General features: G+C 41.9%; 5 protein-coding genes across 6 annotated transcripts; 3 read left to right on the plus strand and 2 right to left on the minus strand.

Moving 5' to 3' along the window:
- Positions 1-397: 397 nt before the first annotated feature.
- ythdc2 (YTH domain containing 2) lies at positions 398-47,340 on the minus strand. Its single transcript, XM_080476975.1, has 31 exons — positions 47,156-47,340; positions 44,530-44,689; positions 42,853-42,943; positions 39,125-39,318; positions 38,241-38,443; positions 36,998-37,164; positions 34,956-35,058; positions 34,234-34,390; positions 33,874-33,981; positions 33,657-33,790; positions 30,120-30,255; positions 29,008-29,134; positions 28,700-28,765; positions 27,475-27,638; positions 26,055-26,151; positions 24,993-25,080; positions 24,230-24,310; positions 23,988-24,070; positions 20,845-20,950; positions 18,632-18,751; positions 18,284-18,556; positions 16,743-16,869; positions 15,091-15,296; positions 14,040-14,226; positions 11,577-11,668; positions 11,376-11,495; positions 11,151-11,299; positions 10,384-10,498; positions 8,907-9,113; positions 4,605-4,787; positions 398-1,026 (listed from the first exon to the last, which is right to left on the minus strand). The coding sequence occupies exons 2-31, from the start codon at positions 44,681-44,683 to the stop codon at positions 955-957; spliced, it is 4,110 nt and encodes a 1,369-aa protein (XP_080333101.1). The 5' UTR covers positions 44,684-44,689; positions 47,156-47,340; the 3' UTR covers positions 398-954.
- Positions 47,341-50,173: 2,833 nt separating this feature from the next.
- Positions 50,174-57,223, plus strand: LOC308118367 (histone H3-like centromeric protein A). 2 transcript variants are annotated; one of them, XR_013935882.1, is made up of 6 exons: positions 50,174-50,245; positions 52,617-52,833; positions 53,602-53,723; positions 53,838-53,912; positions 54,367-54,589; positions 55,331-55,704. XR_013935882.1 is itself a non-coding variant. In XM_080477755.1 (5 exons), the coding sequence occupies exons 2-5, from the start codon at positions 52,659-52,661 to the stop codon at positions 55,457-55,459; spliced, it is 501 nt and encodes a 166-aa protein (XP_080333881.1). In that variant the 5' UTR covers positions 50,174-50,245; positions 52,617-52,658; the 3' UTR covers positions 55,460-57,223. The 2 variants fall into 2 exon arrangements, 1 of the variants encoding a protein (XP_080333881.1); XM_080477755.1 differs by lacking the exon at positions 54,367-54,589 and having other exon boundaries at positions 55,331-57,223.
- A 2,234-nt stretch (positions 57,224-59,457) lies between these two features.
- Positions 59,458-76,658, plus strand: dcp2 (decapping mRNA 2). The gene is made up of 11 exons (XM_080476238.1): positions 59,458-59,726; positions 61,390-61,541; positions 61,737-61,864; positions 68,287-68,385; positions 71,043-71,195; positions 71,278-71,390; positions 72,316-72,420; positions 73,242-73,344; positions 74,172-74,276; positions 74,361-74,412; positions 75,295-76,658. The coding sequence occupies exons 1-11, from the start codon at positions 59,659-59,661 to the stop codon at positions 75,423-75,425; spliced, it is 1,209 nt and encodes a 402-aa protein (XP_080332364.1). The 5' UTR covers positions 59,458-59,658; the 3' UTR covers positions 75,426-76,658.
- Positions 76,659-81,637: 4,979 nt separating this feature from the next.
- psmb10 (proteasome 20S subunit beta 10) lies at positions 81,638-89,693 on the minus strand. Its single transcript, XM_080477578.1, has 8 exons — positions 89,303-89,693; positions 89,056-89,149; positions 88,657-88,754; positions 86,939-87,079; positions 86,688-86,803; positions 86,459-86,517; positions 84,133-84,284; positions 81,638-81,934 (listed from the first exon to the last, which is right to left on the minus strand). The coding sequence occupies exons 1-8, from the start codon at positions 89,365-89,367 to the stop codon at positions 81,823-81,825; spliced, it is 837 nt and encodes a 278-aa protein (XP_080333704.1). The 5' UTR covers positions 89,368-89,693; the 3' UTR covers positions 81,638-81,822.
- Positions 89,694-93,384: 3,691 nt separating this feature from the next.
- Positions 93,385-117,305, plus strand: il6st (interleukin 6 cytokine family signal transduce). Its single transcript, XM_080476976.1, has 16 exons — positions 93,385-93,537; positions 96,088-96,159; positions 99,713-100,012; positions 100,505-100,649; positions 102,308-102,462; positions 102,568-102,722; positions 103,650-103,812; positions 104,337-104,416; positions 105,052-105,304; positions 106,752-106,922; positions 107,793-107,894; positions 110,886-111,032; positions 111,136-111,276; positions 112,554-112,650; positions 114,361-114,442; positions 114,543-117,305. The coding sequence occupies exons 2-16, from the start codon at positions 96,096-96,098 to the stop codon at positions 115,152-115,154; spliced, it is 2,667 nt and encodes an 888-aa protein (XP_080333102.1). The 5' UTR covers positions 93,385-93,537; positions 96,088-96,095; the 3' UTR covers positions 115,155-117,305.
- The last annotated feature ends 1,820 nt before the right edge of the window (positions 117,306-119,125 follow it).

Raw genomic sequence — 119,125 nt, forward strand, 5'->3', positions numbered from 1 at the left:
CAGCTGTTTTGTTTTGAGTTACTTAGGTATTTTGTTTGTTTCCTTTTAGCCGCCCGTGTTTAGTAAATTTGTGTGAGTTGAAACTTTAGTTTACGGCCTTCTAGTGAAGAAGCTGCCGGTAAAATACAACATTGTACAGTTGGTATTTGTCTTTACCTGTTTGGCCCTCCTTTGTTTTATCCTTTGTCGGATCGTTATTGTGTCTTGGGTTTCTGATTGATTATTGTAAACCTGAGAACTACTAATAAAACCCCTCACTTCACCCAAACTCACCCGGTGCTTGTTACTTCCTACGTCCTTCTTTAGCAGAGCTGGGCCATAAGAGCCCCTGATCTGTTTCCACTGGAAAAGCTTGATTCAAGTTATTGCTGCAGAAAGATGATAACACCACACAGTCAACAGTTTTCAACTAAAATTTATTTTAACACAGTCACACTGAGGTCAGCCTCAAACAGGTGCAAAAATGAACTCTTCATGTTCTCAAATATTTAAACATTGAACCCAAATCAGTCCCATTACCAGAGTGAGATGGTGCCCTGTAGTGTCTGAGGCACTTTGTATGTGGGCAGATTTAATGGAGGAGGAGCACATCGTCTTTGGAGATTTAATGTAGAGATGCTCCTATTAATGACTTTCAGCCTGTCAGGACTTTAAACACAGAAACTAAACAACCAGAAAGAACTTTCACAAACTGCAATCCATAAATTCTGAGAAGAGACGAGTGTGTGACCAGAACTTTGTGTGGAACGTTGATCCAGGCCATATGCTTACTCAGGACAAACTACAAAAGTAAACTTTTCTTCTTTGAACAAATGTCAAGCCACTTCTCCCAGCTGATGGTGGAGAGCACGGTCGAAGTCCAACTTGGAGGTCAAGCCTAGGCTCAACTGATACACACATAAATGTGTCTCTGTGTGGATGCAGCCTGTACAGAGTTACAGCAGAGAGTTTCTCCTACTGAGTAAGAGCTCCAGAGATCCCCTCCCACATCAGCAGCAGCTGGCTTCCCGCCTGTGGCTCCAACTCCTGCAAAAAAACAAACGATTCAGCCAAAAAAACATTTCAAACTATGTCACACACTTGTGTTTCTGGCTAGGAGATGCATGCACACCCACTTCAGAATGTTTTTGGTTTGTGTGTTTAAACTGGCAGAGCACAGGAGGAACATGTAAACTGTACACAATGGATATTCTCACTGTGATTAGGAGGTCAAAGAACAAACCACCAGAGGCCTGAACTACGAATCGTGATCAACATATCCAGGATCTCTCTCTGTTTCCTGGTTGACTGATCCAGACATACGCAATCCTGATCACCGTTACTACGAAGCAGGTTATCGACTCGCTGGTTCAACCCAGAACTACGTGTGCACGTTCACATGAAAGGGGCGGAGCTTGTAGCGTCTGACCTATCACACACACGGAGAAACTCTGCAGAGCAGTTTACATATTTACTGAAGGATCAGATATTCTCAGAGAAAATTAAGAATTAAAACACATCCAGCAGCTCAAAGCAACACTGCTGCTGCAGCCAAAGCCAGAACATTCCTGACTCGTTAATGCTGACTTAGTGAGATTATAGCAGATTAATTCATGAGACAATATAAACGGACGTCACTGTGATCACTGTGATTATTCCTGCAGAAAGGTTCCAGGCAGAGCTTCCTCACTGCTCTTCTTTTAGTTTACATTTTACATCCAGTTGTTTAGAGGCTGAGTTTCTCTAGTATTGGAATATTAATTCATCACCGTGACAACAGGAGTAGTTCTGGTTCCATAAATTCATGTTTCTGCAGTTCTGTCAGTTGTGATCATTAACCTAACAGACTTGGAACAAGTCAAGAACAAAAACATCCTTCAAAGCCTCAGAGACCAGGATTTATTTTATTATGTCAAAAAGATTACTCTAAATTACTTTCCCATCTCCTCTCCGCTGCAGCTCAGCGCTGAACCTGCTCACCAACCATCATCATTTAAGAATGAGCGGGGCATTTTCCTAGAGATCTGATTGGTCAGGAGGCGGAGCTCTGACTTCTTATCGAGAACATGTCCTGCTCCGGAGCAGGTTCGACATTCAGCGTCAGTTACCATGGTGATTTATCCTGGTGAGAAGTGAGCGAATGTCGTAGTACAGAAAACCAGAGTTAATCCTTGAAGTTATCTGGATAAGAGAAAATCCAGCTTCGTAGTACAGGACTCTGGTCTTGCTACCATGGAGACAGCAAAGAGACTATAATTTGTCTCCTCTAATGCAGTAATCTCAATTAAATTGTTTCATAAAAGAGACAATTAATTCTGCTAATCACTGTGTGATTACTGGTGATGGTGTTGATCACTGTGTGATTACTGGTGATGGTGTTGATCACTGTGTGATTACTGGTGTTGATCACTGTGTGATTACTGGTGTTGATCACTGTGTGATTACTGGTGTTGATCACTGTGTGATTACTGGTGATGGTGTTGATCACTGTGTGATTACTGGTATTGATCACTGTGTGATTACTGGTGTTGATCACTGTGTGATTACTGGTGATGGTGTTGATCACTGTGTGATTACTGGTGTTGATCACTGTGTGATTACTGGTGATGGTGTTGATCACTGTGTGGGCTCTGAGCAGGCCGGTCAGGTTCTTCTAATGAGACACAGTCATGATAAAATACTGTATTTGTCAGGAGAAAACTATGATGGCTCATTGTTAGCTTAAAGCTGAGGAACAAATTCACAAAAAGTTCTGCTCGTCCACCTCGGACTATGACAGGAGTGATTGGTTACATTTCTTTTAACAGGTACACTCAGATCATGTGTTACTTTAGAGAATCAGAGTCTGTGTGTTCCTTTTGTACAATAATGAGACAAAGTTTGTTAAAGCGACTACCTGACATGCTGGCCTCCATAGTTGAAAAGCTGAGCATTTGAAACTACTTATATAATCCTCAGTATGCTGTGGTACATCATACAAAAATATAAACGCAACACCTTCATTTTAGCTCCCATTGTTTTACAAGCTGAACTCAAAGATCCAAGACTTTTTCTATGAATACAAAAAGGTCAATTTCTTTCAAATATTGTTCACAAGTTTGTCTAAATCTGTGTTCGTGAGCTCTTCTCATTTGGCGAGATAATCCCTCCACCTCACAGGTGTGTCAAAACAAGATGCTGATTATACAACAGTATTGTTGCACAGGCGTGTCTTCGGCTGGCCACAATAAAAGGAAGGACACTCTGAAAAATGCAGCTTTACTATATTGTGGGGATCAGAAAGCCAGTCAGTATGTGGTCTGGCCACCAGTTGTGTCATGAACATTTCTCTCACAGAGTTGATAAGGTTATTGACTGTGGCCTGTGGAATGATGGTCCACTGCTCATTAATGGATGTGTGAACATGTTGTCGTATACGCCGATCCAGGTAAAACAAAAGTGTTGCATTTATATTTTTGTTCAGAGTAGAAGAAGAAGGCAAACTGGTCCTCTTATTGCTCCGTAATAAAGTGAATTTAACTGTAAGTTCACAAAGTTATATTGTCTCTATTTATGTGTCCTTGTCTTGTACCGTCTCGTGTCGGAATCTAACAAGAGCCTTTCTTTACACCCCTATCCGAACCGAAACCATGGAACTACTCAGCTGGTCTCTCATTGCAATCGACCACATTTTTTGGGCAAGAGACAGCCCACATGCCCTGATGGAACGTCTGCTGCAGGATGCAGGCTGGACTCCTGAGACAGCTGGAGGATCTCTACATAATTGGATTCATGATAACAGGAATGCTGCTGAGTGGAGCTGGCGGCTTTCTGACCTATCGCAAAGTGGAGAAGACGCTGGCAGCTGCATTGGGAAGGCTGCCAATCGTCACTGGGGGACTGCAGGGCTTTGAACGCTCAGACTCGTGCGATAAATGAACTCAAGAGTAAGGAAGACGCAACTTTTGAATGTTTACGCGGAATGGAAACCAACTTGGAGAATTACAGAGCTCTGCTGGGACGCTTAACAAATGGCCACCGATTTGGAGCAGCAAGAAGACCAGAGACCGAGAAGGACGAGAGAAAGCTGAAGACGTCCTGACTGAAAACAAATCTTATCTACATTCTGATTCCCTCAGACGTCCAGACAGGCTGGATTGTTTTTCTATTTCTCCTGGTTGTGGATGTTGTAACGGAGGCTCTGTCCTTCCCTGATGTCCCCTCACACCCGCCCCACTGGGAACTTGTCTCTGACCAGAACTATCAAGGCCGTCTCACGACACCAGACGCCGGACTGACACTGTAGAGAGAAGCAAACGGTACTGCTTTACCGCCTCCGTTTGCCCCCCCCCCCCCCCCCCAGAGGCAGCTGGAGAAGGTGAGCTGCGCTCCTACGAGAGGCTGTATGCTCCCACCCCCCTTCCCCCAGCTGCTGGCTGCAAATAGAGCACAGTTTGGAATCTGCTTTTTTACTCCTCTCCTCGCCTCTCGTCGTCTATTTTCCCCAAGCTTGAAAGAAATTCTGTTGGTCTTGTTGCAATGACAATAAAATTGATTGATGGATTTAATGTACACAAGAAAGCAAGTTGTACACCGTGAAAGTGATTGAGGTCTGTAAAGATGTAGACGACACTGTGATGAAGCACCTGTCCGTCCCTGCTGATCTGCACACTCTTGTTCTCGTTCCACGGGTTGAGGATGTGCTGGGTGGAGTGGAAGGGGAGCTTATCCTTGTGGATCCACTTCACGGTGAAAACCCCTCCGAGTCCGCCCAGGCCCCAGTCCTGGAATCCTTCCTGACTGATCTCTGACGTCATGTGAGCGAAGCCCTGAGGACAACACAGAGCACACAAAGGACGGAGAGTCAGACAATCCCTACCGGCCGTGAAAAAAGATCCAAGAACAAGCTACCTCTCACAAACAACCCGTATCGACTTACAAGTGGCTGAGAGATTAATATCTTAAGAGGTTCAACGTACCTTTATCAGGTACGGTTATGAAAAGCTTCCTGCACACACAGAATAAACCACAAGACATTACTGCTGGTCTACAAATGTCTGGATGGTTTAGATCAGTGAAACGTTTCACACTGTCCCAGCTGAGATAATAATGGGCTCGCCACCATTATGTCTGACCTGAACATACAGCAGTGGAGGCATAACCTATTAGCTATGGACCTATTACTTATATACTCATTTTAAATATGAATGTCATGTTTTCATTCAAGTTTTGTATTATTTTGCTAAGCTTATATATTTTTAAATACATTTATTTAAAAAAAAAAATACATATGAATTGCCCCAATGTAGCACAAGGCTCACATACCGCTGGCAGTTCATGTACGACATTTTGGGAATCACGAGTTTAATATCATAGAATAAAATCCATCTGAATTCTTCTGTGATGTTCTGATCCATCCACATCTTTCAGGCCATCTTCAATCAAACCTGCTTGCTGCTCCAGAGTCAGAGAAACCGATTTAAGTTTTCATGTACCAAATATTTATATATTTATTACATTCAAAAAATTGTTTGCATGTCGGTCCTGTCCTAATTTCATTCATTAGAGTCTACCTTTAAAGCTCCCACTCTTCTAATATTGAATTGATGTTATTAGATTTGAGCATTTCCCCCCCAATTTATTTTAAAGTGTAAAAATGTATAAACAATTTATCTAAATAAAGTTATGATCATAATTATTAAAACCAGACTGAAGGCCTTCTGTTGCTGCTGCCTTCCAGTAAAGACAAGATCTGTTTTATGTTGCCTTTTATCTTTAACACATGCTTTTTAACTTTTATTCTTAGTTTTTCAAATCTATTTCAATGTAAGACACTTCAATTGCATTATCTCTGAAGTGTCCTATACCTGGGGTGGCCAACCAGTCAGAGACCAAGAGCCATAAAAATGACCGTGGTGCTACAATATGCTCAGCACATTTCTCTAACCTCATTTCAAATAGTAAGAAAAAAATCCTAAAATTCAGTTTGACACTGTTGAACATCTTGTGGCCCCTTCAACACCTCAAGTGCCTGTGTCCTTCAGTCCTGTCAGCCGAGAGGATGCCAGGATTTTAGTGGACAAGATGAATCCCTCATCAAGCCCTGCTGACATTGTACCACATCTCTGTTCATAAATGTTTTCGATGTGGTCGGTCCTTGGGTTATAAAACTGATGAACCTTTCACTTGAGTCTGGCTCGGTCCCCGGCTCCTTTAAGCATGCTGTGGTGAACCCTGTTCTCAAAAAACTAAACCTTGATCCTATTGAGCCAAAAAACTACAGGCCAATATCAAAACTTGCGTTTTTTCTTGGAAAAAGTAGTGTGAACCCAGTTAACCTCATATTAGGAGCAGCATGATTCCTATGACAAATTTCAATCATGTTTTGGTAAAATGCACTCCACTGAAACCGCTCTATTAAAAGTCTCAAATGACGTGATGATGGCTGCAGACTCTGGTCACTTCACTGTCCTGGTCTTGCTGGACTTAACATCTGCTTTTGATACGGTGGACCACAATATATTGATCAACAGACTGAAATCAGAGCTGGGTTTTTCTGGGTCTGTCCTTCAGTGGTTCTCCTCATACATAGAAGGAAGAACTTTCAATGTTACCAGAAACAACAAACTGTCTGACGTGTCCAGCCTGTCCTGTGGAGTTGCTCAGGGCTCTGTCCTGGGGCCTGTTTTGTTTCTTTTGTACCTATTGCCTCTTGGTCGTCTCATTGGTGGTTTTAAAAAATGTGTCCTACCACTTATACGCTGATGACATCCAGTTGTATTGCTCCTTCAATGACTCAGAGTTTCATGTCTTGTCTATGTTTTTGGAGTGTGTGGCCTGTATTAAAAACTGGTTTTCTTCAAATTACCTCCAGATAAATGCTGACAAAACAGAAACCCTGATCATTGCCCCTGATAAAAAGATTCCCCTTATCAAAAACCATCTTGGTGCCCTGGGCTCGACTGTTAGAACCAGCCTCAGGAACCTCGGGGTTAGGTTTTATCAGGCCATGTCTTTGGAGGGTTTCTCTTGACAGCTGACCAAAAACTGCTTTTACCACCTGAGAAATATCTCTAAAGTAGGAGGATGCTGTCAAAACCAGACCTTGAAATGATTATTCACTGTTATTCACTTGCTTCATTAAGACCGTCCTCAGCAGACTTCAGGTCATACAAAACTCAGCTGCAAGACTTTGTCCAGGTTCACCCAGAACAGCCCACATCACCCCCATTTCATCAATTCTTCATTGGCTCCCAGTCAAATTTAGAATTAACTTAATTCTCACGTTCCGGGCACTGCTTGGTCAGGCCCCTCAGTACATTGTGGACTTGCTGTGCCCCTACACCTCAGGGTCAACCTCCGATCCTCAGACCAGAGTCTCCTGAAGGTCCCAAAGACCCTTTAAAACCCGGGGGGACCGGTCCTTTCAGGCTGTCGCCCCCAGGCTATGGAACGACTTATCCTTGTCCCTCCACACGCTCGATTCCACGAGTTCTTTTTAAATGCACTTGAAAACATTTTTATTTAGGAAAGCTTTTAGCTAAATCTTTCTTTCACTTTTACTGTATTTTATGAAATTTGTTTTATTGCACCCATTTTTATGTACGGCGCTTTGTGATTTTTTATCTGTGAAAAGCACATTATAAATAAACCTTACTTACTTACTTACAAAGAGCCCTATCATACGAATTGGGCTGACAAATAAACTCTCTCACACAGACACGAAATGACATAAAGAGAAAATGCACACATAATGAATGATACATCTCCATATGTAATTACTAAAGTTAGACAACAGTCGGCTAGGTATGGATTTAAAAGGAATAATTCTATCCGTTCAGCCCACACAACTGTGCAGGGCCGTCCGCAAATTGCAAAATTGCTACAACAGCAAAGACGGCTACTACAATCCACTTATCACTATCAAACCAAGGCCCCGTTTACACCACAACGAATTAGAGTGTATCCGCAAAACTTTCTTCACTTTTGGGGGGTCCGTTTACACGACACCAGTGTTCTGATGCACTGTATCTGCAAAGTTTTCAATCCGCCTCCCAAGGTGGAAAGATTCTTTCACGGCGCAAAGAATCATGGCGTGCTGTCCGCTGAGGGTACTGTCCGTGGACGAGTTGTCTGGGGTTGCAGTTTTGTGGACGAGTTGTCCTAGAATCCACACAGACACAGGGTCTGCATGCTAATCTTTGCTTTACTAACTTGTAAACAATCCCTACATATATCACATCAAAGACAACATCACACATGTAACTGAACACCATGTGACGACTCCAGACGTTTTACAAAGCAAATCGCATTCACATGAACTCATTCTACAAATGGACCTTTAACAGACACCACAGGGATCAGACACTAAAGACTAGCTTCCATCTTCTATTGTTCTCCCAACACATGGTGGAGACCCAGGACAACCTTCCTGCTCTTTGATAACCTCCATTTGAAAAGTAATCTATTATGAGCCGCCATTTTCTTTGTAGTTCCATCCCACGTCTCACACACACTTCCTCACCCCCGCCTCACTACACATGAACACACACACACAAACCTACACACATCAAGCAGTACATAGGTGCAAAGTATAAGAGTGCTGTTTTCGTCTCCAACAGCAAGGATTAAAGTCAATGGTGGTCTTTCAAACAGAATTACATTACAATGAGGGTGCAGGCAAGGTTACCCGCTAAGCCCTTTACTTTTTAACTTCTTTATTGAGCCACTTGCCCAGGCTATTAGGGAGGACAATTACCTGACAGGTATAACAATTAGTATTGTTGAAAATCAAATTAGCTTATATGCAGATGACGTTCTGATATTCATTGAAAATCCGATGAATGCCTATTTATAATTATATATGTTCATTTCTATACTGTATGTGCCTGAAGCTGTAAATTGTGACTCTTGTGTTCAATGAGGAGTTTCTGATTGGTCAGTGTTACCTGGAAATGTCCTGAACCCTGTACAGAGAAGATGAGGAAGACCAGGTGGTTGTCATGGAAGGCCTTGGTCAGTTTGACCTCATTGCTGGGTGAAGTGGACCAGATCCCCCTCTGCTGAGACTTCTCTATGTTTCCGGTGCAGTTGCTCTTCATGATGAAGTATCTGACCGAAGGCAAGCCCTGCTGAGGGTACCCAGCCTGGAACGCCTGCAGGAACCACAGGAGGAACACTAAAGCAGTTGAAAACTGACAAAATCACATTGAATTTCACTCCATCTTTTTCTGCTCACATGGTGACGAAAAGCACACTAAAGGGAGGCAGGTGATGCCCTGTAACCACCAAAAACATATAAATTTTGGAAATTCTGAATGTAATTAAGGCAATATTGTAATAAAATTGCAAAACCTTTTTTTAAAACCAGAACTAAGAGTGCTCCATAGTTTGTATCCTCAATGAATGAATATGGTTATCCCATCCACTACACCCATTTTTTATTTTCAATAAGCAAACTGCACAAGACCTACAAAAAAGGCTTTTATTTCCAAGAAATACAGTCCTATTTCTTTGAGGGCGGTGATTTCTTCACTCATCTCCGTTTTAATGTCCTATTTAAAGGTTTGAAGTTTGTTTTGAAATTCCTGTTCGGGGTGTTTTATATCCCTGCCGATGCTGGCAATAGCCTTCATGGTTTCAGTGTGTTCCATTTGACCAGGTGTACTCTTGTTGCCTTCACTGTGTATCTCCTCCTCTGTTGACTGCGCCTCCGTTTTTTTCCAAAGTTCTTTGTGGTTCTTCGACATTCCCACTTATGTTTTCAAGTTATTCTGTTCCAGTGAGCTTGTTTTTACACGGACAGGCTGAAGATTAGGTGACCCAAATCGTCCACCATCTTGGAGGAAGTCTCCCAGAACAAGTGGGATTTAATAACATTGATGACTTTCTGATGTGCATACCACTCACAGATGTTTTTTGTAGGCACAGTCCATTTTTTATTTGTAAAACAGAAAATAACCTTTTCTATATACTGATGATAAATGAGGCCAAGTACTTTTAACGGCTATGCACCAATGGAGCTGCTTTTGACAGTATTTTAGATTTCAGCATAATATAAATGGATTTGTGAACTAATAGTTGAGATGAAATAATGACTCGGGTTGTCCAGATCTGAATTTTAGGCTCACATTTTCTGGATCAGGGTACCAAGTTTGTGGTTTGTTTGAAGGAAAATTCACATCAATACTGGAGTATTCTTGAATCAAATCTTGAACAATAAACAAATGATGGAAAATTATAGAGTTTAAAAACATAAAACGCCTTTTGCCGCTATGAAAAACTTTACTGTGTTACTTTCACTTGTCACTTCTATACTGTGCTGTCTTGGCTGAGTTTCCCCATGCTGAAAAATATATGTACTAACATCAGGATTTGTAGGGACAAATATGAAAAATGTGCCTGTGTGAAAACAGCCGTGAGTACCTTCACAGATGTGGGGGACCAAGAACTCTCACGGAGCTGGCTGGTGGAGGGTGGTGCTTCATCTCTGCTGCGGACACTGACCTGAGACATGTCTGACCCTGGTGTCTGGCATTGCCTGAGCAGAGCAATAAAACACTTTACACGATCAGACACATTTACCCAATCACAAACATACACACCGACTATTACAACTGCCTTGCAAGATTCAACTGTCAACCATTAGATTAGATCATAGACCTTACCAACAGAGCGGCTGAAAAGAGCAATGAAAAGCAAAGACGGTGGTCCTAAGCACTACTATTCTATTCTAATTGTTTAATTTTTCCATGAGTTTTTATTTGCTTTGCTTTTCTATTGCTGTAAAAACTCTAAAAAACAAACAAACAAATATTAAAACAGAAAGTCGGTAAGAGGTGAATGGTTGGTGTCCTGATCCGACCTCAGAACAGTGAGTTGAAGTTTTTATCAGCAACATGGAGCCAATGTAACAAGCAAGCACTGTTAAGAGACTATGACTGCTGCACGTTGTAACAAAGCTCCATGAAGGCCTCACACACGTCATTGTTACATTACCGTTGGTGTGGGATCATCCAATGATGTTGTTAATATTGTTAAAGAGCACACAATCCCTCCAGTTTGTCGACACACTTTGTGTAGCAGATGGAAGATTATTATTAGAAATTACCAGGGTGATTTATCCAGTTAAGTGAACCAGCGTTGCAGTAAGGAATACCTCGGCTAAACCCTGAAGTGACGTGATTAAATACCTGTGATTGTTGAGGTCGGTGGGTAGTTTGGGTCTGCTCCAGGAGTTCTTCACAGAGCTCCTCAATCCCTCCTCTATCATGGGCCTTGGAACCTGACCGATCCCGGCAGGCTGCAGCAGACCTGCTGCCTTCTCCTGTGCACCGAGAACCTAGAGGAGTGCAGTGCTTTACGTCTGGTTATGAAGCAAAGCTGGCGCACGTGTGAGCAGAAAGAATAACACCTACAGAAACCAGCGCCTGAACAATGGCCTTGTCCTGCTCAGACCAGGGCTTTGTGGGATAGCGGATCCTCCGGGTGAACAGATTGAACCACTTCTGCCTCAGCTTGGACACCAGAGCCGCAGCCTGAAAAACAGCACCGGGAATGATCAAGCCAGAAAGCTGAGGAAACACAACGTCCGTGGGTTTGAGCCGTGTTTTTATTACCTCTTTGTCCAGCTGGAAGACGAGCCATTCGTCTATAGTGATTCCTGCTTGGTCCTCCGTTTCACTGTCACTGATGTCTTCCTGTGAACCGTCTGAACACACGACATGGAGATTATGGACTGAAACTTTAATGAGACATAAGGTAAATACTTCACAAGATTAAATCTTGTCAGAAGGTCGAAGAAATATCAGCACAACAAACTGATGGGCAAAGCCAAATGCTTCACTCATTTTACGGTACAGGAGTATCTGAACAAATATGGTATATTGGCTTAAGATGAACTTATTAAAGCTTGATATGAAGGCTGCTGCAGAGAGGATTCATTGTGTGCTTACACATGTTATGTTCGGTCAGGTTAAAGAAAACCCTGGTATGACGGCCACGTGACATTAAAGACACGGTAACTACTGGGCATTCACATGAGGTGATGAGCTAAACATGATGCTATACATGGGCGATGGTGGCTCGGCGGTAGAGTTGGCGGTTCGAATCCCACTCTATCAAACAGTCATTGTCGTTGTGTCCAAGGCACTTTACCAACATTGCCTCGTATGAATGGGTATGAATGGTGCATGAATGTTGGTGGTGGTCGGAGGGGCAAAATGGCAGCCACGCCTCTGTCAGCATGCCCTGTGATTACCATCACTGGTGGGACTGGTGTGAATGAATAATGGTCTCTGTATGCACTCTGAGTCAGTGCGAAAAAAAGCGCTATATAAATCCAAGCCATTATTATTATTATTACACAAAACTGTTTCACTTCTATGAAGATTTGTTAATTCTATTACTTGTGATTGACTTCTGATGATTGAATTTCCGGGGGTGGAGGGAAAAGGAGGCTTGTCGTTCACGTTTGTATCCATCAATCTGCTTTGCTGCAGCAGCACCCATGGAACGACAGCTTATCTGCTGCGTAAGCAGTCTTTTTCAGTAATTGTAGTAGGGTGCACTGAATCTGCAAGGCAAATTTATGACATATCTACTGCAGCAGTAGTGATTTAATTTGGAGATGTGTTTCTTTTCTACACTTTGAACTGTATTCATGCAAATTAAAATAAAAAAAATTACGGAAACTCTTTGCATTCTGTTTACATACCGTATTTTCACGACTATAAGGCGCACATAAAAGTCTTAGATTTTCTTCAAAATGTGCGGCGCGCCCTATGGTGCAGTGCGCCCTATGTGTGTGTTGTTGTTGTAAAGCGGACGTAGTAGTGAACACCATGAGAACGTTAAAGGGGGAAGTGTGGGCGTGGATTGTATATAAATGAACGGGTATGTGCGTTATGCAGAACATTGTTGTTTTGACAACCCTGAAAATGGCGAAGAGACACGCTTATGAAGCACAGTTTAAACTGAAGGCCATCAGCTACGCGGAGGAACATGGAAATCGAGCAGCCGCGAGAGAATTTAAGATTAATGAATCGATGGTTCGCAAGTGGAGGAAGCTGGAAAACGAGCTCCGACAGGTGAAGAAGACGCAGTTGAGTTTCCGCGGACATAAGGCGAGGTGGCCCGAGTTGGAGGAAAGACTCGAGCAGTGGATCATTGCACAAAGAACGAGTGGGAGAAGCGTTTCGACGGTCACCATTCGACTAAAAGCAGTAACGCTAGCAGAAGAAATGAAAATTGAACATTTCCGCTGGACATCGGTGTGAACCGGCCGTTCAAAGTAAGGCTGCGAGCGGCGTGGGAGCGATGGATGACCGATGGAGACCACAGTTTCACTAAGAGTGGAAGGCAGCGCCGGGCGAGTTACGCCACAATTTGCAAATGGATTGTAGATGCTTGGGCTAGCGTGTCTGCTGGCACTGTTGTTCGAGCTTTCGCAAAAGCCGGCATCATTTCCAAGGAGCCGCACGGCACGGAAAGTGACTGACAGTGAAGAAAATGAACCTGGTATGTTTGATGGAGATTTAGCGCAGCTGTTCAATTCAGAAACAGAGGACGAGGAGTTCGATGGGTTTGATTGATGACGATTACAGGTAAAAAAAAATGTTAGTACTTTGTAATCAATACTTAAATAAAGCACAACCAAACTCAGTTTTGCTCCCGCTCTATTTTTAAATACGCACACTTGTATGCTTGTGAGCGTGTGTTGTTGTAATGCGGACACCATGAGAACGTTAAAGGGGGAAGTGTGGGCATGGAACCCGCGCCCTATGAGCAGGTGCGCCTTATGTGTGTGTTAAATGCAGTAATGGCACACATAACTGAGACTGCGCCTTTTAGTATGGTGCGCCTTTTGGTCGTGAAAATACGGTACATTGAATCAGGGGATGTCGAGTTTTGCTTTCTAAAATAACTACCACAAATATTCAGCAGTACTTTTTTTTTTAACAATAATCTTCTGAGAATCACTTTTCTACACGTACTACAAAACCCTGACTGTGTTGGCTCAAATTAAAATGAAGCACACATTAGTAAACACAAAGTACAGTTTAGTTTGTGCATGTTTTCACCTGTTGCTTTCTCTGCTCCTTCATGGATGGAGTAGCCCTGCACTTTGGGATCGCCTCCAAATATAGCAACAGTGATGGAGGTGATCATGGAACAGCAGCGGACACTGGCCATCCTGTGGCCCCGCCTCATCTCGTCATAAATCAGCCAGTCTGTAGGGAGAGCCTGGCTAGATTTCGCAGCGCCCGGCTAAACAACAGAAAAACACACACAATCACATATCTTGAACGTCTGTAACCCTCATTCCTGGTCAAAATCCAGATTTGGTATTTCTCATATTGTGGAAAAATTATTAAAAGTGATGTAGGTGTAACTAATAATAAGGACTGAAAGCTTAATAGAAATTGAGAAAATGTAGAGATGCAGAAGTAGCATCTCTTTTCTCAGGCTTGATAATTCAGCTAAATGAGGAAAAACAAGAACAAATTAAGTGGCTGGCGTGTTGTTCTAAAAGGTTAAAAAAGAAACAATTGTTGAAATTGTTACTGGGGCAGCATATTGGTGTATAGGGTAGCACTCTTGCCCCACAGAGAGAATATCTCCAGTTAGAATCGTGACTCTGGGGCCTTCCAGTGTCAAGTTAACCTGTTCTTTCCACGCCTGAATAGATTTTCTTCCAAGTGCTCTGGCTTCTTCTCACAATCTCACAACTTGCTTCATAAATTAATGTTTGATTCTGAGATCTGTTTAATAGATGACTTACCGAGTGTACGAATGTGTGTGATAGCCTGCCCCTGTTATTGCCATATGATGGATCTGTACAGGGTGAACCTCACTTTCACACTGAGTGAAAGTCCCCCTGCGAGACTCTCCCAAATAAAAGACGGATAGATTTATGGATAGAACCGGTTCCAACTCAACCTTTTATATTGACAATCTTGGACACTTGGAACTTTGGCTTGGCTTTTATTGTATTATACTGTGATGGCTATTATTCTGTCTATTCACTTTTGCCAGGGTCTGATTGCTTTGGGCACTGTTCATTTGGTTGAAGCAAATTAAAGAAAATACACCCTGTCATCTGTGAAGCACTTCATTACTTGTTTTTCCTACCTCTTTAAACTGAGCCTGGCTCAGGACGGACGTGGGGTGGAAAAGGACCTTCTTCTCACGACTGCTGGAGAGCACGGAAATCTCACGGTTGACGTGGACCAGGTTTGGATACATGCCGGCCACCAGGGCTGCTTTCACCACGGACCAGTTCTCAGAGTTCTGGTTCACGTCACGAATGCTACTGCCTCCACGGGCCCGCACAAAACCTGCAGCACAACAACAGGATCAGATCTGAATGCTCCATTTCAATGATTTCACCTGCTGGATCACATTACCATTTAAATGCAACTTCCGTCAGACTCCAGTGTGATCACTCTATTTTTTATGTTGATTTTCGGATCATTACAGAAACGATGTGGAGTGACACCTCGTCGAGCCAGAGAGCTGCACACTCCGAATATAGACGTTAATCAGTACAGACCTCAGTGACGGGTGTAAAATGCTTAGCATCAGTTACGGTACAATGGATTAGTACCACCTTTATTCTTCAGCTCATTAAATTCCATTTTTGGCCTATTGTCATGTGGTTTGCTAAAAACAGGAGACATGCAGCTGTGGTCCAGGATGCTTTTGTACATTACAATGTCGCAGTTGTATTAAAATACCTGCTGGCAACAGGATGGTAGCTGTTCTGGTTATTATAGCTGTTTTAGCTGTTCAACAGCCTTAGCAATTTTAATCATTGATGCCAGTTTAGTTACTTAAGCTGATTTAATTATTTTAGTCATTTTTAGTAAAACCAACTGCTTTTGGCATTGTTATCTAGCTTTAGGAGGTCCTTTCAAAATTGCTTTTTTTGTTTTTGTTAGCGTCACATTAGACATGTTAAGACACATTGTAGTGAAATCACATGGATCCACGATCAATAAAACTATTTATCTCTTTTCTTCATTTGGATTCATTCAATAGGTGCAATTGCAAACTCATCATTTACCAGCTGCAGTGATAGGAAGCAGTAAAAGTGAGATCTGATATATTCTATGTCATTTAAGTGTCTTTGTCAATTCAAACTGCAGAATGAGTTCATTTTAAAACTTGTCTATGCCACTAAATTAAAAAGAGAACTTTCATGTGATTTTGTGAAAGCTGCAGGGAGCTCACGGACAGAGGAGTTCACGATGTGGCTGCAGACGTCTGGCCTCGCCTTCACTTTCAACACACATCAGTGAAAAACGGGCTCATATCGCTTTGTTTGGATGTTTGTTGTTGTACCGTCCCTTTGACAGGTATAAAACTCTTCATACAGGCGACCTCCCATAAGATGTGCTGCGATGCTCTGAGGTTGTTTTCAGCACACAGCAACGTCCTGATATGGCTGTCAGAGCTGGGATTTGACAAGACAGGTACTCATTCCAGGTGTCACTGTTGTAATTGCCTAATTTTTGTCAATATGTATTGTGAGGGAGTACGATGGAGCAAAAGGCCTCGGTGAAGCGGCAATACTAAACAGTAGATGATGTTAAAGTTGTTTTCATGAGATAAGGCATGCGTAACCCAACGGAAACAATTCAGATATTCCAGCTGAGAAGCTGATGATTTTCAGATAGTAATGCTCAGAAATGTCATGTGGAGCTACTTTATTTGCTTGAAGTGCATTTAAATAAACCTTTTCCAGGGAGGTTATATCAAAAAGTAAAAAGTGCGGTACTGACCGATAGCCCGGAGCTGTCCCATCAGCTGTGTCCTCATGCCCAGTATCATGTCCATGGTTGCCTGGGACACGAAGTTCTTGTCACAGAAGGACTTCTCCCTACCTTCACTGCTGGCCTTCTGCCATGCCTGAAGTCACAGAGGAGAAAACTGTCGGCAAAACTCCTACAGCAGCCGGTACGAGGCTTATACAGCCGCAGAATGAATTATGTATGTGTGTGTGTGTGTGTGTGTGTGTGTGTGTGTGTGTGTGTGTGTGTGTGTGTGTGGAGAGATGTGTATTTTGCTTTTTGGATGCAAATGTAGATGTGTAAATTGAATACGTAGGTTGGACCCATTAAAACATAGAATTGATTTTACAGCCTTGAGGTGTATCTCATTTGTTCCATCTTCTTGATTCTAAGATCTGATCCATCCACACACTGAACGTGTGGGTTCTCATCTGAGTGGTGTTAAACTAACGTTAGACTTCAAGCAGAGGAAAACCATCCAAGATTCACATTCAGTTCAGGAAGAAAAATAGGGTTTCTAAAACAGTGCACATTTTACTCATTTGAATATGTTAAAAAAAACTGACAAAAAGTATCTCCATACCATTCAGTCTGTGTTTGACAATAATTTCAAACCTTTTAAAGTTGCTCAACTCAACTCTTTAAAACCTACAGCTGAAACAAAGTGCAGAAATACTCATTAAAAAACAATAAGTGGTAATAAATCTATTAAAAGCAAAGTAGAGTCCACTACTGGATTAAAATCTAAAGATTTGTAGTGTGCAAATGTGAGTCAAGATGGCCAAAATGAGCAGTTAAAAGATGAGCAGCCACGCTTTGACCCACACAGACATGTTCAAAAAAAAGATGAAAATGCAGCTGAAGACAAGTTTATCCAGGGAGGCTTTTGATTAACTTAGTATTTTATATTGTATTGTGTCTTTGTAAAGCACTTTTTGATTATCTGTGAAAAGTCCTATATAAATACAATGTACTTACTTACTGACTCCAACATAAAGTGTATTACAGTAATTCAGGACGTTTCCTGGCTCTGCTATCTTTAACTGATTGGTTTTCCATATTTTTCACATTCCAGGCTGTGTTGTTGCGATTTACACTCGGTGACACTTTATTAGGAACCCTGTTTAACGACGTGAATGGCTCATTAGCCAATCACGTGGAAGCAAATCAGACATGGTGAAAGATGAGCAACTGAAGGTCAAACTGGGGACAAGAATGAGATGATCTACTGGGTCTATAAAACACAACCATCTCTACAGTTTACAGAGAATTATCAAAAGGAGAATCTATCCAGTAAACATGTACTGGCGAGGCTTACCTAACAAAGTGGCTGGGGAATGTGAAGTTTCAGTTTTTTCTTTACTTAACGTTATAAATGATTTCACTTTGGTACTTTGTAACTGTGCTACGTAAAGTTTGTATTTTCACAGGAGCTGTCAATGATTTTATGACTCCCACAGTGCATTGTTATGAAACCCTTGAAAGCTCACGCTCACCCTAAAACACACACACCTCCTGCAGGTGGCACCCACCTGGAAAGCTCTCAGCAGAGCCATGTGGTCACTGAAGGTGTTTAAGGTGAAGTGCCTGCGGCTCTGCAGAGCAGCTTGCTTCTGAGAGCTCTGGGTGGGCAGGATGAAGGGATCACGATAGGCCAGGGTGCAGGCAATGGTGAGAATAGGGTCCAGGCACTTGAGTACCACAGCACACAGCACCATCTTCCCCAGGTGAGGCTCCACAGGCAGATCGGCCAGGTGGTAACCCAGGTCGGTCAGGTTCTCGTACTGGTCCATGGCGTCGATATTCTGAGGAGGAGAGTGAAACACAGATTTACAAGTGAAACACTGAGAGAAGAGGCAGCACACAGGAGGTTTCCTCACCTTCAGCATCTGCACTGCATTCTGGACCAAGTGTACAGGAGGAGGCTGAGGAGCTCTGGACAGGAACTCAGCTATTGGACACCAGGAGGGGGCCAACATTTTGGTCTGCAGACACAGCTCCTAACATGCACACACACAGACACAATTTGTCCTGTTATTTTCACGTGAAGTAGAAGTACTTATTGAACTTCGGTAAAAAAGAACCAAAAAAAAGTACCACTTTTGTATGCAGATAAAAAGTCACACATTTTTTTTATTAACGTTTGTAATAAAAGGTGTCTCTTTTGAGGCATTCTGAGTGCAGTTCAGTCAAAATTCTTACCAAATAAATCACTCATGACAGTGACTTTAGGCGTCAAGCTGATATTTTAAAGATCTCCTATTATACAGCTTTTCAACAATTTCACATGGGTCTCATTGGTCCAAAAATATTGTATTCAAAGTTCACTGGCCCAAATGTAATTAGGGCGAAGGGCCTGGCCCCCACGGGGTATTTCAGACGCAACTGAGAAGAAAAACCGAGCCTCCTCAGGCCAGGACCCTATAGTTGGTGCCCCGGCCCGACAGGCCAGAATAGGTCACAGAAACAAGTAGTAAAATAAATAGGCTCAATGCTTCCTTGATAACCTCCTTTAGCCGAGGAAACACTGATGCATCCTTTACCAAAGGAGACCAGATCATGCTGCCCCACAATTCCTTGCAGCAACAACATTTAAAGGGACATGCTCATCGGAGCGTTCAGAGAAACTCCAAATGACTCAACGCAGATCATGTTAAGTTACCAAAGCAATAATCTGCCTTGAACCACTTTAAATAATCTAAAACCCAAATCCCAACTATGAATGTTATGCGGATGTTGTGAAACGAACACAGCAAAGTAAAGTTTTTGTTCAGCCTATTCTCAGTTTACATTGGTTCTTTATTCACCTGGCAGCCTCGTTTCCTTCGATTTCAATTCAAACCTTGTGATATTTGAGATTATATCAGCGGTCAGAGGCACAGGGGAAAGTGTTAGAAATGCACTTTTTGTAGTCCATTTTTGGACAATTGTAGTTTTTTCACCACGACGGACGTCACTCACCTGCGCTGCCGGCAGATTATTATTGTGTCACAACCTCGTGATCGCCTCCTTTATGAAGTCTCCTAATACCTTTCCTTAACCCCTTGATGCCAGGTGTGCAGGACGTGGAGGGCAATCAGTTACCAGACTGTGCCAGGGAGACAGGTCAGGGTGAGTGGCAGTCCGACCAAACGTTTTTTTTGATTAATGTTGGAATTACAGAATTATAAGGAACTCAGTAGTGGGCTGAGTAAATGATGACAGGCATCAACTGTTGGACTGTGGATGTCAATAAACGCATTATCATATCCACAGACAAGTGACGCGTTGGACCATGATCATTGTTGCCCTTGAACGCGTCGAAACCATTTACCCGTCGTCACCATAGCGACACTTTAAATAGGTTAAGGTGCCGCAACACTCCCGGACAGAACTTTGATTTCCTATTTGCTCTTTTGTATCTTACCATCTTTCCTGATATGGTCACAGTTGATGTGTTTGAATTTATTCTATTTTGTTTATTTTGTAAAAGAAAAAAATAAATAAATAAAATAAATCAATTGTGAGCGGCATGTATGTATGTACAATATGTTGTCTGAAAGTCAGCACTGCATTGTATTATAACGCTCCCACAAAATAAAAAATGACAAAAAAAATTTATTTCATGCTATTAGTTTGTTTTTAGACTTTTCTAACAATGGTGTAAATAAGTTTTAACTGAAACTATAAAAATGTTTTAAAACCTGTTAATTATTTCCATAGGCGGAGAGGAGTGGTAACATTTTTGTATTTTAACATTAAATGTAAAGTTCTGAACAGGATATTCAGAGGCAATCTGTGACAGTTTTGATAAGTATGCTGGAAAAAAAAGTTCTCACTTTGAGACTGAAAGTTTCTGCACACCTATTACATTTATTAATGTTTTGTATTACATCATTACTTAAATCTTTATCAAAATATTCAGTTCAGAATCTTCGTATTTAAGTAAAATAAGATAGAAAAATCTTTACATTTCTTAAAGGCATGAATCACATTCATTCGAATGGAGGAACACATTCTACAGAATTACTTATTTTCATGGGGTGCGAACCTGCTAAATTCATGTTTAAGAAGTGCGGTAAGGGTAGATGTATGGTTGTGTGGTTGCATGTACCTGCAGGGGCATGCGCAACAGCTGGGGGACCTGGTACTCCAGCATGTTACTGAACCTGAGTCGACTGAAGAGGCGGAAACAAATCCCCGGTCTGCAGCGGCCCGCTCTGTGGACACATTGCACACATTACCACACACAGCAGGAAGTGTGTTCACACGTTTTTACTATACAACAAAAATAATCAAATGAAATGCATATTAAAAAAAAAAAGCTGCAAGCATTGAACGGGTTCTCGCACACCCAAGCACGTTGGAATGTGGTCCATGCCGAGGTTTTGTGCATGTCAGAGTGTGATGGATATGTGGGCAAACAATATGAGATGAAAGTGCCAAAAATTTCTGATATGCAGTTGATTCCCCCAGTTTTTCCTCCACATTCATTTCATAGAGGTGAGCTGCCATTCTGAAATCGTCGCCGCCGCTCCTTTAAATTTCTTTTCTTTTTTCTTCTTTAATGGACGCAAATACACCACCGCCGCAAGTCTCACAGCAGACTCTTGCACTCACTGGGTTGGGTACTCACGAGCATGTCCTCTGATAAGGGGGCGGGGACGCGCAGGCAGTATTTGTAGCGACAGGTCCATTTCAGTGCAGTTTTAGGCAGCGAGCCGCCCAGCCGTCATTTGGACGGGCAATTTTAAACAAAGATGCACGGAAAAAAAACCTGCACAGCTTGCTCAAAGCCGTCTAAAATATGTGTACAGTATAACCTTGGACTTGCAAAATTCTAGACATTAAATTTAGATTTAAAGGTTATTAGAGCAATATTGTACCAGTCCAGCCCACTCACGAATTACTCACAGCCGTCAGCTGCTGGAGTTCCTAACCCCGGAAAGCAGCACAAGACGAGGTCACGAAGAGCAGAAATATCACTTTTAGGGCAACTTTTGAAGAAGCAGAGAAGCTCAAAACAACGTGTATTTAAATGCGGAAGTAGAATATGGCAGCATGAAGCAGTTAACCCGTAAAAATCCATATATTAGCCACGTCATTGTTGCAAGCTGCAGGGTTCAAATCTTGTGAAAAAAGTTGCGGCAAAGCCCCGTTTCCACCGCACAAAAAGTGCAGGGCCGGAGCGGAGTGGTACGGAGCAGTATGGTAAAGTGTAACCAGAGCCAAATCTGGTGCGCGTTTCCTCCGCAGGAAGTTCGGTTAAAGAGTTCCGCAGATATGTGAAGTTGCAGCAGTAGTCTCAGCCGGGGCGGCAGATCTGGACCTTATGAATCCTCAGTTGTTGTTGTTTACATCCTCTGCTTTGCACTAGTTGTTTTGTTAACTGACTTTTTTTTGCAGCCACAGAGCTGCAGCGGCAACTTCCGTGTTGGTTCCGAGAGAGCGAACGCCAGCCGGCCCCGGTGACGTCGCTGCTGGACGTGACAGCCGTAAATTCCACGTTGCAGCAAAGATCGCGGATGCGATGTGAGGACAGACACCGAGGCTCGGACCAGCTCTGGTGTCCCGGCGTACCCTGTGTGGCCGCGGTCTGAGTCCGATCGTCGCGTTGCATCATGGCAGGTTCTGGAACTCCAGCGTCAGGCGACCGGAGCTCCAGAGCTGGCCAGTGTGTGCGGACTCGTGGTGATGGCAATGCGACGCGACGAGCGGACTTGATAGTGCATCGGCCGTAGTGCCTGCTCTCGAGTCCCTGTCTCTGTCCCTGCCTTGCGTCTGCTCTTTTAGGACCAACATGAAAGTTAAGCAGCAAAACCAAAAAAACCCAATCTGAATATGTCAACAACGGAGGATTCATACAGCCGACATATTAAAATATTGAGGGCGTGTAGTAAATCTTTGAGCAATCAGCAGACGGCTCCTCAAAATCAGACCAGTTCTGTTGTCCTGAGTTCCCCAATGGAAGCGTGACGGAAAAGCGTCAACCTTTGGAGCGGTTATTTCCGGAAAATCCCAAATTCTTGCGGTGGAAACCCGAACCGGACCGGACCGGACCGTACCGTTCCATCCCTGCACTTTTGGTGTGGTGGAAACAGGGATTTATAGTCCGGAAAATATAGTATGCTCATCTGTCATACTTTCATCTTCAAATGATGTAGAGCAGTGGATAGCACTGATTATCAATTTTGACAATGTGTGAAACAATCAGTCTAATTTCTGAGTAAGCATATGAATAGCGGGGTGACAGTGCCATGTGCTCGCCGCGCAGTGGTGAGGGGGACAGACAACCGCCTCGTCACCCACCACCTCCAACTTAAGAGTGACTGAGGACACAACAAAGTCCACTGAGACTTTTCAGAAGTCCCCGTTGACATATTTAATTTATACATTTAATAAACAGATAAAACTGGAGGTTATCGGTCTCGTCTTCACTGTGGTCTCAGATCTGTGTCTCCTTCCCTCTCCGACACTGCCCAACACACTGGCCCTCGCAATGATCGGGGCTATTCTGTTGTTTAGCGGTGTGGACTCCGGGGTTCCCTGGCCCCCATGACGGCGCCATGTCACTCTTCTCTGACCTCCACCCTCAGATCAGACTCTTCTTCTCCACCTCTGCAGTCACAGATCTCCCTGTGACTCTCACACCATTTACAGAAGTGACATCATGCTGCTGATCACTTGTTTTTTCTTTTATTAGTGACACCACTACTGTGCTCACCAAATAACATCATTCTCCTGACCTCCACCTCCCTCATGACTATTTCTCTCTGTAAAATTCCTTTTCCTCGTCTTTTCTGCCAATCTATAAAGGGAAAGTGAGTGTAGATGTGTATGCAGTTTTACCAATCCAAATATTTTTGGGGCGCACGCCATTTTCAGCTTTTGGGCACACATACATTTTTAGTGGGAATCCTACGCAAGGTTTTATAGATGAGGCCCCAGAGCTGCCCACCCAATGGTGGGAGGGTCAAAGGGAGGGCCTACCTTGATTGGGATTTGCTAAACCCTCGATGACACTGTATAGGGTTTGATTTGTGAGTCACTTGTTGGAGCAACACTTTATAAAAAGAAATTTAATAGGTCAAGGAGAGAGATGACAGACTTTCTTCACTTCTGGGACATCATTCCCAAGTATAGGGAAGCATTTAGAAAGAGAATTTTGCATAATGTGACCGGTTTAAATGGTGAAGTTCACAAATGTAAAATATCCCGAGATGGAGGATTGGACATTTACAGTGAGAGTCCCGTTACCTTCCTTTCCTCTGCAGAGCACTGGCTTTGGAGACCCACACCGTCTTTAACATGGACACATGACTCAGCGCATCGAAAGACTTCTATAGGGGAAAAACAGCAGGTCTCAGTTCACCTCCTCCTGCCTGTGTGGAATGCCATTAGTGAAACGTCTGTGTGTGTGTGTGTGTGTGTGTGTGTGTGTGTGTGTGTGTGTGTGTGTGTGTGTGAGTGATTCTGATACGCTCCAACAGGGACTGTACCTCTTTAACTTTTCCTGAATCGATTACAAAGACCACATCGTTGATTGTGATGCTCGTCTCTGCAATGTTGGTGGAAAGAATCTGAAAATAAAAAAGGTTCAGCTTGAGTGAATTTCTAAACAAAGCCTTGCGTGAGCTTTACATAGGCAGCTATTCAATTAATATGGCACAAAAAACGAGAAAAATATGTGTTTGGTAGATTTTATCTTTGTGCAACAAAGCTTTCGGGATATAAATGAGAAAATTAACTATATTTGTCGGGAGCATGTATCTTTGGGATGAGCAGAAGATTTGAGTATGTGGACTGTGCATACGAAAAAAGACATTTCTTGTGTTAAACGGTTATAATCTAATCCGGCTGATGCGGAAAGGCCATTCAAAGGCCCCGTCCAGCTCCTGTTGCTCTTCTCCAAGAATATCCTCCATGCTCTTGAGTCCGTCCTAATAGACACAGTAAACTTTCTAGCAATAACATATGTGCCATATAATAGGTACGTTAATATGGGTCACCTGTGTAACCTCTGAACAGTCCAAATACTGCACCTCGCTACCAGTAGTGACACTGACGCCAGCAAAATGCAAAGCAAGTGTCAAATCAGTCAGGAAAAAGGGGAAAACCACAGAAATTGGGATATTAAGGACAGAATATGCAGCGGTGTGTGGCCGGTATGTTCCATTGAGAGTGTTTTAAAGCTTGTGTTTTTGCAGTTTAAGGCAGGATAATGTTGGAAAGAGGTCAGTGGCCAGGACGCCTGTGACTCACAATCTTCCTGATACCAGGAGGCGACGTCTTCATGGCCTTTCTCTGATCCTGGGTTTGCATGTCAGAGTGCAGCATGAACACTTTGTACCTGAGGGACAATACAACTGTCAGACAGACAACACCACATGCTGCGTAATACTACATAATTCAGGACAACTTATTCACAGGATGGCACAAAGTAGACAAAGCACAAGTTTAACAACCAAAAAAGACGGTCTGTTTTTGATTATTTCTATGATGTAACAATGCTTCTTGAAAGGTTTTCTGATTTCCCTATTAAATAGCTCACAACTGTAAAACACATCCATTTGTGGGATGAGCAGCAGAGCTATGTATGTCATCTTGCTGGTAATTAAATCTTTCAGATCTTCCATATTATTATGGAGACTTGAGAGTGCACTCGGTGGCAATTTCTATGTACTAAAGTAGATAAAATGATTACAGTATCAATGTCATAAATGACTCCTCGAGTAGTACGAGTAGCTGAAGATACTATGATTTACAGGGAAATGCAAAGTTGTAATTATTCTTCCTGCAGGAGTAATGTCAGATTCTAATGCTGAAACAGGCCTGATGGTGATGATCTGTGTGCAGTCTGTCTCTCGACCGACTTCAGCATGATATCGCCTTGTGTAAGACATACTTTTGCTTTTCACCTTGTTCTGGGTAAAGAGGACCCCCCCCCCCCGAGTCAGAGGATCTGGCTGAAGATTATCATGAGAAATAAATCATGGACAGACTCACACATGTAATAAAATGATAAAACATCAAGTCTACAAATACAATCATAAAGACAAAGTAATTCTACTGACACCATGTTCTTTGCATATTTAGTTAAAATGAGAAAACTCAGAAGAGAAAGTGATGAATGTTTTTTTTTTTTTTTTTTTTTTATATTAACCGATACTGGGTTTTCTGACTTTTTTTTTTATATTTAAATTTTTTTTTTAAATGACACTGGTTTATGTTGTTGCAGTTTTCCTCAAGTTGCAAACAAACGGGATTCCCAATCCTGATGCAATATGACGCCTTCCTCTCCTCTGCGGTGCAGGAAATATTCACCTCTCAGAATGAGTAGTGAACCTCTTATCTTCATACAGGATGCGGTCCCGCAGCGTCACTATGTCATCGTACCCAGGAAGGAAGATCAGGACGGCACCTAAAACACAGACATAAACATCTGGGATTTTATGCGGGAATGTTTTTGTTTTAACGTGCACCTGCTGCGACTCTTCATAATGCACCTTCTGCAGTGCACCATCCCGAAAACATTGTTTTCCACATTGAGCGCCCCTATATATGCAAGTACTGAATCCTTTTCACAAAAGAAAACTAGTGTGACCTAAAAACTCAAGGTCAGCTTGATTAAAAAGTTTTACTGGGAGTTCGTAAGAAACCAGAAAGAAACTGAAGAAATACACATGGGAGTAATTGGGAGAAATTCAGTTATATGGGTAAACTACAAAGAAAATACAACTATAAACAAAAACTGGATCACGGACACTGAAAAACAAGACCTGTGGCAGATGAAGGCAACGCTTTGTACTTGAAGTTGAAACTGCGTGATTATTGTTTTCTTGCCCATTTCTTTATTTTTTATCAGTAAATGAAAAGAAATAAAAGAAAAACTTTTCCATGCAGACGTCACTCAAGCAAACAGGAAAATGGGACAAAAGTGACACTCCTGTAAACTAAATAGGAATATGAGACGGCCCCACTTTTAGTTAAGTATTTCCAGGAGAAAAAAACCCGTCTTACAAATTAGGTGCTTCCAAAGACCATGTCACATCTTCTTCTGCATTTGCAGGTTAAAGCAGTGTGTTCACGCTGAGTCTGATGGTGTTCGGATTTCAGTTAGAATGCCAACAAGAGCTGAAAAAACAATCTCCTCATTAAGCTCCTCCTCTTTTGGCTTACATTAAGCCGAGATGAGAGGTGGACAAAATGGCATCACATGAAATAGTGTTAAATAGGTATTAGTAGGACATACAAATGAAATCAAAATATTTCAAGGTTCACAACCATGTTTCAATAAAAAATACTGTCATCAGTATTATAACTTATAGTTAGTGTTTCAGATGTATTGGCTCCCTTTAACAAACACCTTTCAAAAAATTGTACTGATTGCCTTTGTGAGCAACTTCTGCTTTATTTGATCACAAAAATGCAGGAAATACTGTAATTACTACCCAAGAGTTGAAGCAGCTGCAGCACGAGTTTGACTGAACTGACTTTAATCACACGTGTTGGACTGTAATTGAGTGTGAAGTGACAGTTCTGAAATGAATAACAGAACATGGAGACATCAAGAGGAAATTCTTCAACACAACATTTTTTTCCACTGTAAAAATATAGATACAAGCTTAAAATAAATAAAGCTTCAATGTTCACGTTCACAAGGCCATTCAGTTACAATAAGGCCCACGATGTGTTACACAGTAGTTGAGGCGTGTGTGTGTGTGTGTGTGTAGCTGAGTCGAACCGTCACTGCTGCTGGAGCAGATGTTGTGCAGCAGATCCATGATGAGGTCCACGTCTATCCACTGATCGTCGAAGCTGCTGTGGTACAGCTTGAGCAGCTCCTGGTCTTCAGAGTTTGCACACTCCAGAGGAAACTTCTCCATGCTGCTGCCTGGCTCCAGAGGACTGCACAGGGGCAGAGAGGACCGCCGGGAAAACACACATATATGAACTGCAGGGACAAGGTATTAGAAAGTTCCTTGAAGGTCTTACTTAACAACGTAGATGTTAGCAGCAGATCTTTTAGGTCCTCTATGTGACAGACACCACACCAAACCTTCAGAGGTCAAGTGGACCTGGGGCTGTTTTAGCAATATTAGACAGGTGGACATAATGCGACACTGACCGGTGTATTAAAGCACTTGAACTCCGAACACACACTCATGGTCTACAGAGTCACTTGTACAGTTTTAACTGAGCAACATGTCAAGACCTTAGATGTCATGTCTTTTTAAGCTCAACCATACACTAGAACTGTTTGGCAACAGTCCAAAACAATTCCATAAAGCTCATGTGAGCTCGTGTATTTCTGCTTATCCAAGTCCACTTTTGCTATTTTAATAGCTTTAAAATTGGAGCAGGGCAGCTTTGGCTTCATCCTTTATCAAGCAAATGGTCATATTGGTAACTTTTATTTCTCCCATGTTTTTTTGAACTTGTAATTGAACATTCATATAAGACATTATGAAATTAATGGGCTTAATTATGAGATAGAAGCTGCTACTTATTTTGCTCTTATTCCTACTTCATCTCACTGAAGCATTTAGCAAAGCATTACACGTGCAAAGCTAAAGTGTACTGTATATTGGAGTATATTCAAACATATGCTTTCTGCTTTCAGTCAGTCATGTTTAAGATCCAAATAATACAAAATGCATTAGGACTGTGGTAGTCAATAGCAATTAGCTAATCATTTTCAGGGATTTACTGAAAAACATATACAATTTAGAAACTTTTTATGAAAGAAATGGTGAAACGTGTGTTTTTTGGAAATGCTTTTGAATCTATTTTATCATAAAAGCCACAAAGTGTATTTTACACTGACTTGTTGGGCCTGTGAGGTGCAATGGTTCACGTTGGTCAGCAGTAAAAGTTTCATTATTGAAAGCAGTTTGCGGCCAATGAGCATGTGCAGAATGTGTATGAACCTCTGAAACATGTTTTACCGAGGTGAACACCGCACTCACATTGCAGACTTGAGTAAATCCACAGCATCCGTTTGCTGGAAGTGCTCAGCAAAGTCTAAAGCCGACCTGAAACGGGAAGAAACACAGCTGAGCCACAGTCAGAAAATGAACTTCGTTTTAACCAGCATTCTAATTGTCCTTATTTTTTTACTAAATAAAGAGTTTGCATTTTCACCTTTTTCAGTATCTGTGTTTCTAGTAAAGAGATGCGAGTACTTTAACAAACTTTCTTGACCTCTATGGATATATACAAAAGGAAAGTGGTTGTAACCTCAGTTTATACACCTTGTTTATGTGCAGCGTCCTACCATCCATTGGGGGCCTTTACGGTGACGTCGGCTCCCATGTTAATCAGCTGCTCCATCTGTGGGAGGAAACCTCGACCTGCGGCTGCCATCAGAGGTGTGGTGCCCGTCTCACTGTGAGCATAGTCCACTAAAAAAAATTTAAAAAGATGCACCAGCAAAGAGCTCAATTCCAGTCAGAGCAAATGAAAAGCCCAGTAAATTTCATGGGGACATTAAATAATTAAACAAACCTTCTTCTTTCCCTTCTATTAATCATTATCTTTGGGTGCGATCATGAGTAAAAACAAACCTGAACACACAAAGTGGGAACTTTCCACTGGGTGGTGTTTCTGTGACATCACTCAGAAGAACAATGTGAATGAGAATGGAAAAACTTTTTTGTAATAGTCAAGTATACAGGTGACAAGCTCATTTTGATGGATACAGCCCAATATGATCTTCAGTAAAACAATAAGAGCACATTAACTTCCTCAAAATATTTTCCTTTGTTTTAATGCCAATGATTATTATGAAAATATTGACATTTGATTAAATATCGTTCCACAAACCTTAATAAGTTGAAGGAAAATTAAAACATGCTGCTGTTTCTACTCATGCTCCTCTGCAATAAATACAACACATTGTCCAAAAAACACAAAAACAACTTGACTTTGTACTTAATTTGGAAAATCTAGTGAAAGATGTGATTTTTGATGCTTTTACTGTCGCACCACTGATGCTTTTGCTCTTCACGCTGTGCTACATCAACCACTAAATTAGAATCAACAGTTAATCATATTAAAATATGAAGTTAAGCAGTATTTTTAGTACTTTCAGCCATCCTGGAGGGTGGACTGGCCTCTCTGGTTGGCTGTATGTTTTACACCCCTGCTCTAATCTGCAACAGGTTTTATCACTTTTAAAGAGATAATAGCCAGAAATAATTAGCCTGACCTTGGTAGGTAGGATACGTGATATTGGTCATACATTCAACTGCTGTTTGTTTGGTGCAGTACTTTCATTTTGTATATTATTTTCTGTATTTTTCCCCCCACAAAGTTTTATATTTATCTATCAGCACAGACAGAATGACAGCAGAAAGGTGAACAAAGCTCGGCATTGTGGAGTCATACCACTCAAATGCTCGTTGAGGATCAGATTGAAGAGCTGAATGAACCCATCCTGGTCTTCACTGAGGAAAATGAGGGAGATGCAGGAGTCCATCTCTTTCTGAAGCCACGGATTCAGTTGCTCTGTGCTGCTCTCACTCTGAAACACAAAAACCACTCAACATCTCACCGGAGAAAGTAGTTCTGCTTCTTTAACCTACTGAACAAACATTTTTTTAGTTTTACACAAAAGTAACCGGAAACAACGGTCATCGTACACGGTGGAGGACGAAAGTGAGACAGCATTCCCAATGAATTTGAATTATGTTTACAATACAGATGAAGATAAGTGAAAGAAACTATTAAGTGTGTAATGGAAAAGTGTAGAAACTACAATCAAATAAGTGGGTCTGACTTTTAAAAAATCCTGAGCAGACCAACCGTTAAAAAACTCAAAAGGTTTTAAATGTGCAGCACATGAACTCTAGAGAATTGTGTGAGAAGGGCTGGCAGAGCTTGCCTGAACTCTGGTTCAGATAATCAGAACAGGACAGGAAGGACATGAGGACCGAGTCCTCGTCTCAGGGAGGAGAAATGTATCAGATGAAGGTTGAAAACACGACTTTTGTGTCTTTTTAAAGTGTGACTGGACACTAAGTGAAATAAAGGTATCAGGAGCGGCTCAACCCTGTTCGTTCTAATCTGAAGACATCGAGTCGTGATGTGGATAAGAAATGACACTCTGTAAAACAACCGTTTGAAATGCATCTAATCCATCCCGTCTGCAGGGTGCTGGAGCAGATCCCGGCTAACAACGAAGGCAGGTTACACCACAGACAGGCCCGCTGAAGGAATATTGGTGTTACCAGTTGACCTCGCATGCTCGTACACAAACAGAAGGTGCATGCATAACATGCAAACGTCCGACAGGAGGGTCAGGTCTTGAACCACCTTCTCATTATGAAGGGAGAACGCTGACCGCTGTTCCACTGTACAGCTGCTGTGAGTGAAGTACAGCTTATTCGGCCACATTTTTCAACACATCTTGTCACTTCCACTGTGGTGTCGATTCAAAATCTTGTAGAATTTACTGAAAATGCCTCAATTATCTTAAGTTTATATAAAAACAATTTTTTTAGGAAACTAATCACATAAGTGATTAGTGCAGTCAGGGCACTATCTGCCTTTTTTATGAACACCGTGTCATTGCCTCCTTCAAACGTTGAAAAGTACCATGCTTTGTCTAAAACAAAATGAACCAGTTCCTTTTATCAAGTAGAGAATAAAGTTCTTCTCCATTTGGTCGTTAGGTAGCAGTGTGGTGATTCAAACAAGTCAATGAGACACCTCATCAAGTAACAAAAATCAGTCTGAAAATAAATCCAAGCAGTGTGAAACTGTGGAAAATGGGAATCAAACCAGAATAATCAAACTCAGTATTGTGATTTTCAAATGTACTGATGTTTTCCTACACTTGCATGCCTTAGAAGTGTGTGGTAATACTCTGACACACAGGATGTACAGTCCCCTTCAAACGTTTGTTTTAATTGTTCACTGAAGACATTCCGGTTAGAGATCAAAAGATGAATACCAGACAAGAGTGTCAGCTTTTACCTCCTGGTATTCGCATCTAGATTCCTTAAACAACTTAGGTCTTATCACTTTTTGTATCAGATGAAAACATTTTTAGGTGAGCAAAAGCAAAGAGTAAAGAACATTTAATATTTCGTGGCAGAACCCTTGGTTGCAATAACTGCCTCAAGTTTGCGACCCGGCCACATCGCCAGCATGCTTTTTTGAGTGAATTCCATCATTCCTGAAGAGTGGGGATCGATCCCAAACTAGATTAAAGTTCTCAATAAAAACCATGTTCAAAGCTCTACATGCGGACTGTAGCCAGGTGTGCAGGGAGAGGACACGACTCAAATGCGCTGATCCTCCTGATACCGGACCAGAGACAAAAAATTATTTTCCGCACTCTTTCAGGGCATCGAAAAGGAGGTTAAAATGACTTTTGGTGCGCTCGGATTCACGACTAGTGTTGTTAACTCCAACATGGACCACAATTCTCTCAATGGAAGCTGGCAGAGTGGGCAGGAAGAGGAGGAGTTCATCCAGTTGTGGATTTAAGCATCCCTGATGTGAATATCCTGTTCCTCAATCTCTCAAAAGAGTGAGATGTGCAACTAGAGAGGTCACTGGAGTCCAAAGAACTCATGGTCATGTTCTCGGAACCAGTTTAGATGGTTTCTAGAACCTTGTGAGCTGCTGTGTCATTATGCTGGAAGTCTCCATCAGAAGATGGCCCAATGTGGTCGTACAGGGAGGGACGTGGTCAGCAACAATCCTCAGGTAGACTGGACTTTAAACCTGTTCAGTTAGTATTTAGTTAGCTGTGGTACACACAGTGTATTGGGTGACACAAGGTAATTGGCAGGTCGACTATATAAGGGGGAGCGTTTCTTTGTTGATCAGGTGTTTCACCTGGAAGGAGAAACCATTTTTGATTTTAATTGTAGAGGCCAAGCCACTGAGATGCTCCACCAGGATGTTGGCGAGTCGTGTAAATGTAAAGACCAAGTCCTAATTAAACACCTTGCTCTTTTATTAAAATCCACAACAAACAGTGTCTAGTACACACAAACTCATCTTTCCTAATCCACACATGTACCCGCTTCAGTGGTAAAAAAAAAAAACAGGTTTCTCTATATATAGTCCACCTGCCAATTTTGTTGTGAACCTAAATACACTGTGTACCACAGAAAAATAAATGTGCATTCTGTTTCTATACTAAGAAAATCTCCTTCGCCCCATTACAGCAGCAGCTGAACCGTTGATACCAGGCAGGATGGAGCCAAGCTTTTATGGTATTTCCAACAAATTCTGAATGTGGCAGCAGAAATGGGAGAATCCTCAGACCTTCTCTGGTCCAGTTCTGGCGGTCCTGTGTGAACTGGACCCCGTTTCATATTGTCAGGTGACAGAAGGGACACCCGGTGTGGTCTTCAACAGCTTCAAGCTTCACCTTGTTGGAAAAGCTCACAGACACGCTTCTGCACACTGCTGGTTGGAACCAGAGGTTCTTTGACTTCTTGTTGTCTTTCTGTCATCTCCAACTCGTCTGTCCATTCTTAAAGGTCAGAACCTGTGGCATCAACAAGACACTTTGTCCCAGAGAGCTGCTGCTCACTTGATATGTTCTCGGTTTCTCACCATTCTCTGGTGACTATAGAGATGGTTGTATGTAAAACTCCCCGCAAATCAACAGTTTGTCAAACACCAACAGATATGAAGGTTAGAAGTCACTTAAATCACCTTTCAACATCATCCTCATGCTCAGTATGACCTTCAGCAGGTCGTCTAAATCATGTCCACATGCAGAAACACACTGGGCGGCTGACATGAGACTGGTTGGTCAGATATTTGTGTTAGCAGATGTACCTTGTGCATGAGTGTCAAGGTGGTAGAAAGAGTACAGTGTATAGAGTACTTCACATACCAACTGGCAGCTATAGGAAAGTGTATGCGTTAGTAAAAGCGTGGGATGTGTGCGCTGTTTACCAGGTTGCTTCCATGCATACAGCTGCTGTCCTGCGGGAAGCCTGCAGCTACCGTGTTTGTACTGTGAATCTCTGCCACCGAACATCTGTCCACCGCCTCACACCACTCAGTCAAACACTTCTGCTGATGTTCCTCTGAGAAGAGGGAGGGAGAGACACAGACGAGATGAGACAAGGCCCGACTGAAGGCTGCAGGTGAATAGAGAAAAACGTCCTACTTCTCTGTGATTCCTCCTTGTATTTGCTGTTGTCCTTCATGTTGAAGCCCGTTATCCTCAGAATATCCTCCAAGAAGAATTCCTTCACCTCAAACTGCTGTCCTTTGACTGCCGAGAAACCATCACATGAAAAACAGAGTGACTCGGCCTGGAAATATCCCATCGTCCAATAATACTTTTATAAGCTTATCTCATGCACCTTGAATTCATGTCATCTGTCCACACTTTATAAACCCCTGAAAAACCACTGAAACCCAGCTGCACAGATCGAGATGTACAAATGAGGAAACACCTGCCACAGCCTACAAGCAACACTATAGAGAGCCGGTCGTAACGACCACTGAGGGTTGTGGGACTTACGGTAGATTATAGGGCAGGAGCTGAAGTACTGCGTGAACAGGTTTACATCCAGAGCTGCACTGGAGAGGATCAGTTTTAGTGCAGGGATCTTTGGAAGAACATCTCGCATCTTTGTGAGCAGGAAGTCAGTCAGGCCGTCACGCTCGTGCACCTCGTCCTGCAGAGAGAGTCACTTTAACACAATGCTCCACAACCGGAGTTTGAAGTGGGAGCTGGAAATCCAGTTACTTTCAGTGGCTTTACTCTGCAGTCCTGCAGCTGAAATGATCAGAGGATCACTGGCCTGTTAAGTTATTGTTTGAAAGAATAATTCAGGTTAAATTTAAAGCCTTGTACTCAAATGATGTTGGAGAGTTTGAGAATAAATTAGCTTTACACCAGAGAAAGAAAGGATAATATTGAGCTTTTCAGCAGAGTCACGGTTTGACTGAGCTTCCTGAAAATGAAATGACTCACGACCTCTATAATCTACTAGTTTAGGCCAGATTTATCCATGTAAACCATGCAGGGGTTTTCAAAGTGTGGGAGGACTCCCACCCCCCCCAAACATTTCTTCCCCCTCCCCAAGCAAGTCATGGGCTTTAGACAAGAGACATTTGATTTCTCCTTAAATCTCAGTGATGAGTGGGAGAGTGCAACAATGACACAACCCCCTTCAGTCTCATTCATGTTGAATTGACCACGATTTAATAGTCTAGAATTTTTAAGAGATCGGGACTCACCACAATAACATGAGTGACAGACGTCAGAGTGTCATCTCCAGCCATCAGAGTTCTGAGAAACACTCCACTGGTACAAAAGGTCAAAAGAGTCTTTGGAGAGACCCTGAAAAAGTACAAAACTAGAAAATGTGAGTTGATTTCCAAATAGCACACAGAAGCTGAAACTATAAGTGGTATCATATTATACTGTGTTCGGGTTTCCAGTCATTCATTCATTCACATTAGGGTTGATTGATATTATATAAACGTGATGTTAAGTATTGTGATAATGATATCAATTTCCTTGTGTGGTGACATGTGTTCTCACAAATAACAGTGCTCTTTCTCTTTCTCCTAGTTTAAATCCATTGTGGCTGGACCCTATTTTATGTTGTTGTTTTTTCTATCTGCAGTTTCCACCAGTAGTGATTCAGAAACAGAGCAACTCTGTAGTTATTGCTCAGTTTTCCTCCATTTTTCTTTGTTTTGCTTTGGTGCTTCTGACTTCTGTTAAGTGGCCAGTATGTATTAAATAATGTTGTGGGAATGACGCAAAATAATATCAGTTTTCACAACCATGTGGCAACGTCCTGTCTATATGAGATCTCATCTGTGCGGACTGACATAGCTTCAGTGAATATGAGCTGGATCGTCTGTGAAACCGAACACTGAGATACTCCAGGTGGAAACTCATGAAGAAATATGTCATACATTAAATTTGTGCCTGTCTGTATTGTGCCTCTGAGTTAGCACAAGATAGCGCAGGGGTCCTTAACCTTTTTGAAACTTACTGAGGGATATGAAGGGATACTTTATTACTGGAATGACCACAAAATCCTGTGAGGTTCAAAATCCTTAAATCTGAAACTGTCAAATTCAAGTATAGCTTTCTTCCCACCGCCATCCCCCTTTTTAACAGATGACTGTAAATACTTTTTTATTCTTCTGTTTTAACTTATTCCACTTATTTATTCTGGCACTGCATTTGAGGCACCTTATTTTATGTCAGGGATTTTTAAGTTATTTTATCTCCGGTACTTTTATGTGTTTTATCATTGACCCTGCATCGAAATTTCATCCTGCAGTGCATCTCTGATGTAATTGTCAGAATGACAATAAAGTTTATCCATCTATCTATCTATCCATCTATCCACCTATCATCTATCTATCAATCATCTTAAGGTGCTGAGGCAAACCTTTTCCCAGATCATCATCACCTGTCTTTCTTCTCTAGAGCAGGAGGCTGCATCCGATTGGCTAAATATGCTGACATGCCGAGGATGAATGCAGAGTGTGTGAAAACAATTACATTTAATTTACCAGACTATTGAATGCACCTGAATATAAGCGGCACCAGCAAAACTTAAAAAGAAAAGAAAAAAGTACATATATAGGCCGCACTTGACTATAAGCCGCAGGTGTCCATGTTGTAACAGGACAGGAATTTCACTGCGGGAATACGGGGGATTGCTCACACTTTCATCAATTCTCGTAAATCTGTCTTTCATAGCGCTGGAAATTCCTGCACACAGAGCTGTGTGTCTGTGCGTGTCGTCTGCCTGCTGCGGAGAAGCCCGCAGAAAGACAGACAGAGAGAGAGAAATACACTATTTTATCTCTGTTGGTAAAGTATTTTATCGGTTATTTGCAAATTGTGATTCTGAGGAAGATTTCTCAGCCACGGGCTCCAGCAGGGCGGCTTTACGTGGTGCACCTGAACGCATCACTCAGAGCCGTCAGCTGCTGGAGTCCTGGACCACGGAAAGCAGCGCAAGATGAGGTCACGAAGAGCAGAAATATCACTTTTAGGGCAAATTTTGAAGAAGCAGAGACGCTCAAAACACGTATTTACATGCGGAAGTAGAATCTGGCAGCATGAAGCCCGTTAACCCGTACAAACCCATAAATCAACCGCGTCATTGTATAAGCTGCAGGGTTTAAAGCGTGTGAAAAAAAGTAGCGGCTTATAGTCTGGAAATTACGGTAGTCAATTGCAATATGTATATTGTGTACACTGATAAATGATGATGCTGACACAGTTGGTGCAAAGCGGGTTCAGTCACCTGCTCTCCAGTCTGATGTGATAAGCGACGGTCTGGCCCAGACTCTCCCCCCTCTCAGCTGCCACCCGCTCAGCCACAGCAATGGCAGCTAGACGTCTGGGCTGAGTGCAGAAGATCCTACAGGGCTCTCCTCTTCTACTGCAGTCATCTAACAGGAACTGTGGGATCTGAACACCACGCACAGACAGAGAGGAGACGTGACATACTCAGACACTCTGGCTGTGGCTCCGCTGGTAGAGTGGTCGTCCTTCAATCGGAAGGTTTGTAGGTTAGATCAATCGTCTCGGTCCAAAAACACTGAAGCTCAAACTGCTCCCAGTGGAAGGATAATGGTGATGGATATGTTTATTCATTTTTTTAATCATGATGACCCATTCAGTTTAACATTCATAGTTACATTTACTAACCAATCTCTTCATTTTGCCATTATGCCATAAAGACTTATATTATATGTGTCTTGTGGGCCTTTCAGACTCAGATAGTCTGGGACTTCGTCACATTCACCATTGAGACCGGATCAAACGCCTGGAAAATGTCACGCAATTACAACAGGTGCTCGTTTGGGGGCGCTGTCACCTGATACAAACACTGACCAGAGAGGAAGTGAAGAAAAGAAACACGGCTCATTGATTAGTCCGGAACAAAAGCACAAGTCCTGCCGCTTTAGCCCCTGGTGGCGAAGCTAATTGGCTTGTGGCTAATGGGTAGCCACAAACAACTGCCATATACAGTCTTCAGACCACGTCAATGAACGCCTTCCTCACTACTTCACATCTGCCCGCAAGATATTTTCCAACCTTTCCTTTCTGCGTCTTGCATTTTTAGCTTGGTTTGTTTACTACCCAGATGCATTGTACACTACATCACATCCTCTCCCAACGTCCTCTTACCACCCTGCCCGCTAGAAAGATCGTTTGCAAGCGAAACGAGACCTAGCCTTTCAAGGGGGGCAGAGATGGCTTGTTAGATCCGGTTCAGAGTTTATGGGAGCATTCACATCACCCAAACAAAACGGCTTTTCCCAGAAGAGAACTCTGGTCCAGATCAAATAGGGGAATGTGAACACACCCCTGATTTTTAAATTCACTGCCTGTTGACCTAAAAACTAAAACATCAGCTTCTTGTTGATGTTAGAGGATCATGAAAAACATTCATTTTCTAGGTGCAATAAATCCATCGGATTTCAATGTTGCCGGAATTCAGTGCTTTAAGTGAAGATGGAGTATTTGTTCAGCCGACCCACCTGTGTGGTCTTTCCTGAGCCCGTCTCGCCAACCACAAGCACCACCTTGTTGTCTCTAATGAGCTGCACAATCTCTTCCTGGTGTTTGTACACAGGAAGAGAGCGGCGGAAGCCATCCAGCTCTGACGGCGTCCTCTGTAGGGGCACCGTGGGTAGACTGTTGTTCAGGCGCCTGCTGGCCCTGTCACCGTCACCAAAACTGTCTGAAGGGAAAAGGAGGAGGAATAAGAAAGGGAGCGCAAATGGAGACTGACCACTGAGAAGTATGAATACCATCTAACATCCCCTGTTGTGTAACACTCAAGAGGGTAATTCAGATTGAATGACAAACTCTCTATTTCCACATTATATCTTTACCAACAGTTGTTCCAAAGGCAACACATTTTATTCACAGCCTGATGATTTCAATGAAAACACACGTTATAATTCAAATTTGTCTGCATTGCATTCACTGTGCGTTTCACAAGAACAATCCCTTGTAGATCTATGAGCATTAAATACAGTAACATTTTTTATCATGCTGGTTAACTGTATGTTTGACAGGTGAAAAGAAACGGATAAACCAAAAAGCCGCAATCGAAGACCTAAACGGCTAAAACTGTTTCTACAACTAAACATTTATGAAAAAGTTCAAATTAAAATAGCTGAAGTGGCCTCTACTAAAATGGATTTGTTGGTGTGCGTTGCTAAAAGTGGCTAAATTGGGAAAAATGTATGAAATTTAAGTACTGTTTAGCCATTTTAACACAAGCTACATCCTTGGTAAATATAAAAAAACGACATCATTAGAAGATTATAAACTTATAAATCATGCCTTTTTTTCTCTTATGTATGATAAGAATTCCATGAGCAGTACATATTTTGAGTGGCACGCTGATAATCACCATGCTCTGCAGTCAGAGAAGGTCTTCTGCTGCTGAGCTGCATGTCTGTTTGCTCCCTCTTGCTGACGGGAAACCTCTGAAGCAGGCTGCCCACAACTAACAAGGAATTGTGGGAGATTTTGAGAGGAAAGCTGGATTTAGCTTTGTCTGAGCCGTCCTTCTTCTTGATAGTGAGAAATCGACCAGAACCTTTCCTGAAAGGAAAAAATAAAAAAAAAATTAACGTTGCACGCAGTGTTGAACTGGTCCTCGCATCCCTGCTGGACAGCGATTGGGACCATGTCCTCCTGGTGGCGCTGTGACTGACAGTGTATATCGGCCTATGGATGTGATGAGGACCGACATATGATCATACATGTGAGGTTTCAGGCTGAGTGAAGCATGTACAGCAGGGTTCCCCAATGCCGGGCCTCCAGGGCCGATGTCCTGCATGTTTTAGGTTTCTCCCAGTTGCAACACACCTGAATCCAATAAGGGGCTCGTCACTTGGCTTTTTTACAAGCTTGACGATGACATCAACATCGGATTGAGGTGTGCTGAAGCTGGGAGAGAGCTAAAACGTGTAGGACACCGGCCCTCGAGGCCCGGAATTGCGTAACCCTGATGTACAGGCTGGTTATGCAGCACTTCCTGTCCGTCCACCAGGTGGCACTGTCCCCGTGACTTTGTATTTAGGGTCCGAGCACAGAAAGTGGGAAGACCCTATTGGAATGCAGGGAATTATTATTCATATTATTATTTTTCTTATTAAATTTTATGTGCCTGCCGCTCACTGCTGACTAGTTTCCCCTCCATACTCCACTTCGGGTTGCGCGATAATACGGTTATAAGGTATCTCGCAGTATCTATGCATATAAATCTATAGGGGCCCAACATATTGGTAAGAATAATTTCTTGAATGCCTAAATAATGTGTTTGTCCAGCACCTATGTATGTGTGGCTGAGTTTTCAATTTAATTCTACCAAATTTATTAGCAGGCTAAAATGTTTCACTTAACTGTTGTTACGGGGGAAGACAGTTAATAAAGTTTTTGGACGTGACATCATCACGTGACAGTTCAGAAGTGAAACTGAAGACAAGACGGCAAGCCACATTTCGAGTTAGTCGGTCTCAAAAAAGACGCTAGATGTCCAGCACGAGCTGCCTGGACAGAAATACCTTTCCTACACAGCCATTGCAGATTGATGTAATACATTTAGAAAAGAGACAGTTATTCCCTCACAATTGATGTGTGGCCGTCAGTTAACATGATGCCCTGACACCCGAGTGGGGAACTTGAATCTAAATGGCTCCAGACAACGGATTTTCCTGAAAGCCACAGTGGACAATCTTGCTGCTATCCTCAGAGACAAAGTTTGGCACCAGAGGCAAACAACAGCACGCACCCTGGGACAATGCTGTAATATTGTCGGGGGCATTTTCACACAGAGGCAGCAGCAGAAGCGTTAACGTCACAGAAAGTACTCTGAAATGGGACTATCAGAGCGGTGCCTCATAATGGTAAGCTGACATCTCTTTGCACAAACAATTGGCTGCAAAGACAGTGTGTACTGCACACCACTGATGCTCTAGATTTACTTATTTTTCATGTCTTAGCTCTATAGAAACTACCGTTACATCATTTGGCTCGAAAGGCTTTATGTCCTGGTCAATTCACACACTTGTGAGCAGAGATGGGGACTTGAGTCATTTTATAACTCGTGACTTGACTTGAAAAAAAAACGTAAAGACTTGAGACTCGACTTGGAAGTTTAAAACTCGGTACTTGACTTGAGCCATGATGACTTGAAGGACCTGAGATTTGTTGATTTCGCATTTTCAGTTTTAATATAAATGTAAAAATAAGGTAAGTTTTTATAGATATGAACGCAGGCTGAGAATAGCTTGTCATGATTGGATCAATGTCCTGTCGGTCATGCCCTCTGCATGCTACAGCCAATCAGAGGATGGGATTAATGTAAGTCTAAATTATTATCCCATGGAGGTCTGGATTTGGAATCAAACTCAAAATAAAAGTGGAGAATCACATTGCAGGCTGATTGCTGTGAAAATTCCTCAAGACAAGTCAAAATGAGGCTCAGTAGTGTGTGTGTGTGTGTGGCCTCCACGCGCCTGTAGGACCTCCCTACAACGCCTGGGCATGCTTCTGATGAGGCGGCGCATGTTCTCCTGAGCAAATCATCTCCTATGGAGTATTCCATGGGAGATGATTTGTGAGCAACAATGGAAAACAACATGCTCCCTCTCATGGAGGAAAGACGGATGGCAGACCATAGTGAGATACATTTTTTTTTCACCAGCTCAGCAGAAATCTCAAGACACGAGATGTTGGAGACTATTTGGTGAAAATAAAGCTACTCATTTTCCTATATTCTGGGATTGCTCCCGTATCATATAATATTGGCATGACTTAGAGAAAAATAGAGACGATTTTTAGAGCCAAACTCCCTTTTTCGTTTGAGGATATATTAGAAAAGTGAGCCAGGGAATAAGTATTTATGTAGAATAATGCTGGTGGCAGGAAAGAAAGCCTTCACCAAGGAGAGGCTAAAGAGGATGCACCTGAAAATTCAAACCATCTGGAGAAGCCGAATTTCTGAGTTCGACTTGATTCAGAAAAACTGGATTGGCCACATAACCTGAGAAAAATCTTTATCCATTAAGGACAATGGCATATAAAGACACCCCCCACCCCCATCCGTTTGTTAAACATAGTTATTATGGTCAGATTTTGCTTATGTATTTTTCTTCTGTTTGTTTGTTTATTTCACAGTGAAAAAACAATTTTTTTTTTGAAAAGTCATTTGACATACATTGAACATTTATTGCACAAGTTCACATTAAGATTTCCACATATTCAAATTTTATTCACATTGTTTGATTGAGGCGCACAAATAAGTTTTGCACCAAATTTACTGCAACAATAGGGCCAACAATGTGAGTGTGTCCGTTTTGTTTTTACCTGAGACTTGTGAAAAATAGGATTTGTACAACTGTATCTCATCATTTGTGAATGTGTGAGTGTTGTGCCGTGTCTGTGGGGAGAGAATAGTCCACAACTCATGGCCTTAGATTTACTGATACACACAAATCACATCTGTTACAGCTGCTCAAGCCTTTTTCACCAATAATACATTCATACTGAATTCTTGATACTGGCAGCAGACCACGGCCCCCATTTGAAGGAGAAACGCTGGAATTTGCACAATGACAATCGATTTTAGCTACAAATTCCATAATTTGATCAAATGGATTGTTTGCCCAGCCCTAGAGCCCAGCAAAAAAATCTGAATTGAGCATCAAGACCTGCGGTGTGAACGTAGCCTCCCTTGAGACTTGAAGTTTAAGACTTGAGACGCTCACATGTGGGACTTGGTCCCATGTCCCACTGTGAGTAAAACATATATGAGGAGAGAGCTCCGTCTCATCTCTTCATAAACTAAAGGTAGATTATTTTGCGGGACGGACACTTCATACAATAACATTACAATATAATATTTACTGTGTTTGACAGTGAAACATTCCACCGTATAACATGATGACTTATATTGTCAGAGCAAGAGAATTATGACTGAATGAGGAAACACGTGGACCGAAGGTGGTTTTAATTAGTTGTGTTAATACCATATACCCCGGGAAAGTGTGGGGAAGGGTTTAATGGTATCAACATGTGGATACCGCCCAACTGTAGTGAGAAGGTTGTTCTCGGTCCCGGAGAAGCTCTTACCCTTTGCTCTTGGAGATGTAACCCAGCGCCCGAGCCATTTGATGAATGAAGGCCCTCTCGGTGCTGCTTAGAGAAGAAGGAAATTCCATTTCTGTAGAGGGAGGGAGGGAAAGAACACATGCAGATTGACCCAATCAGACTCATTCAAACGCAGGGTTGAAAAATTCTGATGACTTTCAAAGTTGGAAACTTGAACTGGGCGATATGGCAAAAAAAAATAAATGATCAGGATCTATTTTTTCATGTCGTCTGATCTCGATTATCATCACGATTTTTTTTATTTGTTTCCAAACTGCCAGTTTTAAAGCATCTGTACTGAAAACTAAAGAAACTAGAGATTACTTCAACATTCCATTAACATACGAAATAACAAAGCAAATTAAATAACACGAAGATAGAAAAATATAGATTTTTTTTTAAATTACTCGACAGTATAACAAAGGTAGAAAAATATGAAATAACACAGGAACTATTTTACAGTCTGGAGTGTTTTTTGCAGGTATGCGAGACCCAAGATAAACAAACTGCATGATTGATCGCTGCTTTGGCTCGGTGGCTGCACCGGTAGTAGCGGCTGAACTGCTACTGCTCCGTGTGCTGGCAGCAGCGGCAGGCTGTGCAGACTCCGCTCGCAGTTTCATGCTTTCCGTGTGATCACTTGGGGTGATACTTCTTGAAATGATTCAACACATTTGTTGTGTTGCCGGTTTTTCAGGGCGCTGACCGCCGACATACCTTGCACGTCGGCTTAAATTTGCGCCCCGTCATTTCGGAGATGCCCAAACCTCCGCCACACACAACCGACGTTGAGTAACTTTTCTTCTCAACAATAGCCTCATCTTGGGAGGATGAGTCCAAGTCGTGGCTGAACATCTGTCTCGCTGCTCTCGGCTAGCCCGTTCATCGCCACGTTCGCTCATTCTGTTTACATCTCCGGCAACTCACAAGCGGAAGTGGAGCAGGAAAAGGTCGACTCTGATTGGCCGTTGTCACGCACACGCCCACCTCCTTCTTCTTTCTTTGCATTACCGCTGCCTACTGGATTATATGTGTCTTGCAACCACACACATTGGTAAATATGTCACAGCTGATCACCGTAATCGACCCGAAATTTCTCACGATCATTAATCACGATCATATCATGGCCCAGGCCGATTGGAAACTTTACATGGAAACTAACGTGAATTTCTGGGAACAAACCTGGAATTTACTCAACTGACATTTGGCTTTTAATAGGGAACTTAAATATAGTTTGGGAGAATATATTTCAACATAATCCTGACTAAAATAACCAGGGTTCATGCAAGTGCAGTTGAATATCTATGCAATTCTTCAATCACATGCACATAGCACACACCTCACTGCGGGTCTGTGGAGACCACGCCCCCTACAAGCACTCCACATTGCCTTATCACATGCACAAAATGATTTCTACAATCCTGGAGCACATCTAAGCCCAGAGCACGGGCTATTGAAGTCACACATGTGAGCCTGTGGACTACACAAAGCGAAGTACGTTTATGTTATTATATGGTAATGTATTGAACAAATGCAATGTGCTACTAATGTTTAACTTACAAATACCACATGTAAATGTTAATTGATGAAATTTACCAGAAACTTTCCAACCCTTTGAAACCCCTATTCAAACATCAGCAGTGTTCTTTGTATTGGTACCTTTCTCATCACTGTAGCGAAACCTCTCCAGGGATACCGTGGCTGCTATCTTCACCTCTTCATCGATGTGGATGTTCTTGAAGCCGTTGGAGCCCCGGGGCGGACGCTTCTGGCTCCTGGCTTCTTTGTTTGAAGCTGCACGAGTGTTTGACATGATGCACTGCAAACACAACAACTCTGCATGGATACACATTTCATACAGAACCCTGGACCCAAAACATTTCTGAGGTTATTTATATACAAGGACGTAATATAATCAGCGGTGTATATTTGTTTGTCTTTGCTGAAATTTTCAACACAGGTCATGGAAGAATCCATTCAATTTTGGAGGCGATCTGGAAACTTTTTGTCCAAGTCAACCTTTGGTGGACGTCAGACATTTCTGATTGCTCTTCTGTTGTATATGCTTCAAGCTTTTTAAAAAAAAAAAAAGAAAATGCATGTATGATCGAACGCATTGCACTTGTGCATTTGTCAGTGGGCATCACTATGGCAGAAAACAACATTATATGCAAATTTCCCCTCAAGGAAAACGGTTTAACTTTACTATAAACTCGTGAAAGCAAACTAGATTTCAGCAAAGTAGATAAAGTGGGTTAAATAAGTATTGAACACGTCACCATTTTCCAGCGTGCTATTGACATTAAATTTTCACCAGATGCTGTAACAACCCATGTAATTCACACGTGCAAAGAAATCAAACCATAGATGTCCATAAATTAAGTTATGTGTGATAATGTGAAATGACACAGGGAGAAAGTATTGAACACATGAAGAAAGGGAGGTGCAAAAAAAGTAAGGAAAGCCAAGACACTAGCTGATATCAACCAGTGATTAAAAATCAATCCTGCCTCTTGTCGGTGCAAATTCATATCCGCTGTTTCAGTCCCAACTGATGAGCTATAAGATGCTGTCTCATTACCAAGGTGTCACACAAGAAACATCTCATAATGGGTAAAAGCAAAGAGTTCTCTCAAGACCTTTGGAAGCTTGTTGCACAACATACTGATGGCATGGGTTACAGAGTGATCTGTGAACCTCTGAATGTCCCAGTGAGCACTGTGGAGGCCATGATCTGGTTGTGGAAAGGATGTAATTTCACCATAAACTGGCCATGACCAGATGCTCCCCGCAAGGTTTCTGACTGGAGTGAAAAGAATTATCAGAAGAGTTGTCCTGAAGGGCCGAGGATCACTTGAGGAGAACTCCAGGAAAGATCCGGAATTAGCAGGTACAATTGTTTCAAAGAAAACAGTAAGTACTGCTCTCAATCACTGAGGCCTGTATCCATGCTCACTAAGACTCCATTACCGAGGAAAAAGCATGTTGAAGCGTGTTTAAAGTTTGCTGAACATCATTTGGGTGAGCCTGTGAATCAAATGGGAGAATATAGTTTGGTTCAGATGAGACTAAAATCTGACTCTTTGGATGCCGTAGCACACACCTTGTTTGGGGGACGAATGGGACTGCGCATGACCCCACAAACACACCGTCAGTGAAGTTTGGAGGTGGGAACATCATGGTGTGGGGCTACTTTTCAGCATACAGTACTGGCAAACTTAATATCGAAGGAACAATGATTGAATGTACTGAGATACCCTTGATAAAAATCTGCTGCCATCTACCAGGATGATGAAGATGAAACAAGGGTGGAGATTTCAGTAGGACAATGACCCCAAACACACAGCCAAGGAAACTCAATTGGTTTCAGAGAAATAATATAAAGATCAGCCTGACTTGAATCCAATTGAAAAGCTATGGAATGAACTAAAGATCAGAGTTCATATAACAGGCACAGCACCTTCAAGACTGTTTGTGTGGAAGAATGGGCCAAAGTCCTACCTGAACAAGACGTGTGACTCGTTTCTCCATACAGGCGTCTTGAAGCTTGAAGTATTAGATACATTTCAGGAAGTGTGTTCAATACTTTCCCCATGTGTCCTTTCACAGAACTTAATTTATGGACATCTATGGCTTGATTTCGTTGCACGTGTGAATTACACGGGTTGTTACCAACATCTGGTGGAAAATTCATAGCGTCTTGTGAAATATATCTACTGAGAAAAATGGTGACATGTTCATTACTTATTTTACCCGTTATATATATTTATTTACCTTTCTTTTATTACATTTTATTTGTATTGGTTCAGCTTGGTACTTTCAAATAAAAGCATGTTTCTTTGATATTATTGAATGTTTGGTTTATTCAATATCAACTGGACCTGCTAGTTGTCCTCAAGACGTGTCCCTCTGAAGAGTGGACAGCATGTCTCCAGGAGACCCTTGCCCTGGGATTGTAGGGTGTCCCCTACATCAGAGGTTGTACACATTAGTTAGTATCGTGCTGTGTTCAGGTGTAGCAGACTGCGTGGGAAATCAGAACTGCTTTTTCTCTTTAACATCGCAGCCATAAGCTTTAAACTCCCCCAGGTTACAACCTGTGTAGGCAGCTCGGGTTGTGTTATTAACTGAGTGTGTTCAGGGATGGGGGTTTTTTCTCAGGAGTGAACCGGAGCCTCCCGCTCCGCCACGTACTGCGCGGTGGAACCCCGGGCATAAGTTTCATTTCACTGGAACTGATGGGAGCTCAGACGCTCGCTCCACTCGAGGCCGTGTTGGAAGTTACCTGCCGCCGCGGCGCCGGGACACTCCGAGCGGCCTTTCGCTCACACACACACGGGTCGATGTACGGGGTGTTCTCCGGGAACGTGGACGGCTCGGAGACTGCTGGGAAGTTGAGAGGTTGTGAAGCTAAACCTCTGTCCTTTTTCTTCTTCTCTTCTTCTTGTTGTTGTTCTTCTTCTTCTTCTTCGTTGTATTTCAACAGGAACCATTAAATGGAGCATTACCGCCCCCTATTGTTCAGGAGTGTGACCAGAGCGTAATAATATCCTATTTATTTAGACTTTAGACTTTAGACTTTGCTTTATTTCTCCCTTGGGATGACCCCGTCAGGGACATTTAAGTTCCAGCAGCTTAATAGAAGAGAAGCAGCACACAGAGGACGACAAAGATAAGTTACAGAAAAAGGTACAACGTATGATATAAACTCTTAACTAACCTTAACTTAACTAAATAGAGAAGTGGTAAAAAGAATAAGACTCCTAACAAAATATAGTTCAAAAAATTTAAAATTATATAAACTCTTACCAACCTTAACTTAACTAGATGTAGAAGTGGCTAAGAGAGTAATAAAACTCCTACCAAAATTTAGTACAGAAAATAATATAAGCTCTTAACTAACCCTAACTTAACTAAATATAGAAATTGCTAAAAGAATAAGACTCCTAACAGAATATAGGAGTGAAAGTGGCCAAAGGTTAAATTGCACTGTGGTTACAGACACAATTATTAACCCGTATGATCATTTGCAGTGAATTGACAATTATGCATTGCACAGTTTTGCGTTATGGGATGTGAGATGTAGGATGGTGAGGTGGAGGAGGTGGATAGCGGCTACTGCTACTTCCCCTCTGATCAGTTGGTCCAGTCTGGACGTGTCCTCCTTGGACGTGCTGGCTCCCCAGCACACCACGGTGTAAAAGAGGACACTGGTCACAACAGACTGATAAAACATCCACAGTAGTTTGCTGCGGATGTTGAAGGACGGCAGTGTCCTCAGGAAGGACAGCCTGCTCTGTGTCTTCCTGTACAGGTTTCTGTTAATTAACCCTGTTTGTACGAGGAATGTGATCAGAGGTTTCGAACAGTGGACAACACTATTGATTGTAAATTGGTGAATTCCTTCCTTTTACAATTCAGCTTCCAGAACTGCCCTTTCTTCATTATAACAAGGACAATTAAATAAAACATGTTCAATGGTCTCTTCAGTAGGCGACGACATTGTTCACATAACCCTGTCTCAAGTTTCCCTATTAAATGTAGTGTACTGTTTAAATGTGTGTGCCCCAACATAATTCTATTACAAACTGTTTGTTCTTTCCTAATTTAGGAACATGTGATTGTACAGTAGGGTTGAACGATTTTTGGAAAATAATCTCATTGCGATTTTGTTCCTCAATATTGTGATTGCGATTTATTATGAGATTATTTTTTCAAAGTCCTCTTCTCATGTATTTTTCAACAAACACAAGCAATAAATCAATGTGTATCATAATAAACAATATCAGATTTATTATACAGTAATTGTTCTTTAGTATAGGCGAAGCTCATGTTCATTTCATTTCATTCTATTGTTTATTTCATTCATTTAAAACAAAAAACATTATTATTATTAGACTTATTTATTATTATCTATCAAAAATATGCTATTATTATTATTATTATTATTATTATCTATCAAAAATGTGCTATTATTCTTCTTTTTATTATTATATTCTCTCAAAAATAAGCTTTATGGCCCTGATATTGGTAAAAAAAGAAAAAAATACAAGACTTTTTGGCAAAACGATGGGAAATGTTCTGAAACGATGGCTTTGTGGTGAGAGCAAGACCATAGTTGAAATTTATAAACACTGCATCCATATTGACTTTGGCAATGTTCCAGAAGATGTTCGGTTCCATACAACATGCTCCAGACGATTCGCTGATAGAGAGCGCTTGGATTCCATGGAGAAACATAAACGAGAGCATCCAGATGTTAATGAAACACAGAGGGGCGACACCGCAGAACCTCTGGTCCAGGTCTGGTCCTGGTCTGCCTGCCTTGTGCCTCTTCTGTAAGAGAGAGGATAAATGACATCACCGTGTCTGGAAAACACACAGAGGATCATCTTTCACTGGCACAGACGTTATCAGCAGGTGTGTAAAATAATCTGTCTCTCTCACGCTCTCTAGACTCTCTGGACTCAGAATCTGGAATTAAACTGAAGTTGTAGTCCTTGTGTGTGTGTGTGTGTGTGTGTGTGTGTGTGTGTGTGTGTGTGTGTGTGTGTGTGTGTGTGTGTGTGTGTGTGTGTGTGTGTGTGTGTGTGTGTGTGTGTGTGTGTGTGTTCAGAAATGAGCTGGCTTTCGATGTAAGCTACTAAGCTACAAGATCTCCCGTGGGCAGATCATCAGGAAAAGAATGATTGTGAACCAACAATTCTCATTTTTTAAATTCATTCTTATATAGATTTATGGCCTGTGACAAAAAACTGCAGGATATATTGCAGAAACCTTTTAACACAAAGTCCTTAAGGGTATAGTCTACACAAAAATGCATTTAAAAAGTAGTGCCCAGACATGGGAACGAAAATCCTTTTCTAGCCACCTTGTCTTTGTTCACCTTCTGGCCCAGAGGCTGTGATTTCTCGAGCGGAAGACAAGACAGTATTGATATTAGCCACTTACAATTCAGCTTTGATTTGTCACACTTTAATGGAAAAAGTCTGAATCGAAAAATATCAATTCAATTGAAAATAATAATGATTGAGTTATATTTTTTTGCCGGATGTGGCCCGAACTCTCATCCGCTGCTCGCTTGTTCCACACTCCGGTCAGTAGGTGGCGGTAATGCGTATCTTACGGTGGTTGTTGACTGCCGTTGAACTAAATACGCGATGAAGAAAAAGATGGCTTCTCGACGCTACACGCTCGTGTGTACAGTAGGTGGCGGTATGCAGCTTACGCTGTTTGCAACCCGCCAAGAAATGAAAGAAGAAGAAGAAAAAGATGGCTTCTGGTTGGTTGAAATCAAAGTAGCACGATTTGAACAGCAGCCTGCAGTTCATGATACGAACTTTATTAAAGACACACGTCAGGACTCTCTACAACGGTACGTTTATACCAACTTCTCTTTAATAAATACGCAGATCGGGAGCTATAAAGGTACATTCGTACCAACATCTATTAGATTTCTTATAGAAATACGAACTCTTTTCTGGTGCTGGAGTGGAGGAGCTGAGCAGAAGTTCGGTAAACAGACCCTGAACTGAAGTTTCTCTACGATCAGTGTCGCAGATGATTAAAATATGTTTGCTTGCAGCTGTTACGATTGATTTAAATTGACAAACCTGTTTCTGAACCTTGTTTCTCCTTATTGACCATTTTCCCTGAGGACCTGCTTTAACAAGTTTAAAGAAAACGACACGTTGTTAAAGGGCTAAAACAGAGAGAGAGAGAGGGAGGATATTTTTATACATTTCCAAACAGATGTGCAAACATAAACATGTGCAAATTGGTCACTTTTAGGAAGTTAACAAACCTCAGATAATTGTTTTCATGCACTTTTCGTAAATTATTTTTAAAAGCCCAGGGCTTATCTTGTTCCTTTTTCTTTTTATATTTATTTATTTGGACGATACAGTGCATCTCAATGAACATACAATCTCATAAGTTTATCCAAGGTTGCAGTAAATAAGTTTAGATTTAGTAGAAGGCTAATTTCCATTGTCCCAAAGATAAAAGAAAAACAAACAGGGTTAATGACGTATTTAAAAATAAAAATAAGATAAGATCAAAATGAATTACAAATTAATTAATTTTCTCAATGTTCACAAGATCAATTGTTAATCAATCATGTATTATACTGTCTCTTTAAACTGACAAAGGCAGAGCTTCCTCTGATATCTGGTAAAGTATTCCAGTTTGTGCAACCTTTAGTAGATGAGGCATTCTGTGCAAACACACACTGTGTTGAACGCTCAACAAATTTAAACTTCTCGTGTAAAGATATATGTTCATTATATGTGTATCCTCTGTGTTTCATTTTCTATTCTCCCATTTCTATTTATAGTTTTTATCTTTCTATTTATAGATTTTACATTTTGTTGTCGTGTGCATCACAAGAGTTGTCTTTTAATTCCGTTGTACCTGTACAATGACAATAACTATTCTATTCTAAAAAAAGATGACTTTCTAAAGGTTATTTCACCTTCACCCCAGGTGGTTGACCTTGTATTAGTAAGACTATTTCTTTTTTTGATCATATCCCTCAGGGGTGGTGCGGCCGTCCCATTTATAGACCTATATATTAAGCAAGCCCGTTGAGCTGGAGACGACAGCTTGGATTGGGGAATATCACATGAGAGCAAATTTACAATGAGATAGATGAGAGTTGGCAGTCCTGAAGTAACATGAGCAGACGGATACATACTCTGCTGCCTGTTCGCCAACATGAAGTTATATCAATGAATTACTGAGTAAATTTCAAGGTAAAAAAAACCAAAAACATAAAATGCACACATGACTGGCGATTAAAGTTGGAGCTGTACATTAGCTCATTCTCATTGAATTCGCTCACATAACTTTTCAATCTCAATAATTCTTGTGGTATAAGTAGCCGGTAGTCTTAAAGTCAGAATTTGACCAAGAGGTATTTGAGAGGAAAGTGTTGAGGGTATCACTATCATCAAAACTGTCTATACCAGCTCTAAAAGATCTCTCATAAACTGGTGTCATCACAATTATTACATCCTTAAAAATCCCCACTGCTGTTTTTGTACTTTAAAACCTGGATTTGTGTTGCTTCTATGGGCATTTTCTCACATTTAGTAACTTCTACAGCTCTGAGGGCTATCTATGCAGCTATAATCATTACAAAAAGGATTTCTTATTTCTCATGGATAGCACTGTCAAAGCAATCTCTTGTCTCTCCTGAGGTCCGAGTCATTATTTAATTCAACTAATGGTGCTTTTAATTATTTTAATATACCAAACCGTGTGACACTGCACAAAGAATCTCCACTTAGATTGATGATGCACACTACAGAATATTCTTCAAAATGAGGCTCACATTTTCAGAAAACTATAAATGTTGTATTTGCGGGTGCAAAAATACTGTATGTGTGTATATATTTATATACTGTGATAATTTTTTGAGAATTATTAATACTGTTAATTAGCTGCAGTGAGTTTGGTTGGAGAATGAGCTCTTTTGTTTTTATGGTGTTTAAGGGTTCTTATGTTCACCATAGTTCCTTCTCCTCCACTGCAGTCAGCACTGAGTGTGACAGTCTTTGTTACTACAGTAGGTCACTTCAATTCAACATGAGTCTCGATCTGAGTAATACTTATTCCTCCACTGATTATTATATTGTATTAGATGAAAGACTGTGTCCAAAGACATGTGAAAGCAGGACTGGGGTTCACATGGTGGACATGATCACCAAACGATGTGTGTGTATATGTGCACATGGCTTCGACAGACATCACTCCATCGACAGCTCCTGCCCTGCGTATCGGGGACCATGCGTCACAACGAATCTGCCAGCCGGAGAAAGGGCAAAACTCCTCAGCGTCGCCCCAGGCAGCCAGAAGCAAAACAGCAACCGTTGACTTCTAAACTTCAGAGCCCAAGACGGAGTACGCCTGGACGTACGCCTGGACGTACGCCTGGACGTACGCCTGGACGTTCGCCTGCAGGTAAGTAGCACCTGAGATACAGCACTGCTTACGTAGGCGACACATGCACAAGTAACACCTTTGATCAAATGTTCCTTCCCTGACTAGATTATATAGTCGGGAATGAACAATATTATATAGTTGGGAGTCGATATATGTCATGGGGGACATCTGGGGAAGTTGCGATGGGAAGTTACCCCACCACAACTCAAAATTCTCCCAAGGCCAAATTCGATGACAAAGCATGAAATTATCAAAGAACACAGAACCAGCTTAACATATTTTGTTCTCATTCTTAACATTTCACATATTTTATCAGCATGTATTTTCCATACGTCGTTAGCCATGCATCATCTTTTCCAATTTTAATTCCCATGTATTTTCCACACATTTAATCATACACATCAATTACATATTTGAGTAAAAGCTCATTCTCATGTGGCATTCACCCAACGCAGCACACACGTCACTATTTTTGTGTCTTGTGGTGAGCTTTGCATTTATAAAATCTTCGGTGTTAATCATCTGTCTATGGGATTTTTATATTTTATTTACTATACCTTTTTTTTTTTATATACCTCAAACTTATGGCATGTTCGCCATTGTCCTGTCCTGTTGCTTTCCTGAGCCGATCCCTGCCTTCAACATTTTACCTCATTCTCAATCTCAATCTCACTTGATGAATAATTTCATACAATCAGGGTTTCCATCCACAAGAACTAGTAAATAATGGTTGTCAAGGACTCAAAATCTTACTGCCCTGTGATAAACACCATGTTTCTTCTAAAGAGCCGTCTCCAGTACCAGCGAGGAGGAAGCGGTTCCGGCCAGGAACCAGGGCCCTGATGGAAATTCGCAAATTCCAAAAGACCACCAATCTTCTGATCAGGAAGGCCCCCTTCTTTCGCCTGGTGAGTCTGGCAGCCACCGGAAGTAGGATACTTGAGACATGTTGTATTTCCCTCTCTTTGCTGTGTGTGTGAAGCTTTGGTTAATTTCAGAATGTGTTGCTCCTCCTGCTTCAGGTTCATGAGGTGTGCCAAACACAATTCGCAACGCCGTTCCGGTGGAACCTGCACGCTCTTCTGGCCTTGCAGGAGGTGAGAAGCCAATTATGTGGTTCTCAAATCTTTTGACCATGACGCCCAATTTTCTCAGTACCAAGTGGCCCGTGGCCCATTTTAAACAGTATTAACACTTTAATTTCAACTGATCCGAGTCGTCGATTTGTATTCAAGGACTAAATCAAGTCCACTTAGATTAACTAGTAAAACCTTGTAATGATAAAATGCACTGTGATGATGTCAAAAACATTTTTTTTATCTTGTGTATGTAAATCTGCACATCCACCACTGAACAGGAGAGCAAGTATAAAGGCTTCTGAAGAACAAATATAAAGGCTCAAGTCAATATTAACTAAAAAAAAAAAAACAGAAATCCAAAACTATTTTTGATTTAATTACTAAAATAAACTGAAGAGAAATTCTGATAAATAAAATGCTGTGGAAAACCAGCAGCAGAGCAGCGTTTGTGACATCTGCTACCTTCTTCCAGGTGATCATCCGAACCGTAGCCATTAACTGGTTTAATACAGACTTTCACTCACTCACTTGTGGCTCTCGTCTGCTGGTTACAAAAACTGTCCGTCGGGCCGATTCTGATGTGGACTTTGGTGGAGGGAGACGGGGAAGACACCGGTGCTTGTGAAATGGTGGCCGTTTATTCCACTTTATAACACCCGCCGGACTAACACAGTCATCTCACCCACACACCTGAGGTATAATACCGGAGTGCAGTGTGACAACAAAAACTCCATTTCCCAAAAACCCAAACATTCTACAACTCTATTTCCCACAATGCACTCCTCATTTAATGTGGCAGGCTAAGCACGGACTCGCGACCTCCATTCACACAGTCCCACTAAATAAAGTCAGGGTCGTACTTGGACACACATTTCACCTTTGAGGAGAGGCGGTATCACTTTAGTCTTTCTTTATTTTATTTTCCAATTCTTTTTTTTATTGGTGTTTTCCATTGTTCACATAATTCTCACCACAAACGTGTAGCAAACATTCCGGGCACGCTGGACCCTGCTGGGTTCACCCCACAGCTGAGTGCCCTACCACAGCCACATTACTTGCTATGGAGAGCTGCCATACCAGGTATGGGTTCATGTCTGTGTGACTGGGATCAGTATTAAAGTTTCAGTTCAACATGGCAGGTGCAGCACCAGAAAATACTGAAGTCACTCACTCAAATTAATATTTGTCTTCTTCCAGGTAATTTATGACGGTTCCATTTTAATTTATTTCAATGTAGTTTGGTTTAAACATATCTGTCTCATGACTGGTCATACACAGAACAGAGACATACATGTACCAGATCAGCGCACGCCTGCAGGATGCTCTATGGCTCTACTGCTCTATTCAGCTTCGAAGACACATTCAGGACTTGATAGAATCAGTCACCCTGATGAACTCTGCTTGGGTTTGACTTGAACTCTTCTGCTTTTCTCCAGGCAGCAGAAGCTTTCCTCGTTTTGTTGTTATCGGACGCCAACCTGTGTGCAATCCACGCCAAAAGGGTCACCATCTACCCGCGAGACATCCACCTGGCCCGGAGAATCCGTGGGCAGGATCATCTGTAAAATGTTGTTTCATACCTGGTTGGAAGATTTTAAGAAAGTTATCTTACCTTGTTTTTACTGCCATCTTGTTTTTATTGTGGCTTTTAAGCACTGTTAAGACAAATGATTCAAAGTTTGTAAGGTGTACAGTTATTTCTTTAGTGTTTATTTTATAATGTGGAATTTATCACTGTAAAGTTGCTGTCTTATTATTGATTTAATATTGTATGTGCCGTCTCATGTAAAGTAAAGTTGTTTGGTTATTAATGGGCAGATCTGTTTCTTATGATACATCTGAGATTTTGTGGGGGTTTGGATATTCATTCTCATGCTACAGTCAATCAAAAAATTTGATTCTGTTAAGCACCAAAAACACGCTCTCCAATTCCCTAATATTTTCCTCTGCGACTTTTTTTTATTTTTTCTTACATAATCCTCATCAGGGCTCCACATTAAGGCTTGTCCGAACGTCTGGGGCTAGTAAAAGCTTTGCTCGGGCAAGTGAACCATCTACCCACCTTGCCCGAATGGGCTCGTGATTTTTTGGCAATATTTTGACGTTTTTTCTGCAAACGTCACTTGGTATCGCCAACGGATCACACCATCGCTGGGCGCGGCCATTTTTGCGTGACGTTTCAATGAGATCCCGCCCCGAGCGGTGATGGCGTGGGAAAACGGCGTGAAATGTGAATGAAAACATCTTGAGAGCGCTGCTGGTATTTTAATGGTAGCAACAGCGCTAAGTGGGCCAGTATGCACCCGTACGCAGTGCCGGCACTTTTAAATTTTACTCCTCCGCGTCCCCGGACTTTTTTCTAGTGTACCGCGCTTACTGGAACTTTTCGTAATGTCTGAACTGTCAGCCGCTACTTTTTTCACACACTTTGAACCCAGCGGTTTAAACAATGAGGCTAATTTATGGATTTTCGCTGGTAAACGAGATTCATGCCGACATACAAGGGTGATGCGTTCAGGTACATCACGTAACTCTGCCCTCCGTGGCTGACCAATCCTCACAACCACAATCAGCAAATACTTTATGACCAGAGATAAAACACTGTGTTTGTGTATTTTTGCAGTAATTTACTTGCCCTCTCTTCCTCTCTCTCTCTCTTTCCCTCCAGTCCAGTCCACAGAAGCAGTGTTTAAAACGCACTTTTTTCTTAAAAGAAAAAAGAAATCCCTGCAATCCCACAGTGAAATTCGTGCTCTGTTACAACGTGGACACATGTTCTTATAGACAAGTGTGGCCTATACTGTATATGTACAAATATATTTTTTCTTTTTAAATATGATTGGTGCAGCTTATGTTCATTTTTTACAAATAGTCTACTCTGTACTGTCTGTGGCCCATATTGACGTGATCACCGACATCAACATTTTTCAAAATTACACACTTAAATTGTTATATTACTGTACAGGCAGAACAATTAAATTCAAATAGTATTCAGCAAACTGCACCAGGTTTCTGTCCAGTCCATTCCTACATGACCCCAGGTTCCTCACTTTTCAAGTGGATTCACTGCAGCATTAAAATCCATACTCGATTGAAATATTGCTGTCAAGGCAGATTTTTTAAAAGTCCCTAAAAAGTCTAATTGTTTTCAGCAAACTGCACCACATTCCTGTTCTACATGCCCCCAGGTTCCTCTGGGTTAATTTTCAAATGGATTCGCCGTGGGTTTTTTTCACAATTACACCTTAAATTACACCCGATACGTATAATGCTGTACAGACTGATTAAATAAAAATCCCCACAGGGAAAATAAAAGTATATCTGAACTTATTCAGGGTGGTGTGTAGTAACATCCACTCATCTCTCTCTCTCTTTCATTCTTTTCTTTAATTTTTTGGGGGAAAGTTATTAGAAGTCTGCCAATATTTCAATGAATATGCAATTACTTACAATATGCCCTCTCCTGTCATACAAAATGTCTGCGCACGCCACTGACTATTATGTTTTTGTCCATATTTGTATGAGAGACTGACAGCAGGTCACCAAGAGGAGTACCTGCACTTATTTTTTTCCACTTAAAGCACTGGGTAGCAAACACAAAATATATCATACAATACAATAATTTGTACACAGAGTTGAGAGTAGTAACTTGACATACATCAGTAGTTAAATTTCAAGGGTGGCTAAATGTAGTAAATCTAACCCCACCCCTAATCTAAAAAGTTACCACAAAAATGAAAAGAAGCAAGTTGGACTCCATGCACCCAGCCATGGTGGAACCCCCGACCCCTTCACAAGGGTCCACTGCCAAAGTCAAATTAAGTACATGTACTTGATTGTTCAAAAAACAATTACAGAAACATATTACAATGTATTTATTGGTCGAATTCATACATTTCCCAAGCTTATAAATTTCCATTAAACTTTGCGCAAGTAAAAATTTGTCCGGGCAAGTAAAAAGTTGTAAGAACAAGTGCTCAAAATCCTCAATGTCAAGCCCTGCTCATTCAAACATGGTCTCAACGCATGTACTTTACACAAAAAAACAAGGAAATTTATATTTGGTTGTTTTTCGTTGTTATGTTATTACTTCTTCGCAAAACTGTGTAACATTGGGACAACAAAACCTTGTGGTTATGAAGACTGCAGTGAATCGGAGCACCTGGAGGAAGTCCACACATTCACATGAAGAACACAATGTTTGCTTCTGGTAATGAGGAGACTTCTTTTGTGGCCCTCACATTATACACAGTTGTGTGATTGAAACTCCTGGATGGGAGAGGGAAGAGGAGAGCTGTACGTGACGAGCGTGGGAAGGTGTCTGTGTCACACACTCCTTCACCAGGAGGAGGAGGTATCTTTTTACCTGGACCTTAAGGAGAGGCTCCTTGTCTTCATCCTGTCAGCTCCACATTTTATGAAAATTAACATCTCAAAACTGTTCATTTCTAACGGTTTTAGTCTTGTTTGATTAAGGAATCTTTTACTAATAGAGAACTTGGATTCTGGTAGAGCGAGTAACGAAAATCACCCAAACCCCGTTTAATATAGCGATTATATAACTCAAAACACATTCAACAGGGGTCCGACAGACTTGAGGAAAAATGCAACCGGTACGGAAAACCTGAACAAAAAATGGTCTAAGACGGACCCGCAACCCTCTGCTGCAGCTCCTTCAGCCACAGTTCCACCACGCAGTACGTGCCGGAGTGGGGCGAAGTTCCAAAATGTGTATTTACTCAGAAGCACTTTGGGCTGATATAAATGACTGGCTTCACACCAATATTCTACTTAAACCCTTTCTTCCAAAAGATATTATTTATGATTTTGTATCAGAAATCAAAGATTATGATTTCTTCATTAACAATATTCTCATCCTCGGAAAATTTACATACACAAATGCAAATACGTGATGGTATATCCAAGGTTTTATGTGTTTCAAAAGGACTTTCTCTTCTACACTACAGCCATTAAAAAAATTAAGCGTAAACATGCAATAAAACTATTCAATTTGATTGATTGGGATTTATTTTCAGACTGCATTCCATATAATTGTTCAAGAACTGCATTTTCTAGTAGATATTTGATTCACTTCAATTTACTTCTCTTTTTTTTATGTCCCCCTGAGGGCCGTTTTTTTTCTCAAAATGCCTCTGTGAAGATTGGATTACAGAATGTAGAATGTAAAAAAAATAATTTATAGAATGTAGAAGTGATTTTGTTAAAAATAATAATAAAAAAAAATAAATAAAAAAGGAAACGTCGTTTCCGGGAGACGTCATGTGACAACTTCATCTCTTCGGATTGGATGAGTTACTTCCGGCTATAAACTGATGCCGCGTTCAGGTCTAATCAAGGATGTCGTATTTACAACCACTAGACAGGCGTACAGCGTTTACCAAAACAAAGTTCAAAGAATAGGTTTTAATCGAGGCCTGCTTTGCATATCACTGAAATCTACAGTTGCGTTTTCTTCAATTAGCCACCGTATATGTGACGTTTCCTTATGGTTAAACGGTTTTCTTGGCTGACAGTGATATCTCCCGTGAGACGTGAACACAGCATAAACAACAGCTTCGCTCCAGTTCCTGGTCAGCGGCACGTCTGTGGTTAGTAGTTGTTGTGTTAGTATTTGCTGGATTAAAGCGGCTTTTCCGCGGATGATCTGAGTGTGGAGCTCCGCTCGGCTGGAGTCACGATGGGAGCCCAGGACGCAGGTGGTCGCTTTGGGCTGTGATGGCTGTGGTAGTCGAACGGAGTCGAGATGTTTTCAAGCAACATGGAAACAAAAAGAGTGGAGATCCCCTCCAGTGTGCTGGACGACCTCTGCAGGTAGGAAGGAGGACAAAGAACTAAATAAAACTGCTCAACTGTTTCCAATCCAGCTCTGAACCGGGCATGGGGTCTGACATGGAAGTGGCTTTGTCTGGCTGTGTGTTCGCTCAGGGGATCTGAATTGCAACCAGACAACAGCACGAGACACAACATTTATTACTAGCAATGTCCGACGATTAGGTAATAGATTTGTTTACTTCTATCTTTAAGTGTGGTGCCCAGTTCTTTTTAATAATCGTTGATATATATATCTTTGTTAGATACAATGAGACGAGGTATTCCTTTATTAATCTGTTTTCTGTTCTGTAGTGCAAGATGCTTAAGCAGCATAGGGGGTAGTACCCCAAAGGGAATAAAAGATCACTTCTATAATTCATTATGCTGCAGTGTGTACACTATAGAATAATGTATGAAATATATGTACATTCAATGTGCACACAGATGCATAATGACGATTGTACACAAATTCAGATATGTATTCAAAACAGAATATATATATATATCAGAAATCGGAAAACTTTATTGTCATTGCCTAAAAACAACATAACTTGGTCTGTTGTAATCATACTGCAGCAGATAAATGGAAAAAAGATAACATTTGGTATGAGACTGCTTGGAGCAGTAATAATTGTACATTTAAAGTTTCCATATAAAGTATTCCACTGGATCTGTGGAAAAGATTGTGTTTTCTATATAATATATAATTTACAAAAAAGTTTAAAATGACTGTAAATATGGCTCACTAAAGGTAATCTGTATATGTTTGGAAGTTTGCTCTGGTTAGCTCCAGCAACCAGCAAGGCTTGTGTACAATGCTTTGCTTAGGTAGGTTTTTTTTTGTAGTTTATTTAGTATTTTTCAAATTGAATGCATGAATCAGGAAATATGCGTTACCAGCAGCAGCACTGACCTCCGTGTCGGTGTGAAATGTATTCATATATGTAACTATGATCCATGTGTTAGATTGAAAGAAACAAAAAGAAATTCAGAAGTTTACTACAGTTTACATAGTGTTAACTACTATTGAAAGCATACAACTTGTTTATATTAATAAAGCAATCATAAATATTAATAGACGTACATTTTAATTTATGTTTCTGCTTAAAACACAATCTGACAGACCATTTTTTTCCCACATACTGCAATATTCTATTTGATTATTTCAGACACCAAGGCTGGATTTATGGCAATACATTTTGAATACAGTTTTGTTGGAACTCTGATACCTATGTGAAATTGTTGAAAAACTATATTATGGGACCTTTAAAGTATAAGAAGGGAGAGCACCGAAGAGAAAGAAAGTTATTGACACACAATGAAGATTTATTATGGCTGCATGTAAGTAAGCAGTATAAACCTATAGCAGCCTTGCTGAGAAAATGGTCCGGTGTGACCTGAGCCAGTTTATTGAATAGGGAACTGAAACTGGGAGCTGGTTCTACAAATTAAGAGCTGGATAATGAGAGCTAGTATAGCAGGTGATTGAAGCTTAGTGTTTCAGAGATGAATGTGGTTCACGTAGAGGAAACGACCAGGTGACGAACCATGAAAACCTCCAAATCACCAGCAGCAGTCTGACATTGGAGTGTTTTGCTAATGTATTCAGTACATGCAGAGTACACTACAGTAGATCCCCTCTCTCTCTCCTGTGTTTCTGCAGCCGCTTCATCCTGCACATCCCCAGTGAGGAGAGGGACAACGCCATCCGAGTGTGCTTCCAGATCGAGCTGGCACACTGGTTCTACCTAGATTTCTGCATGCAGAATACCCCGGGAGCTCCTCACTGTGGGATACGAGACTTTGCCAAAGCTGATATCCTTCCATTAAGTGACCCCTTCAACTTAGTGTTCACACTCGTGTGACTTCATACTCGCATTATTAACTCCAATGAACTGCTTCTCCGCAATAGCATAACCGAGCTCTAATGTCCCCCCAAGTTGTAATCCACACTGGGATTATTAGTATTGTTATTATTATTACATAATTTGTACCTTGACAGCTACAAACTCTTCCATCACTGTCCGTTTCTGCTGCCTCATGGCGAGGACGTGCAGAAGGTTCTGGAGCAGTGGAAGGAGTACAAGATGGGGGTACCCACGTATGGTGCCATCATTCTGGATGAATCGCTGGAAAACGTGAGTGCCTGGGACACATCTGGTTTAATCCACCTTTTTCTTTGCCTCGATATTTTCTCATTTCATATCACTTAATGTTACTTAATGTTTGAGTTTCTACAACATGCAAGTTTCTACAGCCCCTGCCCCACTGCACAGTGCATGCCGGGCTGGTACGGTACGGCAAAACGCACCCAGACCCATCTCTGTTGCGCTGTCCCACCACAGAGAGTACGGTTAAAATGTAGGCGGGGTTGTGAAGGATGAAGGTATGTGATGTCATATTGCGGCCGCAGCTCAGACAGCCGTGAGAGTAAAGCCGTGAGCCTCCATCCTCTGTGGCACAGCAGAAAATGTTCTCATTCTGAACAGCAGCATCCAGCGCCGGCTGAATCTTTTTTTCTTTTTTTCAAAATAAAAGTCTTTGTTATCAAGGTTCACAATCTACGCTTTCTGTTTCACAGAAGAAGAAAAAACTGAACTGAACATCTCGGCAAAAAGGCTATCTGATAAAATTAGAGGTTCAACTCCCTAAATAAACACGACCCTCCCCAAATAAATCAATATACAGCCAAACAGAGGCGCACGATATAAAAGACCAACCCAAAGCATATTACAATGTCAAGTCCATGTAAGTTTTCAAAGGATTCCACCTCTTTTTGAACCAATCTATGGTAAGGTTTAACGTTGTTGTTATTTTCTCCAGTGTAAAGACCAGCGGTCCTCAATTAGTTCCCCTCGAGGGCCAAAATCAGACCAGCAGGTCAAACCAAGGGCCGGAACAGTCGCAGGGTTTTTGCACTATGTCGTTAAAAGTTTTTTTATTGTAGATGTTTTAGCTGATGTTACCATTATTACTATTATTCTTGTTCTTATTATCATCGTTATTATTATGAGTAATAGTAGTCAAGGTGGTTGTAGTAATAGTTTAAGCCTGGGATTTTCAAAACTTGTGTTGGGGGGCACATAAAAAGTTCTCTTGAAAAGAAAGTAAGTGTGTAAAACCAAAAAATGAAGCGCAAAACCAACTATCTAATTATTTACACACCGAGAGAGACAGAGAGAAATACAGGGAGAGATTTACAGTTTGTTACTTTTTAGATTCCATATTTTAATTGTGGTCTGTTGTATTTGAAGTATAAAAACTGCTATATAAATGAGCTTATTAGTACTATTGTTGTTGTAATTGTTGTTATAATACACCGGTTAGTTTGCCAAATAAACAAAAATGAATGAATCCACTCACCAGTCAGTGAGAACAGTGACAGCGATGGGATGAGGAAATCCCTCTGATGTATCCTGTCGTCTCACTCCTGAGGCCAAGATGTTCATCAGAAAGTCTGTTTCTGGATTCTGTTTCTTTAAGTCAGAGATCAGAGGTGAATAACACTTAAATAAAGTGTTAAAATCCTCCACTCTTCTTGTCGCAGTATTATCTGACAGTGGCACCTGCTTTACAGATGTTCAGTTTACACATCAGCACGATGAGGTATGAATATAAAGCCGCGGTTCGGGGCGGCAAAGCGCACCCAGGACCAACTCTGTCGCGCGGTCCCACCACAGAAAGTACGGTAAAAATGTAGGCGGGGGTGCGAACGACTCGGAGACACGTCCAGTGAAGGACACGGAGGCGGCCGTCCAAGTTGTTCTCTGTGACTCAGGTTAAACCTTCTCATCGCAGCGTCCGGCTCCTGTTGAATCTCCTCCTCCTGTTCCTGAGAGGAGCGTCTGCTCCTCGCTAGAAGACCGCCATGTTGTGTCGCGCGCCGACGTTTCAATGAACCCAGTTAACAAATCAACCAGTGAGCACAAAGCCGCGTATGTAAACGACAACGGAGAGAACTTTACGCATTAGTTTGCAACACCGCGGAACAATAATGCTGACGATGCTTAACGATTCGTGATGATCCTCCTGTCCGTGACGGCGTGACGCCTCGGCCCTGAATCATAGAATCCAGGTCAAAATCGCGATCAGGAATTGAGATTCATACCAAACTTGTCGTCGTTATATGTAAGTGCACCTTTAACAGCTCCACAACCGTCGTCTTGCTTTTCTTGTCGTGACTTAAAACTTCATCAACCATATATATTGCATGTTTTTTTATTGAACTCAGCATCAGCAAATGGTTCCTTAGCTTTGGCAAGGTTCCATGAAACCAGCAATGATGCCGCTGTTGCTCTCTCTTGTGCCAATGCCGACATACCGTAGACACGGTGTGCTTGTATTATATGTTATGTTTTCTGTTTCTGTTTTGTGGCTGTGGGACGTTGGAGGGTAGTTGGCGTTAAAGCTGGCGGCAGGCAGAGAGTTGAAGTGCCGCTTTAGATAATCCACTTTCCCGCCTGTAATATAAAACTAAACTGTTCAGTCCAGTCAGAGTTGAACTGAAGGTTTTCCTGGTTCACTTTGCGCTTTTTCACGCTGCGCGTCAGGTTGTTTCTTTCTTTAATTTAGACTTACTGCTTGACCGGTGGTTTGGTGGGAAGTGAAATTAAAATCCTTGGACTTTGCGAGCGGAGCAGCATTGACGTGGCCACAGGCCGCCTGTTGAGGACCCCTGGTATAGACCTTCACTATTCTTTTTTTCCATTGGTTTACTGTAGGAGGTAGAAGTTTCTACCATGATACAGTTAGCAATATTTTAGCCACCAACACCAGAACCTTCAAAAGATAATTTTTTTCTTTATTTAACAAATCGTTGGGGAGTATTCCAAAGACAAAGCCAAGCAGGTTCCACTCAATGTAAAAATGTAGAATATCTGAAATTTCCTCCCCGATTCCCTCCCAGAATGTTTTGAGTTTTGGACAATCCCAAAAGATATGTGTAATGTCACGTTTTCCATCTGCTCCCGAGGGAATCTCAACCCAGCAGCAGCGGCAACGTTACCACCTCCTCTGCTGCTAATACTGTAGGTTTCATTTCCAAATGAGAATCAATAAGAGAATAGATAAAGAACCGAATTGTTGAGCAGAATCGGAATTTTAAAAATGTTATAAATTCCCATCCGTACTCTTGAAACTTTACTCCAGACTATAAACTAATCTATCAAAGTCAAAGTCAAAGTCAAAGTTTTTATTTGTCAGATATGCTGCATGTTGCCATGCAGCACAGATGAAATTGCGATCCTCCCATCAGTGCAAACTGCAGTGCAAAAAAACAACAAACAAGAATAAATGAGTAAAAAAAAATGACAATAGGAGTAGAAATACTATACAATATATACAACAATCTAAGCAATAGTAAATAATAAAGTTATGAAGGTGAGGTAGTGCGTTGACGTGCGAAGTGACTCAAGTTGGCAGAGGGTTCAAGTGAGTGGAGGTGATTGTGAGTGCGTGAGTTCGGAGGGGGGGGGCAGATAGTCAGTTGGGGGGGGGTCATGTGATGTGAGGGCGGACTGTGGCAGGAGGCAGAGGGGAGAGGAGGGCAGAGAGGGGAAGGAGGGCAGAGGCGGGAATGGGGGCAGAGGGGGGGAGGAGGGTAGAGGGGGGAATGGGGGGGAGAGCAGGGAGTGAGTTGAGTCTCCTGACTGCTTGGGGGAAAAAACTGTCCTTGAGCCTGCTGGTTCGAGCACGGAGACTCTGCAGTCTCCTCCCGGATGGCAGCAGGCTGAAGAGGCTGTGAGACGGGTGGGTGGGGTCACCTGCAATCCTGGTGGATTTGCGGGTGAGACGGGAGTTGTAGATGTCCAGAAGGGGGGGAAGAGAGACACCAATGATCTTCTCCGCTGCTCTCACGATGCGCTGCAGAGTCTTACGGCAGGACACAGTGCAGGCGCCGTACCACAAGGTGATGCAGCTGGACAGGATGCTCTCAATGGTGCCTCTGTAGAAGGGGAGCATGATGGAGGGCGGGGCTCTTGCTCTTCGCAGTTTGCGGAGGAAGTAGAGGCGCTGATTGGATTTTTTATGCAGTGATGTGGTGTTGTGGGTCCAGGTCAGGTCTTCAGAGATGTGCACACCCAGGAACTTGGTGCTGCTCACCCTCTTCACTGCAGCACCGTGGATGATCAGCGGAGCATGCTGGGTGTGCGTTCTCCTAAAGTCCACAACAATCTCCTTTGTCTTTTCCACATTCAGATGGAGATTGTTGTCCTTACACCACAAGACCAGCCTGCTGACCTCACTCCTGTAGCTTGTCTCGTCGTTGTTATTGATGAGACCCACCACAGTCGTGTCGTCAGCAAATTTTTCTCAAACTAAGTACAATACCAACTATTGCATTGTGCTTTAGAGATTCCTAAATCACAGCGAGACAAAGAATTCCCTATTTTTTCTTCATCTGATGCTGACGTGAAAAGAAAAAAAAGCTCAGCAAGCGGCCTCGTTCTCCCTGGGCGAGCTCAGGCAGGGCAATGCTAATCCCTTAAAGGGGACATATCATGCTAAATCCACTTTTTTAGCCCTTAAATGCATTTTGTTGTATATTTAGAGTGTTTAGAAGTACAGAAAAGTTCAAAGTAGTCTCTTCAGGTGCTCCGTTGATATCTTTATATTCTGTTTTGGTCATATTTTGCGATCGGTTTCGATTTTTCTATTCTCTATTACGTTTTTTGAACAATGACGTCACAGTATTCTCAGCGGAACTGCCAAATTAGGACATCGACATTTCGAGCAATCCGCCATTTTTGTTTCTCGCTGCGATTTTGTAGTCCAACCGAAGTTACGAGAGGATAAGTCGAAATGTTCGGTTGTTGGATGTAGTAACCCACAAGCTTCGTTACACCGTCTCCCAGCATCAGAACCTTTTCCAAGTGCCTGGTTGAGTTTTATTTTTCACAGAAATGTACCCACATCTGTGGGTAAGGTCATTTTTGTGTGCGCGAATCACTTTAAGGACGACTGCTTCGGCAACCTCCGCCAGTATCAAGAAGGATTTGCCGAAAGACTTGGTCTGATTGAGCGGTCAGTTCCTTCTATCTATGGAGACGACGAACAGAGCACTTCGGTAAGCTGTATATAACGCTAAAAAGTGTGATGATAAGACGTCCCTGTCATTGTTTTGTTAGCATTAGCAGTTGCACCGTCTTCATATGTTAGCGCTGTGTGCTCGTTTTAGATTATAATGTAACTTCTGTGTTAAATAGTCGTTGTAATACAGGCAGTATTGTAGTAGTGGGCATGGATGGAGAAGTTAGTGTAAATATAGTAACACACCATTGCGTTACATCCATATGAAGACGTTGTTCTGTAGGTGCATCATCGTCATTTTCATCTCACTCCGCCGGGTCCGACTCTGGCTCCAACATGTATGGCTGGATGGACAAATCTTCCGTTGTTGACATTTTTTAAATAATGTGTGAATATAAAGTTTCTGCGCCGCTAGATAATTGTATCTGTTCTATCAAACTACAAAGATGGCCGAACAGGGTGGCGTTGAACCGAGTGTCACCTCTGCAACCTGGAGAGGAGGCGGGGTATGAAGTGTCTCATTTGCATTTGAAGAGACCGCCCCAAAACGAGTTGCTCTCAGAAGCACATCAGAAAAGGGGTTGAAAAGGGGCCTGTGGAGCTCTAATAATGAGGAATTCAGACCCAAGCATTGCAGTTCCGCGTTGTATAGACCACAACTGTATGATTTATATGTAAAAAGGAAGGATTTAAAAGCATGATATGTCTCCTTTAAAACAAAAGCTAACTGAGCAAGTAAGTATGGAGGGAATCTTAAGCTTAATCTTATGCTAGAACCTGCACTCGGTAGGTAAATATCTTACCTCTCCAGGAGCTGTTGAATCCCAAGATCTAATGGATTGGTCCTTGGATAATGACAAATCATCCTTGAAGATTTCATGCAATTCAAGTCAATACTTGCGGACAAAAAAAAAACCTTCGCGCCAACGTTTACTGTAACGTCTGTGGCCTCCCAGGTGGACGATGCGGATGAATATCCATATCTGTCTGGATACAGTTGACGTTACTTTTGAGGAAATAAAATTGTCCATCTGCTTGATGGAAGACTCTTTGTCATCTCTCCCTAACCAAGTGACGACCTGGAAAAGTGCGTGGAGGAGGTCGAGGTGCGGGTCTCTGCTACAGAGGACGGCCAAGGTGCCCCCAACACCTGCATATAGCCACCACAAAAAATACAACCGTGGTTGACGGAAAAACCTGGAAATTATTAGCCTGCCCGAAAAAGCTGAGGGAAACGCTCCTCTTGCAGTTACTAATGTTACCAATAGTCATATTTTTGTTTATATTATTTAGTTCCTTATTTCTTGTACAAGTATGTGTACTGCAGTGCTATCTGTGAATTTGGAATGGTGCTTTTGTTGTTGTTTCTGTGTTTTTTTCCATTGTCTGCTCTTAAGCTGAAAAATCAATAAAAAAGAGTAAAAAAAAAAAAAGGGAGAACTCTTGTCTGTCCTTCGCATAGTGAAGAATGCTTTCACACACTGGGGGTGTGTTGCTCCATCTCCTGATTGCCGCCTCTTTCTCTGTGCAGGTGCTGCTTGTTCAGGGTTATCTGGCCAAGTCGGGCTGGGGCTTCCCGAAGGGGAAGGTCAACGAGGATGAGGCTCCGTACGACTGTGCAGTTCGTGAAGTGAGTACCGAACGATAGGATGTTCATGTGTGAGAAAGAATCGTGTATAAAGAGGGACTGTTATTGACCTTATTCTGCTCTGCCCACTTTCAATTCTCCGTTCTTCCATGTTCAGTGTTTAGCATTTCCAGTTACCGACAAAGTACATTATGGTGGACGGCAGCCCAGTGTTTTTATCCCGTCTATAAAACTACTATGTAACATAACAAACAACGCTGCTACCAAGATATTAAAGTGGGAACACATGAAAACTGAGCTGGGATGATCGGACGGCATCTTGTTTCCTCATCCTTCTTTAATTTTGACCTGAGAGGACGACATGAGAAAGGACTGTGGTGACTTCTGGTGACATCTTCGTCCTGTCATTAACAGCTTACAGAGCAGCTACGATAAACTTCAAGAGTACTGAGGTCTACCAGTATCTACATAGTGGAAAGTAGGCCGTGTGTTTTCATCCAGAGACGGAGAGTTCACCTTCTGAAGGCAGACATGAGTCCCAGCTGGTCAGCTAGCGCTAGCCACCATGCTAACCCCTCAGAGTGGGTGAAGCAGAACAACCAGCTGTTTCTGCAGCTTCAATGTTTTGGAAGGTTCTATTTTCATTATATGAAATAAACCAAGATGAAATCCTTTCAAACTTTTACTCTTTATTACAACTGAGATTACACAGTGTGATGTGGACAACTCTGCACTCACTCATCTTCTACATCAGAGATTATGTTGCTTTAAAAGTTACACGGTGCTGCACAAATCTACAGGTCGTATGCTGCTCCACAACAGTCCTGTCTCTCCTCTTTATGTTCAGAACTTAATTTTTATGACAGTTTAGTTGTTATGACAGCGCCACACGGAGCATGTAATGCTACACATAGCTGGCTGTGGTTAGCCACGAAGCAGTGACAAACACAGCCAGCCACAGACAGCCATGACGCACCAGATCAGCCATACACACAGCCAGCCACGGCCAGCCAGGTAGCACTGGAGCAGCGACACACGGCTGGCGGCGGTTAGCCATGGCGCACCGACAGACAAAGTTTAGCCGCGGAGCACTGGAGCAGCAACCCACATAGGTAGCTGCGGCGCACCGATCCACACACAGTCAGCCGGCGAGCCACAGAGCGTCGATCGACATGAGCGATGTTTAAAACTCTCAAATCAGAGACAGACTGCCAATCCTGTTCACCGTACAGAACGAGCTGCAACTATGAGCAACGTCACAACACTACAGTAGTCCCGCCCACCAGAAGTTGTTAGACAAAATGATGCAATATGGCAGCGCCCTAGATTTGGTGTGGAATAAAGTCCAAAATAGCAGAATTACTATTGCAGTAAGTATAGATAATAAAACATTAAATCTTTTGTGTGTGTGTGTGATGATGTTCATATGTGTGTAATTGTGTGAGATTTGTTCTGAGGATAAAAATAGAGAGACAGACAATCACACACACTCCTACAGTCACCAGTATCTTTTTTAAAATGATGTTTTATTAAGAAGAATCATACTTTATTAATCCCCTTGGCGAAATTTCTTCACCGAATTGACCCATTGGTAGGCAGCCACATAGCACAGTGCTTGAGGGGGAGTTGGTGGGGGCTGGAGGTCTTGTTCAGAGACCCCTGGTGTGTGTTTTTTGGACTGTGAAGAAACCGTAGTACCCGGAGGGAACATAGGCACACATGGTGAGAACTTTTGGTTCAATTTTACAAGTAAGGAATGGTCATCAAAAAAAAACAAGCAGACAAACAGACCAAAGAAAACAAAACAAGACCAGCTCACATCCATAAAGATAATATCTTAGGTCACAGTAAAAATGTGCAGTATGAGCAGTCAAGAAATTCCCTGCATCACCATACCCCACGCAGTTCAAATAGGATTCCCAAACTGTATAGAATTGTTCAATTTTTAAATGCAATACACATGTAAGGTACTTTAATGACACTAGATCAAACACCACTTTTTGCCAGTCTTGAACAGTTGGTACTCTTTGATTGATCCACCGCAATAAAAGATTCTTCCTCACTGCATAAGTAAAAATATAATACAGCCTCTTATGTTTTCATGTGAAGCGTCGACTCGAGAGGCCCAATATGAGAGACACAGGGTCCATCTCCAGGTTAAAACTCAATATCTCTTCTATTTCAGATAAAACATGACCAATCCATTTGCAGTTTCCACCATGCCCAAAAACAATGAGTTATGGTGCCAAATTCTATCTTGCAGTTGAGGCCCATGGGTGAGCGAGTAGGATTGAAGTGACGTGTGCGGTTGGGGTAAATGTGCATACTGTGTTTTGGGCAGGATTGCAGACTGAAATTGCTTTAGCATGTCTTCAGATATCCTTCCTTTCTTCATCATCCATTGTGATGTTTAGCTCCTTCTTTCCCATGTTGCTTTTGAGCCTCTGCAACCTTACGAAATACATAGCTTTATAAAATAGTCTCTCTAGCTAATATAACCATTTCTCAACAGGAAATAAAAGCTTTCATGGTTCCCAACTGCTGTTAATTCTGATGTTAGTTCATCTTGATGATGAGTGCTTTTGTTTTAAACTGTCTGTGGCTGATCACTCCACCAGCCCCCCCCCGCCCTACCCTGAGAACCTTGTTCTCAAAGGGAACTGCTTCACTTTCTGAGTTGGTTGATTGTCTTGTTTCAGGTTATGGAGGAGACAGGTTTCGACATCAAGAATCGCATCAGTAAAGACATGTACATCGAGCAGAAAATCACAGACCAGCTTGTGCGCCTCTACATCATCCCGGGAGTGTCCAAAGACACCAAGTTCTACCCCAAAACCAGGAAGGAGATCAGGGTGAGTGTTCTTTATATTATGTCTCTGCTGCTTTCTGTCGCCGGCGCAAATGTCTCATATCTTTGCTCGTTTTTTCTTCTAGAACATTGAATGGTTTCCTATCGAGAAGCTGCCCTGTCACAGGAATGACATGACCCCGAAGTCCAAGCTGGGACTTGCCCCCAACAGGTTTTTCATGGCCATTCCCTTCATCAAGTACGTGATGAGCAGCTTTTCTGTCTTTTTGATTGTAGAATTATTCATTAATTCTTTGATAACCCTATAATAACATGATATTTTGTTTTGCCTCTTTAATATGTCTTCTTTCAAGGTCTCTGAACCTGATTTAACTTAAAAGTAACCACTGACATTATAATAGTTTAAATAGAAAAATTGTGACATAAATAATGTTTGTATAAACTTATTCCTCACTGTTATAAACTCATAATATACAGACTTTTTCCATCCAAAGTAATCAAATTAATTTGAAGAGCAGAGTATGGGAACTAGTGCTTACCAGTGTAAAGTGGAGTCTGGGAAACCCTTGGAGGCCGCCAACTGTCACCAGTTGGACCCTCAGGCTGTGTCTGCCCAGAGATTGTCAACATGTAATGTGAGAGAGTCAAATAGCTAGTTTGGTAAAAATCTGCACAATTAAGGAAAAAATGTCAGAAACCGCAGGTGTACAGGATGTGACGATATGTTGGTGTGACCTTTTATAGAAATCAAAGTGGAAAGCGTCTTTTGTTTTAAGAGTTTAAAATTTTGTAATGAAATATGTGTGATTGAGTTGATCCTTACATTTTCTAAGAGATATTTATTATAATACAGATTGAATTCATGAATGTAAAATGCATATAATGATCTTTAATTTTACTGAGCAGATTGAGATATGATGCCATTTTTAAATCAGTGTTGTCACATTCTTGCAAACCAAACAAAATCAGAACATTTCCCAGCTTGCCTCGGCCAGCCTAGACCTGCAGTACATGTTTCCACCAGCAGACAGTGTATTGAGTCAATCAGTATTTCCTGTAGTGGGCAGTGTACACTCATTTTGTACAAACCTGTATGTTAACATGGCAGTCACAGATGTGACAATACTATATGACAGGTTAACTCTCTAAGTTGTTTTTCTCAGACCGTTGCGGGAGGGGATCAGCAGGCTGAAAGGAGAGTCACCAGACAGCGACGAAGACTTGGCAAGCAACAACAACACTCCAGCCAAAGCCTCAGACAATGTTTGGTGAGCACATGGTCCAGAATCAGTGGGACCAACAATACTGAATAATGAACTTCCCCGCTGCACAACCCACTTGTAAAGGAGGTCCAAACCCCCTGCCTGTAGCCAGGTCTTTTCTTTTTTTTTTAAACTTAATTTTTATTGAAATTTTTTCAGTTTTCACAGTTACAGTGTCAGGGCAAAACAAATATACAAAATCTATCCATCTTTCATCAACCAAAGTCAATTGTCCAGTGGTGGCGGTGTCCTCTTCTGTCCTCCTGAAGTCAGTCCATTTTTCCCACTTTTCTTCAAATTGAGACTCCTGTAATCTTAGTTTGTGAGTGAGTCTCTCCATTACAAATATTTCTTCAACAACACATAACCACCGCTCCCGGGTCGGCGGCTCCACTTTGTACCACAATCTGGTAATCACTTTCTTGCTTGCTGTTAGTAATATCTTAAACAGATATACGTCTTCTCTTTGTATCACGAGTTATGTTTCCCAAATACAACATCGTACAAGTTTTGGGGAACTGATATCCTATTACTTTTTGTAAACTCTGCCATATTTGTTCCCAATACAAGCCAGGTCTTTTCAGTGTGAGTGGACTGTTCGGTGGGGAGAAGGTGTAAAAGCTAAAACAAACCTAGTAATTGTAGTGGGACAATATTTTAGCAGGTAAACACTGACCTCAGGAGGTGGTCGAGGGCAAACCAAAGCAGGACAAGGGGCTGATGGAACTACAAATACATATTAAAGTTATTTGTTTTGTCTAGGTGAATGGATTTGATAAAAAAAAATAAAATAAGAAATCACTTTTTGTTCATCTTGTGTTTCGTAGGTCAAAATCCCGTCACCTTGCCGGTATGGACTCATTCCCTGGAGAGAGTTGGAAACGCAAGCAGAAGCCTGTGAGCCAGCTGAGCCAGTGTGAAGTGAACCAGGTCAATATTGTAAAATATGCATTGACACGAATAATCTGTCGCTCACTGAGCTTCTAAATCAGGTCAAGTTGAGTTCTTCTGTTTCCCCATGAGTGTTCATCTACACTATGTTACCCTGCAGTGATGTGCACTGGTGTTTTTTTAGCTTAAGAGCTAAGCTCATTTCAGTTTTTTGTTTTTTTTCTACATACAAATATAACACATGTATAAACTATGTTCATACATGGTCGTACATTTACTTCTAATTAAAGAACACTTCCTCCTGTGCTCAGCATTTCTCCTGACAGCGAGGCAGAGGTTCTGACTTGACATTCATAAAATGCAGTATTATTTCTTTGGAAAGAGATGACATAAAGTAAAAGTGTCTACTAACATCAGATTAGTGACAAACAGTGAAAAGGGTAAAAATGCCGACTCACCTGAAGGCTCAGGCCCAGATCAATGTGAGAGGAAGCCTCACTTTGATAACTAACCAACTTGGAAATGCTGACCTGTTTCCGGCAATGTTATGTTTCCATTTATAAATATATGATGAAGATGATGACGACGATGAATGGTTTATTTCTGGTCATATTTCAACACATAAAAAATACAAACACCAATAAATACTGTTCACTTGAACTGACCAAGAAAAGAAATTGAAGAAAAAGGCTCAAGCCAGTGGCTTATTTATGCCTATCTATGAATAACCAGGAATGTATACAACTTGTGAAGAAAAATGTCTTGATGGTGTCCTGTGGAATTTGCGAAAGTTGCTCTCATATTAAGAACTCTGCTGCAAAGACAATAAGAAGACTTTTATTTCTTCTTTATTTGTACTTCTGTAGAAACCAAATCTGAAGGACAACGGGAAGAAAGGTCAGGACTCCCCATCAGTGAAGAAAGGAGCTGCTGACAATGGAGCCGGCAACCAACAGACGAAAGCCATTTACGTGAGCGTCAGAGTTCAAAGTTTCCCCTCCAACCAAGGATGATTTAAAAAAAAAAAAAGTAATGTTTTCCCACTGTTCTTGCAGAAGGAAGATAAAAGGCTTCACCCCAGAAGACTCCAGGACAGCTTTGACAGAGGTATGATTACTAATTCTGTTCAGTGAGCTCAGCTCGTATCATTTCACTGCTGGACTTTCCTCTCACTCACACCTGCTGTGTGCATTAGGAAGTCAGGGTGTTTTATGAAATTCTTTAATCTTATTATTCTGGAAAATTCATTCATCTCGTCCACACTGGGTGAGAGTGGCAAAGAAGCCTGACATCACAACTTCTTCCAGTTTTTTCTGGCTCCCCAATTCAACCCCACATTTCTTCTCCCACGATCGCATTGGAACCGGAGGCTTTTTGATTGGATACTTCTCTCAGTGTGGTGGAGCTCTGCTTTGAGTTTCTCCCTGGATGGGCCAGTAATGCAAGGGAAAACACTGAAACTTTCCAAGACTGATTAAGGAGCAAATCCTTTAATCAGTATGTGTCTTTCTAGAGGGAATACCATGACACGGAGCGAAAGGCTCTAGGCAAGTGTGACGTGAGTGTGACCTTTCCAATAACCATATTGTACTTATTTTCTTTGTTTTGATGTGTTTCTGTTTTTTTCCTTGTAAAGCATCGTGAACTGCCTTCTGCTCAAATGGTGCTCAAGAAGTGAACTTACCTTGCCACTCTTTCATGTCATCATTTGTCACCGAACTCACATACTTTCAAAAAGCAGTATGAGCAGCAGGTCGCTCCAGACTGGTGAACCATTTAAACCAACACCAATTAGCATTCATTCTGCCAACAAAAGGAAACAGTGACAAACTATTGCTTTATCCTCAGCACTACTTGGGTTATGGTCTCCTTTGAGAAGACCTTTTCAAACAGGAAAAATGTAAACAAGTGTACGGTTTAGGTGTACTTTAAAACGAAATGTGCCAGGAACTTTCTCCACAAATGAAACTTGATCTTCTCTCCTAACAGACGTGAATGTGAGCAGCTCCAACAGCCATCACACTGCTGACAGCAAAGGCAGCGAGCACCTGCTGTCTTCCAAAACCTTCCTCAACTTCAAATTTGACAGAGAAGCCGTCATGAAGTGTTTTGACTACTGAAACAACAGATGGAGCCGCAGCTCCTGAGATGTTTTCTCCTCGCTGTGAGAACGTCACAAAGTGCTCAGAAACACCCGTCAGAGTGGGGAAGTTGCTCATCTGGTCGACTGAGGAGTCGTTTCAAGTTCTGAGTCCAGAGTCGCTACAGTTTCAATCAATAGAAGACGCATCGGCTAAGAAAGAAAGAATGAAGAAAAATCGATTTTAAGCATGTTTGTAGTGGCACTGAAAACTGGAGGGAGAAAAAAAAGGTTTAACGTTTGATATTTTGTTTTTAAGATGGAAACATTTAGAAGCAGCGGTTCCCAAACATGAGGTAGGTGCCAGAGATCACTGTCAAAGGATAGTCAAAGATAAAAATCCCATCATAAGACATTTTCTAGAAAAGAATCCTGCTTTTGTAAGTTGGTTAGAGTCCATGAGTCAACCTCACTGTAATGTTACTTCTAAACGGCTCAAGAGGAAACGTAGAGGGCCGGGGAGCATGGAACCACTGATTTAGATGATTATATTGCCTCTGAAGTTTTGGATGTCATCTTTGTGCAGGTTTTTACCAGTTTCATTGGCTTTACTACCACACTGATCAATAGAACAACATACATCTTCAATCAAGAAACCCAGAAGTCATTCTGCTAATGTAACACTGTGTAATGTTGTGATAGAAGAGTCATATGTTGCTTTAAAATGAGCCTCAGCTCACAGTCCGGCTCTTCCCTCTCAAGCTGTCCCACAGACTGAAACATCTGCCCCTTGATATTTATTTTTATTTTTATGGCCCACCACTCAGCTGCTGTGTGATAGCATGAACTTGGGTGAGGTTCGGGTGACGCACCATGATGCAGGACCATGCTTTTAAATGCTGTGAGCACAAAAGGTTTTTTTGGCACAGGAATCTCTCAGAAGGCCACGTCAATGTGACTGCAAGATTTCTAGCCACTGCATCTGAAGACATGAAGTTAAGGTGACTTTCATAGCTGCAGAAGTCTTTGAGCACCGAGCACGGCAGTTCCTCCCCCCCCCCCCCCCCCCCCCCCCCCCCCGAGTAGGGATTGCAGATGTGAGACTGAATGTGGGCGTGAAATCTCGCTTATGCTGTTTGTCACAGAGGGTTTTGGTAATGATGTACAGACAGTTATTTCATGTTGTTTTCTGAGTTCATGGGGACTTTAAATATAAATATTTGTCTATTTTTTCACAACTAATCTGCATAATAAAAATGCATTACAGAATACCAATCCTTCCATTTTTTCTGTCCTGATGAGTGATTGGTTGGTGGCTTGTGTTTATAATTGAATGTAGTGATAGTGATCCCAAACATGGAGTCACACAGTGCACTTTAGCTGTGGTCTCCCTCTTTAAAGACCTGTTACTACAAGAAATACAACAAAGTACTACCGTGCGGATGTTGAGCACCCCACCGTCGGGTCCACCCACAGAGGCACGGAGTCGGAGTTCGTCATAATATATTAAATTAAAACAAACTGAAAACACTTGTGCACAGCCTCTTTCAGGGTCTCTGTGTCTCCCGCCTGTCACACTGTGTGTCTGGGCTTCTCCTCCTTTATGGGCAGAGAGGTGAGGCAGCACACCTGATTCCCATCAGGGGCTTAATCACCTCCCTGCCACATACCCCCACTGCCACCGTTAGACCTCCGGCCTAAGCAACTCCCCCTCCAGAGACATTTTCCAGCCCAATCACATCTTAGAACCCGCCCATTCCAATAAAAACCAGCCCAAACCCGCAAAATCATAACACATGCAAAAGAAAACACACCCAGAGCTTCATATCTACATCAAACAACCACATATAAATGATAGATAAATAGGTTTTTGCAAATTGCAACCAACAAGAGTGCAGTAAATCAACCATAAGCTACACAAATTGCAAAATGAACCTCTGTCATCCTGGCGCCAGGCCCTGATTAGTAATAATGCCAACTGCATGTAAAAATGTGCACCTTTAAGTCGTGTAGGCCTCATATATTTCATTATTTACATCACAAATGACTTGTATGAGGACAACATGCAAAACAATTTAAAACAAAACAAAATTGCACACATACCTCTCTCCATTCTCTTTTGTTTTCCTACTTGCTGCTTTCCACACCTGTGGTGCTGAAAGACTCACAACGACCTGGCCGCACAGCAGCTGATTGAGTTTTTAATTCAACCAGCAAATGCCACAGAATAAGTGGGCTACAGTTACCAAAATCAGTCAAGTGCAAATTAACTAATGTGACATAAACATCATCTTACCCTTATGCAGAATCAGCATCTTTCCATTAACTTCAACAATGTTGAGAACTTGAACTATTTACAGTCACTGAAAGCTAGATAAGCTGGCTAATACATGGATGAATCAAATCATTTAGGCTATATTCAATTATTTATTCATTTAGGCTATTTATCTATTAGAGAGAGAGAGCTGTTTGCACAACATTAAAAACTCGCCAAATGTGGACAAAAGCAGCCCAAATTTTAATCACCAGCCCAATGTATTTTTTCCCGGAGTGACGTAAACAAAACTAGCCCAATTGGGCGGAAAACTGCTCAATCTGGCAACAATGCTCCCCGTGTATGGGCTGGTCACTGCAGCCTCCGCCGTCGCTGCTGCCAGTGACCATAGACATTGTATACGTAGACGCCTCAACGACTACTGCCGTCCACTATAGCGGTGGCGGCCATCTTGGACCAGTGGCAATCGCTCCTGCAGTGCATTACATCTATAGAGGAATGATGCGCTTACACTATTAAAGTTGTCATAAATCATGCAATTCTCAAGCAATTTTTACTTGAGAGAGAGAGAGAGAGAGAGAGAGAGAGAGATAAATAGAAAAAAAGAAACCTAGAAAACGTTCAGATGTGATCAGCTTTTCATTGACATTATTGCCTAGGGCTATGGCTATACATTGCATTTGACAATTATTATTGTATAATTGTACTACTACTGTATAATTAGGGACCTTAATTCTTTTTTTGCAGCAAGTTTGCACATAAACTCACCAAATTTGGCACACTCATAAAGACTGGCAATAGAATTAAGAAAATGTAAAATTTTACCCCCAGAGTGCTAAAATGTACTCTCTAGCGCCACCTACAAACACTACAACAGCTACCAAAAACACCTAAACGGCGACCACGGCCCATAGGAATGTCGTAGCGAGATCAAACCAAAACACAATTGTTCGTCTCATCGAGCCGTACAAATCACATGCTGGTACCTCTCACCTAAATCCGACGGGAAGTCCGCAATTTGCCTTTCAAAATAAGATTTGCAAATGCTAGCTACTCTGAGCACAAATATCTATCGACTTCAAAAACCTATTAAATGACAGAGGAGGCCTCAGCCTACGGTCATAACGCCATACAAGACCAGGGCCCAGTTGTTCAAAACTGGGTTATTTTAACCACTGGTTAAGCCCTAACCGCCAGTTAAACCCTTAACCCGCAGTTAGCTAACCGACCGTTAAATATGCGTTGTTTAAAACAAGGTTAGTGATCCCGTTAGTTAACGTCGCCGTCAAAGAGAAATGGATGGCCGTCCAGCGAACACAGACACAGCAGGGCGAGATGGGCCTGGCCCTGAATTCCTGCAGAAGTCACATGGAGATATGATATGATATAATAAACTGCCACAGTTTCAAGATGTTGGGTGGTTGTTCCATCCTGGACTCTAACAAGACTCATCATGCAGCAGTATTTAATGTTTTTAACATGTTTTATTTTCTTAACAACACACTCCTTTGCTCTGGTGGGGGAGGGCTGGGGGACGTAGTCTCAGGTTCCTCATGATAAGAACTTTCTCTGTTGTCTTCATTTTTCTTATCCTCCTCCTCCTGCTCATCTTCTGCTCCCCCTCCAGCTGCTCCTCCCCCTCCTGCTTCTCCCCCTCCAGCTGCTCCTCCTCCAGCTGTTCCTCCTCCAGCTGCTCCTCCTCCCACTTCACCTCCTGCTCTCTATCAGAGGTGCACACCACCTCCATGTCTTTTCCAGAAGATTACATTTTGACATTTTTCTTTCTTCCTTCCAGTTCTTCATCTCTTTTTCTAGAGCGCTGATTTTCTCTTTGTTGTTTCTCAGAGCGTTCAAACGTTTTGTTGCGACTCCCATAACTTCAGTCGCCAGTGTTTGTCTCTCTATGGTGGGAGCACCACAAATATACTATAAAACACAAGCAAAGACAATCATTAGACCTGCTCTATTTGATTTTTACAGTACCGTAGTAAATGGTATTGAGGTCTTCAATCTCCCTCTCATTTCCTTTACATCCAAAATTCCATGGTTTGACATAGGTGCAGTTGAAGTGCCACTAACACATGCAGAAATTGAAAGGGCCATTAAAACATCCAAATCCGGGAAGTGGCCTGGGCCAGACGGCTACCCCACTGAGTTATACAAAGCCTTTTCTGCTAAATTAGTGCCACTTCTATGTGAAGTGTATGAAGAAGCCTTGCAGAAGAAAACGCTCCCTTTAACAAGGACACAGGAAACTATATCTGTCCTCCTCAAAAAGGGTAAAGATCCACTAAAATGTGACTCTTATCGGCCAATCAGCTTGCTCTGCTCTGATTATAAAATCTTGACTAACACCCTGGCAGCGAGACTCGAACCAGCTATGCACAATATAATCCACAGTGATCAGACAAGGTTTATGACTGGCTTTATGACCAGCCTTTTTAAAGGTTTTTGTCATGTTTTCCTGCTGTAAGATGTTATCCAGGTCGCCGCCATCTTGGATGTTTTATGCTCTCCTATTGGGCCAGCAGGTTACTTGTGACTCAAACGCAGCACGCATGATAACAATATCATTACGCTAGTAAAGAATTTAGTACCGACTTTAAACACTGATTAAAAAACAAACTGTGGGATTACAAATGGAGAACTTTTGACATCTAGCTCAGGACTAATATATCTTTGTAATGTTGTAAAGAAATTGTAGTGCTCCGATGTCGGAACGGGAGGAAACGATACAGCTTTCACCTTACAGCCTAAGGTTCCTCTTTGGCTTTGGGATTTAATCTTTAAAGCACATCAACCGTTGGCAGAACAAAACACCACATTGGTAAAATGACTGAAACACTGTGGGGCTGTAATGGATGATTTATAGATCTATATCTATTGCTACATTCCTGACGTATCCCAAAACTCTTGAAATAGAACTTTGAAATGTTCCCAACTCCCTGCCAACATGCACTTTCATTGTTGTCAGTCAGTTTGTTCCTGTGAATTGACCCCCATATGCCTCTGAGTAACAGAGGAATCCCTCCACAGTTGCACTGCTATCGGAGACCTCCTGATTGCACCATCATATAATGTAGACCCAAACATCCAGTTTCCTGAGGTGAAGCTCAGCTGCACACGTACTGTATATGCCACAATCCTACACTCCTACTATTGTTAGTATTTTCACAGTATTTTTGTTATTAGTGTATATTGAGTGTGTTGGATAGAAGAGATTTTGTCAATCTTCTGTAAGTCCAGGACTGACACTGCATGCGTCAACACTTTTTAATGACGCCTTTAATACATTTGTTTATAATTTCAATTATTCTTTCAGCTGTAATGTTTAATGTACTCCTAACTAGTTTGTTTTAGTCATCAATTTAATAATATAAGTATTTTATACTGCTTAATTTGAGCTTTTACGAAATTTTGTCTGTTAATTCATGTTATCCCGCCATCCATCTTCTATACCGCTTATCCTGTTGAGGGTCTCAGAGCGATCCCAGCCTACTATGGTTGAGGGCAGGGTATACCCTGGACAGGTCGCCAGTCTATCAGAGGGAACAGAGACAGACAACCACACACATTCACACCTGGGGGCAATTTAGCGTCGTCATTTAACCTCACATGCATTTTTCTGGACTGTCGGAGGAAACCAGAGCACTCAGAGGAAACCCACAGACACAAGGAGAACATGCAAAACTCAGAAAGTTTGTGTTCCACATAGGAGTAGGATAATATGTTCCTCTAGCTTTGTTGCATTCATTTAGTTATTTTATTATTCAGTGTAAAACAATTTGTGTTGCAGCATTGTCTTGTATGAAAGTGCTATACAAATAACATTTGATAGGGTCTATATGAGGAGACAACAATTGCAAATGTATTTATATAGTGTTCATTTGGACACTTTTATATTTCAGTCCGAAACAAGGTGTATACTAGACCCCAGTGAAATGTAACAAAAAAAATTCTAAGTAATCCAGCGTGAGTGACAGTGGAGATTAAAAACCTTTATTGCATGCAAGGAAGAAAACTGACTTTCCAGATGTACATTCAATTAAATTTCCCAAATAACTTGTAGGCACTCAACGTTTATTAAGTCATGGTTTTACCATCAAAACGTCAATGTTTTCGTCAGTGTTTCTACAGTGCTGACTACAAACTGTTCTGCCATTTATTCGGTGTCCATCGTCTGAACAGACTGGTCGACCACTTCCAGAGAGAGAGGCGTCACCTTTTCGCTGAGGACGCCCGTGGTACCGGGTTTATACCTGTACTGTCCCCCTCTGCCAAGAAAAAGACAAGAATAACACAAAGATTTGTTTGTTTCATTCAACAAAAAATACAGAGTGTAATCACGTTCACTTCTACCTGTGTTGCAGGATTATTCCTGACAAGGAGTCTGAAGCTTTTATTTTGTACTCAAGGACTTCAAGGTGTTATAAGCACACACCCTTAGATAGATGTACATTTTAAAAAGACACAATTGTATGTATACTTAACACCATCTTAACGTATTAGTATATACATTCCATCATATATATATATAGCTTATTTTTATTTTTGTATTTGCCTTTTGGTTCTTTTTTTTTGTTGAAAATATTGAATTCTCTGTACACTTTTGTAATTTGTCATTCTTTGTGAAGTAACAGAAGCACATATATTTGTCTGAGAGGTTGTATCGTTGTTGTGTGTTGTAAAAGCTTTTTTTTTTTATTGTTTTATATTATAATTAAATAAAATGTATTTTGCTTTTGCCTACAATGTTCTGGCTTGTAGAAGATTAACAGTTTTTAATAAGCATTTCTGTAATCACCTCCTCTCTGTCTCTGTACCTGTTTGCTGATGCATGTGATGTTCGAGGAAGGTGACCTGGTCATCTTGGCATTGCAAGGTTTCCTTCACAAGTTTCCTTTTCAGTCTTAAACTTTTATTTTAATTTCTGCTAATGCATATCTGTATTATTTAATTTATGTAGGAGTTCAAATTAATACCGTCAGAATGAACAGAGATAAGTCTCCAACAACGGAAACGGACTCCTCTCTAAATACAGATTATATAACAGAACATCGTTTACATCCTCCTCCCTCTCACTTCCTTCACTGTGTCCCGGAATCAATGTAGATTTGAGCTGGTTCTCCAAACCAGCCTGTTCTTTGCACCCTGGGTCCCTGCACAGCCACAACAGAGTACTTTATTTTGTCAATTTGTTTTCTTTAAAAAATTCAACTCCAAACTTCACACTTTCTCAATTTATTCACTGACATTAAGCTGTGTGTATCTTTTTCAAAGCTATTCCACGTGATTGACAAACGGAGCCTATTTGTTTTGACCTATTTTTGTTTCTAATATATGGAAATGACTTAAAGCAGTGAACGTGAAGATTGGAGAGGCGAAGACCAGATTCAAAGATGCTGCATAAACTGTGCCAAGTTATGCTTTCAGTTTGTTTGTTAGAACCTATTGTTTGTGCCCGATGCCGCTAGCAGTGGCATCAGGCAACGTGACACCGGGGCGCATGTGCACACCACGAAGTGGCGGTTGCAGCCCTGTGACTGCAAAAAAAAACCAAAAAAAAACTGGTTAACAAAACAACTGGTGCAAAGTGGAGTTTGTCAACAACAACAGAGGATTCATCCAGGCCGGGTCGGGGCCTGCCCCTGGCTGAGACTACCGTTGCGACGTCACATATCTCCAGCGCTCACCATCCTGCCTACATTTTAACCGTACTCTCTGCGGTGAAAACACGCAACAGATTTCGATGTGGGTACGCTTTGCCATACCGTACCGTTCTCTCCCTTCACATTCTGCGCAGTAAAAACGGGGCTTATGAACATGGCTCAACATGATGCCAAGTAGTGCATATGCCAGGCCTTTAGGGGGGCTGTGATTCGCAAAAATACATCAAAAACGCAGAAGAAGACACAGAGACACAAGTTGACTCCTGCTCATAGAACTCTATACAGCTCTGTGTTATATAGGTCTATGCTGTGGCTCCTCCTCCTGCTCGTATCAGTAGCTACTGCAGCTCAACCTGGAACATGTAGTCTGCCATGGTTGTGGTTATTAGGTAGCATCGCGGACAGCAGTGGGGGGGGGGGGGGGGGGTCAAAGCCGAGCCAAAGGCGTTTTAGAATTTCCCCACTCTGGGGCTAGTGTTAATAAAAATAAAAAATAGAAAAAAGTTTTCAGGATCCTAAAACACCACCCCCGTGTGGACGATCGGCCAAAACAGTGCATTTATGTGAAACAGAGTTCTCGTGTGGACAGGCCCTTTTTTAGCCGATCTGTCAAACACAATTGTCAGAGCGTTCCGTTAGTAGATCAGTTTCCACACCTGTGTGTGTGTGTGTGTGTGTGTGTGTGTGTGTGTGTGTGTGTGTGTGTGTGTGTGTGTGTGTGTGTGTGTGTGTTTACATCAGTCACAAGGCCACCAGAGAAGCACGACTGTTCTCCGATGAAGGATATGCAGGTAATGACTCACTTTTCTCCCTTCACTCCCAGTTTGTCGAAAGATCGAATGACATCCACTCCAGCCTCAGTGATGACGCACAAATCCACATTGCTGCCTGAACCCAAGTCACAGAAAATCCCTGCAGCGATGGCGTCTCGGACCAGCTGCTTCCCCTCCTCCAGCTGAGAGAACAAACAAATCCACAGGGTTTTAATGACCAGGCCAAGACATCACAAGGGCAGACAAAGGAAGAGTAGAGGTTTGTAGTAACATGCTGGTCATCGAATACTAGGGAGATCTGGAATATACTGTACGTTTACTAGAAACGCTTTGGTTTCGGCTTGGGAACTCACTCTGTCTTCTCAAATTACAGTTCAACAACTCCTGATGACTCAAAACACGGTGAAGCAAGAGATATATTTTTAGAGCACTTTTCAGACACAAGGCAATTCAGTGTTTTCTAGACACATAAAAGAAATGCATTAAAGTTTTACAAAGAAATACATTAAAGCAGGGAATTAAGAATCCTAATCTAAAGCGATTAAGAAATACTTTCAAACCGCTCACATTTTCTCCCACACACTCTTACCCTTCTCATTGGATCAAATTTACTTTGTGCTTTTCCCACATTGGTATTTGGGATTCACCGAAATACCAAAATACCAAGTTTATATCACCTAGAAATCCTCATCAGAGAACCCCACACGTTCTGGGGACCTTCGCAAACAACGGACTCGCTCTGCGAATCTGATATTGAAATAAACCACTTCTACATGAGTGGAGGAAGCGTCTCACTGCAGCACTTCAGAAATGAATCCACAATGAATTTCAAGGTGCAATTTTCAACTCAATCACTGCTCCAAGTGCAAGTTGAAAGAATTAAAAACAACAATAGAAAGGAGAATAAATACTTTGAAAGCCGGTGCAAATAAAAATGTTTTAAGTCCTGATTTAAAAGAAGAGTGTGTCAGCAGTGATCAGCCGTCCAGGACGTTTGGTCCACAGGTTCGGAGGATATTGGAACTAAAAGCTGCTTCACCTTGTTTGCTTCTGACCCTGGGAACACCTCTTCCTGAGGACCTCGGGAGTCTGGATGTTTCATATTCTACTAGTATTCTACTGAGGGTTATTGAGGCCAGAGACCATTTAAAGCTTTACAAACCAGAGGAAAGATTTTTGAAGTCAATCCTTTGACACACAGGCAGCCAGTGCAGAAATTGGAGCGCAGGTGTAATTTGTTCTGATCTCAGTTTGTGTTTGTGTTTGTGAGGAGTCAGGATGAGCTGCAGCTGTCTAACAGATTTTTTATACTGAGACCTGTAAGCGCACTGTTACATTAATCCAGCCAACTGAAAATAAATGCAAATACAAGCCTCCTTGAATCTTGTTGGGTCTGAAATCCATTATTCCTTGCAATATATTTCAGATGGCAGTGAGCTTATTTTGTTGTTGTCTTGATGTGGTTGTTGAGCCTAAGGTCTGATTCCATAATTACACCCAGATTTCTGCCTGATTTGATGTCCTGAGTGACCTGGAGTCAAGATGAGCACTGACCTTTAACCTTTCTTCTTTGGGGACTTAAACTATGCCCTCCATTTCTTTTTCTGGGTTTAGTTGTAGAAAGTGGTAGAGCATGAGACTCGCAATCTCAAGCTTGTGGGTTCATGTCCCACGCCGGGCGCCACCTTCCCGTGGGCTCACCACCGGCAGGAAAGGTTCTTAATCTATGCAATGTGCTCTGGGTGACGGTGCTCAGACTGCCACCCCCGCCACCCGGAAACGGATGAGCGGGAGAAAATGGATGGATGGATAGTTGTAAAAAGTTCCTACAAATCTACTCATTACTTTCCAATACTTCCATTTGTATCGGGGTACCCGTCAAGGTTGCCCCCTTTCCCCTTTGTTAATTGCCCTCGCGGTTGAACCCCGAGTCATCTGGCTGCGTAGTGAGGATAGGCTTGCTGAGGACAAAAGCATGCAGCACCAAAACATGCAAAATGGAAAACAATATATTGTGAATTTTGATGTCACGTTTGTATCTCTTTTTTTTTTATTTTTAGTAAAGCATTCTTTATATAATTGGAATGTTTGCAATGCATTATAATGTACTGCTTGTCGTAGGATTCATGTGCTTAGTATCGGGCAGTGCAGCCCTATTCCGACAACATTTTATTTGCACTTTTTGAGTTCTGTTATTTCGTGGTTATTGCATTTTTGCTCCCAGAAGCAGATTTTAGAAAATAGATGCAAATTTTACGTTTACGATACGTCACATCTACAGCTGCACCGTATTTTTCACAACTGAAGCTATGACTCTTTCTATCATATTAGTTCAACAAAGAGAGAGTGCTCTTACCGCCATGTTTGCTTTGAATCTGTCCTCAAACACTGAGGCAGCCGCAGCAGCTCCAGAACCTGGAACCACCATCAAACATGATCTTATTTCACTTTATTTTCTCAGGTTTGCATGTTTTGTTTGAGTGAGTTTGTTCATGTTGAGAGATGAAACTTGGATGTGATATCCGCTCGGACACGGGTTCGAACCGACATGCAGGAAACAATGCATGCTACACATGAATACGTGCCCATGGTGAGGAATGGCAGCTTGTCGTAGGAGCCATGTGGGTAAACGCTGTACAGGTGAGCCCCGGTCACATCCACTCCACCAACAATCAGAGAGGCTCCGACATGACCCTGGTACCTGAACACCACACACAAACACTCGTCAATGCTACTTCCTCCTTCACGCAGAACAAACAAAAGAATGAAACAGGATCCAGGAACAGGGATACATGTGTTTAGGAAAAGCTGAGCTCTGTCCAGCCGACACCCTCACCTGAACAGCATTTGTTTTAGCTGCCTGGTTACCATGGCGATGAGGGGGGGACGTCCGGTGTTGAGCGTGTGGAGCTCCACATTGGACGCCAAAATCTGTGTGGTGATCTCTGCATCTGCAGCCACTCCAGCCCCGCAGCAGCTACACAACAGGGTCACACACAACACACACAAATCAGCCAATCATAATTAAACAGAATTTTAGTCACAGAAAATTCAGCACATGTTTTTGCTCAAAGTAAGTTGCAGGTGAAGCTGCAAAATCAACTCCGAGTTCATTCCAGCTTTGTACTGCAGCTGCATCATATAAGTTCAATCTAAGGTCTGTTGAAAAGATAAGAATCACCACCAAAAAGAAATCACACTACCTTACTCTTTAGCAAAGTAAGCATATCACGATCACTTTCAGCGTTTTTGTTTTGGGGGGTTTGTTTCTTCAAAACTAACTCTTATAATGCAATAACAATTATAAAACACAGATATTTTGTTCAGGCAACTAGAACTAGGTGAAGATTACTATGAAACAACAGGATTGTGAGTAAATGAATGAATCTCTTCTCAATCAAATAATTAATCAAGTCAATAAAATGTGTTGCTCCATGTAAGGAAGATTGTGAGTGATTTTGAAAAGCTTTGAAAAATCCAGCAAAAATGTTTAACCTATTCAGATTTCTTTTCAATAATGATTTGTGAAATAAGATTTTTTTTGTCAGTTTTACACTTCAATAGTTCTTAAAAATTACATTTACATAACACTTAAGTGTTTTTTTTGAAACTGACTAAAATGATCATGAACATAAAAAAGCAGAGCTTGAAAAATTCTTTAACAACACCCGAGAGGTAAAAAATCTCCATTTCTGAAAATATCAACGAAGAGTTCAAACTCAGCAGCTTCACCGTCATGTGCCTGTGTGTTTGTCTGCCTGCTGTGTTTTCCCTCCTGTCTGCTCCTCCCAGGAGGCGTAGCGGCTCCAGCTCACCACTACTCTCACCTGTTGCCAATAACCCACTCACTACTTAAGCTGCAGGCAGCCGTCCACTGGTCATCAGATCCTCAGTTTACCTGCCTCGGTCGAGATAGTCTTTGTATTAAGTGTGAACTATTGTGAATTACGTTATGTGTGAAGCCATAGAAAGTCATGGTAAAAACTATGGACTCAAACAATGAGATGCACAGTTGCTCAGTCTGAAAAGCTATTTTTTTTTAAGTTTTTCCAAGCAATGAATTCAACATTGAAAGATCTGGTTTGTATTGGAAGTTTACTAGTTAGAAGCTTTTACTAACACTAGAAACCAGGTAGACTGATTCAGAACGTAGCCCTGCAACTGTCTCGCCTGCAGCGGAAATATTAAATAGTAAATGGATTTCAACTAGATTGCACTTTTGAACTGTTTGAGCGCGCACACACACACACACACACACACACACACACACACACACACACACGATGCCAACTCCATCCATTGGCAGCAATTTGGGAAGATTTGACACGTGAAAAGGTGGTGATGGGAATTGAACCTGCAACCTTCAGATTGTGAGGCAACTGCTCCACTGAGCCACAGCCACCCCTTTACTGTTATAATAATGTATATCATGTGCAGCCACCTTGAAAGGAACTTTGTACAGTAGCCCTACAAATACAAAAAGTCCGTTCTGTTAAACAGGATCATAGCGAAGCTTTTCTTGCTGTTTCATAGTGGAAATGCAGTTTTACTCACTAGATCTTAGGAGCAATGTAGTGAATCTTCATACAGTTTTTGTCAGCCACCACCATGTCGTCCGTGGCTCTGGTGTCTGCGCCCAGGATCACGCCATCCTGGAAACAAGCACATGAATACAGGGTAGTAGTGTCCGCCTTCGCCTCCAGTTCAGTTCATTTCAATAAGAAAGCATCAACACGATAATCCCATAACAAATAAACCCTTCCTTGCTTCATTTTACAGCCACACGCTCCAACCAGGAAGTAAGTCTTTTAAGCTTATTATGTACACAATCTATTTCAAAGTAGTGTTACAGACATATTTTTATGATTCCAGAATACGTGTGAGCTTCAGGTGTTAACTGCCAACGATCAGTCTGTACATGTCTATGAGTAGAACTGCTGAACAAAGCTTCACCTTGAACACAATGGCAGCGATGGTGGTTCCGGTCTTTCTGGCTTTCGGAGATTTGTACCCCATTTCTGACAAGTCAGACTCCAACACTGCATTCCTGGACATGATTTAAAAACCACACAAGTCAAAAACAAAGAGAAAAATATACATATCAGTGTTATTGTCATGTAACGTGACTCTTATCAACTGATGCCGTCAAACTATATGTAGAGCTACAGTATAATCGTCATTAGAAATGCAGTTTCTTTACCTGCGGCTGTTTTCAAAAGAAAATCCTTTATTTTGCTGGTGGCAGGGATTCAAACTGTGGAGCATTTTCACTGAAGACCAAACACGCTCTCTATAAAAGCTCAGTCACACTGTGTTTCAGTGCTTCTCAACCTCTTTTACTTTTACTTTCACTTCTTCAGCACAAGCCAAACCTCCCTGCTCTCCACTATAAAAAATATCCTCAATCACAAACTATTTTTGTTAGTTATATTCGGAATCAAAAAAAAACCTTGACATTATTAGTTTTTTCAGAGACACAACATGATCTAATGCAAGGAGCTTGTCCAGGTCCATGTTCTATCTATTATTTGAGGGCTTCTCTTGCTCATGTTTGGTCGCTGTTGCTTCCCTGATGCCTTTCACCTGTGCCTGACTGTGTGATTGTTGTCTCTTCACCTGGTGGTTTGAGTATACATTCCGCTTATATCTTCAGCTTCGCTAAAATGACAAACATTGTAAAATTTTACATTTTTATTTCATTTTTTTTAAATTTGTCATTTTAAAATAATTTATTTTTTTAAATGTTCTGGTTGTCGGTTTGCCTGAGGCCAAGTTTACAGGTACCTGGGTTTTTACAAAAACGGATATTTACCCCAATATATTTACAGAAAAATCAGTATTGACACTGACCCTTCATATACATCTGGTTCAGAGCTACGATGAGGATGCTAAACCTGTAGGGGACGACGTCACTAATTGTGACTCGCCCTCTTTAGACGCAAACAGAGTCACAGAGTTTATCCGAATCTCCACTGTGGCTGGAGTTTTCAGGAATCATCATTTGTGGTGACTTGTAGCTCTGGCCCAAGGCCCAAATGCAGAGAAATATCACAGTTTTTGTAAATACCTGGGTATGTGTAAATGTGGCCTGAGTTTCTGCGCCTCAGTGAAGATTTGCTCCTGTGTTGCTGCTTCTCAGTGCCTTTTTGGGGGGATTCACTCACCGAAATGGAGTTTTGTTTTTTGACAGTTTTGGTGTAGCATGTGACAATAAAATGAGTTTTCTCACAAAGCACAGCGGTGTCTGGCGACATAAGTCTACCTCTCCTAACCCACACATGACAGACCTGCTGAATAAAGTCCCTGATGTTACAGTGTTTGGAAGCGTGGAGATGAAAAGCAGGGCCCTTGGTGGGATGAACTGCAGCTCAGGTGACATAGAACAAACTACTTTCAGCTCGATCATCCAGTTGCACTTTTCCTCCAAAATGCACCTTTCAAAGACCGAGCAGACTAAAGTGTGACAGCAGTATCTCCAGCTTTAGAGAGGAAAATCAAGAAAAAAGGTCAGCCTCCAAGGCAATTAAAGAACGACTTAATACAAGAAATGTGGCCATAGGGGGGCGCTAGCGAGCAGCAGTATGTGAGGATGTGTTGCGCAGTTCTCCTGACAGGAGTGAACCTTTTTAAAAACAATATTTTTTTAAGAAAACTTGGGACTGGAGTGTATTTTCAAATACTTTCATTCATATATTTTCTTCGGCTACTTTTGTGTGTGATCAGAAAACGTGTTGTGCGTTGTCTGGCCCCTCAGCCTGGAGTACTGGCGCCAGGAAGTCTCGAGTGGGGCAAAGGCCAGGCCACATTCTGTCATAGGACACATTCCCCATGGTACCTGGAGGCAGTGAGGATGCTCTTAAGTGAAGTCAGATGTTAAGATAATGTTGTTTTTTTCACAATATGCAAATTGTACGTGTGCCCTCTCTGGACGATATAAAAATGACCAGAGCCCTTGCTCTGGTCAGAGAAGCATGTTCGAAGCCATTTGTCGCTCACCGACTCACACCATCAGTCTGTGATTTTTTGATGCCACCTGATTCGATCTTAAACATTTTTATTCAAAGAAAGAAGCATAGCTGAAGCATTTCAGTATGCTGATCCCGCAGCCCTCTCTGCAGATATGGGCTGTGATTCTGATACTACCAATTTGATATTAAATCCTTTTTATCCAGGCAAGAAGTATCAGCGAAGTTCTTTTCATTCTCTTCATCAACCTAACCCTAACCCTAATTCACCTCAGGACAAAGCGTGCTTGCCTCTGACAATAGGATAACACCAGTGTATCATACTGATAGCGTCATATTTTCATGAGGTAAGGCGAAATGCCTACAGAGGAGCCACAAGAAAGAGGCCGCTGCTCGAGCCTCGGGACCCAGCTGGAACCACGTCCGCAAATGTGGAATCTTCAGAGGAGGAGGCTACAGAACAATCTGCTGTCATAGCCGCCATCACAAGCAGCGAAAGCTGGATTCTGGCACGGACAGACTCAAGTACTGTTGACATAAACTGAAAGATAGACTGATCCCTGCAGCAGTCTCTTCACAGCCATGGGGAAGAAGCTATTCTTCAGTCTGTTGGTGCGAGCGCTCATGACTCTGAGTCTTCCATAGGGGAGGGTGGAGAACAGAGTGTGTCCTTGATGGGCGGGGTCATTTCGGATCTTTGTGGCCCGTCGGAGGAGCCGGCTCGAGTAGATCTCCTCTAGGCGTGGTAGTGGGGATCCAATGATCCACTGAGCAGTCTTGATGACCCGCTGCAGTCATTTCTTTTCGTTTGCAGTGCAGCTGGCGTACCACACCGTACAACCGTAGGTGAGGACACTCTCTATTGAGCAGTGATAAAGGTTTTTCAGCAGAGGTGGAGGGAGTTTGTTCCTCCTCAGCGTTCTCAGGATGGTATGCAGTGACGAAATACAGATATAACTATAAATACTAAAGGTACAGTGGAAAGTATCCTAAGTATCGCAAGGTTGAGTAACATTCAGGAAGATGTTTTTTGCTGTCAATGCAGCAAGTAGAGATAAGCTTTGTATGAACTAGCTTCATACTATCAGCTGCTGATAATGTTCTCAAAGTGTTCAGCTCAAGCTTCAGTCCTCCTCAGTCGTCCCTTTTAACAATGTTTATATGTGCTTCCTTTGAATCTCAATGAAGGAAACACAATCAGGGTACGCCCTGAGCTTTTTTTGCAATGCTGTCACTCGAATTCCCACCCATGATCCCACACCCTTCTCAGTGGAAGCCACGGCCCCACACCAGAACAGGGCCAAAAGTTTGAACCTAAAAAAAATATGATCTGATAGTGAAAGAAAGATTTGAAAGTAAAAAATACAAACTTGAAACTTGAAAAACAGGATTTGAATGTGAAAAAATAAGATCCTAATCAGAAAACATTAAACCTGCAACTGAAAAAACAACACCTAAATTTAAAAAAATATATTTAAGAGTGAAAAATGAAAATAAAGGATTTTATCAAAAGAATTCCAGAGCTGAACCAAAATTATCAGTAAAGTGATAAAACGTCTTCTACACTTGTTTTTATTTTGAATAAAGTGTTTTTAATTAAAAAAAATTGAAGATCAACCCTTGAACATCTAGTTTCAAATATTTTTTTTTCAAATGAACAAACCTTTTGACCTGGATCTCGCTCCACACGAATCCTTCAGATGGCAGAAGTGTAGTAAAAGTCAGGTGTAAAAAAACAGCCAATTGTGAAACTGCACGACTAGTAACTGGTGAGTTGTCTGTATTTTCAGCACTTGTATTCGAATGGGAAGACTTTTGCATTTTTTTTTTTACACATTTTAAAACTATTTACAGACAGACAACTTTTGAGACAACTTTTGCAGATTCAGGTTCACATTGACAAATTCTTTTACACATTGACAACCAGATTGAGGTACACACAGACAACTCTCCCTACGCATAGACAAATAGTTTTGCGACTATAATACCCCATAGCAGGGTCACTTGAAGGGTCTGCCGTCTGTTCTCCAGACTCCGGGCGTTCCGGTGAAGCGGTGGGGAGGAGACATACTGGAAAACAACACGTAAAACACACGCAGAGAACTCTGAAATATCTGATTGGTCCAAAGTGTTTGACAGAGAGCGACTCTGTCCAATCACAACATAGCATATCTTCGCAGAGCTTTTTAGCAAGTTTCTAGAACTGACAACACCATGGCCGCCGTTCTATGAAAGCCGTTCGGTTCCATCCACACGCTGTGAGATCGACTAACAGCGCGGCGCAGCTCCACAGGACGTTGCAACACAAGCTTGCTTTGACGGGAAGTGGGCGGCCCTACAGAGAAACACTGGCACGTACATGGGACATTCACCTGAATTATTTTCACTGATTTCCGCGTGTATACAGATACATCTTCAAGAAATGATATGTAGCTAACGTTACACCGTGGCCATAACGGACAACACTCGGGTAAGTAGTCCGCCAGTTCCGAGGAGACGGTGCGGAGTTCGCTCGGAGGCGAACGTGACACAACATGTTGAGCTAGCTCACCGTGTCTGCAGTGCGTGACGCGACCAGGACGCTAAACTCTAACGCCGTAAAAAAAAACCGACGATTATAACAGCAACACAAACTAACAGTTTAAAAACCTGACTACCAATACAACCTAAGAGTTACAACGTGAGGGAGTCGATGCGGTTGTTCTCGTTAAGGTCGACTCATTTTACTGCAGAGCCTCAAACATGCAAACTTGTTCTGTGGGAAGAGAATATTAAAAAAACAGCATAAAACCATTTAGATAACGAGTCCAAATGTTTCCTGTCCTTTTAGTGCATTATGAAATATCACGCCTTATGCCATGTACATATCAATGTTTAATATCTCTTATTTAGTTTTTAGTCTGTCTAGTTGACGTTTTACCTTTATATTCTATTTATTACCTTCTAATGCTGGCAACGAATTTTCCTTTGGGATATTCTGTTCTATACTATTAATATTTAAATAAAATCTCAACATATTGATTTTCTTTTGAGAAACCAGGAAGAATTTTAAAATAATGCATTTTTAAATGATGTTATACAATTTTTATTGCAGTAACAAATGGCGCAAAGGCAGGTAAACATGTGACATATGTTAATGTCCATAACTTTCCAACTCTTTGGGTACATCCGAATTGTCCCTCCTATCTCCTTATCTATCGACTTTTCCTGAACCCCGGAAGTGTTTTGTGTGGCGGCCATAACAAAGACTGTCCGAATTCTCAATAAGCAAAGAAAAGGAGGCTTGTTGCTTCCTTTAGAACCTCCTTTAGCTTAGAACCACTGATGCATCCTTTCGCTCATGCTGCCCCACAATTCCTTGCGGCGACAACATTTAAAGGGACCAGCTCACTGGAGCGTTCAGGGAAACTCCCGATGTCGGAAAAAGGGAGCAGATCATGTAAGTTACCAAAGCAATAATCTGCCTTGAACAACTTTAAATCATCAAAAACCCAAATGCACTTTTTGTCGTCCATTTTCAGAAACTTATTGTTCTTTCTCCACCATGGAGGACGTCACTAACTTGCGCCGCCGTCGCATTATTATGACGTCACTAAGTGAAAGTGCTGTCCGACTGCCACACTAACGTGATCGCCTTTCACTAACTCCTTTAGGAAGCCTCCTAACACCTTTCCTTAACTCCTTTAGGAAGCCTCCTAACACCTTTCCTTAACCCTGTGATGTCATCCACGGGGTTAAGGTAAAGTCGATAGTTAAGGAGTTAAGGCCCCTGCATACTCCCTTTTGAACCCATAAGAACAAGAAGAAAATTCGGCAGTGACGTCAGCCAGCAGCAGAAAAAAAAAGCTTTTTCGGCAGGACTGTTCATACTCCGATAAGAAGCTGCCGAACTCGCAGGCCACGCCCCCTCGCAACAGGCCACGCCCCCTCGCAGCAGGCACAAGTCTGTGATGCGGCGTTTAAACTTTTCAACAGCACAGTTTATTTCTGGCCTCCAGTGCTTTCAGAAATACATTTGTCTGAACTTTTTCAGTTATAAAAAAAGTTTTTGTCCGAGCGCGATGTTAGTCCAGTTTTAACTCCAGGAGCTGACAGCTGTTCGTGATGCGTTCAGGTGCATCACGTCAGCCTACACTCCGACATTTTAACGAGCTGCGGCGCTCGTACAGTAGCGCTGTTACAAGCTAAATATGATTAAAATATTATCGATAGTCATGAGCGAACTAGAACACGCATGCGCAGCACACGGCAGTGCAGAAGTTTCGGCAGTGCAGAAGTTTCGGCAGTGCGGCTCCCACATAGTTCGGCCAGGGCGGTTGGCACAGCCCAAACTAATTTGTTCGGCCAGAAGGAGCTGGCCGAAGGAAATTACGTCATTTTGTTCGACAGGACCCCGCACTGCCGAACTTTCGTCTTGTTCTTATGGAGTATGAAGAGGCCTTTAGGAGGGACAATTCGGGCGTACCCTTTCTCTTCTTAGTCAGAATTTTAACGAGATGCAACTATTCCAGATCAAAGTAACAGGCTTTGTTTTTTGTCATTTCCCCTTATTTGTTGAGCTTTCGTACCGCTGAATTGTGCCCTGTGACCACTGTGTCTGATGTAATGTTCAAATAATGACTGTCTCTGAGAACATTGTCGTGTAAATCGGGCCTTAGTAGTAGTAAATGAAGCTTTTGTACGCCCACTTCTTGAGGCTGTGGCTGTGCAAATATTCCAACTGGCCATTGAACCAGTGAACAGCGTCGTCTATCTTTTAAAACTTCCCAACTGCTGATGTGTTGGCCACTGGATTGCTAATGCAGCTTTCAGTATGGTTGCTTTTTGCCCTCTTCCAGCAGGTCACAAACGGGGCTCAATGGATGACAGCTGATCAATCAAAAATGTATCCAATTTTTTGCTCATTTATTGCTAATACTGTCCCCGATCTGATATCCTCTGATCCGGACATCCCGAGTTTGGAGTATTTTCCCACCCTGCCACTGACCTTTATGATTTGTGTTTTTCTGTTCATTTACAGTGATCATCATGGTGTCTGTGTTCCACCTGTTCCTGTTACCTTGCCTCGCTCCTGTACTCCACGTCACAGGAGGTCAGTGCTGTTTGTACCACACGGTTCACTTTTCCACCCCCTGACAGGCGGAGGTGGTCCTCTTCTGGCAACACAGAAGGCTGATAGCAACTACGGTGTGACGGTACAGGAAGCCCACGGTTCAGTCTCAGCCTGGGTTTTTGGGCAACAGTTCTGATCTGTGTTTTGTGTGTAAACAGAACATGTTTTTTGAAGTGGCACTGTTAAATACCACCACAACAATCGACTATTCAGATAATCAGGTCCAACCCCACATTGTAGATTTATACTGAAGACATTTAGGATGGTTTGTAGTATGTAATGTTGATGAGAGATACCGGATTAACAGTACCTAAGATTAGAGCCCAGATAAACATTTTAAAGTTCATGTCGCAGACACATTTCAATACCTCCTGTCTGGAGGAGACCATGTGAATCAGGCTTTCATGGCTGAATTGCAGCAAAGAAGCAATACTGAGTAAAATAAAGAGAAAGAAAAACATTTCTTGGGCCTACAAGTACAAGGAATAAACATCAGGAGCCTCATTAATGAAGGTTGCTGACGCACAATACGGGTCCTAAAAGATGCATACGCTACTTCCCATGCAACGTTTGTGATCTAAAAAAAAAAAAAAAGATTGGCGGGAGAATGTGCGTACCGGTACGCTAAGTTTGGACCTTGCGCACGCACATTTTGGAGGTGGGGAAACTGACGGCGCTGATGATGAGGTGGAGAATTGTAAGCAGATTCATCTCGCACATTTAATGTCTTCAAATATTAGACTGATTGATCCACATAATCATAAACAGCCGAGCTGCAGAGTTATAGATGTTTCTTCAGTGGAACATTACTGCTGAATGGTGGATAGAACTGACTGATTATCAATTGTGACAAAGTGTGTAAGAATCAGTCCCATTGCTGAGTAAGCATATAAATAGCGCGGTGACCGCCGTGCGGAATGCTGCACCATCATGCGCTCTGGACGCACTGCTGCTGGAGACAGACGACCTCCTCGTCACCCACTGCCTCCACCTCTAGAGTGCCTGAGGACACGACACAAAGTCCACTGAGCATTTTTTCAAGTCCGTGTTTAAATATTTAATTTATAAATTTAATAAACAGATAAAAAAAAAAAAATTTTTAAAAAAAAAATGTATCGGTCTCTGACAATCTGCCGCACAAGGTGGCCGTCACAACCATGGGGGCTGTTTTTGTGTCCAGCGATGTCACTCTCCTCTGGCCTCCACCTTCATATCAGAGTCTTCTTCTCCACCTCTACAGTCACTGATCTCTCTGTGGCTCTTGACACTTTCCAGCGGTGGCGGCGGGCTGCCGATCTTTATTTTTTCTTTTATTAGTGACACCACGACTGTGACCACCAAATAATATCATTCTCCTGACCTCCATCTCCCTAATGACTATTTCGTTCTCCATAAAATTCTTTTTCTTCGTCTTTTCTGACAGGATTTAGCATAAAATGCCATCGATCAGCTGATTGAGATGGAAAAACATTGACGAGGCACTTTGCATTGACCATTTATGGTAGAAAGTGGGCGTGTTGAGGAGGGATATGAACTGTCTGGACTGAGATCTATAAAAGGAAAGTGCGTGCAGATATACGTACGCAAGGTTTTATAAATGAGGCCCCCGATCAGCAGCCAAGCTTGAGAATTTAGGGGAAACTGCTGCAAAGTGAGCAGATGTTGCAGCATGTGTGTTTCTCACTGTGAATCACGGAGGAGGAGGTGTGATGGTGTGGTGTGCTTCACAGTTTTAGAACTGCAACAAGTTTCCCCAAGTACAAGGAAGCCATCACAGGAACTTGATGTACTGTGGTGGCATTTATTTCCATTGTGCTTTAATCGCATGTCGAACATCTCTGGTGTTTTGGATCTGCTCTGCTACCCAGCCGTATCATAAAAATTGTTTACATTGCAGTGAAGCTCAAAAACAGCACAGAATTTAAAGAATATATCTGTCCTTCAAATGTAAAAAAAAAAAAAAGAAACAAAACAAGCACAAAGAAAAAAAGACATTTTAATGAGTAAGAAATGTAGAAGAGACGTAGTTTGTCTTCGATACGTGCAAGTCTGAATGTACGTGATCGAAAAGGATTAGGCAGAAGTCTAAACTTATTTAATCCTGCCTCTCAAAGGGGGGGTGGGCCTGCCTCTCATATCTTGCAACACTTTCTAGATTTTACTGGAATTGTGTTTCACACCCTTGCCAGGCCAAAAAAAACCCCAGTGACACTTAGTTTGTTCGTTTTTTTTTTTTTAATGAATCCAGTTTTCATTGTCCAGAAATTACTGGTTGTTATTTAGATTTACTTGGTGTTTCAGTGCTTTGTCCAATCACGGTTGGCAGTGCATGTCATCACAAAGAGTAACCAGAACTTGCACTTGGTAGATTATATACCTTCACCACCAACACAATTTCTGTGTGATTTTTTTTTTTAAACTTTCGATACCAATATCCGCGTTTGTATGTGGGCTCATACCGGAAAATAGCGCTGAATTGCCTAACAAATGGTATGTCTTATTGTGGAAAAGACTGGGATCATGCTTTTGTTTATCAGTCTTGACTTAAAATATTTATTTCTTAGAAAAACAACAAGTAAACAGATATAAATGCACTGTTACTCATTTAATAACTGTGCACCAGTACAGCAATTGTAAACCAATTAGCTTCTCTGCATTGGTCAAACAATATGTAAAAGAAATTTAAGAAGTGTCACTGGATAAAAGTAATAAAGTAAAAGTATTGGAAATATAAAATATAATAAATCTGTTGGTAGATATTCAATATAAACAGTTTTCCTTGCAATGGTTTAGTGCAAATGTTGATTAAACATCCATTATGAAAGCATCCGAATAAACCAATAGCTTTACTAGCTTGGTCCAACAACATAAAAAAAAAAAAATACATGTGTAAGTGGTTCAGTCACTGTAATTAGGAATATAAGGCCTCATGTAAATTAATGAGGGGGAAAAACCTGAGAAAAACTAACAATATTCTGACTACCTTGATCAACGAACTAAAATCAACACAAACCCTCTTTGAAATGGTTCGATCAGTGCAATGGGTTAAAAAACCCAATGTAAATTTAAAATCAATAAAGAAATAAAAGATATTGAACTGAAATTAAGAAGGAAAAAAAACAATGGCTTCACTCGCTTCCTCGGTAGACGTTCAAATTAAACAGCAATCCGCTCTTAAAAGTGTTGCGTGCGAATGCTTATAGAGACCCACTGAAGTTTGTACCGTTTAACACTGCAGTGTGTGGCACGTAACCTTCGTCCAGCCAGTGTGCAGTTCAACTCAACAGTGACCGGTTGGAAACTTTGCGGCTCCAGATGTCTGTTGTGAACCTCAGAACCTTAACATCTTTTATCGTCCCAACTTTCGTTGGCGGAGGTTATAAACTCAAACAACCTCATTACCTCTGTTGTGTCGCCTCGGAGAAGTTGCTGGTTCAACACTCACTGTAACATCCTCACCATCATGTTGCTCACTCACAAGGATTTTATCTCTCTGATTTTCTTTTTTTCCCCCCGTTCTGTCACTTTTCAGAACTTTATCATCTGAATACAAGCCCGCAGCCTTTAGCGCTGGAGATCGGGACTAATTTCACCGCTACATGCACAATCGTCAACACATCTGTGGTCACAGTAGATGATCTCTTCTGGAATCTTACCAAGACCACTGTACCCAAAGAGCAGTACACCAAGGTCAACTCGTCGGCGCTGAATGTCACGATCCCCATCAGAGAGGACACTCCTCATTTGTTATTTTGCCTGTGCAAGAAGGATTCCTTGCATGTCCGCCTGAATGAAGCGAAGTTCATCCACGGGATTTTGCTTAAGAATGGCTGTAAGTCTTTTCTGTCATATAACTAAAACATGTGCTGTGCTGTATTCTTCTTTTTCATGTTGATGTGTTTGGTCATGTTGCGTATTAGTTGTAATGGCATTGCATTACAATGACGGGAAATCAGGGCATCAAAGCTAAATTCTGAGCAGTTCCAGCATTCTCTCTTTATTCAAGGCGAGGTCAATTTATTTATATGGCATCAGTCAGCCACAAGGCAATTCACAGTGCTTTACAAATGATAAAAGAAATACATTCAAGCAAGAAATTAGGAATCTTAATCTGAAGCTTGAGAGTATGAAAAACATGAAACCTCTCACCTTCAGCACAGCAGCTGATGACTAAAACAATCTCAATTTGAAGTCGCCACTGTATTGAGGAACGCCATGCAAATACAGGAAAAGTGATCAGAAAGACAATGTAGTCATCTTGACATTGTTTTGTGAGAAACTAGCAATGATCGGCATGTTTCTATATTGTTTTTCCTCCCATCAGATCCTCCAGACAAGCCTGAGAATCTGTCTTGTATAGCAGTGCAGGATAAATCGGTAATTTCTCCAACCATCACCTGTGAGTGGGAAACAAGAGGTCGTCAAACGAAGGATATCCCCACATCACACACACTGTTTATAAATGATTCGTGAGTACACCTTTACGTCTTCATGCCACTGCTGTTTAGTAAGAGTTTGCTCAGATAGGGTCCATTCAGAGAGAAACTTAATTCTGATCCTGGTTCAGGCTGATCTTTGTCCTGAACTGAGTCCACATGTCCAAGTGTGTATCCTTAATACATTTTCACGCTTGCACAGGGGACTCGAGCAAACTTTTTTTTTGGTTTGTTTTCTGTTTGTTTACAGGATAGCGCCTTTTGGTATAGTGCCTATTTAGAAAGACTGTAGGAGGATGTGTGTGCACGCAGAGGAGTGCGTGTGTGTGCGTGCGTGCGTGCGTGTGTGTTAGCACGGGGTCGGGTGGCTTTCACAGCTCTCGGCTAGAAACTGTTTTTTGAGTCTTTAAAGCCTTCTTTGTACTTTGTAGTACTGTATGGCAAAGCGTACCCAGACCCAAATGTGTCGCCTGGTTCCACCACAGAGAGAACGGTTAAAATGTAAGCGGGGTTGTGAACAGCCGCGCAACAATGTGGGTATGTGACATCATTATGTGACAGTAAACACAAGCCAATGCACAACACATTTGGCGTGGCACTGCTGGGGCGTCCGAAAAAAGCCATGAGCTTCCATTCTCTGTGACACAAAAATCTGTATCCATACAACATACATACTGCGCAATAAAAACAAGGGTACAGTTTTCACTATGATTATTCATAACCTCCTTCCTGGTGGGAGTGGTACAACAGTCTGTTGGCTGGGTGGGTGGGGTCTGTGGCGATGTGCCTCACCGTCCTCTGGACTCGACTGGTGTAAACCAAGGCCAGGTCACGTAGGGGACATTCAGCAATTCCCTGAAGACCTTCTTGTCCTATGCTGTACAGCTCTCTCTCTGTCTCTGTCTCTGTCTCTGTCTCTCTCTCTCTCTCTCTCTCTCTCTCTGAACCAACACGGAAGTAGCAGCTCTGTGGCTGCAAAAAAAAACTACTAAACATCAGTGCAAAGCGGAGTATGTAAACAACAACTGAGGATTCATAAGGTCTGGATCTGCCGCCCCGGGGGAGACTCCTGTTGCGACGTCACATATCTGCGGCGGTCTAAACCCCGCCTACATTTTAACCGTACTTTCTGCGGTGGAAACGTGCAACAGATTGGGCTCTGGCTATGCTTCGCCGTACCGCTCTGTTCTATCCCTGCACTTTTTGTGCCGTGGAGACGGGGCTTAAATGCCAAAAACAATTGCATTTTCAGCTGATCGTTGTCATGTGAATGTTTTGCTTCTCAAACCCGGCAGCAGTTTGCACCACTGAGCCTGTAACTTGACTACAGATGGCAACAGAAGGAAAACAACTGCATAATGACCAAACAGTTCTGTTTTTAAGGGGAAAAAAAGTTTGTTTTCAACGCAAGCATGTGGGACTTTTTATTATTCTTTAGATATTTCTGGAAAATAAAATTACAATCCTGCCTCATTAAAAAAGCTTAATAGATTATGGTCTTCATGATCTGATCACTTTATTTAGTGCCCATGCCATGGTGGGATTTGGTAGGATGGAAGAACAGAAACATGGGTATGGAGTATTTAAATCAATACTGTTTAAGAGATTGTTTGAATAGTATGAATTGAAGCTGTTCACAATTGTGTGGACTTCAATATTGATGTCTTCCTTATGATGTTTTCTATCAACAGAGAGCAAACCTATAATATATCCGCAGCTACAAACAAAGCCCAGGTGACATTCAATATCTTCCCCAATTTTATGCTTCTGGAAATCTGGGTGGAGGCTCACAATACACTGGGCAAAGTGGAATCTGAGCACCTGGTTAATTATGCCAATAGCTTTGGTGAGTAAACTTTTTTTTTAGGTGATTGAATTATGATAATAGAATCGTACCATATGAATTTTGCCGCACATGTTGGTGACATGCTTGTTGGATTTGTTGTTGCAGTGAAAACGAACCCTCCCTCAGACGTCAAAGCCATTTCAGAGAAGATTTTCTCCTCCTCTCTTCTCATAAACTGGACTCGTCCAATTTCAAACCGTTACATAAAATTGATGTATCAGATCCGATTCTGCCCACGTGGATCCAACGATTGGATCGAAGTGAGTATGTTTGTGCATTTTTCCAGAGCTTCTATCAGCCACATTTTTGAGAGGTTTCTTTGAGCTCATTCAACAGCTTTTTTTTTGCATTCAGGTCTGAGCACCAAAAACTGGACTTTGTTAGAGTAAATCCATTCTGTAAAATAATTTTCATGTTTAGTCTCATTCTGCTACTGCGTCACGCACCTTCTCCTGCAGAATTTATTCTTATTTCAAGAATTTCCCTCTGGGATTATTAAAGTGTTTCTATGCTATTCTATTTCCCTCTATAATAGCTGCAGGTCAGTTATGATAGCAGCCATAAATCATGTTGCTCCCTCCACCATACTCCACCGTTGAAAGGATGTTTGTACGCTGTGTGCTTTTATTACCATATATATTAAACCTGACTCAACAATTCAACCTTTTTAGTTGACGGAACATTTTCCCAGTAGTGTTTAGCAGTTTCAAAGTGCTCCGTAAAAGGTGCTGGCCTGTAAGAAAAGGTCTTTTCTTCATCCCTCTCAGTCTCATGCGCCATAACCATTTTAAACAGCTGCTTTGGTTTCTGTGCAGAACAGCAGACACTTCTCTGAGCTCTTCTTGGAATCGTTAGCTTTAAGGTCCACTTCCTCTTTTTAGCAACTCTGTGAACGTTTCATGGCTGCATTTAATAAAGACACAAAATAGTTTGTGTAGTATCAAGTTAAACACCTTGTTTGTTTATACTTGGAAACTTAGATCCCGATCAGATTGTTTTAGCAAATTATACGGAAAGAAATTGTTTAAATATGCAAACATTGTAATGATCACCTTCAACCAGAAGTTGCTGCCAACAAATCCCTCATTATTTGAGATTTATTTAATCATTTTGACTTCATGAATGTGTATTTTTACAATTAAAGTTCTAAGAAACATGATAATAGAGGTGTGGTTTGTTATGTTTAGGTGCCTCTTGAGGACACTGCCAAGGATATACATTCCTTCCGACTCCAGAACCTTCAACCAGACATGGATTATATCAGCCAGGTACGCTGCAAGTATAACAAAGAGCACGAGGGCCACTGGAGTGACTGGAGCACCAACGCTACCCAGAGAACACCAGAGGCTCGTGAGTGTTGTTGTCCTTTGGTTTTATACATGGTGCTCAAATGCAAATGACCTTTGGCTAAGCCTTGCCCCCTTAGTTACTGTTGCTCACTCAAACAAGCTGTTGCAGCTGACTGCATGTATACGATAACGGTTAACGGGAAGTTAGCCGTGATGAGCCCGGCCTTTGCAAAGCCCACTGCTTTGTACACATTTGGTTTTTTTTTTAACAACATTGCATGCTTCCCCATACAAGATCTCTGCTGAGGAGCAGCTGGTTTCCAGAGGAAATATCCAGGTGATCTGGGGCAGTGATTCTAAACCGTGGGCCCCGATTTGATTTTATGGCGGGGCTGTCAAACATAAGCCCCCCCCCCCCCCACACACACACACACACAACTCTCCAGGACACACTTGTAAAAGAGATTAATAATCTCAGTGTGGTTCTCCTGGCTAAAAAGAAGGCTAAATACAATAAAACAAGTCCTTGTAAGAATGCTTTATATTATGTTGCAATGGGATGTTTTCTTTTTGTTTTTTTTGTAGTACCGTCAGGAGAACCAGATTTATGGAGAATCATCACTGACGATGGCACAAATGAACGACAAGTGCAGTTTGTTTGTAAGGTATGGTATTTTCATTCATTCATTCGTCACAAACAGTTCCATTCCATGATAATCAGATGAATAAAACTAAAACTGCAGTGTAATAATTCAAATGAAGGAACTTGCATAATGGGCATTATTTATTCAATTTCAATTTATTTCATATTTTATAATATTTGACTTGTATTTATGTAGCTTGAGAGATTAAAGATGGTCGGGAACGCCTCAGACAGCTGATGGGGTGATTGTGCAGCTCTATCTCTCAATTATAGTTGTAAATATGTTTATTTCTTTTATTACATTGTTGGCAAGTTATTACATTATTGTCTTTATGCTACAAGCCTTAAATAACTAATGTCTGATGAAGTCTCAGGAAATGTTTTAAGGTTAGTTTATATCAGATTTTGACAGATGGAGTTCAATAAGTGAGAAGATCTTCAGAACCTATTCTCTACACAAAGAATTGTAATTATTAATACGATAAATAAAACAATGCTATTGTTTTATTGGTCCAGGCTATTTGTTTAAATGTGAAGTCATGCTTTAATTGCATTGTGATGTTTCCGGTCATTCTTTATCACTCCTGTTTTTGCTCTATACTTGAGGAATCAGTTAAACTGATTGGTAATGTGGTGCATGTGTCTTTGCCTTGCCAGGATCCGCAGGCTGCCAATGGGAAGATCACAAGTTTTAACATAGGGATTCAAGATCAGAGGGGTAAAAGCAGCAAATGGATTGGGGAGTGGGAAAGTATAGCTGTCAACGGGTCGGACGGGGACCGAAGAGGGACCAGGGTCCTCAAAACGATCTCTCTTCCTGAAAAGAAATCCGTGATCGTGCACGTCATCGCTGTCAACTCTGTGGGAAAGTCTCCGAAGGCATTGATGAAAATTCCTGCAAAACGAGACGGTGAGTGTGTAGTGTGTGATGATTCATAGATACTCTTCAACGCATATCTATAATTCAAAAGCCTTTATTGTCATTGTCGTAAAAAACGAACAATGAGATTGAGTGGCAGATCCCTGGTGAGACGCACAGAATAAATACAAAACGAAAACACAGAATAAATACAAATTTAAAAAGAGAAAAGATTAAAAGAGGTAGATCTGTGGCTATAGAGAAATTCACCAATAAAGTGCATAGAGGAAGTGGGTATTTCTGAATACAGGATTAGTTTGTGTTGAGTGCAGTGACAGCTCTTGGATAGAAGCTGTCCCTCAGTCTATTAGTTCTGGTTCTTAGTGGCCTGTAGCGCCTGCCAGAGGGCAACAAGTCAAAGAGATGATGGCTGGGGTGAGATGAGTCCTTGACAATATTCCGGGCTCTACTGAGGCAGCGGGAGTTGTAGAGATCCAGGAGGGAAGGCAGAGGCCAGCCGATGATCTTCTCTGCTGTCCTCACTACCCTCTGCAGCCTCTTCCGCTCTGCCTCGGTGCAGCTAGAGTACCACACCGTGATGGCGTAGGTCAGCACACTCTCTATGCTGGAGCGGTAGAAGGTTACCAGCAGCTGAGTGTTCAGGTTCTGCCTCCTGAGGAACTCTCAGGAAGTGGAGCCGCTGCTGGGCCTTCTTCACCACTGCGGCAGTGTTCATAGTCCAAGAGAGGTCTGCTGCCATGTGGACGCCAAGATACCTGAAAGACTGTCCTCTGGGTGGAAACAGTTGGAACGAAGCTCAGACGACACGTTTGGCTCCATTCGCTGCTCTAGTTTGCCAGTAAATTCTGCATTCAAGTCCTTCTTGGTTGGTCCCATTTTCTCACATGAGGTTCTTCTTACAAGCTTTTCTGAGCTTTAAGTACCAAGCAACCAACGTACACACCTGATTTTAACGTGTGGAAACAACATGATTGTTTCAGAAAGTCTACTTCCTATAACCAAAACTTTTAGACTTTTTTGAATCTGAAGCAGGCTGGAAACCACCCCAACCTTTTATTTTGAAAGCTCCCGCTTTCCAATGTTAGCGTGTGTCCATTGGTGTTTAGCTTGACCGTAATGTTGGCAGTACGGTGGTCAGACAGACGGTCGACAACCTTTCTCTGAGGCAGTGAGCAAGCTCCAGGGAACAAAGGTTCTCTACTCAAGATGTTCAAGGCATCATATGCTGTGTTACAGTTGACTTTGAGGGAGGCGCACTGAGATGAGATGAGGACCAAACCGGTTTCATTTTTAGGAACTTCATGAGGTCCAAAACAGCTCCAGGCTTCCTGTGGTACACACATGTACTAAAAGAAAGTCTTAGGACTACTAAAGTCCAATGGCCTTGAAAATAGAAGTTTATTAAGCTTATATGTCATATTTGTTTTTATGAATCTTTATTTCAAATGTACAAATATTGAGTGTCGTGTGTTTGCAGAGCATGGCTCGGTGCAGGAGCTGAGGGTCTGGCCCCATGAGGAGAAGCTGGTGGTGGAATGGAAACCCCTAAACAGCACAAATTTGACAGAGTACGTGGTGGAGTGGACCACTGGAGAGCAGATGGACTGGCAGAGGGAATCCGCACTGACCACACACACCACCATTAAAGGTGAAACAAAAGCATCACAGAAAATTAGTTCCTTACCCTTGAAGAATCAGTTTGTACATCAGAACTTTGTGGACAATGCATCATTTTCTTTAGAAACACAAATACCCACTGGCATATTAAACTACATGAACTCGCCTTTCTAACGTCGATACCAGGCTCAACTCTCCTTGAGCTCTCCAGTGTAAAAAACCATCAAATCTGCAAGCGACTGTAACTGAAAGCAGGTCGAATTCTTTCCTTACCTTTTTGTCATCAGTTTAGACCATTCATACCAATGTAACCAGTCCACTTGCCCATATGAGCATTTGGTAGAACTACGGTTTGAATACAAAGTGCCATTTATTTCTACTTAGCCTGAGGTTTCCAACTATATATATACACAACACTTGTATGCTGCATGTTTCTTTCCCTGAGTGGATGTGCACTCAGTATTATTTTTCTTTTTTCTTTGAAGGTACATTATTGTCTGAAAGTTGAAACACACATTTGGCACACTTTTGCTTCTTCTATAAATTGCTTGAGGCATTTCCTATCCACATGTGGTTCAGTTGTATTCAGTATTTCATTTAGTTTAATCTTTGCATGAGCACATTGTCGTTAAGGTTTTACTCTGTACAACTCAGAACATATGTTGAGGATGGGTAAAAAAAAAAAAAAAGTGATTCCTCCTTTAGTTTCTCATTTACTCAGACCCTATGATGTTACTGACAGGAAGAGAACATCTTCTGAGGTCTTTCGACAGACACAGACCTCTTTTTATGTATTTTGGACCTGTGGATTTAGGCAGAATCACTTCCTAAACTTTGGTATTTTAAACGGTTATTTACTAGTTACAGACTAAAACAATATTGACATCTGCATCATTTCCAGGGAGCCTGGAGCCGTTTGTCTGCTACAATGTTTCTGTGTATCCGATACATAACGGCCGGGTTGGGAAAGCAGCTCGTGTTGAGGCCTTCCTGGAAGAAGGAGGTAAGTTATCTGACTCTTTCCCTTCTCTGTCAGGATGGGTTTTTATTTTTTTTAATTAGCAGTTTGTGCAAACTAGCAGCTTTTTTTGCATTATTTTTGAGCAGGACCTCTTATTAGCAAAATTTTAGTTTAGTTAAAGTAGTAACGGAGCATGTTTCTCTATCTGAGGCATTCAAGCGCAAAATACAAAAAGAGAACTGAGCACTACTTTAGATTGTGTTATTCTGCAGACACTTGGAACCGAGCAACTTTAAAAAAAAAAAAAAAAGTTTGTGAGCTCCTAAAATGTAAACAGTCCACTTTTTTGCTGGAGGGCGGGGGCGGCATGTTTATTCATCTTGTCGTTTTTTACATTTCAGCATTAAATTTAGGAACAGATTTCATTCTGCATCGGGAAACTAACTGTGACGGGTGTTGGTTATGAGGAACTGAGAGCACACGCCTACTATCATGTCACATAACCTTCGGTTTCCTTGCAGTTCTTCACTGGACATCTTGCAGGTTTCTGCTAATGTTCTGACTCTAAAGTTTCCTGTAGACCAATAATGAGGCCATCCACTTCTGTGTGCAAATCTTCTCACTTGTTCTAGTAATCTTAACTCTGTCTTCACTGCCTCAACAGCCATAGGGTGTATTTGTAGTTTCTGACTGGCTGTGTGGTTTGGTGTCTCGTTTCACTTCTGCTGTCCCTCTGAGAGGGGGTCATTTAGATGTGAGGAAGTTAGAGAAAAGAAATAGAGTTCATCGCATAGTTCAGAGCCTTAAAAGTGCCGTGCTGTGGAAACACTCGATGGCACTGCATTGTAATCACTGGAATTAATAGTTTTTTTTGTTTGTTTGTTTTTTAAATATGGTCACTGGTAAAAGTATGGGATTACATGTTTTTTAATCAAATACAACCTAAAAATTAAAGCTGCAAGCAGCCTTGATCGGGACCTCACACTCTGGCCTCTGGCCCGTCTGGGTCGGCCCAGCCAAAATTTTATAATGCTGGCTCATTGTTTTTGGTAATTCTCCTTCTCTTTCTCAGAAGTAATTAGATATTCTTCCACCTTGTAATATTTTCTTAAAAATTTTGAAAATATCCCATGTTTAAAGATTCCCGGCCTTTAACAGAGTAAATATATCTTTTCCCTAAGAGAATAATCAAGTTAATTATTACCTTCTGTTCAGATTGACCAGTATAACCTAAAAGAATTGTTGGAAGATCCAGTTGACGTTTCAAATTCATTGTTTTTAACATCTGTAGTACTTGAGTCCAAAAATTAGAAACTACCTGGCAATACCAAAATAAATGATCGACTGATTCTGGCTCTGAAAAACAAAAGCGACAATTGTCTGATTTTTAAAAAAAATTTTGTTGGTAAGAAATATCCAATCCAATATAATCCAATATTATTTTCTAACCCACAGAACTTCTTTATAATAAAGCAATACTTTTGGTTCATCAGCAACTACAAAACAAACTACATACTACTGTAAATGAAAGCTTGGATTTTTCAGCCATAAATGAGCCTTTTAATGGCTTCATCTGAAAGAGAACTTTAATCAGCCTGTGTTTACGTAGGTTGCCATTGGAAACGGCTGTCGAGCTGCGTTCTATCATTCTACACCTCCATTCCTCCATGTTGAAACATTTGATTCAGACTCGTCCAGAAATATAGGGAAAGGAGCAGAAATTCTCAATGTAATGCCCAAATGTTGAAAAATAAGCCCCAAGCTCAATCATGTTATTATTATTATTATTGTTGTTTTTTTTCTTTTCTCTCTCTATGGGCACTGTGGGGCTCCGGACTAAAACAAGTCGAACGTGAAAAAACAACAATAGATATACGAAGAGACGTAATGTTTTCTCGCTCTTTGGTCTGCATCTGAGGTTCAGGTCAGACTAGATGAAGCAACCTGGACTAAACTGATGAATACAGTCAGTCTCCTCGTACCTGTGTGAGCGCTGCGTTGGTGAAATCAGTGACCTACGACGTTTTGGAGTGACGCAACGACGTGGCTCTCACATGGCCCCGTGGACAATGGAAAAACAACTAGTCCTTTGGCGCTGCTCATTTAAGAACTGGCCCTGGCACCGGCCCTGAACTAGCACCTGGTTCTTTTTGGTGGAAAAGCCCTAACAGTTTCATTGACGGGATATTGCGTAATTCTTGGTGTGAACGATGCAACGCGAATGGACGCAGCTGCAGTTGGTGATGTCATCTACAATGGGGAGAGGACGTTGTTTATCTACATATTTTGGAAATAACTCCTCAGAATCCACAGTTTTCGGGCAAATTTTTTAATTTTTCCCATCTCCGCCTGCCTACATGCAGAAGGGTCCTTGGGCAAGACACTGAACTCCAAACTGGGTGAATGCAGTGAGAGTGTGAGTGGTTGGTGGCGGTCGGAGGGGTCGATGGTGCATTTTGGCAGCCTCACTTCCGAGTGTGGAGTTAATGAATAATGCAATGTAAAGCGTCTTTGAGTGTCCAGAAAAGCGTTATATAAAACCTATGCATTATTACAAATTGATGTGTAAATGAAATTGACACTATTCTTAATTAAAGGAAGTAAAGATCCTGGTGGGACTGCTGAGCTGCTGTCAGTCTGATTGAATCAATGCATTTGACTTAAATACACTGCCACATTTATTTGCCCGTTCCAAGGTTTTCACTGTGTTGCACACTCAGTATTGACATCTGTAAACAGCATTGCTCAATCTTACTACAAATGGTTGATTTAAAGTTCAGCCTCAGTTTTGGTTTCAACCAAATAATTAAGTTAACCTTGTGAAGTACTTAAAAATGTTAAATTTTAACAGCATTGTTGAATATTTCAGTTTTTTAGTTTCGCTGCAGTTTCAAAGTACATAAAACAAAAGAAACATGCCCTTTGAATTAGTTTTAAAGTTGAAGGAAGGAAATATTGTCACTGGTTCGATAAAGTGTTAAAGTCTGTATTTGAATCCCGATGAGCTTCAAATCCACGATGTTGATGTTGCAGTTCCAGCTCAAGCCCCCGAAGCCACATTGCAGGGGGACCCTGGACGTAACAAGGCCACGCTGGTGTGGAATAAGATCCCGGATCCCATTCGAAGAGGCTTCGTCACTCACTACACGCTCTTCTACGGGAACGGGGCTGAAGTGCGTGGTACGTAACTGCTGTTGGGTATCCTGCATAGCTGCATCACCTTTACGGCTCTTTGTTCACTGTTGAATTTTAAGATCTCACCCATCACTCTGCTCTTTTTCAGCCCTATCGCTGCCAGCTAACACTACCTCGTACACGCTGACCTCCCTGTCCGCCAACACCAAGTACGATGTTTGGATCCAGGTTTCCACCATCAAAGGCTCAAAGGATGGCTCCAAAAGCTACTTTACCACTCTGAAATATGGTCAGTGTGAGCTGTAACACACAACCGGCTCCTTTCTGCACTTTGAAACAAACACAAAACACAAACCTTGCACACGTTGTTACATTGAGAAAGTAGAACTGGCACTCAGCAGCACGCATACCTTCACCAACGCCACATTTCTTTGTGGAATCGAATTAGCATCGCTAGCATGTTAGCCGTTAGTTCATATTGATGCTAACTAGCCTGTCGGATAGCAACATGACTGTGTGAAATGCTGAGTGGGGGCACACAGGTAAACCTCTACCCGAGTCAATGTGGTCACACCAGTGTTTCTGGATACTTGCCCAACTGAGATATTAGCTGTGAGCTCCCTGGCGGAGTTAGCAGTGTGCGAGCAGGCGACTCACAACGGACCTTCAAAGCCTCGTTTCCACTGCACAAAATGTGCCAGTATGGACCCTATGCGGTGGGAACGCACATTTGGGTCTGGGTACGCTTTGCCGTAGCGCTCTGTTCTGTCCCGTTCCATCACGGCACATTTTGTGCAGTGGAAACGGGGCTCAAGTTTGTCCACAACGGAGGAAATATCTTGCCTCTCGAGGAGCTGCTGGGTTTGAAAATCGAATCGATTGGTCCTTGGATGATGACAAATCATCTCTGCAAATTTCATGCAATTCAGGTCAGTACGTTTTGCGAAAGGTTGGCAAAATACCTACATAAAAACCAATAAATAAATAAATACAGGCAGGAAAAAACATAACTTTTGCCACCAACGTCCATTGGTGAAGGGAACTACTCATTTGTACCAAGTGAGTCACAAAGTAATAATGCTGTCAGATAAGCTGATGTTACTTCACATCAGAAACTTTTTATGGAAATATGTATTCTATGAAAGGGCCGACATATGAACATCCTGTCTGTGAGAGTTATTGTGATAGTTAAGAAATAAAGGAAATGTATTTCCATTTTGAACAGATAAATAGAAATGACCCCATGTACAGGACAATGTGAATATAAACATGGAGACTGCTGACTACTGTTGCACATTAACAGTGGTGGATTTTGCTCAGGGCGAAGTGGGCAGCTGCCCAGGGCGCACACTCAACAGGAGCGCACCGAGCACCGGCTCAGATACGGTCTTGTGGCTCCGCCCCCTGTCTGTGCAGACAGCTGTCAGCTCCTGCTGTTAAAACCAGACCAACATCGCAGCTCAGTCACAAGATGCTGCTTATTTCTGTCATATTTCTTTTAAAGGACATTAATTCAGACGTTCGACTGCTGGACACTGACCACTCTGTTGTCTTTTCTCCCTCCAGCGCCCGGAGAGATCGAGGGCATCGTGGTGGGAGTGAGCCTGGGTTTAATGTTTGTCTTCCTCCTGACCATGCTGCTCTGCATCTACAAGAGAGACATGTAGGTGGTCCTCCAACACTCCTTAAGGCGCAGTCATGCTTTCTGCGTCTGCGAGTTCGCAGAGTTTTCGTTGGTCTGTGTGACGTAAATATTGTTTTTCACCCTGTTTTTTCATTTTAACGCTTGTGACCATGCGAACTGTATGCTCCGACTGCGCATCTGCCAGGGACTACTGGGCACTTGTGTTGCTGGTATCCCGGTGTGTGCAATCACAATTTAAAAGAGTATAAAGATAGTCCGATGGCTCTGAACCCCTGGAGGGAAATATAAAGAACTTTTGGAAAGTTGGAGAACGCCGGCCACCCGAAGTGGAGATATCTTATGTTATGGAACGCGCACCGACATGAACCCAGAAATGTATGAATGGAGTCCACGATCCACGGTCAAAGCGGTCTGCGGAGGAGCAGTTCGGAAAGTGTGACTGGGCCTGTTGGGATTTATGGTTGGTTATTAGCATCAAAATTACTGTGAGTAATAGATTACAGAAAGTGATAAATCACTAGAAGTAATTTATGAAAAATACGATATACGAGGGAACGAGATTATTTAATCCGCGTTCGCGGAGCCACGGCTCTTGAGAGCGCTGCCGTGCTCCTCCGCTGTCAGTCAGCTACGTCGGCTATAATTTAGAAGCAGTTTTCCATTGTCGTTTTTCTTTCACACTTTTCATAGTGACATTATTAGAACTAACGTCACGTCCAGGTCTTGTTTCGCGTTCTGACTGCAGGCTGAGGAGCTGCAGCCGCTGAGCAATACAACCCCGCTCCGAGACGCTCCTATATTATTTTCTAACCCACAGAACTTCTTTATAATGAATATTTTTGGTTCATTAGCAACTAAAAAACAAACTACATACTACTGTAAATGAAAGTTGGATTTTATAGCCATAAATGAGCCTTTTTACGACTTCATGTGAAAGAGGACTTAAATCAGTGTGTTTACATAGGTTGCCATTGGAAACGGCTTTTGGAGCTGCGTTCTATCATTCTACACCTCCATTCCTCCATGTTGAAGCATTTGATTCAGACATGTCCAGAAATAAAGTGAAAGGAGCAGAAATTCACAATGTAATGCCCAAATGTTGAAAAATTAACCCCAAACTCATACATGTCTTATTTATTTTTCTCTCTGGCCACTCTGGGGCTCCGGACTAAAGCAAGACGGACGTGAAAAAACACCAATAGAGATACGAAGAGACGTAATGTTTTCTTTCTCTTTGGTACATCTGAGGTTCAGGACAGACTAGATGGAGCGACCTGGACTAAACCGATGAATACAGTCCGTCTCCTTGTTCCTGTACGAGCGCTGTCAGCGCCAAATTGTTGAAATCAGTGACGTATCATGTTTTGGAGTGACGCATTGACGTGGCTCTCGCTTGGCTCCGTTAACGGTGGAAAAATAATCGGTTCTTTGGCGGTGCTCATTTAAGAACTGGCCCTGAACTAGCTGCTGGTTCTTGTTGGTGGAAAAGCCCTATTTGTCTCAAAACTGTTAAAATAGTATATGTATAGCTTGTCTAGACAGTTTTAAGCTTTTGTAGTTGGTTTAATATCGGTTTGTTGGTATAAAAGCTGAAGGGCCTGGTCTTTTATTTTTAGAGATTAAAAGCCCTTTGGGAGCATTTTGGGTTCGCTCTTGAAGGGATCTGCTTTCAGCAGAGTTCACGGTGCATCATGGTCTTCAGCTGATCACCTTTCTTTCGTCTTGCAGGATCAAGGAGAATTTCTGGCCTCAGATTCCAAACCCTGGAGAGAGCACGATTGGAAGCTGGTCTCCGGATTATTCTCTGAAAGTAAGACCTCATTAGGACAGATTGTTGTTGACGCCACCATCTTTTACTGCATGTCTGCCACCTTGGTGAGTTTTAATTGTGACGTGCTTCTGCTCTCCAGGCCGAGACGCCAAAGGAGAACTGTCTGTCGGGCATCAGTGTGCTGGATATGGACCTGTGCGATGCAAAGTGTGTGTTTGAGGAGGACAAGGCCAGTCTGGCTCTGAAGAAGGACAAGTATCTGTCGGAGGAGCACAGCAGCGGCATCGGCGGCTCATCCTGCATGTCCTCGCCCCGCCAGAGTGTGTCAGACAGCGATGAGGGAGGCGACATGGCCGACACCACGGCCAGCACCGTGCAGTACTCCTCTGTGGTGGCGTCCAGCGGCTACAAGGGCCAGACGCCTGGCTCCCAGGCTCAGCAGACCGTCTTCTCACGCTCAGAGTCCACGCAGCCGTTGCTGGACTCCGAGGAGAACCCGGACGTGGTACAGGAGGGCAGCAGAACCTTCCAGCGCTCCTCCCGACAGCCGTGCTTCCCACACGGCGCGGGGAGGGAAGACGCCGAAGACAGTCAGCTGGAGATGGAGCTGCAGGACGTGGTGGAGCCTCTGGTGTTTTGTCCCCTGGAAGAGGACGCCGAGCAGACAGCAGCAGATGGCCTGCCGGCGGCCTGGCTGGCAGCGGCACTGGCCTCCAGCTATATGCCTCAGGGTGGCTACCGGCCGCAGTGATCCGGTGCCTTCTGCCGACGCCATTGCTTCATTTCAAGTCTTTGGAGAATCTCCCAATATATTGTTTGCACTTGACCAAGTATGACTCGTCCGGGATGCTTTGGGGGAGGGCTGAAGTGCTAGATGGAATACTTTATGGACATGATACCCAGAGTAGACACGTCATTTTGACCCTAAAATGCAACTACTTGCTGACGTTTGAAACCCGACATGAGCATGATCCACAGTCCCAGCAGTGAGGGGCTTTCCTCTCTCACCTCTGAACTGCAGCGCCATTTGCTGGAGGATCTTTAGCTCTGCAGGGAGGTCACCATTTCAGAATCAGAATACTTTATTAATCCCTGGGGGAAATTCTTTTTAATGTGGACATTGTCTTTTAACATACTGCAAATGTGTTTACACTTTCACATCACTGATCGGCCATAACATTATAACCACATGCAGGTGATATGATTATTACTGACCATCTCTTCATTGTGGCTCCTGTTAATGCTTGAGATATTTCGTGTTGGAAGCAGTAAAATGGTCATGTGGGAGGATCTGAGTGAATTAAACAAGGACCAAATAGGGATGGCTATAAGACTGGATCACGTCTCCGCACCGCAACTCCCATGGACTTTTCCTGGTGTGCAGTGGTCGGTATCTGAGAGGTGGAGGAGGTAAACCAGTGACAGGTATGCTGGACAGCCAAGCCTTATTAAAGTACATGGGGAGCCATCAGATTAGCTGCTCTAACTGATACTCATGGCTGATCGATGTATATACACTGTTTATGAATGTCATCAAGTATTATGAGTTCACACTGATGTTTCCTGCTGAGGAGATATTAATACAAGTGTGATAAAGCCCGCTGGAGCTCCTATTTGCTGCGACAAATTACGATTATCCTTCAACAGGAAAAGGGGAATTTTCACTATAGGCTAGAGATTTAATTTTGAACCTCAGCATTCATAAGACAACTGCCTTATAAACTATTTTCATGTTCTCAACAGTCAAAAGAAATTATTCACCATATCAACACTTTTTTGTCATTAGATTTCAAACTAAATGGGCTTATTAAGGAAGTTCAGACGCTCTTGCATTAAGAACACATGGACACTTCATGCACTGTTGAATTTGCAAGAAGTAAATTCCAACATGGTTTGAGACAACAAACAAAGTTGTACATGGCTTTTGAAGATGTTCAAATTGATGTGACACATTTGTGAAGCTCTACAAGTTCAAACCTGTTCCGAAGATATGTTGAATTGTAAATTGTCGCAGTCCAGTTTGTTTCCTTTCTTTAGCTGAAGTGTGTTGACAATGGACATTTATTCTTGAAGAAGACATTCAGGATTCTGTGGTCACCTTAGGAGCTCCCTGAGCACCACATCTTTGGTTTGTTTTTTCAACGGCTCACTGACTGAATGTGACTCTCATTGTAAACAGCTGTCTCAGCATTCTTTGAGACCCCTCTGATTGCAGCTCTGCATGACGAATTGTAGCTCCTCTGCCCCTCTCCGCTCACACTAACTCGACAGGGACTAAACACATGCAGCTGGTGACACGTGGACAACCTTTCGAATGTCCTCCGACTTGTCCACATACATCCAGGAGTAATCCAGAGACAACTGACTGGCATTGGGATCTCTGCAGCTTCATAGCTTCTTTGACTACTCGGGGTTGTGGTGATTGCACCGTTCTCCTAAACGCCGTAACTTTACAAAAAAATCCACACTCATTTTGCTTGCGAAGGATTGCCAGTATATTTTATCAATGTTTAAAGTGCCACGTTACATGAGACATTTGCTGACGGTGTAGTATGAACTCCTTTTTCAAAACACTATTTCACATGTGGGTTTTTGCTGTTTCAGTGCTGTAAATGACTAACATCAAATCTAAAATAAAAGCTGTATCTGTTGAGTTCTTGTGCTGGCATGACTGTGTATCCAACTACTGTTTTCATTTTTACGGAGAAGAACAAACAGGTCTGTCAGAAAGAGAATAGAAATGAAGATGGATAGGTGAATGCTTCACGTCTTCATTGTCTTCTCATCACTGCTGCAGTAATATTTTCTATTCAAACATTTTTTTTTTAGCAGGTCGGTAATGACACTGGACAAAAAGTTGATATGTATGTTGTAACTATGTATTAAACTTCAGTTACAGTGTCGGCACAGAAAGGAAGTGGAGGCGGATTCTGGAGTTTGCATATTCTCCCTGTTAATTAGCATCTCTTAAGATGCCCATTGATATTATTGTGTATGTCTGTGTCCTCTGGTGCCTTGTGTTGATGTCCCCATAACAAGTAATCGGACACAAAAAAGGAATAGTACTGATCATTACCCTTCAATTTCACCCTTCACACACTTACACACAGGGCTGGTGTCGTCACACACAACAAGGCCACAGTGTCTCTGAATGTCGCCACACAAATGCAATTAACTAAGGTTTACTGCTTAAATTCATAACTCCTTGCATCCAAACCCGGCTGGGATAGGATTCTGCTTGTGATCCCTGAAGTTGTAGGAAAAGTATAGAAGATGGATGAATTGTGAGTTCTGCATGAGGTAGGACGTGTAGTGAAAATGACAATAATTCAGATTTGAGAGACTATGCACCGATTTCTTTAAAGTGCGTTTTCATGTCAATTTCATATCTTTGCAAATGCTGCAGCTTTACATAGAAACTAAGTCAGAGTATCCCTGAAAATACTCGGTAAATGTCACATAAAATGGAATCTTGTAATTAAAGGTCTGTGTCCTTGTTGACAACAATTTACACTTAATAAAATGTGACTATAAAAAAGGTTTAACGTTAGAATCTCTCAGCAGGCTTGTCTTCACATGCACAAACTCATCCCACCTCCTCCGCTGTCAAATGATGCAGAATCATTAATATTTCATTTTGCAAGAGCTGTATTAAAGTCATAGTGAGCTTCATTGCCAATTCTGCTGGACATACAAGACGCACAATGGAATCGAAATGTTGTCGCACTTGCCTTCCTGTGTAGACGCATCACCCAAATAAAAAAAAGAGAAGAAAGCAAAATATAGCAGTCAAAAAAACAACAGAAAATAGAGAATTTAGGCAAGAAAAAGTACATCAAGATTTTAAACTAGAAGTTAAAAATATGCAACATACCCCTGAGAAGTCCAATATACAACATAATATGTCCCTGAAAATGTACAATACAGTGGAGCCTCAGTTTTGTTGCGGTGATTAGCCCTCACACCTCACCATGAAAGATTTGCCTTTTCTGTGTGGCGTGTGTGCGTCCTCCCTGTGCACCGATTCAGGTTAAGAACAGCTTTTTATGTTAACCAGTCAAGCCAGAATTGCCCTCAGGTGTTTGTCTGCTTGTCTCTCGAGTTTAACTACACCAATCTTCCTCTCCCAGTGTGTAAAGTTACTTCAACAGCCAGAAAATAAGCTGCCAACTTTCAAATATTATGTGTGAAAGTGGAAAATTTCGGTTGATGTCTGACTTCGAGGAAAGTCGTATGGAAACACTTTGTATGGTAGAATCTATATACAACTCACTGTCATGGTGAAGGTATTGTACACAGTGGACAGGTCACGACTCACATTTACACATGTAGACAATTTAAGGTGAGTAATTAGGCTTGACTGCATTTGTTTTGGAATACCTGGAGAAACCCCTGCGTGGGGGAACATGCAAACTCCATATGGAAAGGCTCTCCCTGGACTCAAACCCACAACCTTTCACAGTGTGGATGTGTTAGTCTACTTTGAAAGTTGAAACCAGGTAGGTACAGTAGATCCCTTCATACAAGTCTGCAACTGTCATTCTCACAAATGTCACGAGGGAAATTTTCAGGTCTTTTCTTTTTATTAAATAAAATTAGAACCACAATTCATATTTAATGTAAATGTAAAGATAATGATGGATGGATGCTGTGTGTGTGTGTGTGTGTGTGTGTGTGTGTGTGTGTGTGTGTGTGTGTGTGTGTGTGTGTGTGTGTGTGTGT

Source organism: Lipophrys pholis (genome assembly GCF_963383615.2).
Source record: "Lipophrys pholis genome assembly, chromosome: 12".
NCBI classification, from domain to species: Eukaryota; Metazoa; Chordata; class Actinopteri; order Blenniiformes; family Blenniidae; genus Lipophrys; species Lipophrys pholis.

Bases quoted from the DNA above. Each gene is read 5' to 3' on its own strand.
- ythdc2 (XM_080476975.1), bottom strand. From the start codon at position 44,683: ATGTCAAACACTCGTGCAGCTTCAAACAAAGAAGCCAGGAGCCAGAAG. The intron at 30,256-33,656 runs GTAAACAGCGCA...TTTGTGTTTCAG, and splicing joins GTATGCATGGAAGCAACCTG to AGTGAGAGCAGCACAGAGCA. The intron at 1,027-4,604 runs GTGCTTCATCAC...GTTTTTTTGCAG, and splicing joins AGATCAGCAGGGACGGACAG to GAGTTGGAGCCACAGGCGGG.
- LOC308118367 (XM_080477755.1), top strand. From the start codon at position 52,659: ATGCGTCACAACGAATCTGCCAGCCGGAGAAAGGGCAAAACTCCTCAG. The intron at 52,834-53,601 runs GTAAGTAGCACC...TTTCTTCTAAAG, and splicing joins GCCTGGACGTTCGCCTGCAG to AGCCGTCTCCAGTACCAGCG. The intron at 53,913-55,330 runs GTGAGAAGCCAA...GCTTTTCTCCAG, and splicing joins CTCTTCTGGCCTTGCAGGAG to GCAGCAGAAGCTTTCCTCGT.
- dcp2 (XM_080476238.1), top strand. From the start codon at position 59,659: ATGTTTTCAAGCAACATGGAAACAAAAAGAGTGGAGATCCCCTCCAGT. The intron at 72,421-73,241 runs GTGAGCACATGG...TGTGTTTCGTAG, and splicing joins AAAGCCTCAGACAATGTTTG to GTCAAAATCCCGTCACCTTG. The intron at 74,413-75,294 runs GTATGATTACTA...CTCTCCTAACAG, and splicing joins CCAGGACAGCTTTGACAGAG to ACGTGAATGTGAGCAGCTCC.
- psmb10 (XM_080477578.1), bottom strand. From the start codon at position 89,367: ATGCTCCACAGTTTGAATCCCTGCCACCAGCAAAATAAAGGATTTTCT. The intron at 87,080-88,656 runs GTGAGTAAAACT...CCTGTTGTGTAG, and splicing joins TACATTGCTCCTAAGATCTA to CTGCTGCGGGGCTGGAGTGG. The intron at 86,804-86,938 runs GTGAGGGTGTCG...TGTGGTGTTCAG, and splicing joins CTAAAACAAATGCTGTTCAG to GTACCAGGGTCATGTCGGAG.
- il6st (XM_080476976.1), top strand. From the start codon at position 96,096: ATGGTGTCTGTGTTCCACCTGTTCCTGTTACCTTGCCTCGCTCCTGTA. The intron at 100,650-102,307 runs GTGAGTACACCT...TTCTATCAACAG, and splicing joins ACACTGTTTATAAATGATTC to AGAGCAAACCTATAATATAT. The intron at 112,651-114,360 runs GTAGGTGGTCCT...TTCGTCTTGCAG, and splicing joins TGCATCTACAAGAGAGACAT to GATCAAGGAGAATTTCTGGC.